The sequence below is a fragment of the Danio aesculapii genome, chromosome 14 (assembly GCF_903798145.1).
Source record: "Danio aesculapii chromosome 14, fDanAes4.1, whole genome shotgun sequence".
Taxonomy (NCBI): Eukaryota; Metazoa; Chordata; class Actinopteri; order Cypriniformes; family Danionidae; genus Danio; species Danio aesculapii.
This window is the reverse complement of record NC_079448.1, coordinates 40423511-40567689: the sequence shown is the minus strand read 5'-3', so window position 1 is coordinate 40567689 and position 144179 is coordinate 40423511.

Here is a 144179-nt window from a genome sequence, read left to right as displayed (position 1 = left end):
ATAAACAGCACTATTATGTGCACGCTCATCATACTTAACAGGCTCACGGAAATAAAAAAAATCCATAAAGAACACAAATCAATGCCTCATTATTAGACTATATCCACCAAGCCTCCAGAACAAATTGTGTTTATATTATGCTTTCAACCCATAATCTCTCCTTCCTCCTCCAAAGTTTCTGTACACAAATAATCCATTTCCATACCTGCCTGCCAGGGGAATCCCCAGTAGGAGAAATGAATGGCACGGTCATGGCTCTTAGTGGACTCTGAACTGTCAACCATTTCAATCCCACTGGATCTTACAGGCATGCGGCTGTCATTTAAGCTCTGACAACCCGGATCAGCGCCCACGGACACACTCCTGTCTTAGCATGGATTACGCGGATAAAGACCCCAAGGGCTGGAGTGATGGACACGGTGCAGCAGCAAGAATGGGCTCAGCGCGATGACAGTTAGTAATTAACGCAGACATTCGAGTCTTAGGTAATGAGTGATAATAACAGAAGCAGACAAGCGTATGTTTGTGTAATTGTGAGATGGTGGCGGCGCCTGCCATAGTGTCACAGTGTGTAAGTAGTGGGCCGTAATTATGACCTGCGTTTCAATTATGCACCAAAGAGACGTGACTCTTTTCCCAAACTGCTGATTACTTGGATGGTTGGAAAGTATAATTTGGTTGAAGGTAAATTTTTTACAAAGGATTAGAAATTTCTGTGGCACCAAGGAAGGTCTACATTGCTTTTGCATTGCTAGTATTGATCATCCATTGCAGTGGTGTAAACATAAATATATGTATTATACCTTCATCTCATGGAAACCAGACTGAGACTAAAATTTGAGATTTCAAAAAACATAAATATCCAAAACACAAGTCTCAGAGTGCGGTTTAGACGACCTCTGAATGGATTTCAAATTGGATTGTGTCCAATATGAGTGACACACGTCTAATATGCGATAGACACATCCCATCATCCTCTCTGCCAGAGGAATAGCAATGACAGCTGAGAGTACATGCTCTGTATGACTACAAGAAAGAAATTTATGTCTTTCTTATATATGTACCTTTAGGGGATGTGGTATGAAATTGAGTGGAGATGAAAAAGCAAATTAATGAATGAATACATGCAGTGCTGGGTAGATTACTTAAAGGTGCTGTATGTAAGTTTTTGACTCTTCCAAAGCATAAAAATACCATTATATGTTTGCAGATATTTCAGAAACATGCCAGGTGAACATACTTGTTTATCTGAAAAACAATGCTAAAGTCAGATGTTCTGCTTTGAAACTGTTTTTTTTTTCCGTGCTGGAAGGATGTCTTTGTTTTGGTTCTTTTAACCCACCCAAAGCCAGTTTAGCCAATTATATTTCAGCACCCCTGGTTGCCTTATTGGAAAACCGTGTATTCCATTTATTTATTCAGAAAGGCTCTGAAAGCATGCGTCCATGACCAAAATGCAACCTCTGGTGGACAGTTGAAGACTCCGAAACGAGATGCAAATTCACATGAGTTCCATTTGAGGCTATTAATTAACAAATAATATAAATATTCTGAACGTAAACATTAGGTGAGGAGGTTACATTGTAACCCTGTCCTAACAACACGTTTTGTGATGAGATTTGCTGTCATAAGTAATTTGGCTGTTTGCACCAGACAAAACACAGACAGAAATTTAAATACAGCCATTCAGGTTAAATACAAACCATAAACGGTTTATTTTATGAGTGCAATACCTAGTTCAACCACTGGGTGTCAAACTTACATACTGCACCTTTAAAAAAAAACTTGCAGTCATTTACTGATCACAAATTTGATTGGGCTATAATTACTAGCAGCTTGTGCAGCAAAAAACACTCTTTTGGTATTACAAATATTCACAAAAACATACTGTGAAAGGAAAGTGCTGAATAGGTTTTGAAGCTACCCTGCTGAAAAATCCAGCTTAAAACAGCCTAGACTGGTTGGCTGGTTTTAGCTGGTTGACCAGCCTGGTTTTAGAGGGGTTTTGGCCATTTCCAGGCTGGTTTCCAGCCATTCCCAGCCTGGTCTTAGCTGTTCAGGCTGGAAAGGGAAAAAATAAAAAAAGCTAAATTTTTGGTTTAAGCTGGACATAGCTGGTTTTGGCTGGGCTCCCAGCCTGGCTAGGCTGGTCAAGCTGGTATTAGCTGGTCATTTTCCAGGCTGACCAGCTAAGACCAGGCTGGAAATGGCTGGAAACCAGCCTGGAAATGGCCAAAACCCCTCTAAAACCAGGTTGGTCGACCAGCTAAAACCAGCCAACCAGCTTAGGCTGGTTTAATCTGTTTTTTTTTCAGTAGGGTAACCTTAGAAGTTACTCTTTCAAATGCTGCATTTTTGGGATGCGAGTATTTAAATGCATCATACAATGTGATGTGTGTTTGTGCCTTGATTTTATGGCTAGAAAAGCATACCTTACCAAACTCGGTTCTGGAGTGCCGGTGTCCTGCTATGTTCAGCTCCAACTTGCTTCAACATACTTGCCAGGAAGTTTCTTGTATATCTAAGAGCTTGATTAGCTGGTTAAGGTGTGTTTGATTAGGGTTGGAGCTAGAGGCTATTCTGAATATGCGTTCTTCAGCAATCCTGCATCCCTTGAGTTCTTGTGTAACACTATCATCAACTGCCAAAGTTCAGTTCCAAAACTCAAGACTGCAAGAATGGAGGATGTGTGAAAGTTTCTGGATGTGTTCTTGATATTGAGGACACATCGATGCAAAATTGAGCACAAAACTCGCTCGAGAAGTCCCAGAAGTCAATGCGGCTCAATAAATGGGGTGGAAAGAGCAGCATTTTATACAGATTTATTATTAAAGTTTCGAGATATAACTTATTTATCTTAGGAGTTTCTCTAAATGAGACGGTGAAAGTAAACATTACCTTGAAAATCTTTTAAAGGCATAAACGCATCAAGGGTGTTTATTTGCTGAAATTCCTATTAAAATTAGGGTTATTTGTTATTCATTCATCATTCATTTCTTTTTGGCTTAGTTCCTTGATTAATCTGGGGTCGCCACAGCGGAATGAAGTGCTAACTTATCCAGCATATGTTTTACGCAGCGGATGTCCTTCCAGCTGCAACCCATCACTGGTAAACATTCATAAACACTCATTCACACACATACACTGCGGTCAATTTTAGCATACCCAATTCACCTATACCACATGTCTTTGGACTGTGGAGAAACCCGGAGCACCCGGAGGAAACTCACATGAACACAGGGAGAACATGCAAACTCCACGCAAAAATGGCAACTGACCCAGCCGAGGCTCGAACCAGCAACCTTCTTGCTGTGAGGCGAACATGCTACCCACTGTGTCACTGTAAAAAGGGAAAAACAATAAATCTCTGTACGAATGCTGTAATGTTTAAATAATTTTCCATTTAAAACATGTAAATGTCATGTGATCATCAGGAAGAACGTAGCATCTCATTTCCGACGGGACGCATTTTCTGTTCTCGCGGTCTCCAGAGTTTGTTCTTCCAAGGTAAATTGGCAACAAGGATCTCCACAAGAACACAAGTTCGTTCTCAGCGTTCTTAAAATTGAGAAACAGCCAAACTCTCCAGGACACCGGCCCTCCAGGACTGAGTTTGGATACCCCTGCCTTAAAGGGGTAGATCAACACCCAAAATTAAAATTTACTCAACTCACCCTCAGGTGGTTCACAGCTTTTATTAAGCTGAAAACTTGTGAAAATTGATGTCCATAGTAGGAAAAACAAATGCCATGTAAATCAAAGCTTTCTTTAAAATATATATATATTTTTGTGTTCAACAGAATAAAGAAAATCATAAAGGTTTGGGACCACTTGAATAGTGAGTAAATAGTAAGTAAATGGTCATTTTTGGGTGAACTATGCCTTTAAGTAACATTTGGTTGAGATTATACTGGTTAATGAACTGCAGTAGACAATGTTTAAAAAAACAAAAACAAAAAACTGCTACACTCTCATCGGCAGATCATTCAAGAAAAAAAAATTATCATGAGACTGCAATTAAGTTATCTAGCCTGAAACATGCTCTAGATTTATTATTTTAGCGAATGGATTCAATACTTGCAGTAGTGTGTTGAACAACTGTAAATACAGACTGTGATGTTTTGACTTTTCTTGTGTGAAGCTCATTTTCAATGTATGCAAATGAGCAGCTCAAACATTCTGATAAACATCTGATAAGTTTTGTGCTCCACAGACAGAAAGAATGTAAACCATCAAGTAAAAAAAACGTCCTTTTTGTTCAGATTGAATCATTGCTTCATTCCCTGCTTTCCCCCTTTTCTCTTTTCCCAAGCAAAGGCGTTTATCCCTCACCTCGCCAGATGAGAAATACGTACTGATCCGCTCGTGTACATCCAATAACCACCTGAATCACCCGAGCCTAACTAACAACAATTCCCAAATTCTCCCTGGCAGGTTATTTATTTATTGCCAGATTTAGCAATAGAGTGGGCAAGAGATTACATCATCAGGCTGGGAGCAAACTGCACAAGCATTAAATTGGATTGAATCCTATTATTGAGTATATTTCTAAGTTGGTTATTTGTTATAACATTCCAAGGGAAAAAAAAACGTAGAAGGACTTGCTCATAGATGCTTGAAATTCAAAGCCAGAAGCGCAGGGCAAGGTGGATTGGGAGGAACTCCCTTCTTTGTGTTGCAGGATTTTTATTTAAAGCCTCTGTCGTTTCACCAGAGATGAAACACAATGCTCATATTGATCACTTCTGCTTACAGTAACATCACACGTTACGTCAGCCTTTACATGGGCGCTAATGTAATCTCAGCCTGCACCTCTGAGCTTTGTAAACGGCTATTCATTGTGTGTGGATATAAGGAGTAATTACATTATGGCAGTCGATTAACACTGGATTGATTGTACAGTGTATCTGCAGGACATCCTTGAACTAGATCCCAAACAGAGCGAAGAACGCCTTAAGTGCGTTTTAAAATTCAGCCGTAATTACGCATATACTGCAAACTAATTAAGAAAGCGTGAACTCCTCGCCCCTCGTTTTTTATTCTTTGTGTGACTGGGAATCGTATTTCACGTGTCCCACTTGTCATTATACATTCTCAGATGCAAATGCCTGGTCACAGCTTTCTTCACAGAGTGAGAAGTGAAAAATTGGGGGCCGCAAGTTGGGCGGGAGAAAGAGAGAGAGAGAAAAGAAATATCTCTGACTGCTTACTATAGTCATTATAGTAATAATCTGAAAAAGTCCCATCCAGAGAGAAAAATACGGGCATTTTTATAATTCAATACGTGTAATTTATGACTGCAGTAATCAGAGTGTATTTCCTCCGGGATGCCAGTGTATGGTCTGAAAGGAAACAAGAGTCATAAATGAAATCTCTGTTATTAAGCTCTTTTGTGGCTGCGATAACAGGCTTCAGAGAGCAACATCCTCAGCCATTAGATGAGATCTTTTTTTTTTTGAGAGAGAGAGTTTTGAGCCACCACAGCTGGCAATGACAGTAACACGCCTCTCCTCAGACGGAGGAAAAAAGAATATGGGTGAAAATCAACAGCAACTTTACCCAAAGTGACACATGATGCCAGCAGTAACCTGCCTCGCTTTCACAAGATTACTGGTCTGTGAAGACTGTAAGCACTCTTCTGACAAGTGTTGGGGGGTGGAGGACGAGACTGGATCCATCTGGCTTGCCGAGTTTTAGGAAGGCGATGGCACCCTCTTATGAATTTGTGTGTGAGTATGTGTGAATGCATCGTATTCTATCATGCAGGTGTTGTGCACATGCAAAAACTCTGCGATATGGAGAAGACTGGGACATTTGTGTAGTTCTCATCAAAGAATAATTAATTCAATTTAATATTCAAAATTTTGTTCTGTAGAGGCCTTTTTTTTAGGTAAATTTGTCTTTTTAACCTTAAAAAATGAATGGTGGACTGAACAATAGATAACAATTAACAATTAAAAGATTATTTAATATGCATACGCATACATTCATACACTCTCAGGAATAAAGGTACAGGAGCTGTCATTGGGGCAGTAGCTTTTCAAAAGATACATATTTGTACCCAAGGAGTCCACGGTGGTACCTTAGTGCACATTAGTGCCCAAATATACCTAAAAAGAACCTTTGAAGTACCATTATAGACCCTTCAGGTACAAATATGTACAGATGTCACCGAAATAGGATGGCTATAAGAGCATGCACTCTTTTAAATAAGCAAATTTTTTTCTTTCTGCAGGTTGTTCGTTCTGCATGCATGTGAAAGAGAAATTAACAGAGAAAAAATGAACAGACGATAAATAATACGCGGCTCACCTTGCTTGCAGATATGCCCATTATTTAATTCATAACTGCCACTAATAGCTATGTAAAAGGGAACCTATTTTGAGTGCATGAGAGTGTTTTACATGTAGTGGCAGATGGTCAAATATTTGTTACCTAGCCTACAATAAATAATAATTATTGATAAAGCAAGTTATACTGCAGTCAGGTGATGTGCTCCATCGGCTCGATAACCTTAATATTATTTTGTAGTGTGTGCTGTGCTGCGGTTTTCATATCTTGCAGTGTGCGCACTTTTAAGATTTGAGGTAATAACATCGCCATGATGGTCAAAGAAATCTAAACATTCTTTTCACCATAACGCAATTTAAAAGAGCACTTTAAAGGCTAAAAAACTTAATTATTATAATTGCTTAATTTTTGCAGCCTATGGCTATAGGTCTTACCATGTATTGTATCTTTTCTAAAAGTGTAAAAGCATGTTTATTACTAAGAAAACGAAAACAAACAAAAATTTGATTTTAATTGAACACATCACATCACACAATGTACCGTACACACACAGTTCTGTCCTATTGTGAAAAGGCAAAGCTGAAACTCTATGGTTAAAGCCCCACCCAGCAGCCAAAAATGTAGGTACCTGTAGGTGGCGTTAACAATGGTGGGAGAGGGAACATTTTGAAGTAGTGACATCTGTACATATTTGTACCTAAAGGGTCCATAGTGGTACCTCAAAGGTTTTTTTAGGTACATTCAGGCACTAATGTGCACTTTTGAGGTACCACCGTAGACTCCTTATGTACAAATATGTATCTTTTGAAAATATACTGCCCCAGTGACAGCTCCTGTACCTATACTTCTGAGAGTGTACATACATTGACCAGCATGGACCATGCCACACTTTGAACTAGACTTTATTGTAGGGATGGTAAGGGAAAGGGATAGTAAGAGAACAGTGGGATGAAGGGGAAGGGAAGTAAGGATAAACCGTGAACAGGTAGGTAGGTTGATCGGGCGTCCTACGATGATCCCCAGAGACTCGGAGTGGGGGTACTGTCTCTGTAATATTTTGGTAGAGTGATTGGACCCCCGATTCAACCTAGGAGGGAGGAAAGGGTTATAAAGATTGTTAATGGAACGCATGGAAATAGAGGGTGGAAGGGTGGGTTCAAGAGAACAAGAAGAACAGTGCTAGAGGGCTGGTCTGCCTTAAATAAGTTTTAGAGAGTAGGTGATTGGTTAAGGAGGCAAAGTGAGGCGTGGTACCGCTAATCTTTGTTATCAAGTTAACTCCATTACATACATAGGGGAGAGCGGGGATGAAAGGAACATTTTTCATAAAAACCTCATTTTAACAGATACAGTTTTTAGCAGAAATATATTTTTGCTGTAGTTACTAACCTACACTTTCATAAATAAAGGTACGCGAGCTGTCACTGGGGTGGTACCTTTTCAAAAGGCACACATTTGTACCTAAAAGTCCAAATACCTCAAGGGTACATATTAGTACCTAAAAAGTACAAAAGTGTTCCTCTTAAAATTTTCAGGTACTAATATATACTTTTAAGGTACCAAATATGTACCCTTTAAGTACAAACGTGTACCTTTTGAAAAGGTACCACCCCATTGACAGCTCGCGTAACTTTATTTCTGAAAGTGTACAAGAGTGCTCTATCAAAATCAGGTGTTATTTTGTATCAATGTAGAACAACTCCAATATAACTTCACTTTAAACAAAAGTTGCACATTGTTACTTTTAAGCCCATAAGCAGGGATGCAACACACGGGTGGGTCAAAAGTAACAACAATATTTGCTAGATTTTCTGGCTTAATCTTGTTTATTTTAAATATATTTGACTATGACTTTGTTAATGTTAACTGCAAACACATTCTGTCCTTTATTCTTGCGAAAAAAACAAAACAAAAACAAAAAACGTTAACAGCATTTTAATTTTAAATTTCAGTTCCGTCAAATGTTTCAAAAGCAACCTAACAATGCAAAATGTTACAATTTTCTACAATTTTTGAATATTTTTAATTATTATTATTGCCAATATGCATTAATTTTATAAAACACAGGCATCAAAACACTGCAAACTCTAATGTGGAAGTGAAAAATAATGTATGGAAATTAGAAGTTGACATAAATAACAGTGTTTCTCTTGCCATTTACATCTGATTAACATTTAAACTGAAAAACTCAGACATTTCAAACTCACGGATGTGTTATTGCACTAAGTGAAGTTTATTTATAAACTAATTTTGAGAGGATCACGTGCTTATGATTGCTTGCGTTTGGTCCCGCATTATCCAAATTATGATTCACCAATCAGACAATTCCTAAGCAACTATAAATACCCTAAGTTCCATATAACAGCCATCTTCATTTTGAAGAATCCCCCCTTCCACCCCTACTCCTCCTCCTTTCCTAGATGGGTGACAATATTATATGCATCAAAATACCTGTTTCAATATTATATATATTCTACACATTTATAAACGAGTTCTACGCCCATGCTAATACATTTGCAATACTATTAAGTGACTGTAAAATACATCATACATAAATTTTGACATTTCTAAAAAGTATAAATATTAAAAGTGGAAGTATTTGCATTTACAAGAAAAATAACAGTGTTTTGATTTTGCTTACATCCACTATACAGAAACGAGCACTGAACTTTCAGCTCCATCTAACAAAACAATTCTGCAAAAATTCCATCAAAGTTAGTGCAATAAAATCAAACAAACCAACAAAAAAGTCTCCTCATGCCATCTGGCCCGAGCCATGACTATCAATACCTCCAGCACTGAGCACTACATGACTGAACGGGTCAAGGTTTGTTCAGTGAGCTGGCATTCAGTAGGGTTGACCAATGCTGATCTCAGCATCTGAGGAGATCCTCTCACATCCTCAGGAAACCCAAAGAAACCTGCGGTGTCCACCTTAATCACGCGCCTCACTAATACTGGACACCGCAGAGCCTCCTTATGTCCACTGACAGATGAACAGCGCTTAGATTTATTCCATCAGGGTCCATGGTGGAGTTTAGAAACAGACGCAGGCATTACTTCATTCTTTGGAATGAATGTTTCTCACCATGTGACAAGAGTTCCTTATGTGTTCAAATCTTATCTGTTCTTTCTTTCTTTCTTTCTTTTAGAGTACATTTTTAAGATTTTATTCTTGGTGTTTAAATCCTCACATGGACAAGCACCAAGATACCTTTCCACGTTAATTCTGTTGTACACTCAATCGAGGGCATTTAGATGTGCTGATCAGTTATTGTGGTAGTTGCACACACAAGGTTAAAACCAGGGGGGGTCTGTGCTTTTGCAGTGGTTGCCACAAAACTTTGGAATAATTTGCCACTCCATGTTAGGCAGGCCAAAAAATCTTTCTGTTTTTAAATCTAGCCTTACTCTTTGGCTTTTAAAACCATATGATTTATGTCTTATATATGTCTTATATATGAATTTATGTCTGCTTTATTTGTTTTAAATGGCACATGCTTGTACAGTCCTTTGGTAAGCATTTGGTGTTTTCTTTCTTTCTTTCTTTCTTGCTTTCTTTCTTTCTTTTATTCAAAGGAGTGGATTTTCTAATGGATTTCCGCTCCAGGATGGAGTAACCAGTGAAGAAGAACTGAAAAAATCTTAAGTAAAAGTACCATTACTTGCCCCAAAATGTAGTGCAAGTGGAGTAAAAGTATCTGTTGTACTGTAAATATTACCCAAAATATGAGTAAAAAGTAGCCCTTTTAAAAGTACTTAAGAGTAGTGAGTATTACATGGTGAAAGGCTGATGCACTTACATGCAATTTGTGTAGGAATGTGTAAACGTAACATTCTGTAGTGCATTCAGTTCTTGTTTTAGGACATAGTCTTGGACACTTTTAATGCTTCCAAATGGTTTGCTGCATTTATAAAGCGCCCATGTCTTCAGGTAGTTCTGTATGATGCGATTTAGCTTCTATGTGTGATTTGATTGGACAGGAATCGCAGGACTGTTTTTTCTACTTTAGCCAATCACCATAGATAAGGACAAATAAAATAGTGACTGCAGGTTGAGGGAATCCCTCTTCACAGTAAAACTGGAATGATATGTGTGTCATTGCTTTTTCTGTATGCCAAGCTACTTCATTGTAAAAAAAAAAGTTGACTCAACTCAAAATTGTGAGGCAACTTGCTGCAGAGCTTTTTAGAGTTGACTCAAATTTCAACCCAAGTACTGCACTTGACTCGATTTAAGTTTAACAAACTCAAAAATGCCCTAAAGCTGGTTGCCTTAAATTATAAGTTAAGTCAACATTTTTTGTGTTGTTTCTTCAGGACCTTCCAGCCTATTCAAGATGTCACACAGACCACTTATGTGTATCTGGACTTTTGATGCCAGCTAAACAGCTGTTACTAGATGATTCTGTTATAGGAGGAGCTGTCTTTGTATTAGTCTGCAATGTTTATACACTGTAAGACCCAACAATCAACTTTATCAAATGAAATGAGTGTAGTTAACTCAAAATTTACTGAAAGTTAATTCTACTCATTTGAACAGAGTTTTGAACTCAGTGTTGAAGGTAATGAGATAAATAAATACCTCATTACTTCAACTTAAATGGAGTAAGTTCACAGTACTCATATAGATTAGTTTTTAACTCAAATGGTTTGTAGCAATCAGTTTGGTTTGAGTTTTTTTTCAGTCATTGGGTTTCACTGTGCTCAAATTGCTTCGCTTACTCAAATGGATTAAGTTCACAGTACTCATTAGGATCAGTTTTTGAACTTAAATGGTTTGTTGCAATCGGTTTCCTCAAATGGTTTGGGTTTTTGGGTTTTACAGTGTACTACCAGTTTTGATAAGATGGCTGAGAGAACAAGAAACAGCCTCGAGTATAAAACAGTTTGTACTTTGTGGGTGTGTTCTATTGTTTTGTGTGTCATTCTCACAGGTCTAGGGTCAGCTCTGAATAGTTTACTGGCTGTCTAGCCAACTTTGGCTCCTGCATCCATCCTACCTTGGAGGAAGATATGACCCCACCTCTACATACACAATTGTCTATTTGTGTTTTAACCAACCAGGCTAAAACACATATATGCATGACACAGTTAGTGATGTTATGTTAGAGTATAATTGTTGCTGTTTTGAGAACTCTGTGCTGAAGTGTTGAAGCTGGCGTCTGCTGATGAAACTGCAAACTGTCTCCAGTAAACTTTTTTTATTGAATGTCTGACTCTGAGACCTTTCTTTCTTTCTTTCTTTCTTTCTTTCTTTCTTTCTTAATAATATTTTTTTATTAATGATTTTAACATTGGAGTTTTTATGATAATAATTGCGGAACCAACATCACTACTTGCTATACACTTTTATACACATATACACTTATTTAACAACACACTTTACATGCCAATTTGCACATAACAGCTGCACATATAACGTTGTATATAGTAATAAACACGTACATACACTTGTCAATTTGTATATTTGCACTCACTACTTACTTCTATTTTTAAAAATATATATATTTATTATCTGTTTTTTTTGTCCTGTCTCTGTTATCCTGTTGCACTGTAGAAGCTCTGTCACGAAAACAAATTCCTCGTATGTGTGAACATACCTGGCAATAAAGCTCTTTCTGATTCTGATTCAATTTTTTTTGATTTCAAATTTTATAAACGAATGAATGATATGGTTTCAAAATTCAAATGCTTTCTGACTTTCTTTCTACTCTTTTTTTTATTTATTTCTATATTTCCTCTTTAAAAATACAAATCTTGATTATCTTTCCTTCATTTCTACGGTTTTATTTTTTATTTATTTATTTATTTGATTTCCTCTTAGTTTAACACAAATGCTAATTATTCCTTTCTTTCTTTCTTTCTTTCTTTCTTTCTTTCTTTCTTTCTTTCTTTCTTTCTTTCTTTCTTTCTTTCTTTCTTTAAAAATACAAATCTTAATTGATTTAAGGTGGTTCATTTTACTGTGGTGACCCCTGATAAATAAGGGTGATTTTATGAAATTATTTCATTATTTATAATCATTTTTTATTAATGATTTTAACATTGGAGTTTTTATTGATTAGAAATTTTATAAAGGACTGGTTTCAAAATTCAAATTCATTCATTCTTTCTTTCTTTCTTTCTTTCTTTCTTTCTTTCTTTCTTTCTTTCTTTCTTTCTTTCTTTCTTTCTTTCTTTCTTTCTTTCTTTCTTTCTTTCTTTCTTTCTTCTTTCTTTCTTTCTTTCTTTCTTTCTTTCTTTCTTTCATTCATTTTAGTTCTTCATTTAAAAAAACGTTATTATATATAATTATACATCTTCATTATTAACCAGAATTACTCAGATTGTTTCTTATTCTCATACATTCTTTATTAAAAAGGTCTTTGTTGTGATACTGTAGGATAGTATATGCAGATACACTGCCAGGAAGGCCATTGGCACCAACATGCTGTTTTATTTTTCCAATCTTTCTTTCTCTAAAATATACTAATTTTAATAGTTACAAACATGTCTTCTTCTTCTTCTTCCTTTTAATTTCTGTCTTCCTTTCTTATGTTTTTTTTGCTTGATTTCTAGATTACATGGACATTCAGTCCTTCATTCATTCATTGATTTTTCTTTGGCTTAGTCTGTATTTCAGAGGTCACCACAGCGAAATGAACCGCCAAGTATTCTTGCATATGTTTTATGCAAAGGATGCCCTTCTAGCCGCAACCCAGTACTGGGAAACACCTATACACTCTCTCATTAATACACTACGGCCAATTCAGTTCATCCAAATTATAGCACATGTCTTTGGACTGTGAAGGAAACTGGAGCACCCGGAGGAAACCCACACGAACACGGGGAGAACATGCAAACTCCACACAGAAATGCCCACTGGCCCAGCCGGGACTCAAACCAGCAACTGTCTTGCTGTGAGGCGATCATGCTAACCACTGAGCCATCGTGCCGCCCCACAGACAGGCATGTAGATAGATATTTTATTAACATATAGCTTTCAATAGTATTAACAGATCCACTTGTCTCAGTAAGACATCTCGCTTTAGATTGTCACTGTCTAAATTGTCTACATTCTGACCATATGGTGACAATCAGAGGTCCTAATGGCTCTTCATCTGGCAGGCAGGAGTCTGCGGAAGAGCTGTGGGCACCTGAAGGGGCGGTGAGCTCTCGAAAAGCACCACATTGACAAATCAAAACCTGCACTTCAGGTAAAGACCTCATCCTTACATCAAATGAACTCTGCAGCATCTTCAAAAGACCTGATAATGCCTCCTGCTGGCCTAATTGTGTCAGATGGGCTGCACTTCCTGAGGGCCCGGCGATTTAAATAATAAAAGAAAAAAACCCACAATATTCATGAGATACTACCTCTACTTTGGCCAGACTTTGACGCTTATTAAACTAATAAACACAAATATAATTAAAAAGAGAAATGATGAGGAGAAAATAAACAAATAATAAAACATTCATGTAAAAGTGGCAGACTGGTGATTGCATTTTTTTTTTACCTTGGGTAAAGGTAGAAATGATTCAACATGTCCCGATAATGATGTTAAAAACAAGAAAACTGAATTTTAAAATATCATCCTCCGCATGCTGTGGGTCCCTAATTATTTCTCATGCCCTTATTCTGTTTTCGAACATTCTGAAGCATAACAATTAATGAATTAGATTCAAGGGGAATCACACTCCTGCTTCGCCTTGCGCTGCCATTTGAAAACATAACTTTTGCCAATTTAGCAGCGGAGATGTCACTAAATCTCTTTGAAAAGAGAGAGGGAGATGTAACCGTGGTCAGGTACACAATCCGTTCACTGCCTTTTATCATTAAATGCTCCTCAGCAGCATTTTTCCAGCCTTTATGGGTTTTGCTTTCATTTCAAGGTTGAATTTCCAAGCAAAATAAAACTTCAAATGAAGGGCAAAAGTAATTATGTAGACATAGCAGATTTTTCCTCCATCCTATTCGCACCCTCTCTAGCTTTCCCCTTTCCCATTTTAATTAGTCTTACAGTACGTTCTTGAAGATCCTGCTTTTTAATGAAGGCAGCTTTCTGCAGCTGAGCTGTGCCTATCATCATAACCATCACATTCCCGGGAAAAAGAAATGTAATTAAAAAGATATCAGAATGCCTGACAGGCTACAATCTTCTCTTTTTCTCCTTTTCAATTATAGATCTTTTCGGACTTCAACCACTCAATCAGCGATACCCTGACATTGTTCCAACAATATCCTGACGATGCTCAAAGAGTGAGGCGTTGATGTGTCACACTTCTGCTCATCGCTCCTGAAGTCCAAATAACACAACATCATGTTACAAACAAAGTAGAACGTGAGCTTTCATGGTGGCGTTTTGATGAGCGTTCTCTATTGAAGCGTTCAATCAAATGAAATTATTATCTATCTCTACAAACATAAATCTGTGTGTTCACCAATGAGCTGTGGCATTTCTATTAAAGGGTTTTCTGTCTTTTCAAAAAATTCCTATCACTTTTTTTGGATTGTGCTTAAATTCTCTATCATTTATGTTGCAAATATCTTCAAGCTGAGAACATGCTCTTCTTTAAATAGAGATAGTTCATCCAAAAATGAAGATTTGCTCATTCTCAAGTGCTTCCAAACCGTTATTCGATTTTTGTCTGTTGATCACAGAAGAAGATATTTTGAAGAATGTTGGACACCGGCAGCCATTGAGTTTTGTAGTAATAATAAAAAAAAAAAAACTATGGAAGTCAATGGCTGGTGGTTGCTAAAATTAATTATAATAATTTTATTTTGTGTTCAACAAAAGAAAAAAACTCAAATATATCCTTTGTTGTTGCTTTGCTTCTTTGTTGTGCTTTACTGTAATCATGTTACAAAACAAGAGAACGTTGCACCATTTTTATGAGTGTTCTCTATTGAAGTATTCAATCAAATGACATGATTATCTATGTCAACAGACATAAATCTGCATTTTTACCAATGAGCTGTGGCATATCTAAGAAAAACAAAGGTTTTCTGTCTTTAAAAAAAATTCCTATCACTTTTTTGTATTGTGCTTAAACTCTCTATCATTTATGTTGCAAATGTCTTCAAACTGAGAACATGCACTTCTTTAAATAGAATTGGCTCATCCAAAAATGAAAATTTACTTAAAAAAATTTACTCATTCTCAAGTGCTTCCAAACCTTTGTTCGATTTTTGTCTGTTGATCACAAGAGAAGATATTTTGAAGAATGTTGGAAACCGGCAGTCATTGACTTTTATTGTAAAAAAAAATAATACTATGGAAGTCAATCGCTGGCGGTTTCCAAAATTAATTAAAATAACTTTATTTTGTGTTCAACAAAACAAATAACTCACATCTACCCTTTCTTATTTCTTTGATTGTTGCTTTACTGTAATCATGTTACAAAAAAGAGAGCATGGCACCATTTTGATGGTTGTGCTCTATTGAAGTATTCTTTCATTCATTCATTTTCTTTTTGGCTGAGTCCCTTTATTAATCTGGGCTCACCACAGTGGAATGAACGGTTAACTTATCCAGCATATGTTTTACGCAGCAGATGTCCTTCCAGCTGCAACCCATCACTGGGAAACATCCATAAACACTCATTCCAGCCTGATCTCACGAGAAAATGTAAGAATTTTACGTTTTGTCAGTTTAGTGGCTAATTCGTACAAATTCGTACAAGTTCAGTAGTACGAAATTGCGCGATTTAAAAAAGGAGGTGTGGCACCTAACCCGACCCATAAACCCAACCGTCATTGGGGGATGAGCAAATCGTACTAAATTGTATGAATTAGACTGTACGAATTGGCCACTAATAAGTTACAAAATGCCGTGAGATTGTGTTACTCATTCACACACATACACTATGAACAATTTAGCTTACCCAAATAACCTATACCACATGTTTTTGGACTTGTGGGGGAAACCGGAGCACCCGGAGGAAACCCACGCGAACATGGAGAGAACATGCAAACTCCACACATGCAAACTCCACAAAACTGACCCAGCCGATGATTATCCATCTTTACATACATAAATCTGCATTTTCACCAATGAGCTGTGCCATATCTAAAAAAACAAAAAAAAGTGAGAAGTATTTATCCTCCAGGTTTTGTTTTTCATAATTCTAATCACCTTTTTGTATCGTGCTTGAATTTTTTTTAATTTTTATGTTGCAAATATCTTCAAATTGAGAACATGCTCTTTTTTAAATACGCATAGTTCACTTATAAAATTACTAAGCATTCGCTCAAGTGCTTTCAAACCTTTTTTTTACAAACTTTTTTTTTTGTCTGTTGATCACAGAAGAAGATATTATGAAGAATGTTGGAAACCGGCAGCCATTAACTTTTGTATTAAGACAAAAAAATACTATGGTAGTCAATGGCTGGCGTTTACTAAAAAGAATGCGGTTTTAAGAGTAATTATAAAAAAATTGAATGAATGAATTTTTATCAATAGAGGCTGGCTATATTCACAAACTGCTGCCACACAACTGTGTTTAAATCACTTATAAAACAGACTTTTGTATAACAGGGCCCCTTTAATGACAGTTGTTAAAAGCATGAAAAAAATGTCATTAATATGGATGACGTGCAATGTTTATGATTTTGAATGTTTCATGACAGTCTTATGAACACCATTCTTGAAGTAAAATGTTTCTGAAGACAGTTTTGAAAAAAAAAAACTGGCAACCATTGACTACCTTATAGCAGGAAAAAACACTATGGTTGTCAATGGCCAGCAGTTACCAAAATGAACTTAAATAACTTGTGTGTTTGTATTTATATGTATATACTGTACATGTACACTCACCGGCCACTATATTTGGTACATCTGTCCAACTGCTCGTTACCGCAAATTTCTAACCAGCCAATCACATGGCAGCAACTCAATGCATTTAGGCATGTAGACATGGTCAAGACGATATGCTGCAATTCAAACCAAGCACCAGAATTGGGAAGAAAGGTGATTTCGGTGTTGTGACATGGTTGTCCTTGCCATGATGGGCTGGTCTGAGTGTTTCTGAAACTGTTGATCTACTGGGTATTTCACGCACAATGCCAGAGGTCAGAGGAGAATGGCCAGACTGGTTCGAGATGATAGAAAGGCAACAGTAACTCAAATAACCACTCGTTACAACTGACGTATGCAGAGGAGCGACTCTGAACACACAACACGTCCAACCTTGAGGCTACAGCAGTAGAAGGCCACACCAGGTGCCACTTCTGTCAGCTAAGAACAAAAAACTGAGGCTACAATTCGCACAGGCTTACCAAAATTGAACAATAGAAGAATGAAAAAACATTGCCTGGTCTAATGAGTCTCAATTTCTACTGCAACATTCGGATGAAAGGGTCATAATTTGGCATCAGCTACATGAAATCATGCATACACCCCGCCATGTATCAATGGTTCAGGCTGCTGGTGGTGGTGTAATGGTGTGGGGGATATTTTCTTGGCACACTTTGGGCCCATTAGTACCAATTAAGCATTGTGTCAACGCCACAGCCTATCTGAGTATTGTTGCTGACCATGTCAATCCCTTAATGAGCAGTGTACCCATCTTACTTCTAATGGCTACTTCCAGCATGATAACATGCCATGTCATAAAGCTTGAACCATCTCAGACTGGTTTCTTGAACATTTCACGGTTCTAAAATGGCCTCCACAGTCACCAGCTCTCAATCCAATAGAGCATCTTTGGGATGTTGTGGAATGGGAGATTCGCATTATGGATGTGCAGCCAACAAATCTGCAGCAACTGTGTGATGCAGTCATGTCAATATGGATCAAAATCTCTGAGGAATATTTCCAGTACCTTATTGAATCTATGCCACGAAGGATTAAGGCAGTTCTGAAGGCAAAAGGGGGTCCAACCCGGTACTAGTAAGGTGTACCTAATAAAGTGGCCGGTGAGTGTATAAACATTCTAGGTATGTTTTATATATATTATTATATACTACACATGTACATATTACACATTTCTTTATTGCTTCAACCCTCCAAAAAAAAAAAAAAAAGAAAAAGAATGTGAGAGTTTTGATGAGCATTCTCTATTAAAGCAAGTAAAATGACACATATCTCCGGTTCCACCGTGGTGTATCTTAAAGTATGACAAATTTATTCTCTAGGTTTTCAAATCTGAAAATAACGACGTGAAACTTTTCAAAAGTCTAATCGCCTTTCCATATCACACCTAAATTCTCTGACATTGACATTCCAAATGTCTCGGCATCAAGGCTGTTGTAAAGAAGCCCCCTCGAGAGGAGCCTTTTCAAAAGTTAGCTCTAATAATGCTTTCACTCCAAGCTGTCTAATATGGATGAGAAGAGCGGCGCAGGGACGGGTGAAGAGTGCAGATGGTTTGCGAATAAGGGCCACAGTCTGTAGGTAGAGCAAAGCTGGATTTGAAATAAATTAACTGTGGGACTGCTCGGTGTCTTTGTATCCCCGAATTGTTTCTGACTTTGTATTGCAGATTTCCCATAATGCCAGATGAGTGCAGACAAAAGAAATGGAGCTTGAGAGAGAAAACGAGGGAGCGAAGGAGAACAAGAAAGAGAATATCAATATGCAGAGCGTTATCCATTCAAGGTGAGGTGCTGGTTTTATCCCCGTGGGCTTTAAATATATCTGACGGTGTGTCGTTCATACGCTGAGAAGATTATAAAATACCTGCTCTCATCAGCGGCGTCGATGCACCGAGATTACAACGCGCCAGAAGCCGGGGAGATGATGTCACAAGGACGATGTGAAATTAAGACATCTCATGCTGTGGAGATCAAAAACATTTTAGCAACTCTCCAGAGAGCGAGAGAGAAAGCAAAACATGACTGGGGAAGATGTAAAATAGGTTTCACGTTCGGTTTATATACACGTCAGCTCGCTTATAAAGGCAAAATGGGTTTATAGGTTCTGATGTTCACATAAACTTGCTTATTTTTTTCTGAAGTGCACATTTTAGAGATAAAAAAAATGAAAGGAAATTTAATCTGACTCTACATAAACAATATAAAATGCATTTGTGAATTGAGCTGGAAAGGGAAGTGTGAGATGAATGGAGTGTACCTCCCGGAGTCAGACAGTCACTCTGATGTCAAATGGAGAACTGCTGTTTTCTGGAGAAATCTCATTTTCGGCTAGACTAATTTCTTCATTATAAGTTAACAATTATCCCGGGGTGAGCTGAAATACAGATATGGAAATCAAATTTGAAAAAAAAAAAAGTTTATGCTTATTAAGAAATGGGATTGAGAAAATATGAAGCAACCAAGGATTTAAGATAAAGGAGAAGGAAAGGTTGTTCATATTTCTGACTGATAGGGTTCCAATAAATGGATATATTTTAGGTTACTTTTAGCTTCTCTCATTACTTCCTTGCTTATGTTCATCTTTTTTTGATCTGTATATTCTTTCATTTTCCTTTTGGTTTGTTCTTTTTTTTCCTTGTTCTTCCGTTCATTACTTTTCAGTGTTCTTTCTGTATTTGGGTCTTCCTTTCTCCTGCTTCTTTCTTTCTTTCTTTCTTTCTTTCTTTCTTTCTTTCTTTCTTTCTTTCTTTCTTTCTTTCTTTCTTTCTTTCTTTCTTTCTTTCTTTCTTTCTTTCTTTCTTTCTTTCTTTCAGTGTTCTTTTGATTTTACCGCCATTATTTATTTTTCATTCAGTCTTCTATTCTCTCTTTTTTTCTTTCATCTGTCATTCTGTTATTTCTACCTTTCATTTGCCTTTTCATTTGTTTGTCTTTCTTTCTTTCTTTCTTTTTTTCTTTCTTTCCGTTCATTTCCATTTTTTAAATGATTTATTCAAATTTTCAATAACATTCCACACAAACAACATGAGGGAATGCTTCATTTTAGGGCGTTCTTGTTATACTTATTATTAATAACAATTAATTCTCCATGATTACATTCACCTAACCCTAAACCTAACCAGCATTCTAACCCTGACCATATAGTAAGCACATGTAATTAATTAAACTCAAGCTCATTCTGAAAACATACCCCATATACATTTCAGGACAGCATCAAATACGTCCCAGGAGCTACGTTTTTTGCAGCTTTGTTTTCGCTAATCCACCGCTGTGTACACTTTTTGAGATCTCAAATTGCTTTCACTAGTGTCATACGCACCTGCTCTTTACGCAAAAATCCAACAGAGGTCGCTGTCGACTGGCTGACTGACTGACTGACTGACTAACTGACTGACCGACCGACAACCCCACCCTCCTCCTTTCCTAAACCCAACCGACAGTGTTTTTTCAATCAAGAAAAAGAAAAACCCTCTGATTTTTACCACATTTTCAGTTTTGACCACATTCTCAACCTGTTATTTACTTGTTTGTTTTATTTTTTTTGGCTGGCTTTTGTTTTTGTCTTACGTACTTTCTGGAACGATTCTTCATCGGATTCAAACCTCGTAGTCACAGTCAACTCCGCTCTGCGTCTCAAATCCTCCAAGGTAGACATGAACCACTGGACTAACTGGTAACAGCGGGAATGCCGTCCACATGGAGGTAAGTGTTCAGCTTAGTAAGCGCGAAAAGGAATGCTGTCATACCGCCTCATAGCGTTCATTTGAAAGATTCTGGGTACATAATTCAAAATCTCCAGAAATGTATATAGGGCTACGTTTTCAGAATAAGCCTATGTTGCAACAAACATGCTGGAATGTGCCATTTTAGTTTTATTTTTGTTGAACTTATTAACTATTACAATTAATTATGCATAATTACATGCACCCAACCCTAAACCTAAACCCAACCCAACTTCTAACCCTAACCATGTAGTAAGCACATATAATTCATTCCACTCAAGCTCATTCTGAAAACGCACCGCTATATACATTTCTGAAGAGTGGCAAATATGTCCCAGGAGGTTCATTATTTTTTTTTTGCAGTTTTTGTTTTCTCGAATCTACCAGAGGCCGCTGTGTATGCTTTTTCAGATCTCAATTTTCTCTCGTGAGTGCCATTCGCGCCTGCTGTTCTCGCGTAAATCCACCAGAAGCTGCTGTCGATTGACTGACTGACTGACTGACCGACCGAGCGACACCCCCTTTCCTAAACACAACCAATAGTGTTTCAAAATGCATCGACTGACCCGCCCAGCCACTTCCCTAAAACCAATTGAAAAAGCAATCCAGAAAAACAAAAGCCCTCGCGACAGCCTGATTTTTTTACCACGTTTTCAGATTTTAACATATTTTCACTTGTTTATTTTATTTTTTGCCTTTTGTTTGTGTCTTATGTGCTTTCTGGAACCATTCCTCACTAGACTTGAACCTCATAGTCATGATCAACTCCACTCTGCATCTCAAATCCTCAGACATACGCAACAAACCACTGGACAAACTGGTAACAGCGGGAAAGCTGTCTATATGGAGGTACTGTAACTGTTCAGCTTGCTATGTGATTCGCAATCTCTAGATATGTACAGTATATAGGGGTAAGTTTTTAGAATAAGCCTATGTTGCAACAAACATGCTGGAATGCATCGTTTTAGGGCGTTCTTGTTGTACTTATTAACTACTAAAATTAATTATGCATAACTACATGCACCTTATCCTAAACCTAACCTGCATTTTAGCCCTATAAACATATAGTAGTCACATGTAATTAATTAATGTCACTTAGTAGTTAAATGAATAATACACGGTAACAGGGACACCTTAAAATAAAGTGTAACAAAGTAAAATTAATGAATAAAATGAGTCACCTTTTATAATAAAAACACAATCGATGGATTTCGATTTGGACACATGCGATTTAATGCATTTGATACATAAATCTAGCTGTTTGACTAACTTGAAGTTACACCCATTTAACCAAGCATATTTTTTCCAATAAACTATGGATCAATGTTCAGTTTTATCTGCTTCATACAACAGTTCATTGACTGTGCCAGCGGACAGAGAGGAAGGTTCAGTTTAACACAAGGTCTCTTTCAGCCTTCAGCCTGTTGTGTGTGTGTGTGTGTGTGTGTGTGTGTGTGTGTGTGTGTGTGTGTGTGTGTGTGCAGGAGCAGCATGTTTTCTATGTGATAAGAAACCAGCAAATTAAATCAAACGAGGTAGCTTCATATTAGCAAAGCAAAATCCCGGGATTTTCTTGAGCTCAAACTCTTGAACCTGGAAAGATAAAACATGCCTCAACGTGGGTCTTTTTAGCCCATTGCTCATGTTTTGTTGACACGATCGTTTCAAAGTTCCAAAAGATTTGCTGAAGTCTCCCGTTTGAACTTTCCCGAAACTTCCTAAATGCCATGCTGAGATGATGCAGTGTTGTGCTGAGATATATATTTTGCGACAAAAGTGCAGGTTTGCAGAATTCTCCTTCTTAAGAAGCGTGTGGGGTTTGAGGGTGTCTTTGCGCTGTTGATTTAGCTCTCTTGAAAAGTAGACAGGGAGGAAAGGCTGGGAAGAGAGAGAGAGAGAGAGTTTGATGATGTACTGTCAGTTAGATTAACTCGCCGTATTAAAGGAGCTGGGACGTGGGGAGTTCGAGACGTCAGCGTTGAGTATCCAGCAGTCTCTGGGCCCCGAAAGCGCAGTCTCTTCTGAAAAAGCCTTCCTGCTTTACCCCTTGTTATTTCCCCCATTAGTGAAATCTCCCAGGATGCACTAGAACATTTGTCTCCATTAACAATTTAGGTTACAGGAGGGCTGGGCTTTGTGTGTGTGGTGGGAGAGAACTTTTCTCCAGCTTTTACTGATCCAATTACAGCCTTAATGCTTGTTCTGCAAGGAGGGCCAGAACTAAACCCAAATGTGTGCTTTTCCCCCCTAGTGCGGCGACTGTGGATATGTTTACATACACATCTGTAATCTAATTATTAAAGACAATATTGTGGTAAAAGTGCATACACTAATTGCTTTTGGAAAATTCCTTTCATATGCTTATTTTACATATTATACATATATTTTACATATTATACATGCATATAATGGCTCAGAAGTTTACTCAACATCTCACATTTCAACATAAAGTTCCTTTTGCTATGATACAGATATTTGTGCACGGTTAATTATTTGTTATGCTATGCCTTCAAACAGATGACAAATTGCTTAAAGACACGACCACTGACTTGTGTGAATCCAGTTCCAAAATGCTGTAAAAACTCCAACATAACTGTAATACTGTTATCAAATTGGAAGTGAAGTAGTCAGTCAAATTTACATTATTTTGTAATTGATTTTCACTTTAATGCAAATATATTAAACAAACTCGATTATTGAAACCATTTTGCAGAAAACAGCATGTTTTACTATAGTTTTTTAGGGCGCTGCCATCTTGGAATATCACTGTGTCTGATGTCACAGGGGGTTGGTTGATGATCAAAACTCTATTTGGAATTTTTTGAACCCCCCCCCCCCCCAAAAAAAAAGATAATGGTCATATCTGATTCAATTGATTATGCTAAGCTAAGCTAAAAGTGACCCCGGTAGAACAAGAAATTGGCTGAATAGATTCAAAAATGGTTCAAGTCAACTATTCAAATCTAGTAGACTTGTAAAATGAGCCCTTTTTAAAAAGTGGTGTGTTCCTTTAAGGTTTGTAGGTGTCTACTGCACTCTGGCAATGTGGCTAAAATAGGAATACTCCATGTCTTAATTCAATTTGTGTTTACATTATGATAAATTAAAATTCTTTACAAGGTACATTCCTAATGACAGTATTGTTAAAGTCCATGTAAATGTACTGACTGTCAGAATGTGCTTATGAACCAGTCAGTTTGTTTTTGGTCCTACATATATCAAAACTTTGCATTTACAGTGACGGAATACAATAAAATAATCTGAAAATGCATTGATAACGTCATGAGAATGTGCATACACTGTGGCATGCATATCTGTAAACTTACACCTCATTAGATTTTATTTGCGGCACCCCACCATCATGGCAGATTGCTTGCTTCACTCTTCACTTTCCATTTGGAGTGTTGTTGGCGCTGGTGTCTGAAATAATAACAATAACAGCTCCAATAGAAATGAAGAGGCTGCTGTCCACTGCTCAAGTGAAAATGCTTCAGAAATGACCTGGACTCAGGTAGAAAAAAAGAAGACAGAAGAAGAATAAAAATGTATGAAGCTGTTACATTTAATAAGACTATTATTACAGTACAGTACATTTAAAATGCATATATTGTATATAAAGGTTTAATTATTTTACATTAGTTAATACATTTGATGTCATTAACAATAACTATGAACAATACTTTTATAAATTATAGCAAATTAGCTCAGGGGGAAATATTAATAATTAATCATAACCAGTTAATTATAATAGTTAATTAATTATAATATTTAGATACCGCTCAGTACACCAAATTTGCACTGCAGTAATATAAAGCATGGCCTATCTGCGATTTTGTTTGCAATAGTGTTAAAACAGTAATACCAAGAAAAGAAGCATAACAGTGGGTTTTATAAAAGAAGGATCAAATCAAGGCCACATTCTTTTCTGGAATGTAAATACCTTTTATATTTGTTTGTGCATTACTTTTTAAATATAACAAAATAAGGGTCTGATCTGTCTCATTTGCTACAATACTCACAAACAGACATACATAAATGTATGCATACATAACTACATAAATATACTTAACAAAAATGATTTATTTAAATCCCTTAATATGGGTGCAATAACGTTTCATCTTCATAAACTGCAAAAGTCAGTCCAAGGCATTTGGAAAATGTGGAAAAAAATATTTAAAAGCCTTTATTGACATGGCTGTTCTTTAAAACTGTGCCTACACGTTTCGGCAAGCACTTGAGTTCATCTGGGTAACAGAGTGTTCTTTTGAACACTATGGTCTCGTGACTCTTTAGAATATCTAAACAATGCAAAAAAGTAATATATTGAACACAAGGTCAACTCAACAATCATTAATTCAGCATTAAGAAAGGAAAGAAAAGAAAAAAAAGATGAGAAATAAAATAAAATGATGCATGATATACAAAACAAATTCTCAAAAAAAATACAACGTGAATGTATATATAATGAAACCACAAAATATAAATAAATAAAAAATAATTATATATATATATATATATATATATATATATATATATATATATATACATATATAAACAAATAAACTTGTATAGTGTACAAATATATGCACATAGACATGCACGTACTGTATATATATATATATATATATATATATATATATACATACATACATACATACATACATACATACATACATATACATGCATACATATGCACATAAAAATATGTAATAAAAAACTGTAGAACATTAAAAAAGAAAAAAAAAATACAAAAAGGAGAAAAATCTAATTTTGCCATTTAAGTCTGGAAGTTTAGTTGCTTTTAATGTATAGATCCAAAAGGTCTTTCCCTGTTTTAATCTTTTTAACCCTGAGGAAGGCAAGTGTTTGCTGAAACGTGTGCAGTTTTAAGGAATAGCCAAGGCAATAAAGGCTTTTAATATTTTTTCAACATTTTTGGAGTGCCTTGAACTGACTGTGTTGCTTTTTTGGTTGAAGGACAGCAAAGTCTTTCACTCTCCATCTTAATCTAATTAGTCTAATGGGTGAGATGCTGGTCTGCCAGTGGTCTGAAATGACTCTCCATATGCCTCCAAAACTTCTCCTTAAACATGCAGACCAAACACTGGGGACACCTGGGCAAAGATAACTAGAGACCAGTCCCTGCCATAAAAGCCTGCCAATCTGGCTCACTATCTGCCCGTACTGGTCCAATTCAATAGGGCATACAAGCAACACCCTCCATGTGCACCCGTGTCCAGTCCGTCCTTCTGGGTAGGCAGATAGTGGCCCTGCTTGGCTTCTGCGGTGACAAGTAGCAAGCCGCGTTAAATGAGGTGAATGCAGAGGCATATTTTTGGGTTTAAAAGGACAGATGGACACAAATGTGGTGTGTGGCATGAGAATGTGTTGAGCTTCTACATTGAATCTTCTTTCAGGTGAACTGACACATGTGGTGTCAGACTCAGACAGCAAACCCAGGACCATCTGATTCATATTGTACACACACACACAAAAAATGGCAAGAACTGGCTGAAATGGTCATTTTTAATCTGATTGGATGTTGCAGCAGTTCAGCCTGGAAACAAAGTCATGATTACAAGGTGCTATACTGATGCAGCCAGAGAGTTTAAGGAAGATGTGGGATTTGCAGAATAAATATTTAAATTTATTGCTTTTTAAAAATTGTGCATGTTAACAGGGGCGCTCCCAAGAGGTGGCAACGGCCACCCCTGTTGCCACCGAAATATAAATTTACTGTAGATATTAATAATTTAAATGTACTTACATAAAATAACATTATTTCAATAAATAAATAAATAAATAGATAAATAAATAAATAAATAGCAGCCACTAAATTATTGTGGATTGATCGGTGCCATTGGCGTAGCTGATTCATTGCTCCTACCCCTCTTCGATCTTTGTTGACAGCCCGTACACTCCTTCAATAGACAGCAATGGCAATTTATAATTTACCTTAAGGTACATCAACAGAAGAAGCTGTTTTAATAATATTGTGGCTCAAAAAGGAATATGGATAAATGATATAGGGTCTGTATAGTGAGTGTGTGTGTGTATAGTAATGTCTTTTGTTCAGTTTGTTCATTTGTTTGTTTTATTAATTCATTCATTAATCTTCATTAATTTTAGACATGACATATACTGTATCCTATATAATAAAAGTATGTGAAAATAACCTAAAAGTTATTTATAAATATATATAAAAACAGTTTTTAAACTAAATATTGACTTTTATTTGGTTTGCCCATGTACTTGCTAAATTATTTCAATGAGTAAATTGCAATATTTCAAGAATAATTAATTAAAATGAATTAAAACCACATTATTTCAATTACCAAAAACAAAAATATAACCTTACACTGAATTTATTATTTTTTTGTGTGCAAAGATTTGGTGTGGCCTCTTCTCGCCACCCCTAAGAACATTTTCTGGGGACGCCACTGCATGTTAAAAACAAAGGATGATACATCTTCAATTATTTCCACTGTAAAACAGTAAAATGTTGCAACAATGGCTGCAGATGCAGTAATTACGAAGTAGTTTTCTTAGAGTCATGCTGTAGTAGAGCCATATTGTATAGTTCAAATAAAAAAAAAAAGTGTTATATAATATGTTCTTGTTGATTTGTATGACATATCATTTTAAGGTCCTTTTCTACTGCACACTAATACGTGTCAAAACTTGTGAAAAACTTGTGTCACAAGAAGGTGACATGTTCCCTACACATGCTTTTCTATAGACTTTTCATAATTCATTAATAAGATTAAGTGCTAGCTAAAGAGCATCTGCTTTCTTACCAAATGGCAAGATTACTGCCATCCATTCAGAGATAAAAGAAAGATGAAAAATTATTGAAAGGATCTTTATATTGGGAAACAGATTTTAGATCAAGATTTAGTTTAAACTAAGAAAACTTAGCTTAACTGTTCACTCAGAGGTTTAACACTTTACAACAATTTAAGGTTTTCTTTTTACACCATTTCACAGGATACTTACTAATAAACTAGTAGTTAAATGAATAGTTGCTGTACTTCACAATGAGGAGTGATAAAATAGCGTACAAACAGGTTATTCAAGAAAAACAGAATGGCTTTTCTATGGTATTGTGTAAAAAGAAAACTTTTAGAACCATCATTTTTAGGTGTGTTGTACATAACGTGTACATGTCGGTACCTATCAGAATCATCTCAGACTGGTTTCTTGAACATGACAATGAGTCCACTGAACTCTAATGGCCTCCACAGTCACCAGCTCTCAATCCAACAGAGCACCTTTGGGAAGTGATGTAACGGGAGATTCACATCATGGATGTGCAGCCGACAAATCTGCTGCAACTGCGTGGTGCTATCATGTCAATATGGACCAAAATCTCTGAGGAATATTAGGATTAAGGCAGTTCTGAAGGCAAAAGGGGGTCCAACCCGGTACTAGTAAGGTGTACCTAATAAAGTGGCCGGTGAGTGTTTATTACTGTACAGTATTATGCAAATGTATTAAGCCACCATTAGATTAATGATGACTTTATGATGACCATGAGACTAATAATAATTATCTTTCATTCAGTAAAATCTTATTTGAATGAAATAAATAAGTATGTAATAAAACAGTCACAAACTGGGCTTTCCTCCAAGATATGAGGCATTTAGAGACTACCTGGACAGAAAAAAATAAACTAATGATAAATAAATAAAATAAGACAAATCTAAAGTCAAACTTTAAACTTTTTTAAAAACCAGTCTAACATACTTAAAAACTTCTCCCGAGAAGAGTTCAGAACTGTACTAAGTGTCAAGAAAGATCACATACAAAAAAAACAACAACTTCTGGTAGATGATGCCATTTTGTTGTGAAAACTGTGTTCTTTAAACTTTGTGTACATCTTTTTTTTTCTGTACGTTCTATGTGTATATTAAAGAAGAGACCAAAACATAAATATGGATGATCATTAAAGTTGTGCAAAAACATCAGGATTTGGTAGACTTTTGCATAATATCGTACTTTGAAAAGTGTCTGCCGTCATTCATCCTACAGTAGCTATTACTTTATAATTCATCCTTCCACGGTCAATAAGTGAAAGCTAAAGCTACATTTGCTTTTGCGTTTCATTACTGGAGAATGAAAAGACACACGGCGACATCAAGAACTCATTGAAAGTTCGTTATAGCTGTCATGTCTGGAGGTCACAGGCAGTGAAAAGAAGCTTAAATTGCACCTAAACAAGAAACCAATTCTGAATAGTCACTTTTCTTGTCAGTTAGTCTGAATCTTTTCAATGAAATATTACGGAAAAATGTAACTAGTTTACATTGCTGTGAATGCAGTTTTGAGGTTTAAAATGATCAAGGCAAAGAGCTGTTCACTGTGATACTGCATGTGTTTATATGCATATTGTGTGACACCATATGACTTTTGCAGGAGCACTGAGTTAATTTCTTGAGTACTAAGATTACTGTTACTATAGTAATTACAATAACTTAGTAGTTAAATGAATAGTTATTGGTATTGGATTGTGTAAAAATAAACCTTTCAGAACAATAATTTCTGAATTTGAGCACAGAGTTCATTTCATGAGTACTACTATTAAATGCTATTCAAAATGTATGGCAACCCACAATATATTGCAAAAACAATTAAGCAATTTAATACAAGCACACCCTTTGAAAGATGTTTCAACACATTGGGTAATGTAGTTACATGCCAACGCACAACTCTAAAACCAAGTAGATTGGTCTCGTCAGGTTTCTTGTCCAAATATCTGTAACGATTTTAGTACTGATGCTGAAATCTGACCAAACAAGCAAGCCATGCTAAGAAAGAAATACAACAGCCAAGAAGTAACGTCATGCTTTTGTTTACCTGATTGTTCTCAACGTTTTCAGGTTGATAAAACTATAACATCTGAACAAAGTGGTGCTTATACATATTTTATTAGTTTTTGTTTGCTTTTATTGATAAAATGATTGATGTGTTTTGTACCACAGTAAAACTTGTTTACTTTCACTGTTTACTTTCGTAAGTTGTAGTGATGCTTTCTTTACCCTGAAATAGCATGAAACATCGCATATCAAATATCGCTTTATTTAGCATGCTAAATAAGTTCCAAGAACACGATTGTAAAAACTATTTATCAAATGTAAGAACTATTAATTTTTTTTTTTACTGTTCACGTTTTACTGTTCAGGTTTTTAATGTTAAAAATTGTTCTTAGAGCTTCATTTGATTACATTTGAACTACTGAAATGTTTTAAACAGTAGCTACTTTTCATCCATCTATTTTTATGCACATTTTGCATATGTGCAATAAAAAACGGTTGATGGAAATGTCATGATGTGCATAAATTTTAAAAATGCGCATAAACTATTATGGAAAAACACTTTTACCGAACAAATTCTAGTATGTGCATTAAAAAAGTCATGTGATTTTGTTTCAAGAGATCATGTGATGATAAAAATGTGTGTCACTGGACAAACCAGCAGGCTGTCAAGAGAGTCTGTGCTCCGCATCTCACGCATTCAGACGCCACCGGGAGTTCACTGCGTGTCAGTATTTGTCTTCTGAGGCGCAAGTCATTTATTACATAAGGAAAAGATTGACGTGCAGCTTCTCCTACTGCAGCAAATTCTGTTTTTACTTTTGATATTTGGCACCAGTTAATCAGGAAGTGGCGATTTTGTTCTCTTTGACTCATTGGACGGAAATGCTGCTTTTTTTGCACGTCTTTTATTCGATATTCCAGTTTCGCACAGAAAGTTAATTTGCATCTTTGGATGGAAAATAGCTACTGTCTTTGGCTACGTTACTGGACTTTAAACATCTCAGGACTTCTTTTTGTCTATGGTGGACAAGAGAGCTCTTAGATTTCATCTAAAATTTTTTTTTATTTTTGTTCCGAAGATGAACGAAGGTCTCAGGAGTTTAAAACAACATGAGGCCATTTTTTTGGCCAAACTAATCCTTTAAAATGTGCTTTTTGAGTTGCCTATACTAATATACTGCAAATAAGCTAGTATTAAGCATGATAATAAGTAGGGCCAGACAGAACTTGTGAAAATTTTTGCTATTTCTGCGCAGAATTCAGCAGATTTATGTGGAATGATTTTTAGAGTCTCATAACAAAAAACTATATATATGAAAAAAAAACCTTTTAACTTTTATTCAATGTCTACAATGCAAATCCAACTAGATTCACTTAATTGGTAAACAAAGCAAGTCTCTTATATAATATATCTACTAATATGCAGAAAATATTACTGTAACAATCTGTATTGTAAATAAATCATATGAACATTTTCATATTAGTCAATTATATTACTGAAATTAATTAAAAACTTAATAAATATAAATGTACACCCATTTGGACAAGTAAATAAATAGACTCAGTGATGGGCTAAAAATCTGCAGAAATGTCCGGATTTCTCAACTCAGGCTCATTCTGAAAACGTACCCATATATACATTTCTGGAGATCACCAAATATGTCCCAGGAGGTATGTTTTTTGCCGTTTTTTTTCTTGAATCCACCAAAGACCACTGTGTATGCTTTTTGAGATCTCAAATTTCTCCTGCTAGTGCCATTCGTGCCTGCTGTTCTCACGTACATCCACCAGAGGCCGCTGTTGACTGACTGACTGACTGATCAACTGACCCACCCTCCTTCATCCCTAAACCCAACCGATAGTGTTTTTTAACGCACAGATTGACCGAACTAAAATGTAAATGTAAACAAGTCAAACTGGCCTAGATTTCATGATGAGAGTCAAAAGTCTGACTACATGAGAACATTACATTCATTCATTTTCCTTTCAGCTTAGTCCTTTATTCATCATGGGTCACCACAGAAGAATGAATCAACAACTTATCCACCATGTGTTTTACACAGCAGATGCCCTTCCAGCAGCAACCCAGCACTGGGAAACACCCATACACTCGCATTCACACATGTAAACTATGGCCAATTTGGCTTATTTGCCTATACCATATGTCTTTGGACTGTGGGGGAAACCAGAGCACCGGGAGGAAACCCACGTGAACACGGGGAGAACATGTTAACTCCACACAGAAATGCCAACTAATCCAGCCGGAGCTCAAACCAGTGACCATCTTACTGTGAGGTGGCAATGCTAACCACTGAGCTACTGTGCCACCCTTAGAACATTTCATTCAGAAAAAAATAGCTTTGAGCTTTCAAAATCCTTTACCATCTAATGAACCTTATTAGGACACACTGAAAAACACAATGCGCAGCTCAGAGTGTTATCTGTGCTCCGCTGCTGTTAACATATTAATAAAAGTCTGCATGATAGTTCTGTCAAATTACCGAAGGCTCTAAACAAATATTGCTGCTCGGTGTATTTGTCATTTAAAGCTGACAGTGGAACTGCATCAGCCATGCATGTGTGTCCATGAAGCTCTCTCAACAGAAAATAATTCATCAACATGCGTCACTCACAGTTATTGCCGAGGACAAACGCATATGTGTGTGTGTGTTTCTCAATGTGTGTGTGCGTGAGGTCCTGATGAAGGCGTCTTCGGCTGCTAATCAGAAGTGGCAGGCCAAAGCAAGGGAACAGGAGCAAGAGAAGAAGAGTTTGATCATTTTCTGCCAGCATCAATAACTTCAGACAGCTGCCCCCTCACCCAACATACACACACACATACATTTTCACACATGCACCGAATTAGAAATGCACACACCTACACACAAACACAAGCATGCTAATTCCAGTGCTTATCACAGTAAAGTGAAAGAGTTTGACAGCGGCTGACTGGTCCTCTGCTGTGCACGGCTGACCTTTAAACTCGTCAGTGGGTGGATGAGAGGGAGGCTGCCTGTTCTCTGCTGGTTAGTCAATGATTGATCGCTCGTCGTGGGTTGTGATGTGATCGCTCGCAATGACCAGACATTTCAGACTATTGCAGCATGACAATTTTTTAAAATATGCTTTCGGTGTGCTACGACCTGTGTTTGACACATGGTGCACAATTGGCTTGTTTGTTAAATCACAATTTTTATAATGATTTCCTGAATTTCTAAAAATAAACAGAAATAATAATAATAATAATAATAATAATAATAATAATAATAATAATAATAATATAATTTGAATAGTATGAAATGTATTAGATTCTAATTAATTAGAATATTATTAATATTAAAATAACTTTAAAACAATCTTGCAAGAAACAAATATATACCTGTTTTACGTATATAAAGCTGTTTTATATACAGTCAGAACCATTGCCCCCCCTGATTTATTAGCCACTCCCATTTACTTTTTTCCCCATTTTCTGTTTAAGATTTTTTTCAACACATTTCTAAACATAATAGTTTTAATAATTCCTTTTTAATAACTGATTTATTTTATCTTTGTCATGATGACAATAAACAATATTTTACTATTTTTCAAGACACTAGTATACTGCTTAAAGTGACATTTAAAGGCTTAACTAGGTTAATTAGGTTAACTAGGCAGGTTAGGGTAATTAGGCAAGTTATTGTATGACAGTGGTTTGTTCTGTAGACTATTGAAAAAAATATATAGCTTAAAGGGGCAAATAATTTTGACCTTAAAATGATATCGAGTCAATATCAAACAAATAAGACTTTCTCCAAATGAAAAAATATCATTAGACACACAGTGAAAATGTCCTTGCTCTGTTAAACATAGTTTGGGAAATATTTGAATTATTATTATAATTTTTTTTAAGTATTTTTTTAAAGGGTCATGAACCTAATGGTTTATTATTTTAATGTGTACTTGGAAAAAAAAAACTTTTTCTACAATTTTTTTTTTCATCTTATTTCTAGTCCAAATATCTTAACATTCTAGCATTTCCTAGACAAGCAAACTATATTGCCTTGTTTTATGAAATAATCTGCCTTGTTTGTTTAGATAATGCTTCTTGATTTAAGAATCTTTAGAGATTTGGACTAGAAACAAGACAGAAAATCTAAGCAATGAAAGCATTTTTTGCAGTGTATAATGCTATTATACTGTATATAGAGCTACCACTTGAAATTTTTTATTCTTTTTCAGAATTTATGATTTATAGTATTGTTGTATCTGTAAACTAGTGATGACATTTGTCATTTTAAAATTACAATTTAAAATAAAAAATAATTGTGTACAACAAATAAGGTGCTAAAACGATGTCATGTTTTCAGATCCGTTTGTATTTAATTTCATAATGTTGAAACTTAAGAAGAGTTAGAGATTTTTTATCAACTGTCATTTTATAATAACTCTAAATGACAATATTTTTATTGAAATTGTAAAAACTGAAATTTATTATGTTTTGAACCTCTTAATGACACACCAAAGTCTCTTTTAAGAAAAGTCATTTCACTCGGCAGCCATCTTATAAACACCCCTCGGGCAGTATGTCGGGCCATAAACATTTACATATTCTATTGTTGTCTGCTGGTAGGAATGCATCAATAGAGCCTCCAGTTTAGTACAGGGTAGCGCTCCTTTGAAATGAAAGTGGGACCAAGGTGCAGTGGAGGACTGGCCATCCAGAGCCATAGACATACATCTATGATCGGGAGTTTTCCCAGTGGTGTGTAAATATGTTTTTTAAATTCTGAAAATTATAATTTTACATCACTTTTCTATATCAATGGATAAGTGGCCGCATGGGCATTGCCAACAAAGAGCATGTGTTTGTGTGCATGGAAATGTATTATCCACCCTTACTGTTAAATTTGATGTAATCCATGTCCCACTTCCGCTTTCACTTCTAATTCTAAGGAAGGAAGTGATTTGTTTGTGAATGAACCTCCTTTATGAAGAATCATCGATATCCCTGCGTCTTAATGTGCATATCCACCTTTATGATCTAAAATGGAATATATCATTCGTAATATACAATAATTTTGGATGGAAAGTATGCACATTAAGGCACAGGCACTGTTACGCTATCAGGCACCCAAGTTACTTCAAAAGCTAGCCGTTACTTCACTTAGCTGACAATAAGTTTCTGGCATCACAGTGTCTTGTTGTCAAACAGTATTTCATTTACATTGTTTGCTGATTTTGAAGCCTAGAATTTACTAGTTGGTATACTTTGCCTCATGGTCAGTGCATTAAGTGATTATTTTATCATCAATATTAATCGATAATAAGTTCCTAACATACAAAATCGTGAAAAAACGAAATCTTACCTGTGAAATGTTCTGCCTTTATGCTTTGTTTTTTGTTTGCTTGTTACTACATCCGTACACAGCATTAAAGTGCAGCACCTTCAGATTGGCTTTAGTCTTGACTAAGGTTGATTGACATGTGCCCTAGGATCACTGTACAAATATGGCGGCAGTATTGATGCATGCTCAGGGTCCATATGCGATATCTAGTGTATATATCTATGTGCTCAGGCATTCGCTTTGAATGTAGAAACATCAAATTCTTAAAAAATTGCTTGCCACGCTTACGATTGAATATCATATTAGAAATCACCAATAAAATTAAACAATAACTGTCTCATTAGTTTTGTTTCTAAATGTTCGAATCACACAAAATCGGCAGAAACTCACGTCTGTTCAGAACCCCTCAGTCTGAGAATTGTCAGCCTATAGCGATCGATGATTGGGTCCTGTACTAATGGGCAGGGCTTCATTTGCCATATTGACCGTTACACTTCTCCCCATTCAAAACTATACCAGTGACATGTCTTGTGTACACACACACACACACACACACACACACACACGCACACACACACGCACACACACACACACACACACACACACACACACACACACACACACACACACACACACACACACACACACACACACGCACACACACACACACACACACACACACGCACACACACACACATTCACTTTGTATCTGATAAGAAGCGAGCAACAAACGACATTTTTTTAAACACTATAATACATTTTTCCACACACACGTGAGTTTGGGTTCTTTCACTCACGCAGCATTGCTAATGATTTTTTTTCTTTCACATCTGCTGTAAAATGTTGCAATACAAACACTTATCATTTACTTGAGAGCCATGGAAAATGTGCTCACAGCAGCGAACATAAAGCAGAGTTTTAACACAGTAATACACCCACATTCATGCACACACACAACCCTGAAGTCTATTAATAAAAAGTGACTAAATGCATTGTACAGATAAAAATCAATGCTTTAAAGGTGTATTTCAATGACACTCTCGCCTTTTATCTTTGTCCATACAGTACATACTTGTAAGTGTGTCACTGTTTTATAAAACGGTATATATAAAAAGATAAGAGAAAACATGAATTTAAAGAACATTCAAGCGCTGTCTACAGTGTTTTGGACAAGTAATTGGACAATGTGAATTTTAAGGGATTCGCAGTTTGAACTTTGGGTCACTATACAACCGTAATAACACAATTATACTCTCAGTTGATTTTGCAGTGGTAAATATGAGGTTGTAAGTAAAGGGTATTTGCTCTGCTGGGATCTGGATCGAACAATATCAATGCAGCAGTCAATGTGTTCAGTATCATTAAATAACACATTTTGATTCACTCCTAAAAAAAATCAGTTCTAAGGCTTTTATAAATGTACTTTTATAGTGCTTTTACTTGCTGTGTGAAGCTTGTAAACTTCAGTTCTCATTTATGTAATTCTATAGAAGAGAGTTTAAAGTTCTTCTTTTGTATTTTGCAAAAAAAGAGAGAAAGAAATACAGGTTTGAAATGGCAAGACTCTGTCATTGGAGTAAATAATGACAGATTTTCATTTATGGGTAAACCGTGTCTTTATATTTAAACGTGCAGTATGCAAGTTTGACCTCAATTGTCCCGTTTTTCGCCACATTGTTTAAATAGCAAATCCATTTGCGCCACTTTGTGGACTCATGGGTGTTTTGGTGTATAAAAGAGGTGTGTTAAGGTGTGTTGCTATTGTGAGGAACTAAAATAGACTGTGCGATAGACCAAGAGTCCAGCAAAGAGTGTATTAGTTCTGCGCCTCACTTACACATTGCTTAAAACACGCAGGATGTACAGCAATACACAGGTATCTTTACAAATAAAAAAAATTAAAGGATTAAAATATTACTTTCTACATAAATATAAAAACCACTGCCTCCATGCCTTCATCTCGGGGGGAGTTTATTCATGACAATTAGCAGTTGCATAATACTATTATTATTAGCAGTATTATTTATTATATGCATAATTATATTTGTTTTATTAAAACAAGCTTAGATTTGTCCATCTGTCAGGACCATATGGGGCATAGAATGTGAATTTGTATATATCTCAGTTTTTTTACCACACTTCATTATTATTGTTCATTTATTTGTTTGCTGAATTGAATTTAGAAATAGTTTTGAAACAAATCTTTGCGTTTAACAAACAAAATTAATTATGTTGGCTAATGGATGTCTTTGCGCACAATACCGTTTTCTCATCCACTAAAGAGAGAAAGTGAAAGTAAAGGCCGAATGGAGGACGCTCGTTCTTTATCCTTGTGCTGCAGATGGTCTGTTTAACTGTTTTCTCGCTAGTGAAACATTCAGTTTTTCCACCTACAAAGTCCATCATGTTAATAGCAAATGTGCCATGGCGCAACGTAACTGACTCTAAAAGAGAATAGGAGACTCTGATTGGTTTATGCTCAAAACACACTCATAAGCTCAACCCTGTTAGACCATGCGCTGCGGCGCAGAGCACATTTTTCCATCCTTAAAATAGCAAAAGTGGCCCTTAATGCTTTTGTGCCCTGCGCATTAGACTAAAGTAAAAAGTAGACTAAAATAGAGCCTCCAGTGGTTGAAATAGTTGTAAGATTCTATTCTATCTGCCTAATGATGGAATCCAATGAATGGCCGAAGGTTAAATGCGTGTTAGCCTTTTTAGCGCTTCTGAAAATAATTGTTTTATTTATTAGAATGTTTTTAGATTTGTTTTCAACTCCGAATTCAATCTGACTCCACTTTTAGGTGACCATCAAATTTAAACTGTAGTCTTAATTGTTTTGATTTATATCTGATCCCAGTCAGAGTTTTCAAGCCCCAAGGTTTACGTGTTTATAATGGACAGGATTTAGACATTCTGAATTTAGTAAGAGGATGTAGGGTTAACTAATACCCAATTCGTCTGGTTGCCTCCTGCTCACTCGTACTAAAAGAGAAGTTAATTTCATGATTTCCATACAACTTGCTAAATCAGTGATAACCAGAAATTGAATAGTTTCAGAGCTAAAGTGCCAACTGCTCCAAACAATCTCATGCAATTCGTTTGGACATCATGTACACAGATCAAGGTAGCACCAGCCTCCATACAATCTAGAGGATAGAAAAGATTTCAGGAGAATTCATAATTCATCAAAACTTAACACTTTATTTTCCAGATGAAAGTGTATCATGCTGATTACAGAATCAAACAATAAAAGCCCGTTCAGAAGTAAATGCACAACATCAATTACTCAAAGATAAATCTAATAGTATAAATGGAAGTCCAAATTACAGGCAGTGTTGAGCTTGAGAGCTCTTTATTACGGGCTATACAGACTTGCGACCCAGAGACATTTCGTCCTTCTCTTTATATCAGATTGAGGACCAGGAGTGAGTCTGACGATCGAGACTAAAGGCTGATTTAATTCATGTTCTATATACAGTAAAATCAACAGCATGCAATAGAAGGAATATTTTCCAAAAATGAGTTTTTGTTCTAACCAATACCTGGAATTGATTAGAAATCATCTGTTGTTCAGCTTTTCACCTCAGATCTTGAAAATAAAATAAACTGTCTGCTTCTGAATGGCTGTATTTAAATTTCTGTCATGTTTCCTCTGGTGCAAACAGCCAATTTGCTTATCACTGCAAATCTCGTCACATAGTATGTTGCTAGGACAGGGTTTTGTAACCTCCTCACTTAATGTTTACATTTATAAAATTTATATTATTTGCTAATTAACCTCATGTGGAACTCATGTGAATTTGCGTCTCGTTTCGGAGTCTTCAACTGTCCACCAGAGGTTGCATTTCGGTCATGGATGCATGCTTTCAGAGTCTTTCTGAATGAATGAATGAATTATGCGGTTTTCCAACAAGGCATCCTGGGATGCTGAAATATAATTGGCTAAACTGGCATTGGGTGGGTTAAAAGAACCAAAACAAAGACAGCGTTCTGGCACGTAACACACATTTTCAAAGCAGAGTATCTGACTTCAGCATTGCTTTTCAGATAAACAAGAATGTTCACTTGGCATGCAAACATAATGGTATTTTTATGCTTTAGAAGAGTCTAAAACTTTCAGCACCTTTTAAGAATTTGCAATGTGTAATGCTGTTGTTTTATGGAGTCATTCTCTATATCAGTAGGCACTCTATCTGAGCTCCTTCAAACAGCTAAAATGTAGTTTTATGAGTTTTCCGGGCCGCTCACCCAAAGTTGCATGTGTGATTTCAAGCAATAGGAGGAAGATCTGGTAGATACAGCAGCAGAATTAATCTAGTTATCTAACTTATTTTTACCACTGACATAATGTTAAAGGCATTATTCTAAGTAAAAAAGTGATGTAACAGCAGAATCCCACCTCATGACGTGTCACAGTTTTGGAAATATTTATGAAAATGAGTGATCTTACACTATGAGATTGTTTGATTATGTATGAAAGCATGCATTGTTTTCTCGAGACACACTTCAGTTTCACTTCAGCTTGAGTTCATTGATCAAAACTGGGTGTTTATTTGTGGTTTAGAAGTTTTTTATGTGGTTTAACCATAGCTATAAGTAGGCGCGGCCAACCGTCGCCATTTTGTTCACGCGTCATAGCACCCACGGCGGGATACCAAACAAGGGCAAAGAGGCGGAGAGTGAGCGGAGCTACAGACAGCTACTGGCACTTTGCTTAGACCTGGCAGACAGACTTTACTTTGGGATAAACACTTAATACTCTATTACCTGCGACTCATTTGTGTTCTGACCACATGTGCTTGGCTGTACACTATATCAATAAAGTGTTTAGACTTTTAAAAACACTGTAGTAATACAGTGAGCCATTAAACATTGTTCTTATGACGTTTTTCTACAGGAGAAAAATGCGAATTACTTCCAAACACTTCAAATATAGTGTGTGTTTGTAAATGCAAGACTATTGATGAACTCCAGCACAACACTGTATGACAACGGTTCAGATAACTGTTCTAGAGCCTACAGCTAATCAATCTGACACATTCTGAAGTGCTTTACGGGTCTAAAGAAATATATTAATGATAAATGATCTTAAATAAAACAAATACATTTATAGAGATGGTGTATAAGTATATAACTTTACTCACACGGGAAACGAGGCCACATGAAGGGTTTGTGAGCACAATTAAGTGCACACAGCATCCCATATCATCTGATAATTGTAAGAAATAAGTCCAAACGGCAGCTGACTGTGTAAAGCCACATAAAACAACACAAAAATACGATGAATATGCCGAGATCAGTGGCTAATCTGCTGGATTCAGCTGAGGTGAAGTGACGGCGACCAGCGAGACCTAGCTGTCACTCAAGGGGCCACGCCTTTAATTATGGGACCTTAATATAACCTAATATAAAGGAAATGGATGAGTTATAAAAAAATTCACCCCCCTCACAGTTGTCATGGAGGGTAATAATAGCTATATGAACCAAAATCGTTCTTTGTACCAGGCTGCAAACAGCTTTTTTTCTGCTGTAAAGTTGGCCATTCTAACAGTGGGCTCAATTGCAATTTGCTCTATTATGGAGCCAAGACTAGCGGAATTTTGATGAATTGCAGTTTTAGTTACTTCCGTATTGGCTTCCCGAGGGAGAGCGGGAGGTTGCCGCTTGAGTTTAACAAGCCCCTATTTTGCATTATAAAAGGTCATATTTTGGTTTTGGGGGTCTCCAACAACAGGCTGATGCATGCAAGGTCAAAAAACACTTTTATTGTCTTATGATTTGCATTTATTTTTACCTAATTATCTCAGTGACTCTCATATGATTCGTTTAGCTATTGTTTGTTCCCAAGCCTCTCCTTAGTGCGAAGCTAATCTGCGCTGATTGGACCGATGACCCAGTCTGTTGTGATTGGTTGACTGCGTTCAGTGTGAGAGAAATGCCACCATGGCTATGAAGTAGCAGAGAGTATGTGAGAGCCCAATGCAGGAATGCAATAAAGCAATGCAGTTAAACACCAGCATATTACTCTACTCTTAAACCTGACCCCAAGTAATAACAATGACACACATTCAGTATTAATCTACACAGAGGCAAAAGTTGAACTATTTTGAAAATTGACCAGGCCATGCGTGTGAGGAACGGTGGATGGTGGCCAAAGCAAAGGCAAACGGCAGAGCATCGTGAGTTCAGAAACGCATTTAAATCTGTAAAGGAAAAAGCATGCGTCACATTTTCAGTGTGGTTTTGGACGCAATATGTGAACTGCCCCATAAAGATTTAATCTGAGAGATACAGTACAAGCACTGCTCTATAATAGATATGTGATTACAAACTGTGTGGGGCGATTACAAGTTATAAACACAATTAAGCAAATATTTTGCAAACCACACAAAACGAGGCAATAATTTTAATGACACTTACATGCTATGATTTGGGAAACTGAAAATATGTAACTGGTCCATATGAACTGTAACAGTTACTGAGAAAGTCCCTGTCAAAGTTTACATAATAGTCTCTGTTGCTCTTTCCTTTAATAGGAAACGGACTGCAAATCCAGCATTGCAGCGTAGGTTATTGTACAAAAATCTGAAAAATGACAGGAACAAACACAGCACTAGGTTGGCTATACTGTGGTATTGTTGTGAAAATGAACTTTAATATTTTATTATTATTCACTTAGTGTTGTGTTACACACTGCATGAAAGCTCCTTTTCTCAAAAACCCATAATAGGGGCTCCTTAAATAAGAGCCATTGGCAGAAATTATTCAATCACTCTACGCGTGTAACTGGACTATTATTCTCTGATATATCAGATGTCTTATATAAACATGGCAAAACAAGCTTTGTTTTCAACACAGACCAACATCAAATAGCTGTGCATTTGTTTGTGCTTTGATCATAGTGGACACAAGGCATCTTATGTGTGTTAGTAACACACAGGGAGCTTACAAATCCATCTAGAACTTAGATAAAAAATAAAAAAATATATATTTTTTTGTACTCTTCAATACTTCATGTAAAAAAAAGACATCTGAAAATTGCAAAAACAATAAAATAAACAAAAAAAAGTTTTGGTAATTTTTGTTTTTTTGTTTGTCAATACATCACATAAAAACATGATTCATTCATTCATTTTCCTTCAGCTTAGTCTCTATTTCAGTGGTCACAACCCAGCGGAATGAACCGCCAACTATTCCGGAATATGTTTTACACAGCGGATGCCTTTACAGCCACAAGCCAGTGGGAAACACCCATACACTCTCACATTTACATGCACACTACGGCCAAATTAGTTTATTAAATATACTTATAGCGCATGTCTTTGGACAGTAGATGAAACCGGAGCACCCAGAGGAAACCCATGCAAACACAGGAAGAACATGCAAACTCCACACAGAACTGGTCTACTGGCAACTGGTCTAACCGGGACTTAAACCAGTGACCTTCCTGCTGTGAGACAACACTAACCACTGAGCCACAGTGCTACCCATAAATACACGATACTTGGCTTAAATTATTAAAAATTTAATTGATTCAGTTTTTTTCAGGTAAACTCTTCATATATTGACATTGTAGTGTGTAACGGATAATTAAAGTGAACTTTGAAAAGCTGTGATACCTTTTGGCCTGTCACAGAAAATGTTTAACAGTATTAAAGTTGCTGTGTAAAACAATTTCCAAAAACATCACAGAGAAAAAGTAACTACAAAGACAACTGTCATGTTAAATTATAAATATTTAAAATGGCTGACTTATTAGTTCCAGAATGAAAACTTTTTCTTTCAAGTTAATAGTTTAAATTATCACGTATCAGAAGAACAGAATGTACTGAACTTGTATCCAGAATCCAAACACAAAGGTTGGCATTTGTGGCTGGAACGCGAGGAACATGCAGCTTTCTCAGGATTGGGAACTGTGTGAACACAACCACTGCTCAATGTTTTGTTGACTATAAGTGCAGATAAAACTTGCTCATTTTAAGTTTGAGCACAGGTACGCTGTTCTCAAAGGATGTCGGCTTGATATGTTAGACTTCCTGCTCTCGTCCAAAGTTTACCAGAGTTACCGACTACTACTATTTTTTTTCATTCATTAATGCAATCCTGTTCTGCAGACCTGTGTCATGTCTGTGTTCCCAGATGGAAAAAAAGAGTAAGCAGGATTTTAACCTAACAAAGCTATAAAATGCATACAAATGTTTTGTTTGTTGCTGTCAGAAAGCACTGCCATGCTAAGTTGAAGAAAGCACCGCCCTCTTTTGGAAAGAAGGCGTGGAACTGTAGCTCATTTGCATTTAAAGAGACAAATGAAAACAGAGTGTTTTTTTGTTTCTCACTCAAAAACTAGCATTTAAAACATGGTGTGGATTAAAAACAAATATTTTGAGCAACATTTTGTTGATACCTGGGAGTAAAAAAAAAAAGGATATAATAAATCTATGTAAAAAAGTAAAAGGGGACTTCTCTGAATTAATTATGCATTGAGTTTGAGTTAATGGTTCATTTTTATTTTATTATATATAGTGGGGGAATAATTATTGAACTACTGAAACATTTAATACTTTATATTTCAGGCTTTTTGGGGATGGCAGATCACAAAAAGACGACTCTCATATGGAGAGTAAAGTCTCATGAATTGCTCAGATGTGAGTTTTTCACAGACTTCAACACAGAGTAAAAATCTTGACGGTTCTGTGGGTCTCGGCTATTAAATCTGATCTTTATTTTGTATTTTCTATTGGATTCAAGTCAGGTGATTGGCTGGGCCATTCTACAGCTTGATTTCCTTTCTCTAAAACCATTTGAGAGTTTTATTGACTGTGTTTTGAATCATTGTCTTGCTGAAATGTCCACCCTGGTTTCATCTTCATCATCCTGATGATGTCGCAGCTAATATTCATTTATTATGATGAAGGGCAGAAGGTTGCTGAATAACTTCTGAGAGATTTCAGCTGCTGTCTGGGCTTTCGCTGCCTTTCTACACCTCCCTTTCTTCATGTGTTCAATACTTTTTCCCCGTGTCATTTCACTTCATTATGCATAACTTAATTTGTAAACTAATTAGGTTTGTGTTCTTTTCAATAAATTGATTTCTTTGGTTGCAATCGACATCTGGTAAAATTTTCAAGTCAACAGCACCTTTAAAACTATGTTTTCTGATAAAAATGGTGACATTTTCAAATTAAAACATTGTCATTTAGATTTTTTTTTCAAAACACACTCAAAATAATACATTTTCATTGCTTGTTTTCAAAGATGCCTTGTTTTTAAGTTATGTGTACATTTTTAGACAACTATTTTAGACAACTGCTTTATCAGGAGGAAAGAAAAAATATAGAATCAACTTATTTTCATTCATTCATTCATTCATTCATTCATTCATTCATTCATTCATTTACTTTCCTTTGGCTTAGTCCCTTTATTTATCAGGGTTCGCCACAGTGGAATGAACCGCCAACTTACCTAGCATATGTTTTACACAGCGGATGCCCAGCAACCCAGCACTGGAAAACACCCATACACTCTCGCATTCACACACATACAGTAACCGTGCATTCACACGGGGCTTCAGCGTCAACGCTTGACTAAGAACATGTCTGAAGTTGGGGCTAAAGCGATCGTCAAAGCCAATGAAATTAGCCCACAATTGGCTACTGTCTGAGATGGGGTATTTGCATAAAGTGACCTGATTGGCTGATGCTTCTGTTGGCGCTTGAAAATTTGAGAAATTCCCAACTTCTGCAGCGAGCAACTCCACTGAATTGGCTCCAACAGATCCACAATTCAGTTGAGCAATGGTTAACATCACCCATTCAAAATGAATGCAAAATGTGGATGCTGACACCCCCTATGAATGGGACATTAGGTAAATTTATCTTCAATTCATCTATGGCACATGTCTTTGGACTGTGGGAGAAACCGGAGCACCCGGAGGAAACCCACACGAACACTGGGAGAACATGCAAACTGCACACAGAAATGCCAACTGATCCAACTGAGGCTTGAACCAACAACCATCTTGCTATGAGGCAACAGTGCTAACCACTGAGCTACTGTGCCGCCCAGTTTATTGTCAATCACAACAAATTAAACAAAAATCTAAGCAAAAAATGTAAAATCTTTTAAATTAAATTTTTTTTCACTAATTTTAATCAAACATTTTAACATTTCACTCAAAACTTTAAGAAATCCAGTAAACCCAAAGAATCCGAGAATATCCAAGCACTCATTTAATTGCTTTCCATAGGGCCTGACACTAAAGCAATAAAACTAAAATAATTGTTTTGCTTCTTCAGATAAAAATCCATTAATAGAAGCTATAGTGCTCTAACATAACGCAGCTTATTTTAAATCAAAATGATCTACACTGGAATATCACAGGCCATAAAACATCATTTGTAGGATATCCCAGAGATTAGATAGATCTTGCTGCAGGCTGGTAAACTTCGCCGGTGCACGTTTGATAACCCAACTCAATCGCCGACGTGATCTGAATGAGTGAAGAGCAGGCCCACAGGAGACTTAAGACCAAAGCAAACCACAACAAAGAAACAAAACAAAGCACAACAATAGCCCGCGGGTGCCGTGCCTCCACCGCTCCATGAAGTGCATGACACAATGTGTTCTCCGCCATCGATTTTAAAATAATCTTACATTCAACAAAGAGCCTCTGAAAATCAATTCGAGCACAAGTCCGAGAACGAAATTTGCTTCTCTAACCTGAAAAGAGCGGCTAAGTAATAATCTTAATGTCAAGTTGGTCACCTGCCGTCGCCGCCATTTCTACATTGGGATGCCTATTCTTCTTTTCCCGCTTCCCTCTGCAGATTTACACGGAGCGTGATGAAAATGACATACTCTGCTCTGTACAATAGCGAAAGCAGGATCATTATTCTGGCCTTGAGACTGAAATACATTTCGGCTGCTTTTATTGAGCCCGGAGCAGCCTGTGCGCTCCATCACTCAGCATGGGATGATTAGGGAACGCCAGCAACCCTCCATTCGCAATAACTGCACTGTACTATAGTACATGTGTCACGGGCCTAATGTACAGGCAGAGAAAAAGCATCCGAGAGTATACAGAGAGAAAGAGTCATTAAATTCCTGCTTCAAGCGTCTTTATACGCTTTTAGACTCGTGCATTCGTTTTATTTCAATAAATGTGTTATTAATGTATGTCTGCATGTTTTTGTGGTAGATGTGTGTTGTATTCAGTCACTGTCAGTGTACTGGAGAAATGCACATAAATGTCAGTAATAAAGGTAATTTTCTTCCTCATGAATATGCTGACACTTGAGGGAGAGATTGTAAGCAGCATAATAGTAAAAAAAAAACAACACACATTTTATATAATTTTTTTTTTGTTTCCAGCCCATGTTACAAAAAAATTTCTAAACATAAAATATATTTGAAACACAATTCTTAAAACAACAACAACAACATTATTGATACAAATTTAACTACTTTTCTTTACAAAACATTTATTAAAAAAATTGTTTTGCTGCCAAGGAAAATGTAGGTTAATATTGATGTACATGTAGGTTATTAATATAAAAAAAAAAAACCTTAATATAAAAAAACATGTAAAGTAATAATAATAATAATAATAATAATAATAATAATAATAATAATAATAATAATAATAATAATAATAAACTGATAATAACTTGACTTCTAGTTGATCATTTAGAAAAGTGGCAGAAGGTCGATTTTTTTAGATGAATCATCTGTTGAACCTCATCCCAGTCATCACAAATACTGCAGAAGACCTATTGGAGCCCACATGGACCCAAGATTCTCACAGAAGTCATGTTTGGTGAAAGAAAAATCATGGTTTGGGGGCGTGTGAGAGATTTGCAGAGTGGATGGCAGCATCAACAGCCTGAGGTGTCAAGACATTGTTACCAATTACATTACACAGCAAAGGAGAGGGCAAATTCTTAAGCAGGATAGCACTCCTTCTCATACTTCAGCCTCTACATACATAAAAGTTTCTAGAAGCAAAGAAGGTCAAGGTGCTCCAGGATTGGCCAGTCCAGTCACCAGACATTAATATTATTGAGTATTTGTGGGATAAGATGAAGGAGGAGGCATTGAAAATGAATCCAAATAATCTTGATGAACTCTGGGAGTCCTGTAACAACACTTTCTTTGCTGTTCCAGATGACTTTATTAATAAGTTATTTGAGTCATTGCACAGATGTTTGGATGCAGTCATCCAAGCTGATGGGAGTCATACACAATATTAATTGTTTTTCCACTTCACCATGACTTTATATTCTATACTGTACATTATTTCTGTTAAGTGACAAGACTTTTGTCTAAGCAAAGTCAGACCTTACTGTCCTAAATAATGCTAAATAATTAAAAATCAAGGCATGATCATATTTTATTTTGGTAAAATAAGTGTAATAGAGGCCTTTGTCTTTTAAACAGTTTAAGCCACTTCTGATACCAAATGATCTACTAGAAGAGGTTTTTTCAACTATTTGTTGTTCCTAAAACTTAGTTAGGTGACAATACTTTTTCAGGTAGTGTATATATATATATATATATATATATATATATATATATATATATATATATATATATATATATATATATATATATATATATATATATATATATATACGGTAAAACCCAACAGTCAACTTTATCAAATGAAATGAGTGTAGTTATCTCAAAATTTTACTGAAAGTTAATTCTACTCAATAGAAAAGAGTTTTGAACTCAGTGTTGAAGGTAATGAGTTGATTAAATACCTCATTACTTCAACTTTAAAGGATTAAGTTCACAGTACTCATATAGATTAGTTTTTTTTATTCAAATGGTTTGTAGCAATTAGTTTGCTCAAACTGTTTGAGTTGCCTTAACTTATTGGGTTTTACAGCACTCAGTTGGTTTGAGTTCTCTTCATTTATTGGGTTAAGTTCATATATGGATTAAGTTCACAGTACTCATTAGGAATATCGATTTTCCTCAAATGGTTTGAGTTACCTTAACTGTTTGGATTTAACAGAGTAAATATATATATATATATATATATATATATATATATATATATATATATATATATATATATATATATATATATATATATATATATATATATATACACATACAAAGTTGAAGTCAGAATTATTAGCCCCCCTGAATTATTAGCCCTCTGTTTATTTTTTTACCCCAATTTCTGTTTAACGGAGAGAAGATTTTTCTTCAACACATTTCTAAACATAATAGTTTTAATAACTCATTTCTAATAACTGATTTATTTTATCTTCACCATGATGACAGTAAATAATATTTGACTGGATATTTTTTTTAAGACACTTCTATACAGCTTAAAGTGACATTTTAAAGGCTTAACTAGGTTAATTAGGTTAACTAGGCAGGTAAGGGTAATTAGGCAAGTTATTGTATAACGATAGTTTGTTCTGTAGACTATCAAAAAAAAAAATAGCTTAAAGGGGCTAATAATGTTGTCCTTCATTTTTTTTTTATTAAAAACTGCTTTCTAGCCAATATAAAACAAATAAGACTTCCTCCAGAAGAAAAAAATATTATCAGACATACTGTGAACATTTCCTTGCTCTGTTAAACATCATTTGGGAAATGTAAAAAAAAAATAATAATAAAATAAAAAAAAGGGCTGCTAATGATTCTGACTTCAACTGTGTGTGTGTGTGTGTGTGTGTGTGCGTGTGTGTGTGTGTGTGTGTATATATATATACATTTAACATAAAAACAAAAACAAAAAAAAAATTTAAATGCAAAAATAATCACAATACACAATACAAAATATTATAAAATGTGCTAGTTATGTGTATTGTTCCTTCTCTGCCAATGCATTGGAAATCAGTACTTAAATGTCAGCAATAAGCAATTTTCTGGTCTGATATTTCCTCTTTAGACAGAGGATCTAAAATACCAACACTTCAGGTGAATATGCAGGCTGCCTCTCTTCGTAAAAAAGTGCATTGCATTTGCTACTATCTGAGGTAAAAAAAGTAAACAAAGAAATAAAAGATATCCCACCTTACATTTTAATAGTTCTCTGGGGATAATGTAGCAATTTAGAAGACAACAAGATTCCCTTTGCTGGCGGCTGGTTGTTATTAGCCAGGTTCAGTGCTGTCAGCTCTGAGTGATGGGACTCCTTCTGTCCCAGATTTGACAGGTCAATTATTCCCTCTCGCCTGAATTACAGTGTATAATATTGAAGCTATCACTACAAGCACAGCCAGAAACACCCAAAGGGCCGAAAATATGGCCGTCTTCAAGATATTACTTTTTTTTTTCTCCAACTTCTTTAATCAAAGTTCAGGAGTTAATGTCTCTGCACTTCTTGTCCCTTTTTTGTGTTTATTTATTATTTACTGTTTTTATTTGTTTATTTACTTTAACATGGAAAACGTCATCTCAAAGGTATGCTTTTGATTGCATAGAGCTAAAGGTCAAATTAATTATTCTTAGAGTATTTTTCTCATTATTATTATTAATTTTATTTGTTAACATAATTAATTTAACAGTTTTTAGTATTGTGTACTTTGGTATAATCTACTCTAATATAATATAATATAATATAATATAATATAATATAATATAATATAATATAATATAATATAATATAATATAATATAATATAATATAATATAATATAATATAATATAATATAATATAATATAATATAATATAATATTAAAATATTTAATTTAACCTAATTTTAACCTAATTTAATGTGTGTGTGTATTTAAATTTTGAATAATAAAAAAGGCAAATCACACAACATTATTCAACATAAACTAAACTTAAAATTAAAAAAAACTATCAACAACATCAAAAACATTCAGATATTTTTTTTTTTTACCACTAAACAAAAATTAAAAACAAACTTTGCATACTTTATATTGTCGTCTTAAAGAACAACATTCTCTGTTTCAATATCTGAGTTAGATCTAAATGTACATATGCAGAAATAAGGAGAAGGTGCAAAGCTTTCACTGACCTTTTGCAGTGACTTGGTAAACTCAGATAAATGTTTGCACATTCGCCCTCCTGCTGGTAAATGGGGAATCATAAGAGACCTTTCTAGTAATCACTTGGCTGTTGATGCAGAGAAGATTGCAGAGATGCTGTAGTCTTTTCTGATGATGGCTTTTTTTTTTTTCTTAAACCAAAATGAAAGAATTTTTGTGCATGTAAATGCGTACATTATATACAGAGTTTCTGCTGCTGGGCCTGAGAAAAAAAGAGATTATGCAGGCAACAATTTGGTTTTCATCAACAAAAAATGTCATAGACTGGATATTTTTTACTCTGAACATCAAATATATAGTCAAGCCAATTTTAATTCTATAGCACTTTATATACAGTTGAAGTCAGAATTATTAGCCCCCTTTGATTTTTTTATTTTTATTTTTTTAATATTTCCCAAATTATGTTTAACAGAGCAAGGAAATGTTCACAGTATGTCTGATAATATATTTTTTTTCTGGAGAGTCTTATTTGTTTTATTTTGGCTAAAATAAAAGCAGTTTTGAATTTTTTTTATCATTTTAAGGTCAAAATTATTAGCCCCTTTAAGCAAATTTTTTTTGATTGTCTACAGAACAAACCATCATTATACAATAACTTGCCTAATTACCCTAACCTGCCTAGCTAACCTAATTAACCTAATTAAGCCTGTCACTTTAAGCTGTATAGAAGTGTCTTGAAAAAATATTTAGTCAAATAATATTTACTGTCATCATGGCAAAGATAAAATAAATCAGTTATTAGAGATGAGTTATTAAAACTATTATGTTTAGAAATGTGTTGAAAAAATGTTCTCTCCATTAAACAGAAATTGGAGAAAAAATTAAACAGGCGGGCTGATAATTCTGACTTCAACTGTATATTCAAATTGTGTCAAAGCAGATTTACAAAGAAAACGGGCAATAATCAAACGTCAGGTATAAAGATCAATAAGTGTGAAAATGTTTGTTTATTAGGCACATTCAGTTGCACAGATTGCTAGTTTTGTTGTTGTTGATTCAGTTCAGTTCAATAAGAAATGTCATTTGCTGTGTCCAATTCACATACTTTCCACGTTCTAACATTCTTTTCACGTTCTAAAAGTACTTTTGAGTGTGGAACAGAAGAGTATGCAAACTTTGGGATATAATCAATTGAGCTTCATTCGCGTCTGCTTACTGCACATGCTGCAAAACAATTCCCCCTTTCCATGTAGTGTAATGATTGTGAGGGCGCAGGTGAGACGTCATTTTTCAAGGGACACTCAAGCACAACACGTGTGCTGCGAATGCGACGTCTATAAGTCACGTAAAACAATTAATTGCAAACTGAAATAAATATAATTTGATTATATGGTTTGGAATTGGATGTTTTATGAGATTATTTAAAAATTTCTGTAATTATTTTGAGTTTAACTAAGAATTTAGCAGGATCGCAAAAATTTGTGACTTTTGTTGATTTTGCATTGGATTCAGCAACACTACGCAACCTGTAGTCGGATAAAAAAAAATGTCCATTCCACTGATTTTTTGAATTGCATGAATTATACCTCACGTAAGCTTTAAAAACGTGTTGTGTGATATATGGATATTTTTGCAACATTTATGCTAATTTCATTAGCCATATTTTCAATTTGCAACTTTAATTTACACATATTGAAGAGTAATCCATTTAGCTCTACTATTACCCCAACTAAAACTGATAGTGGAAAGTAATCAAAACTCCACAAATTGTCTGAAATAGAGAACAAACATGTAATCCAATGTTCAAATGTTTTAGAGCTTGTGCAATCATATGACTCGCATGGGGTCAGAAACCAATTAGGACAAATGGGAGAATGGATTTTAGCATGAATGCTTAGCTGGGCCATACTGAGGTCAAGGAAGGGCCTGTCGTGTTGTCCGAGCTGCCCGCTGATGGAGCTCTGAAGCAGCCGTGTTGAGCAGGTGGTGCTGATGGACTCGTCTGTGTGTACAGGTGGCCTGTAGACATGAGCAGGTAAGCTGCACGTCAGCCAATCAGAGGTCAGCGCACAGACAGAAGGAGGGGTCAAAGATTAGGAAAACTTCATCTCGGCTCTTATAAGTGAAACATGGACAAGGTGGCCTAGATCTGAGCTGCACTTTCTTTGAGATTCTGAATAAATGACACATAATTAGGAAATTATTTATTGTATTTTAATTCATTCATTTCTTTCTTTCTTTCTTTCTTTCTTTCTTTCTTTCTTTCTTTCTTTCTTTCTTTCTTTCTTTCTTTCTTTCTTTCTTTCTTTCTTTCTTTCTTTCTTTCTTTCTTTCTTTCTTTCTTTCTTTCTTTCTTGCAAATGTTATGGAATGAAATTAATGCACCACTTGAGAACTCACAGTTTGTATTTAGGTTTTATTGTACTATTAGTTATGTACTTGAGTAATATATGTAATACAGATAACATTTCTTCTAAATTTGAAATTAAAATGTTGACATTTATAACATTTGTTTGCTTAAAATAACAAAAAAGGTGGCATATTTTCAGACATTTATATTAATAGATTACATTTTTAAACAAAAATAACAAATTATTCAATTAGTTACTATTATGAGAACACTTTAAAATAAGTTTACAGACTCAGACTCAACTTTATTATCCCATTTAGACAAACTAAAATTGCAGCAAGGTGTCATAATACAGGCAAAGTTCCATGCACACATTAACAAAATATTACAACACAACATACATTACATAACATCTTAGGTGCATCTCCCTCCCCGCTGGACACATTTAATGACCTAATAGCCACCATTATAAAATAATTTCTAATTCTATTTGTCCAGCCAATACGAACTCTGAAACAACAACCTGATGGCAGCAGCTGAAACACAGAATACAATAGGTGATATAAGATACCCTGAGCTCTTTTTAAAACATAATTATGGTAAATTACCATTGTACCAGTTTGGTTAAAACCTATGATCTTGCCTGCCACCTTTATGAGGCTACTCAACCTGTACTTATTTGACAAACTCAGATTACCGCACCAAGCTACAGTGCAGAAAGTTAAATGGATTCAATAAATTGTTTAGAAAACAGTGTCATCATAGAGGTACAAACCCTCAGTTTCCTCAGAAAAAAAAAAACAGTCTTTGTTGAACTTTTGGGTGCCTGGGTGCTAGGTTAAGGTTGGGAGCCTGGGTGTTAGGTTGAAATGTCAATATATTGTCAATAACGACCCTTAGATATTTATGTGTGTCAACAATTTCAATGTCCAAAACTTTAACATTTGCTATGCTGGGTGTAGGAGAAGCCTTCCTATAATCTATCACCATGTCTTTTGTTTCATTTATATTCAACTGGAAAGAATATCTATCACACCAGGGAGGATTTAGTTTTAGTTATTTATTGATTTGAACTACAGGTATAAATTTACCTTCGGGTACAAATAAAGTAACCTAACCTATAATAATAATAATAATAATAATAACAATAATAATAATAAACACTACTAATACTTAATAATGTATTATTATTATTATTATTATTATAATATAATATATACCTGTAGTTCATATCAGTAAATAATGGTATAATGTATATAACATATTTGTTCATATCAGTAAATAACTATATAAAATAAAAGTAAATAACAGAAAATAAGTATTATCAAAAGATGTTTGATAAAAATGTTTTTATTAGTTTTGTTCATTCATTTTCATTTGGCTTTGTCACTTGAACATCAGGTCACCACGACGGAATAAACTGCCAACTATTCCTGCAAACTCCACACAGAAATGCCAACTGGTCCAGCCGGGACTCGAACCAGCAAACTTTTTACTGTGAGGCGATGGTGCTACCCACTGCGCCACTGTGATGCCCAAAACTTAAACTTTATTTATTCATAATTTAACATTTACTAATATATTATTGAGAAAAAAGTTGTGCTTAAGGGCGACACAGTGGCTCAATGGTTAGCACGATCTCCCGGTGTTCCGGTTTCACTCACAAGTCCAAAGACATGTGGAATAGGTTAACTGGGTGAGCTATATTGTTTGTAGTGTATGTGTGTGAATGAGTGTGTAAGGATGTTTCCCAGTGATGGGTTGCAGCTGGAAGCGTATCCGCTGTGTAAAACATATGCTGGATAAGTTGCCAGTTAATTCCACTGTGGCGACCCCAGATTAATAAAGGGACTAAGCTGGAAAGAAAATGAATGAATGAATGAATGAATGTTTAAGTCTTGTACATTCTTAGTTCATGTTAGTAATTACACTAACTATTTACATACCCTATATAGTGTATAAAACCCCACACATGTGCACACACTTAGTGTAATATAACTTATATAATATAAGGGATTAATTAGATAAATATAAGTTTATCAGTTTTATAAAAATAACACTATAAAGTAAGCAGACATCTGTTTTCATGCAGATCCAGCAGATGATAAAGTATTTTCTACTGTAAATGACATAAGCTCCTCCAATAATAAGCTCCTCTTGGGCAGCTCATATTTTATGTATGGACAACAGCAGTGAGAAAAGAAAAAATATACAAGGCTGGTGTGACGACGTGCTCATTAAAAAGTATACTTTCCTTTAAACATGATATAATGTTTCTAGATTCTCCAGCAGCCATATCTGCTCTAAGAAAGCAGAGTTTGTTAATTTCTCCAGGGGAAACACGGTTAGGATCTACAGTCTGTCCACTGAATTAAAACATTTTCTTGCAAACACCAGGAGCCAAAGTAGCCGATATTAGTATTATTAAATTCATAATTTATTCCTCATAACTCTGAATTTCTGTTATTCTTTCTACTTTCAGACCCTGAGCCAAAATATAATCTTCAATTAACAGTTTCACTGATTTGTGATTTACATGTTTTCTGTTATATTTCTGGTTGTGAATTGCATTATATTATATTATATTAGATTAGATTAGATTCAATTTATTGTCATCACACATGTACAAGTACAAGGCAACGAAATGCAGGGCAACGAAATGCAGGATTATAGGACCTTGATCTCAGCTTTGTCAACTTTTAATGTTGAAAATGTAACTTTTCTAGCAGTTTGAAACAATATATTTTATAATTAATGTGTCCGTAAAACAACACAAGTACTGTCAGTTTACTGCTAGTTTTTTGTAGTCCACGGTTTAACAAAGTGACTTTTATTTTGACATTTTTAGCAGTTTGAACCAATATATTGTATAATAAATATATCCGTAAAACATCAGAAAAAATACTTTCAATTTATTACAATTGTTTGTACTCTATAGTTTAACAAAAAGACTTTTATTTACATTTTTAACAGTTTGAAACAAAACATTGTGTATTAAATAATAGATTCATAAAAATACAAAAAATTACCAGTTTTTGTACTCTGCAGTTTGTACTCTGAATTTTAACAAAATGACTTTCAATTTGACATTTTAACAGTTTGAAACAATATATTATATGATAAATAATACATATATCCATAAAACACAACAAGTACTTCCAGTTTATTAATTTTTTTTGTATTCTGCAGTATAACAATTTATTTATTTTGACATTTAACAGTTTGAAATAATACATTGCATAATAAATAAGAAATATATCCATAAAAAAACTTTTGTACTCTGCAGTTTAATACAGTGACTTTAATTTTGACATTTTTAGCAGTTTGAAACAATATATTGGATAATAAATATTTCCGTTAAACAACAGAAAAAATACGGTGAGTTTATAACCAGCTTTTTGTACCCCATAGTTTAACAAAGTATTTTGACATGTTTAGCAGTTTGAAACAATATATTATATATTAAATAATATTTTTTTCCGTACAAAACCTAAAAAGTACTGTTAGCTTTTTACCAGTTTTGTACTCTGCAGTTCAACAAAGTGACTTTTATTTTGTCATTTTTAGCAGTTTAAAACAAGACATTGTGTAATAAATAATACATTAGTCCGTACAAAACCTAAAAAGTACCGTTAGCTTTTTACCAGTTTTGTACTCCGCAGTTCAACAAAGTGACTTTTATTTTGGATTTTAACAATTTGAAACAATAAATTGTAGTACAACAACAGAAAAAGTTCTGGCAATTTATTATTAGCTTTCTGTACCATAATGCACAACACCAATTGAGACAATATGTTTTATAACTATATATGACTAATGAAAACATCAATACAAGTTCATTTATGATATCAAGCAGAAGATATGAAGAAAGATCAAGGTCTCATAATGCAATTTAAAAGCACATATATACTTAAAAATGAATCACGAGATATAGTAAATTGCTAATTTACCAATTTTTTTTTTACAGTGTGCTTTTTAGCCTACTATCAATCCACCTTCCATAGGCATGCTAACAACACACACGCACAAAACGCAGCAAAGAATGACTTATGAAGAATAGCAGAGGAGAAAAGATGGCCTCAAAACATTCTCTAATGATCCGTCACTCCTTTGGGAAGCTTCCCTCAGCAAACATGATGTTGGCACCAGCGTCTCCAAGGCGGTTTCATGATTTCCCTTCCCTTAAGACAACACGCTGCTTAGCAAACCGCCTTGAGCGAAAGAGTCCTCGTCTCGATGTGTGGGGTTAATGGCAGCATCGATCAGAGGCTACGGGGAGTTTGAACATGCGTGTGCGTCCTCACGTCTGACTCCGAAAATTACTCATAAACACCTCACAGTGTGAACTTTATGACATGCACAGATGAAAATGCAGCATTCTGCCGTTCGCTGGTGATTCACTCCCGACAGTGAAAAACAAAGTGCTTTTCCTATTAGAGGCATTTTGTTCGCAGGCTGCACAGACGGAGGGCAAAGTTCCCAGTCGTTTGGGTTTCGTCTGAACATGGGAGGCGAACGGGCCTTGCAGCCAAAGGCGGTGGGAAATGGGTTTGTGTTCTGTGTCTTTCGGCGATGTTCAATCTCTCTGTCTGTTCTGTTGTAATTAGCGAGAGAAAATTGACAAATGTATGAACGGATGCCTCGGAGAGCCGGTTGATTCCGTAATGAGAAGCAGAACTGCTGGTTTGAGAGATGTTTGATGCTTGGCTTTCGAAAACGGCAAACAAGACAAAAATTTCTATAATGTTACTATTTAAAAACTTCCGTAGGCTAAACAAACACTGTAAAAAAGTCTTGCTGTCTTCATTTTTTTTTGTTGAATCGAATTGCATATTCTAGTCATCTCAACTTAGATCAACTTAAATCAGTCAAACTGACTCATAATATTAGGTTATATATTTAAATATATATTTCTAGATTTGACTTTGTCATATTTTTTCAGTGTCTGTGTATTTAGTATATAAAATCAGATTTTCATCATATGTAATGGTAATATATATACAGTTGAAGTCAGAATTATTAGCCCCCCTTTGAATTTATATATACACAAACAAATGTTCTTTTTGTGAGTAAACACAAAATGAAACCTAATAGACATCAAAAAATTAAACAAAATATTTAACAAAAGAAGCAATATGTGATTGAAATATTATTTGCATAGCAATGTCAGCCTTTCAAAATAAAATAAAATAAAATAAAATAAAATAAAATAAAATAAAATAAAATAAAATAAAATAAAATAAAATAAAATAAAATAAAATAAAAATAAAATAAAATAAAATTTGTACAATTAAATTTAATTAGTTAATTAATTTAATACATTTATTTTTTTAATGACTAAAACTAAAATAAAATACATTTATTATTTAATTATTTTATATAAATACATCCTCCCTTGTTCGCATGGGTTTCCTCCGGGTGCTCCTGTTTCTCCCATAAGTCCAAAGACATGTGGTATAGGTGAAATGGGTAAGGAAAAATGTCCGTAATGTATGTGTGTGAAAGAGTGTGTATGAATGTTTCCCAGTGTTGGGTTGCGGCTGGAAGGGCATCCGCTGCGTAAAACATATGCTGGATAAGTTGACGGTTCATTCCGCTGTGGTGCCCCTGATTATTAAAGGGACTAACCCAAAAAGAAAATGAATTAATGAATATATATATATATATATATATATATATATATATATATATATATATATTTTTTTTTTTTTTTTTTTTTTTTTTTTTTGCATTTCATTACAATTATAAAATACAAATTTAATGTATTTTAACCACAAATAGGAAGATTAGGAGTTAGTGTCAATGCTCTCCCTGTCTTGTATTATTTATTTATTTATTTATTAACTTTTACAGGAAAAAAATGGTAAAAATTATAACACATAAAAAATATTATTGCCAATTCTTAAGGAATCACTTTATTATGTTAACTTTAGCTATCTTTTATGCACCGAGTCTAAATAATTATGTGCTAATGAATAAGTATTACACAAATAATTGGGATGATTACCCAATTGTCTGCTTTACTCATGCAAATATACTTTCTTATTTTATTTTACTATTTTATCACTTTATTTTACTATTATATGGGCGGCACAGTGGCGCAGTGGTTAGCTCTGTCACCTCACAGCAAGAAGGTCACTGGTTTGAGTCCCCGCTGGGCCAAAGTCCCGGCTGGGCCAGTTTAGGCCATTTCTATGTGGAGTTTGCATGTTCTCTTGGTGTTCACATAGGTGTCCTCCAGGTGCTCTGGTTTCCCCCACAATCCAAAGACATGCGCTACAGGTGAATTGAATAAGTTAAATTAGCTGTAGTGTATGTGTGTGAATGTGAGAGTGTATGGGTGTTTATCAGTACTGGATAAGTTGGTGGTTCATTCCGCTGTGACGACCTCAGATGAATTTTACTATTAATTTCATTCATTCATTTTTCTTCAGCTTAGTCCCTTATTTATCATGGGTTGCCACAGCTGAATGAGCACCTTATTTTATTTTATTTCATTTTATTTTATTATTTTGTTTAATTTTGAAACGCCCACATTCCTATGAAAATAATATTTTAATTGAGTTATATGCTATTTATTGTTCAATATTATGTTGGCATTATAAATCTTGGACTGCTGTCTTCGAGAGATGTTTGACTAGTATTTTAAAAACTCCAAAAATGACTCACCAACTATAACTTACACTAATAAATCTCCTCCTTCACCATTAAAAAACACAGCCCACTGTATGCAGAAGACAACTTCTCTGTCATGGCATCAAAACTTCTAAATCGAAAGGAAGAAATGCATCTTCCTGATGAGGCCAGCGTGCTGTTTTATTCGCCTGTAATCTCCTCTTCACATTAACGGTGATGTGAGTAGATGTGAGTGATGCTCCTTCGCATGAGTGTGTGCTGTACTGAAACTCTCCCATGCTGGGCAATGATCCTCCATTAGAGCTCAAATCTTTTCAGCTGCGGCTTCGCTAATGTCACAGGCGATCATGTAGCATTAAGCATTTAGATATTTATCATTAGCACGCCATTAAGCGGGGAGTCATTAATGCGATTCCGCTAATGTCAGTGCTTTTTAAATGCGAGAAGGAGAGCGGAAGAAGCCATCGCTTCACTGGCTGAAAAATGGGGAGGGAAAGTGACTTGTATCAGGGTGGGTATTGGTGCGTTTTGCTAATCATACGTTCCCAGAATTGAAATTATTGCATGTTTCAGTTACTGTGCTTGTTAATGACATGGCAGTATTTAAAAATGCAATGGCAGTGATTTTGAAGAGATGATTTTTGGTGTGTGTGTGTGTGTGTGTGCACGTGTGTTGCAGAAGGGTGCTTTTCACAGTTTATCAGGTTGGCAGGCTTGTTCTCATTTAACAGCTGAGCACACTGTTGGCGGTGTGGAGACTGGCCTGAGGGTCAAAGGATCAGTCAGCAATGGTAGCTGTGAGCTTTATAAACACACACACACACACATGCACACGCACATACAGCTTAATATTGCATGCATACGCATTTCAAAACCGATCTGTGCACATTACATAACCGGTGAATTACAGTATTTCCCTTAGAAAAGCTGTACTACTGTACAGAATGTCTTCATTTCTATAAAGACTTATGATTTCAACATCATGTTAAACATATGTGCACATATGTTTTAACCCTCATTAGAGTTTATAGAATGCATCCTTAATCTAAAAGTCCTTCATTGGCATTAAGGATTTCAATAAGAAATTAAGTAACCATTTAATTTTGACTAATAACAAAAATAATTCATTAATTCATTTCCTTTTCGGCTTAGTCCCTTTATTAATCAGGGGTCACCACAGCGGAATGAACTGCCAACTTAACTAGCATTTGCTTTACGCAGCAGGTGCCCTTCCATCTGCAACCCATCACTGGGAAACACCCATGCACACTCATTTACTTACATAGACTATGGACAATTTAGCTCACCCAATTCACCTGTACCACATGTCTTTGGACTTGTGGGGGAAACTGGAGCACCCAGAGGAAACCTACGCAAACACAAGGAGAACATGCAAATTCCAGACAGAAATGCCAGAACTGACCCAGTCGAGGCTCGAACCAGCCAGCCTTCTTGCTGTGAGACAATCGTGCTACACACTGCGCCACTGTGAATAATAATAATAATAATAATAATAATAATAATAATATTATTATTATTATTATTATTATTATTATTATTATTATTATTATTACAATAATACTACATGTTTTTTAGTACTTTAGACTATAAAAAAATAATAACTGTTGCTCCCATTTTTTGGACAAATACAGGAAAATAAAAAGTTAAATAAAAATAAGAGTGGTGTTACGTGCCAGCACTTATTTGGCTATTTTATTGTTTTTTTTGTGTCTCATTACGTGTTTCTGTCTTTCACCCAGTGCACTATTGTGCTGGCTCCGCCTATTCCTGTCTCTAATGGAGTGGAGGAACTATGACGTCAATTTGTAAGCAAAAACCCAAAAGCAAGTTAGCATTTAAGCAGTTCCAGTTCCCTAGTCCCAAAGTCAATGGGTTTTTTCAATGGGATTGCAGTTAAATTGCTTAAAAAGGTCCGTGGCTAACACAAAATCAAGATACTTTCACGTTTTATTCTACGATATAAAACACATCACTTACATCTCACTCTTGCTTTTTTAAAAAGACGGTTGCTATCAAGTTGCTAAATGGGACTACAAGTGGTGTTGGAGACATTATACGTCACTGAGCTGAACTCATCTGGAGCGCAACTCGCTTGTGTTGGGCATGTGGATTTGTCTGTTATTTAAGTATATTCATGAATAGAATTTTATAGTTTGTAGTACTTTTCTAATTGGGAATTCATATGGTGTGCAGATAATCCCTTCACTTGTAAAGACTGTCAAAACAAATTCATTTGTTGATCATTTATTTTAATTAAACGATATTATGGGGATACAGCTTACCAGTACAGCCTGTTTCTTTCCTGCTCTCAGTAATGCAAACATGTGAATAAATGTGTAAAAAAAAATACATACATATATATAATACATATTAACTGTCCTTTTAACGTGATCAAAGGATTTTTCGACATTTTTTCCTTCATCTGAACACATTTTACTCTGTCATAACTGCAATATTTACACTCCTTCTTAAAATGTATAGCATATGTGACTGTATAGGCTGCTTTTCACTGTAATTCGTGACAAAAAAGGATCTTGAGTATTGTTCTGTGTCCATGATGGAACTTGCAGTCATATCGACTTGTCCCTCACGCCTCATTTCTGTCGTCTGTTACTAAGGTAAGCGGGCTGTATGCATGCGAGCGACACACTTATTTACATTTGTCTGATGATAATACTATATTGGCACATTTATACATAGTTTAAAAACTGTAATTGTAAAGTAAAACAAAATGTATTTCCCATGTAAAAAAAAACTATCCAAAAAGCACATAGGTCTGTGTGTTTTTGCGTATATATTTGTTTATAATATATAGCGTGGATTATAATATAATAAACCGAGAGAGTAAATATTTCTATATTTCTAAATATAAGCTTGAAAAGCTGTCGTTAGCAGGGCAGTGCTAACATCACAGGCGAGCGCCCCGAAAGCACTGTAGTCCGTTTACAGCCTAATGTTAGCTTTTCAATTCCTGCGTTTGCATTTTAAATCTAAAAGTGCTAAAAGTTGTATTTTCGTGTGAGGATTATCCGGCTGGACAAAACGTGTAACTGTAATGAACGGTGTTTAAACACAGAGCTTATTATTTGCAATCTTTGAAAAGCCTATGGGAAAATCCTATGGGGATTTTATCGAGGGAACCAGTTTTATGCTAGCAGCCGATTAGCCTACAAGGTAACATCATAGTTCCCCCACTCTATTGGCTGTTTCGCTTGTTCTTGCTGCAACCAATCCCGTCTCTCCTGCTGTCTGATTGGTTAAGCTTTCAAATGATATATAGTTTGTAATGATTGCTTTATGTTTAAAAAGAAAATATTATTGTTTAAAAATGTAACTGTAAATATTCCCAAACGTTGAAAGGTGACAGTAAATTGATTTTAATCTACTACTCTTTCTATGTGACAAAAAAAGTAGTCAAATATGGATTTATAAGCTTTCGCCCTGTATAATAACGACTTTCAAAATTGACAAATGGCGCAATTCAGAAAACATTGTTTCCAGGTTTTCTGCACTGGCATTCAGTTATGGGCAAAACTCAAAATCTGCAACAAGGGTTGTATCACTCACCCTCCATGTTATGACTAATATTGCAGTTGCTGCAGTATAAAAAGAAGAAAAATAAGAAGAGAAACAGATCTTCCATTGATCCAGCATAAAGGCTAGCTGCTATGGAGACCAGATAATGTAAATATAGAACATATGTTAAATATTGGTTGTAAGTAAATTAATTAATGTTCTGATTATTTGATAAAACAACTGTGCAGCATGCAGTTGCTATGGAAATGTGATATGATGGTTTCATGCCAATTAAATTTAAATTATATTTTTGTTTGCATGCAGCGGCAAGAGAGACACAATTTGAAAAATAATGTCAAGTAAATTAATTGAATGCAAATTAAATTAATTCATTTCTGTTGTCCAATCTGTGGTCTTTGATTGCATTTCATTCTGGTTTAGTAATCATTTAGGGTTAGTAAAAAATATGATATTCTTAGTCAGTATCTGTTTAGATGCAAAAATAAAGTGTTACAAATTACACAGACCACTAATAATCCAATGACTATTAATTTGAAGTAAGTTATTTTACTTAAAAAAATAAAAAATAAAAAAACATGAGTAAACTTGACCACTTAAATGGTTGACTAAAAGCAATAGTCGGACTTTACTTCAGAGGTGCTGTCTGTAAGTTATTGACTCTCCTAAAGCATATAAATACTATAACATATCTGTAGATTTTTAAGACACATGCTAAGTGAACATTCTTGTTTATCTGTAAAACATTGCTGAAGTCAAATATTCTGCTTTGAAATTGTGAGTTACGTGCCGGAATGGCTGTCTTTGTTTTGGTCATTTAACATACCCAATGCCCCTTAGCCAATTATATTTCAGCACCCCGAGTTGCCTTAGTGTGATTCATTCAGTCATAAAGGCTCTCTAAGTATGCGTCCGCGAATGAAAATGCAACTTCTGGTTGACAGTAGCAGCTTCCAAAATGAGATGCAGATTCATAGTTTCTCATGAGGTGGTTATTAAATAGCCTGAGGTGGTTATTAACGCAGCATGACAAGAATTTAAATACAGCTATTCAGAAGCACTCACTGTACTCCAACAAAATTTACAATAATACATATTAAACCGCTTTAACATTATTAAATGTAAATGCTGAACCATTGATATTTGTTGGCCTGCAGTAAGTCACAGTTCTAAAGTAAAATTTCAAGCGGTTTATTTTATTCTCAAGTTCTGAGGTGAACCATCTTCCGCTGCTTTCAGTAGTATGACAATAAATGTCATGCAAAATGGCATTTAAACTCACATTATTAGCATTTAACACTGAATAAAGCACATGAGGTGTACCTGAGGTGATCATTCTCGGTTTTCTGTTGTTCATCTGCAAGAAATAGAAGCCATTTCTAAAATAAATTAATTTCACTTATTTTTTCTTAATAATTATGCACATTAGGGTTGGGTAAATAGACAATGCCATAATCCATCGCCGAGGGACAATAAACATTATGATGCTGAGCCGGTAAACAATTAGGCCCTGTTTACACTAATACGTCTTAGTCTTAAAATGGCATTTTAGAACAAACACGATCCACGTTCACACTGGCGTTTCACCTAGCATTTCTGAAATGCCCCCCTTTCACACTATACCACTGAAAACGCACATCACGTGACCACACGCACACGCACACAAACAAACACACTCTGTCATGCGCTGCAGCCTATGCATGTGCAGCAGTCAGCTCCAGCAGTCAGCGGGTGCTTTGAGCACAAAACCCCAGAGAGCAGTGCACGTCGGACAGTTCTTCAAGGATGTACCGCTGGATCACGTCTCACTTTAGTTGTTAAACATGATATTTAATTAATCTGGTATCTATCTAATGACTCTTCGTTCTTTTAAATCTATTAGGAAACGTGTCATAGCGTCAGTACACTGCTTCAATCTTTCGCTTTCACTCTTGTACTTGCAATTTTAGCAAAAACCTCAGATATTGTTGGTTTGTTCCTGTTGGTTGTGCATCTTTTTTTACCAACCAAGTTTGTCGACGCCATATTTATTTATGATTTGGATATGGGTAAAACAAAGACCATGCGGGTCAGGTAGTTGCAACAGTAGGCTACAAGTAATTAAATCATTATGAATTAATTAATTATTTATAAATAATTAATTCACTGCATGGCAACGCAGTGGTGCAGTAGGTAGTGCTGTTACCTCACAGCAAGAAGGTCGCTGGTTCGAGCCTTGGCTGGGTCAGTTGGCGTTTCTGTGTGGAGTTTGCATGTTCTCTCTGCGTTTGCGTGGGTTTCCTCCGGGTGCTCCGGTTTCCCCCACAGTCCAAAGACATGCGGTACAGGTGAATTGGGTAGGCTAAAATATCCATAGTGAATGAGTGTGTATGGATGTTTCCCAGAGATGGGTTGCAGCTGGAAGGGCTGCGTAAAACATATGCTGGATAAGTTGGCGGTTCATTTCGCTGTGGCGACCACAGATTAATAAAGGGACTAAGGCGAAAAGAAAATGAATGAATAATTCACTGCAGCCTATGACGATGATGTTATTGTCCATCGCAATGTTTCACATTAGACATTGTATGATGCCAAATAGGTCAACATCGCCCAAACCTAATGCACATAGTCTGTTTATTTAATCATTGTAAAGTAACATCTATACTCATTTTAAAATAAAATCAATAAATCGTTTTAAAAACAGTGAAATAACTCTCTTTTTAAATAAAGTCAGCTAATCCCAGCTAATCAAAATAAAGTGTAACCAAATTAACAATTATTATAAATCAGTACGTTGTATTCTAATGCAGCAAACAAACAGCTCATCCATCTGCCTGGATTTACTCGCTCTTAGAGGGCATAAAAAGAATATGGTTTGGGTTCAGTCCGGTCAGGTCATTTGGGTCAGGTCAAGGGGTTTTGTTTACAGTCAATCTTTGGCTAAATGCCCACACAGACAACTGGAAGCAAGCAGCATGACAAATATGTGCTTTAAAATAAACACCCAACCTCCAGCACCTAATCTTATCATTTGACAACAAACCACTGCAGAAATTCAACTCTCGACTGTCATTCTGCCTGTTTGGCTGACATAAGAATTAAGTACATTGAACATTTATATTTATGAAGCCTTCCATAGAAATGAAATGTTATCTCTGCCAAAGCTCACATGTAGAAGAAGAAGGGGAAAACTATCCTGACAAAAAATCCCGAGCTCCACAAAGAGGTGCTCTGTAGGGAATATTGAGCCAGATATACCATACAGTGTGGGAAAGACATGTCACAAACACATTTCCCAGCATCCTTCACTCGGGTCAGTAAAGAGTGTCACCATGTGCCTGGAAAACACTGCCAATCCAGAATGAATAAGCATGGTGATGCTGGGGGATATTAATGTCCCTCGAGATGCAGAACTATGCCAATTATAGTTTGAGAAACAGCAAAAAGAGGAAAAAAGTTCACTTAAACACTCTTCCCCTTTTTTGTTCCCACTGAATCAGTGGGTCTGACAGCAGATGTTTGCAAATTTTCTCTTGGCTGGGGTTATGCTGAAGATAAACAAACATTGCAGTCCTTCTGTCTCGCGTTTATTTGATAGGACTTGAGCTGAAGGTCTCAGCATCACAAAATCCCACAGGACCGATCCGTTCCCTCATGAACTAAAGCCTCCCCAATCTGCTCCAAGTATTTTTTCCCAAAAGTTTTGCAAAATAGTTTGTGTTTATAATTATGTACAATAACATAAAAATTAAGTCAAATGTCTATTCAATTCATTTCATGTTTATTTCTACAGCACTTTTACAATGTAGATTGCGTCAAAGCAGCTTAACATAGAAGTTCTAGTAAATGTTATATAAGATTCTGTTTCTAGAACATTAATATTCTTGAAACAGCAAATTCAGTACCTTAACTCAACATGCCAAAAGTCAAAATGTCAGGAACGTCCTGTAAATCAAGTACAAATAATGTTACAGGAGATCGATCTGGACATAGACATTAGTTTTGTCTTTCTAATTATTATTTCAGACCCATAAAATAAATTACTGCTAGATAACGATCACCTGTTTTTCCTGACATGGCTAACATTCGGCATGTATCAGCAAACAAAAGTCCACATTTAACCGAATAAACAGTGATCCATCAGATCCTGTATGTCAGAAAGTATGGTTTACTGCTGAACAACTTATTTTATCATGGTAAAATAACACAAGAAATTGAACATCGGAACTTCAATCTCCTCTGAAGCTCAGACGGTTTGCTTAGAGAAGCTGTCAATCACATCTGTCAATCACAATGACACGCCCCGTGTTTACAGCATAAAATTACTGGCTAAAACCATACTGTTTACAAAAATGAACACCTGAACCTATATTAGCATGATAACTAGTGCCTAAATGAACCAAAACCAACTTTCAGGAAATTTTATTGCAAGTGTATTCAATTGTTTTATTTGGGCTTAAGTCTCGTTGGTTAACATGGGGGAGGCATGCTATTATGTGCTGCAGGTGATCTAACAGCCAGGAGCGTCAATCAAAATGAGGCCTTTGGCACACTTGGTTTAGACCACATAAATAAGTAAAAATAAATAAAAACATAAAATTCAGTAGTAGATTATCATGCAATCAATGCTATTGTTTATGTCTGAATATTGCAATAATGGACACATAAACATGGATACATAAACTGATGAAAAAAAATGGCCAAAGGAATTCTCGGTCAGCGCCACATATCACACAGTCATGTTTTTAAAAAAAAAATCAGATCAATCTATTGCCATTTGGCGTGAAAGCACATATTTAGGTGCTAATATGTGTACTTTAAGTACAATTAAGTAAGTTTATATTCAATGAAGATATCAATATAGACCGTCCTTTGACCGGACTGAACCCAAACCTTCTACATCTTCTTTTTATGTCCTCTGAGAGCGAGTAAATTAAAGTAAAAGTTAGATGGATTCACGATAAGCAGTGTGTCACTTACATCACAATACACCATTCAAATGTATAATAATTATTAATTTGGTTACACTCTATAAAGGTGACAAGTTTTGTACTTTAATTTATGAGTCTTGGATTTGAGTTATTACACAATAACTTCAGACAAGCACACCTCAAACTTTTTCTAAGAACATCATCCTGCTTTGCTGCTAATCTGTTTCAACATCACATGAATTCCATTTGCACTCCAGAGATTTGATTTCAGTAATGTCTTTGCACATTGCCACATCAATCTGCAAGCCTTCGTAATAGTAATTTAACTCTTGATCTGATTCAAGAGTACCATCCTTTGCGAGGATTAAGTGAAGTAAAGCCATATTATTTTTTTTCTGCAGTGATCCTGAGGGATAGGAGCGAAATGTGCCTTAAAAGAGCTCATAATTAGTTTGGAATAGGCCACTGAGAAAATACAATAGGGTACATGAGAAATTGCATTTCAAGTTCAGGTTCAATCAACTTGTCAGTTTATGTTTTAAATAGCAATTAATTTTTAATAGAAATGCACAAATGAAGATTTTATTAGTCAAATCTGCAATTAAAGAGACTTTTTACACTAGCGGCCAGGAAATTAATACAAGGGTATCCACAAAGTTTCAATTGGCTGATCTTATTTATTAAAATACTTGAAAATTGAAAGGAGCATATATCCATATTGTGCCTGAGGAGATAGTGTCAAAGGTAATTGCGAACACCCAAGAATCTATCTGATTAAATTAAATTAAACCGTTGTTGCTTGAACCTCTCACTTTCGGGGCTCTTTTATGTCCATTGAGAACGGGGAAAATGAACAATAACTTGCTCTAATGAGTCCACAGCACAAAGAGGCCATAAACTGCCCATGGCAAAGGTTTTTCTGAGGTTTTTCATGAAAACTTTGGGACTTTGTTGTGTTCTTGTCATTACTAGGAAGCAAATGCCCTCTTCATCTGCCCCTGTGGCTTGAGCATGTCTATAGTGATAATGAAAACTAATCTAAAAATCACACTTAAACTCAAGAGGATAGAATGGAAATGGAGGAATAGGTTTTAAACCTGAAGAGGCATGTTTATAGAACATGGGCTGAAGGAGGAAATGTGTTTGTGTGTGTGTTGCATTAGCTTTGCTTTTTTCAATGTTTTTCCATTACACAACCATTAGAAAGACTTCTTTTTGTATAAAGGTATCATCACTGTTAAATGGGTTTTTGTAACGATATACAGACTGGGAATTGTCATTCACTTTCCATAAGTCTGGAAATGCTAATAGCTATACCACAGCCCTGCAATGACACATCATAATGGCTGTTTCAACGGCATTTCAGCAAAATGATGGTACACGCTGTACTGTGAGAGAAGTAAGAAGAAAAATAGAAAATAAAGAGAGAGAGAGAGAAATCATTTTTTATAAGAAAAATATATAAAAGAGAATATATATATATATATATATATATATATATATATATATATATAGATGTATATACCACCATTCAAATGTCAGCGGTAAGTGATGTTTGGGGGACAAAGTCTCCAACCAGTTCCAAACACCTAATACTTATTTTGTAAATTTTTTTTTATTATTATTTACATAACTATTTATGACATTTCTTCCTAATGCGGAAAAAAACAAAACAACAACAACAACAACAACTTTATTTTACTTTTTATAACATATTAAAAAGCTCTGGTAACATTCTTATTTATTTTTATACAGCATCAATATTTTTAAAAAATGAAAACAACACAAACAAACTGAAAACAGTTGCATAAAATGCTCTAAATGACTTTATAATTTTATTATTTAATATATGGACAAAATGTTACCAGAGCTTCATAGAGTAAAAGTAATATTAATGTTTTACAAAAAAAACTATTAAGCTAATATATTCACTAAATTCAGTGAAACTGAACATTTTCAAATAGTCTTTTATTATATTTTTTCTATAGATGTAGATGTGTGTATATGTTTGGTCCTGGTTTTCATAATGCTGTGGGGACATTTGGTGCCTACAATTAACACCAGTAATTCTTAACCTTGTGGAAACATTTGTCATTCATCCATTTTCCTTTAGCTTAAAGGGTTTCGAAACACCAAAATATGTTTTTTTGAGATGTTGACAGTCATATATATATGCCGCACGTTGCTAAAAACACTATTAGGACACAAATGTTTAACTAAAAAGTGAAAATTGGTTGTTTTTGAGTAAATTTGTTCTTCCGGTTTTAAAAGAAACTCTGAAGCAATGTGACGGCGATTAGATCATTGTATAAATTCCAGCATGGAGACTGAATGTCTTTGGCAGTGTCTGTCTTTGAGTTTTCAGCATTAATGTATGAAAAAGACTTTGAACCAATCAGCACGCTCTATTGTAAATGAGGTGCAACTTCATTAATATGCATGATAGATTCGAAGACGCCATGTTGTGTTGCCAACTGTGATTAAAACAAGTGAAAAAAAAAAGGTTTGGATACAAGGGGTCATCAGTGTTGCATCTATAAATGTGCCTCAACGAAGGTTTTGTTTCCATTTTCCAGCTATGAGAGCACCGTTGCGTGTTGGCCCACATTTGACTGTGAATTACAATGCGCATTTTGTGACAGGATAGTCTATGCACACACGGCTGTTTGATGCTATTCTCTACACCTACTGAGTGTCTTAATCTTCCGAGAAATGCAGAGAGTTTTTCTCCCATTCCACCATTAAGACAACACTCTACCAGCAGTTCCTTGCATCCAATATCTCGTTTGTCATGGAGGGCATAAATGAAATGTTCCTGAATGAAAGTGAAAGTGCCAAACTGCAGTTAAAGTCGACAAATTAAGAATGAAACACCAGACATTACATGAAACTCCGGAGGAAATGACGGTAGAGTGGCTATGATGCAATGATGTTAATTGAGTTATGTGCTATAACATGTAAAACAGCCCATGAAAGGAACATTCACAAAACAACTCATGTAAACATGTTAATCATGTTATTATCTTATTCAGATTAAGGCAAAGTATTAGATTACTGATGTCCATGTAAAAGTAGTCACTGTCTGTCTCCCCTGCTTCTCTGTTTGTTTTGCCTCTGTGAAAATCAGTGCGTGCTTGAACTGAAACTCCCCTTTTCATGCAAACCCTTCCCACTTTCACCACTCTACTCTCCCATTGTCTTTTCATGATCTTGCTTATTGCCCTGCATCGCTAATATGCTGTTCATAAGCATTTAAAAAGCTTACAGCCTATTGCAAGGACAACCGCTAACAAACAAAGACCACTGGCTTTATTTATAGGACATTAGATTGAATTAGACACAGTGGATTTGTTTGTTTTCATCTCTGGATCAAAATCTCTTCACGTCACTGTGTATGCTGGCAGTCAAATTGACCCATGTAACTATGTTTGATCACGGGCGAGCTGGTAAAAACTCGACTGAAGCTTTTTATTTTAATCCTCTAAAGGCTGGCAGTGTACAATAATCCCTGCCGCTCCCTGAGTTCAGCTCTACAGCTCCACAGTCCACACCTCCACGCCTCACTGCTTTATATTAGGTCAGGCAGTGTAAAGCAAATACCCATTAAACAGACCACACAGTCGGGAGAGAGAGAGAACGACAGACCCGAAACACAAGCCCGGTCAGCAATTGCCTTGTCTCTTGGTCTTGTTTACCTGAACTGGCTGGTTTTCTGTTATCCCGTGGTAAGCCGGCGTGGAGATGAAAGCAGGCAGACTGACTCACAAATAGATGTGCACTTAACTTGCCAATCCAAGTATGCACTCATTTAACTGCACATGTAATACAAATAATGGGAGAGATGGAGTCTCACAAGGGACAAATTGAAACACAAATCACATTGAATAACGATGTTTAGAAAACTCAGTTGAAAATCAATTGTATTTAATAATCAATTGAATAAATGTATTTCATAATCACCACACAACTAAGATGTATATTCTCTAAACTTTGAACAAAGCTTTCATTAGAGATGTTAACACTTCACAATAAGGTTGTATCAGTTAATACATTTACTAACACAAACAAACATCGAACAATATATTTATTACAGTAAATATTCATATTAATTAGTTATGAAAAATAAAGTAGTTCATTGTGAGCTTATGTTAACTCACGGCAAGCATGAATTTTAATGGTAATAATGCATTAGTAAATCATAGTTAGCTAAATTAATTAATGCTCTACAAGTATTGTTCATTATTAGTTCATGTTTGTAAATATATTAACTAACATTGACTAATAAAATCTTATTGTTAATGTGTGACCTAAGAGATTTGCTGAAAAGTATTAAATGCAGCAGTTAAAGTAAAGATTTTAAATATGGTGCATAAAAATGTAGCAATATTCATAAATTTTCCTTCGACTTAGTCCCTTATTTATCATGGGTTGCCAATAGTGGAATGGACCGCCAACTATTCTGGCATATGTTTTAGGCAGGGGATGCCCTTCCAACTGCAACCCAGTACTGGGAAACACCCATACACTCTTAAATTCACCCAAACACTAAGGCCAAATCCACAGAAACTTCTACAGATTGTTGAGCCCATCGTTCTATTTATTTATCTAAATGTGTCTAAATGTAAATTTATTCAGGTTTTTTATATTCATTTCAAATACTGATTAGTAAACTAATGTTTAGATGTTTTTTGTACATTACAATTTGTAATGTAATATTTTCTGTGTATTTTAGTGAATGTATTATGTATTATTTATATGTAACGGATGTACTGTATGAGCCTATGACCAATTGTAACTTTAAGTACTTATTCAAATCCTGTTAGAAGTACTCTTTATTCAAGTTTTCAGCCATACTCTGAAAACAATCAGGTGGTGTAACAGATTACTTTTTTTCCAAGTTCAATCTCTAAATCAGTATTGATTGGCAAACGAGAAATTGATATTATTAATCCAGCTCTACTGTCAACAAAGCTGAGATATTTACAATTTTGTGAATGAAACAGACATTGACATACACTAATGTGTCAATTGGAGACTTCGGCATGGATTTGATTTTACAAAATGTTTCCAACCATACTTAAATTAATAAATTAGCAATTTTAACCAGTGACACAGATTGTGTCTTGCATTGTCTGCCAATGGCATCACATACAGTTAATCTCATATGTTGGTTTTACTTCGATGGAAATCATGGAGAAACACTTCCTGAAGAAATGTGGATTTAGTACTCGTAGCACAGAATATTCCACTTATTCATTACTTTTTGCTACTGCCTTTGCCACTAAAAATAACTCCATAAGATTAAAATGTATGGATGAACCAAAGACTGAAGTAGACGTTGCGACAAGCTCACTTTAGATCAACACTATAATTTCCCAGAATAAAAATAAAAAAATAAATCCACACAGAACAGCACAGAATCTGATATTTTTAATTCTGATTTGTGCCACTTTCAGATGTGGTATTAAATAAGATACAGATCTGATGTTTTGCAACATCGACACGCATCATTATTCTGTACTGGTTAGTGCTGCAAACACCTACTCCTCAGTGGCATGGTTTAGGACCATGATCTGTTCACACTCTAAATCTGATACTGGTCACATTTATAACAACAGTGTGAACAGCTATGCAAATAAAAATCTGATTTGAGCAATAAGCCATGCAGTGTGAACGGCCATTTTGGTGACTGTTGCTTTAAATTCAACTGAGATTGTGCTCCCAGCCCTCTTTTGAAAAGTAGATGGAGTCACAAATGCCTGTGTGTTAGCATAGTGGCAGATTCAAAAACAATGCTAATGAGAGAGAGATTGTCCTTAATGGAGGGCTTTCCCACATTTGATGACATGTATAAAGGGCGAATGTCAATCAAAGTGTTTCTGCAGACTGTTTTTATGAAGTGCGATTATAAAAATAAAATTAATACCTTTTTATCATTAGAAGCTGGCTATAGTTACAGACTGTTGCCACAAAACTGTGTTTAAACCTCTTATAAAAGTGATTATTGCATAATAGGTCCCCTTTAATGGCAATGCATATTTAAAATGTTTATTGCAGGCAAACTGAATTTGAAAATGCTGGTTTTCAAAAATCACTGTAAATTAGGATCAGATCCGCCCTGTGAAAATAAACCCTTAAGAATTTGCATCCAGAGCACTAAAACCCAAGCCTTTATTTGCAAACATACTTCTGCATGATTCCCCCGCTTTTATCTTTATCAAATATGCACTAAATATTACTGTGGAATTGCAAATGAGAAGTGCATGATACATAAACATTAGGAATTAGAAATTTGATGTATTAATGTGCGTTAAAGTACTGCCACAAGAAACTATTGCAATATTATGAAAGATTTCATGGCAGCATACAATACAACAATCACTTGTTTTCTCAATCTGTTCATTAACATTAATGTTCCAAAACTGACATTGTCTAATAAATAACTAACTTAACAATCGCCTTAAAGGGATAGTTCACCCAAATATGAAAATGTATTCATCCTCAGGCCTTGTGAGATGTACAGTAGCTGACTTTTTTTCTTCAGTAGGACATTAAAGAAGACTATTAGCTGAGTCCTTGCCTATTCGTATTATGAAATGTCGATGTTTAACTACAATTTGAGAGTCACAAAAACAAACAAAAAACAAACAAACAAACAAACAAACAAACCTATCCAGGCAAAACAAAATAAGGTCACGCTTTATTTTGATGGTCCGTTTGATGAGTTTAAGATACATTGCATCTACATGTCAACTAATTCTCATTAGATTATAAGTAAACTGTTGGGGTTAGGGTAGGGATTAGTGTAAATTGACATGTACTGGCAAAGTTACTTAGTCAGTTAAATGTCTGTTGAAGAACAGTAACAACAGATATTAGGCAGACAGTCTACTAATACTCAGATGGACCATCAAAATCAGGGCTATTCAATTACAAATTTAGTTGGGCCAGATTGTCAAACCAAGAAGGTTAGCTAGGCCAGTCATTTTAGCGGCAAAGCAGCTCATATGGACAAATTTTAAAACCAACACAAACAAATTGAATGAAAAACATAAGGTTTATTTGTCATTTCTTTTTTAACTTTGGTCAGTTTACACAACAAAAGGTGCATACAAAAAGAGCTGAATTAACAGAATCTGAGGGTGTACTCATACGATGTACAGTTGCCTTGAACTGGGCTGAAGCACGCTTGTCCCCCCTCCCGTCTTCCCCGATGGCCCGCACTCACGTTGCATTCGGGCCTGAGCACACTTACGTCATTGATGATGCGCTGTTCAGTTTAAGAAGCGCTCTCGCTCAGCACAGTCAAGATTTCTTTATATCGTTATATCATTTTAATGGTTTAGAATGCAGTGACATGCAGTCAAATATTTCGCCGAACAGATCAGCCACTTTTGACACTCATGAACAATCATAAAATCTTCATACTGCCCGAATTAGAAGGTTTGCTAAAGGTGCAGCTGTGGTGCAGTGAGGGGTTTGCATCTTTAATAATCTACAACAGTTTGCATTCCTTAAACAGTAAGAATGATTAATAAATTTATATGAAACAGGCCCTTAAAAGTCACGTCTCATCTTCAGTTTCGGGCTCAGCTACGCTTTGCACCCTACAAGTGTACCGCGCCTGAGCCCGAGTGAACTGTGCTCAGGCGCACCGCTTCCAATCGGGCGTGCTCTGCATTGTTTGCGTGTTGCAGGCTATGTAATGGCTATGTAATTTACGTGGGAATTTGCGTTTTTGGCGGGACCAAAGACATAATAAATACTTTATATTTATATTAATATAATATATTAAATAACAATTAATAAATAATATATATTAATTTATTATCTATGGGAGGAACCACAGGCTGGGCCACTCGGAGGTTGATTCTGGGCCGCATGTGGCCCATGGGCCGCCAATTGAATAGCCCTGATCAAAGTGTTACCCAAAATGAATGAATAAATAAATAAAAATAAACACCTATTTACATAATTTACTGAAGAGAAAAGGTCACCTACATCATGAATTGCCTAAAGGTGTGGAAATTAACAACATATTTATCATTTTTAGGTGAACTATACCTTAAATTTAAAAAGCCCTGCAGAAAGCCCAGCAGAAACACAGAGATTGCTGCCGAAACGCATCAAATCTAACATCATATTCTTAAAAATACATGAAAAGTCAGAAAATAAATAAATAAATAAATAAAACACCGTAACCTTCACATCAAATGTGATTCCTGGCATAAGAGCCAATCAGACTGTAATCATCACCTCAATTCATGGAGGAAACGGCAAATCCCTCTAGGATATTGAAAAACTTTTTTGACACTGACATAGTCCCTGCCAACTTTCCTGCTATTTGCATTGTATTTAGGCTCACGGAAAAGGTTTCAGCACTCGTTCCAGCATTTCAGCTCACCTGGTTGTACACTGAGCTGCCATTGAAGTCATAGGTGAGGACTTAGCTGCAAATACCAGCTGCCAGGGCTGAGACGCCTGACCTTTTCCTTTTGCATTTCATATCCCCTTAAGGAGAACATGCTTCCCTTCCTTCTTTAATGTCCTCTCTCTTTTCAGCAGCTTATATGACAGGCTGACTGTACAGCGGGTGTGAAGTACCCCTGCGGCTTTCTGACTGAATACAACCTAGCACGAGCTACCGAAACAACACAAAATAAGTGAAAAGTCTCATATTACAGTATGTTAGAGGACGTACAGTAGGAACTTGTGAATCTTAGTTTGGCAGAGATAGGAAGACTGATGTTAATAGTTTTTTTTGACGTATATATAGACGTATATGCATAGAAAGTATATTACATTCATTCATTCATTCATTCATTCATTCACTTTTGGCTTAGACCCTTTTCTCATCTGGGGTCGTCACAGCGGAATGAACCATCAACTTATCCAGCATATGTTTTACAGAGCGCATGCCCTTCCAGCTGAAACCCAGTACTGGAAAACATCCATACACACTCATTCACACACATACACTACGGACAATTTACCTATACCACATGTCTTTGGACTGTGGGGGGAAGCCCACGCCAACATAGGGAGAACATGCAAGCTCCACACAGAAATGCCAACTGACCCAGCCCAGACTTGAACCAGTGACCTTCTTGCTGTGAGGTGATTTATGTTTTTGTTTCAAAGAAATCTTCAGATTGCACCTGATGGGCCAATTCAGATACAAAGCTGGATGGCTAAAACAAAAGATGACGTCTTTTGTCTATTTTTTCTTTGAATGCCTAGGCTCTCAGTCCATTACTCGCAAGACTTGTTGTTGCTTTTAACAGCTATAGAGGCTCAATTTAAGCTTTTATGAGGAGAGAGAGAAAAAGAAACTTTTCACAAATATAGTTTTTTTTTTCTTTCCTCACACATCTTTGTGAAACAGAGGACAAATATGTTGTTTTTGGGCATAATTAGCAGTATTTATTAGAGCAAAGTGAATGAAGTGTAAATTAAGTCGTTCTGTTTTCTCTTTCTTCTCGCAGCTGTCAGTAAAAGTAGAACCACCTGACACAGAAAACAAAGAAGAGCTCTAAGTTCTTACTGCTCCATATGGACAAAGAATCGCTGTCTATCAGAATAGATGTCGAGTCAGCACCTGTCCTCCCATTGGCTCCTGCACTTTTGCATTTGCATCATGACCTGAGCCGCAGGAACATCTGCTTGTAAATTTCTCAAGACAGGTTGTTTATTTGACAGATTCCAGGTTCTTTCTGTTGAGACAGATGCAACCTGAGCTCATGAAAAATATGTGCCTGTAGTGACATTTTTGCAAAGTTTTATCGCTCCTTGTATGATTCACAGAATTGTTCAAGTGAAATGTCCAGTGAGGGGCAAAAATAAAAACAGAAAAATATATAAATAATAGTAAAAAAAATTACAAACATGTTCAGTTTTTTTTTTAAAGATACAGATAAATGTGACTGCGGCAGCATTAATTATGATAGAAATTAGAGAACATTTTCAGATACCTCTCAGTTATTGGTGCTAATTTTTACCTGGTGGTAAATTGTTTATCTTATAAATCTTATTTAATTTGCAACCTCATTTTATTCACTGACTTTTTAAGATGGTAAGTCTTTATAAAGTAACTAAACTCTCCAACAGCAGGTTGCCTTGTCCACATGAAGACCAAAGGGATAAACCATTCAGCCATAGCAAGAGTCATTCCAAATCAGTGACATTTTTACACTGTCACTAAGTCATTCAAGTACCGCCCAAAATGCTGGTTTTCCATGAAAGACAAATGCAGAAGAGCACAAGATATTGCAGAGAATCCTTATGGTCAATTGATTCTGTACTGCACTGAACAAGGTAAAGACTTGTCATGGTATATAGTGTGAAAAGTTGGACTAAAAGGCCACTGTGACTAGCAGAAAGAGTCTAAAGCTAAGACTAACCTATGTTAGGGAGAATACTCCCAAATTGATTTGGGGCACCCTGAAAAAAAGAAATGATGTGGGCCCCCATTACCCTCTGCCTATATCAGTGCTTTTCAACCTTGTCCCTGGAGGACCACCAACACTGCATGTTTTCGATGTCTCATTTGTCTGTCACACCCATTACAGGTCTTTTAGTCTCTGCTAATGAGCTGATGATCTGAATCAGGTGTGTTTGGGTAAGGAGACATGAAAAATGCTGGTGGTCTAATGAGAACGTGGTTGAGAAACACTGGCCTATATCATAATGTACATTATAGATACAGATATATGTAGCAAAAACTAATACACATTTCAATCAATAATAAACATTGAATTTTGACCATATAATGCTTGCTATGGTGTTGTGTCTTGGTAATAATAATAATAATAATAATAATAATAATAATAATAATAATAATAATAATAATAATAATAATAATAATAATAATAATAATAATGAAAAAAAAAACAGTACCCACACAGCAGTGGTATGGTACTTTTTCCACTAAAATAAACCTGGCAGAAAAACAAAACAAAAAAACTGCCACATTAACTTGTTTTATTTTCATGGTGCTTCTGGTACACTGAATTATGTTTTTGTTTCATTTTAACCTGTTTGTCTTACTGTTCGACCAATTTCATCTATAACTTCAGCTGCCACATCAACACTAGTATCATGGTCACTAGTGATCCAGCTTGTGCAGATCGCTGAAGAACTACAAATCTGCCACTTTAAAGAACTAAATATCCAGTCATGCACCGCTCACACGCACCTGTTCCTCATTCCGTTGATTAGACACACACAGCTGGAGGAATGTTACGGACTGATTACAAGGACATTAAATACAGTGCACTATAAATACTAAGTATTGGAATAAACCATTTTTATGGAGGAGTAAAGAGCAGAAATTTAGAAAACTATTTCATCACACTACATATTTCTGTGGTTTTCTTTAAAATATTGGGCAAACAACTAATAGAAATAGAAGAAATAGTACAACTGCTGGATATTGTCACCACCCTTCCCCCTGTACCAGGTGAGCTACCGAGGAAAATTGCTATGTTGGAAAAGCCACACATACAGTGACAAATTTGTAATCCAAAAATGATAATGTATTAGTCAACAATCCTGCACTATGGGAAAATTATTTTGGAGTGAAAACCCTGTATTGTGCAAGAACCCATGCAGGAATGAGTGTTAGTTATTGATAATCTGGTTTATGATCATTATTTTCGTGAAAGAGTAAACATTACTTCTAGAGTTAATTTTCAGGTGAAAACTGCAGAAAAATAGCTGTCTAGATAAGATTTTTTTGTTTGCAGTCAGTAAGCCAAACATTCTTTCGTTTTTCTTTTTGATGTCCTTGAATAGACAGCGATGAACAGAGAATCTAAACTATACTCAAAGTCATTTACAACTTCTGGGTTTGTATCAGTAACTGAAGGGCAGAATGCACAAATAAACTAACTCACTTTATGCTTTTCCGGATATTTCTGAGACTATTGTCATTCACAGTGCAAGTTTGCTCTGTTCTAATTAGCTGAACGCTCAATGCTTGCATGGATTTGCCATCACAAAGCAAGAAGTAGAGGGACAAAATAATTGCAGTATTATTTTCTGTCTTAATTAAGTGGCTAAGGCTTCTTACAAGTGTAAAAAATTTAATCCCTTTTCTAAATCCCATATAATTTAATGTGAAAGAAATCAAATAAATAAGGGAGGCTCTGGCTCTCCATTTTGCCTTTTTGAAAGGGTTTTGATATGGATGATTAGGTGTGCGCACCGTGAAAAGCCCATTACGATTGCGTGGTGTCATCAAAGCACTTGCAGCCCTGGCAGAGGAGTCACCACCCTAATCCAACCCTAATTCTCGTGCTCCAGTCCTGCAGCTGACGAGAGGTATGGGGGCCTTGCTTAAAACTCGCTGATTGAATGTCATCCAATGAAAAAGATGGAAAGAAAGATAAATGGATTTGGAATTAGACTCAATTATGTGGTGTGATAAATACAATGGAGAGTCCCTTTCATTTTGTCCTTCCTGCACTCATAGTAGTTGGTCAGATATTTTCAGTCCTTTTCATCTAGCTGTAGTCACTTCATGGGAAATGATCAATTGGAGTGTGTCATTGGACATGCACACACCAAAAATAGATATTTGTATCTTTATAGGGACTTCCCAAATATGTAATTTTTTTTACTGAACAAACTATCATTCTCCCTATTATTTAACCCCAAATCCAACAATCACAGAAAACTATTTTTCCATTTTCAAAATACTTTATTCTGTAAGATTTAAGCCATTTTCCTCTGACCAAAAAAAATAAAGTCTCCACAAAGTCAAAAATTACTGGTATTGCTATACTTGTGGGGACCAAATGTGACCAAATGTAAGAAATACAAGGTAGATGCACAAACAAAAAGGCTTGAAAAACGTATATTCTTTAATGATAGTACTTTTCAACACACTTCAGTGCAATTTTTTACAATACATTTTGTGATTATGCAACTAATTAAGTTCTGCTTAAGCACATAAATCGATATATATTCATGGTCATTTCTGTCATTCTGGCTGCTAGAGATTCACTTGTTTTATTGTTTCTGCAGTTTCGAAACAACATGTAAAGGCTCTTTCCTCTTGTGTAAGGGACCGAGCACACGAAACATGCTTTTTACGTTGAGAGGCGCCTTTTTTGAATGGTTTACTAATGGCCGCAAGCATTTTGTGTGCTGCTCATGCACCCTGTGCACCTCATGTTTTAACCTCCTGCTGTGCCTTGTGTTTTTGCCGTTGTGTGCTGTTCGCTGGCAGTTGAAAAAAGTCAACTTGTGCAGTGCTGCAGTCTGGGCGCCGGAGGTTGGAGAATCTGCAGGTGGGAGTGGTCACCGGCTGGTGTACAGGCTGGCCCTTCAGGATCAATGCGAGGGCTTGTCAGACAGGGATCAGTCAGACACTACCACTACTACTGCCACCACCACTACTACTACCATCACCACCATCAGTACTACTACCCCCATCACCACCACTACTATTACTACTACCACCTCCACCACCACTACTTCTACCACCACCACAACCACTACCATTATTACTACCACCACCACCACATCTACTACTATTACTACCACCACCACTAACTCTATCACAACAACATCAACAACTACTACTACTACAACACAGACATGTTATTAATTCTACACATCTTATAATGAAGCCTTTTTATAAACAGCTAGTGTATGCTATGTTGTTGGCAAGGGAATTGCTCATCTTCGTCTTGCTTGGTTTTCTAGGTTTGTCTTATTAATATTCATATCTTTATGCATATTCATACAAGGTCTTGTGGAATCTAACAATTAAATTAGACAAATATGTTATCCCAATTTGGAAATTACAATAGAGTGTATGATACCAGTGTGAAAATACTCTCAACCCCCTTATATACCTTTGAAAAGGAGCTGATTTAATATAAAAATAAGAAAAAATAAGAAAGGCTCAATAAGAATGAAGCGCTAAACCAAAAAAAAAAAAAACTTTTTTAAAAGAACCCGGATGTGAGCCAAGACAGTGTTTGTTTGTAATCTGTAATTTCATCTCTATTCAGTTTTCTAAGAACTCAATTTAGCTTGAGCACTATAGCAAGTTTTTTTTTAAGTTGTAGCACCTTTTCTCAAAGGCCTTCCGAAAAAAAGCAAAGCTGTCCACCTACACCATCTCACAAGAGCAGGTCTTTTATGCTGCACACAGTCAAAGAAGAAGAGGAAGAAGGAGAGCAGAAAAAAAAACGATCAAAGCTGAAGTCATCCCCGTCGAAGTCTCCCACAGAGCTAAACATGATTGCCTGTCATGGACAATAACACTTTCATTCCAAGCTAATTTCATAGAGGGTGACTTCTCGATTTGATATTTGACTCGCCTTGGTTTCACAACTTTGAACAATAGATTCAAGACAGTGGGACTGGTTTACAATGTATATATCGAGTCCCGGTCTTCATACAGAGGTTTAGCTCATTAACTACTTCTGATGTAGAAAACAGTGGGAAATTGATTTTAGTTGATATTATATCACTTGATATGAGAAGTTGATATTAACTTTTTCCATGTTTAAGGGCTGTAATTGGGTCTCCGGTGTATCTACCCAGCCAAGAAGTGTGAAAAAAGGACAAACCAGCTTTGTTTTGCTAAGCCTTTCTCTGCAAGCATGTATATAAAAAATAATGAGGCGTTCAGATTTTGGTCCCCTATTGACATAGGAAGGGAATCTTATGTAGGGGATAAAGTACATCTAGGCAATTGTTATCACAAATAAAACCCAATGGGCTTATCAGCAGATGTTGTACAGTATAAGACTGAAGGGCTTTATTCTGAGAAATTAACCGCCTGGATGTACTTTATCCTGTTTATTACATGTCTATAAAGCACAAAACATTACAAACATTATTCTGAGCCATAATATTAACTCCTTATTTAAGTGCAAAGCTAAGAGGAACAAAAAACATCTGAATGGAGCATACACTAACCTATTATTCAAGTTGGCACCAAACAATAAATAAAACAATAAATATGGATGTAAACGTATTCACTGATGGTCAAGATTATTTGAAGTACATGGTTGAACCTGTGTTATTTCAGCGATTATTATCTCAGAATAGCATACATGGAATGTCATGATTGACCAATCAGAATCAAGTATCCCAGACATCTGATTAATAATAAAAATAATATTTAATCTACACATTTACACCCAAGGTACAACTACAGCAGTCACAATTTTTGTTTACCCATGGTAGCAGATTCAGACACAGTTTCTGCACCAGAAAAAAAGAACAAAATGTTCTGTTGCAGGATTTATCAATAGACTCCTGATATTCGAGCCACTGAGGACACTGTGGTTGAATTAATTTTTTAAAGAAAATGTGCAAGACTGTCTGCTTCAGCAATGATGAGTCAAGACCAAAACGTTGTTCTAACATCATATCTAAAAAAAGTATGTAATTTCATATTTGGAATATGATTTCCAAAATTAATTTCCGAATGTCTTTGTTAACTTAATATAACTATCATTGTGAAAAAGAAGTGTGCTTAACTGTATTGAAAGTGTATTTTTTAGTACTTAAAAGTATACTTATTAAAAAGTGCAATTGGAGATAATATATCAAAATTAATGTTAAAGGCCATTTAAGAGTAGCGTAAACTTTAAAGGTCAATAAGTCTTTTGTGTCACCAGATTGTGTCTGTAAAGTTTTAGATCAAAACACCCATCAGATTATTTATCATACCTTTCAGAATATTGGAATTTTCTGCTCTGAACAATATGTAGCTGTTTTTGTGGCCTGTGCAAGTTAAATAATGCAAGTTAGAGTGTGCCTCACGCTCCATTCACACAGTGTGTCAGCGTCAACACTTCCCATACACTTTGAATGGGTGACACCAGGCGTTGCCGAACTGCATTGTGTCAGCACCGTTTCAGTGGCATTGCTCGCTGCAAAAGTTGAGCCAATCAAATCGCTTTATGCAAATATTCCAGGTCCGACAGTAGCCGATTGTGGATTAATTTCATTGGCTGATGCTGCTATGACAATTGCGCCAGCCCCAAATTCAGACATGCCCTCGGTCAAGCATTGGCGCTAAAGTTTGTGTGAATACACGGCCAATTTTCGCCTCGGCTGCGTCAGCAAAACAGCACAATGACAGACATGAAGGAAGCAGATCTCACGTAATGTTTTTGAGAAATACTACAGCAAGAACTTTCCCATATATTATTTGATGTATTTGTTGTGGAGTTAATTCAAGCCTTTCTGCAATGGGAAGTCACACACAATGTCCGAAGTTCACACATATACAAAGATGCACACACACATTGGACACACACAGCGTGCACATTTAAATTTGCACTGTTTTTGTGCTCAAATGTGACAGGATATAGGTTAATATCCACTTCTGTATGGATATCCGTTATGTTAATGTACAAAATAAATCTGAGTTAATATCCACAAACCGGGATTGAAGCGTCTTTTTTTTTATAATTGTTCTGACACGCGGCTGTGCTGACAAAGTAACGACCGGTAAAATCGCTGTAATTCATTACAAACATGCCCTGTTTTAAAAATTTTTTCAACTTGTAAAACTCCTTCTTGGTCACAGTTAATGATGATTAATGATCACAGCGAGCTGAACAAATCTTTTAATCCCAGTTGCTTTGCGCACATCCTGTCTTGTTGACATGATTATATGCGTTACTACGGAGACATATTAATATGCTGCTGTCAATAAATTCAGTGGGCGGGAAAACCAAACTCCTACATCACGTTGTGGTGGGCCTTAAAATGGGAGGGATTTGGATCCTATTTTAAAGTCAGAAAATTAAAAAAAGAGACTTGTAGTCTTTCTATCACCCCAATATGACTGTGGACACATTATACCTACACACAGTTTTGTCCAAAAAGCTTACAAAAGATGATTTTCATCATAGGTGCCCTTTAAATGCTATTTTTCAACACACTTAAGTGCAATTTTTAACAATACACTTTGTGACAATGCTAATAATCTGCTTAAACACATTTTAAATCAATATATTTTCATGGCCATTTCTGCCAATTAGTTTGAAAGAGATTCAGTTTCAGAACAACATGTAAAGACTTCGCCCTCTTGTGTAAAGCAGCAACTCATTTGCATTTAAAGGGACATGCAGAAAATTTGCTCACACGACAAGCTACAATAATTCAGTGTGGCATTTTGTGCTGAAACTTTATAGACACCTTCTGGGAGAACAGAGATTTATTTTACATCTTGCGAAAAGTGGCATAATACTTCCTCTTTTTACTTTGTAAAAATATACATGGTTCATTAAGGAGCATTGAGACAATGAAGAACTTTTTAGCTGGGAGGCACAACAACACACAAACAAAGTCAAAAGTGAACAGAAAATGAAAAAAACAGAGACAGGCTTGCATAAAAAGAGATGCAGAGACAAAGAAAAAACCAAATCCAACATTTCAACTGAAAAAGATAAAATGAAAGGTGTGTTAAAGCTTAATTATGACAGCACAGAGACATGTATAATTCATCTAGAACCGGTAGAGAGTGCAAATCAGCAGGCTTCAAAGAGAAATCTGAAGTTTAGACCAATCTGCCCTCTGTTGTGATCAAATGTACGAGGCTTGTGGAAATGTGGAGAGGGATTTCAGTATGTAGTGACGGAGGAGGTGAAAATGGAAAAATAGGAGGAAAAGAAAGAAAAAAAGCTCATACTATGCATGATTTGTTTCACCTCCTACTGAATTTGTTTCTAGTGATGTTTAGAAAGGGTCACTCGGAGATATAGCTGGTCGTTTTTAAATACAAGAAGGGCACAACAGGTCTAGAGTGAGTTTCCTTTGTATTTATTTGCAGCTTTGATGTGGTTTTCATACACTAGTTTACATCTGCTTGATGGATTCAGCATAAATATGTATATGCAGGCATCTCAGTTGAAGAAAATGAATAATATGTCCAATTGTACATTTTTTTTCATACACTGAATAGCATGATGTATTTAAGAATGCATGAATACATGATGACAATATTGGTGCAACATTGGACATTGTTTAACATTAGGAATTACTTCAGGTAACACTTTATTTTGACGGTTTTGATACTAATTTAATTATTAGTAGACTGTCTGTTTAATATCTGTTGATACTGCTCCTTCAACAGACATTTAACTAACTATGAAAAACTTTGCAAGTACATGTCATCTTACACTAACCCTAACCCCAATCCTACCCCCAACCTAATAGTCTATTTATAATCTAATGAGAATTAGTTGGGATGTAGATGCAATGTAACTTAAATTCAACATACAAACCATCAAAATAAAGTGTGACCTTACTTCATTTATCAGTAGTGGTCAGTATTCAACTGTGTATGATTATTTTTACCATTATTATTCAGATTAACTTATGTGAGGGGTGTTAAACTCAGTTCCTGGAAGGCCGCAACTCTGCACAGTTTAGTTCCAACCCTGCTTCAACACACAATTTCAAACAAGCCTAAAGAGCACAATTAGTTTGATCGGGTGTGCTTAATTAGGGTTGGAAGTAAACCGTGCAGAGCTTCAGACCTCCAGGAACTTAGTGGCTTATGTCTTACCATATACTTTTTAACTACTAAAACTGAAATGTCTCATTGCAAATCATGTTTGGCATATGTGAATTGGTTTAGATTGCAGAGTATGTATTGTGTGTCACTGGGTTATACTATGTGATTTTGACTCTTTGTCCTATCATCAATAAGGTGGAGCTAGTGACCGACATCTACAAGAATGTAAACAAACAACTGTTTTTGGAAAACCACCAATCAATCAATCAATCAATCAATCAATCAATCAATCAATCAATCAATCAATCAATCAATCAATCAATCAATCAATCAATCAATCAATCAATCAATCAATCAATCAATCAATCAATCAATCAATCAATCAATCAATCAATCAATCCTTTAAAAAGATAGTTAAAGAAAGCCAAATAGTTGACACATTTCTTCAATACCATATCTCATTAGTTTTTTCTTAATTGAATAGGTTTTCACATAGGTTTCCTGAGTTCCTGATAGTGGAGGATCAAAAATTAAACAAGCTACTCCTTCTGTTGGGATGCCAAAAAGTGTCCGAAACATGACATTGGTTGTCCTCTGGTATGACATGCTATAGGGGATGAAGTGATTGAAGGCCATTGTCATTTATGAATCAACTCAACACTGTATGACAAACTGTCAAACTTAGCTAAAACTTGGGCTGAAATCGGATCCCAGCAATAAGCCGCTGAAGCAGACCAGCATGAAATGTCTACACTTTAAAAGTTCTTTATTGGCATCAATGGTTCCATGAAAAACCTTTAACATCCATGGAACAAAAAAAATGACTCTTTAGATGATTAAATATACTGTATGGGAATATATAGGTTCAATAGTAGAACTGAAACTTTTTTGAGATGATGAAAAGAGATGATGCCTACCATCCAAGAACAACACACATTTAATACACTTCATTGTACAAGTATTATTATTATTATATGTAAAAATGATTTATTTTGGAAAGACACTATACAACTGTACAACTTTGTAAGGTTAGCTATGATTATATACTGCCAACTCTTTACACAATCCACAGTTACTTTGTTTATGAAATAATTTTTTTTTCACTTAAGAATCTATAACTTTTTTTCATTTTGAGCATTATAAACTCTAGATGATGGATAGTAAATCTCAAAGTGTCTTCCTTCTAAATATACATGAACTGTGAATGTAGACCAAATTATTCAGCAACTGTTACAGTTTTAGTTTGGGAAGGTCATTTTTGAGAAAGTGCCTCTGACAGCGGGGGAGAGAATGACACCAATATAGTCTTGGAAAACGTTTTGCATGATATCTTCATCAAATTTAAAATATAAACTCATGAGACACTTGGCTTTCAAGGCATATTGTTATTACAAGAATGTTTTCATGTAATTATTGAATAACTGAAATAATAAAATAATTGAACACAGTACAATTTTTGTTTCTCATTACTTTGGAATGTATAACTTTCTATATGTTTTAGCATTAAACTGGATAGATGGACTTAAGTAAAGCTCAAAGTCTCTTCTTTCCAATAATACCCATGTTTGTAGCTCACTGGAGTCAAGAACTGTTACTACTTAAATTCAGGTAGGTGTAAATCTCCATAAGTGTGTGCTGGCTTTTTAACTTTTTATGATTTTGACTGTTTTTTAATGACGTGGGATTACAATATAAAAGTAAACTTGAATTGAATTACATTTTTAAAAATAAATCTTTTTTGGGTTATTCTATGGCTCCACTGTGAAAACCCCTTTTTAATGCATTTAACCCTCTACTGTACGCATTATGACAGATCTATAAAAAAAAGGACTGTTTTTCTTTTCTGAGAATCGCTGAACTTGACATGCTGTTAAAAAAAGGTACTTTTAAGGTATTTTATATGTTGCCATATGTCATCAACGTCAAAAAGTGGATCTAACTTAGAAATTTTAAATTTAGAACTTTCATTATAATTAATATTTTGTTGTTTGAAATGATTTAATTGGTGTTGCAGTATTAAAAGCTTTAACACAGAATTTCTAAATGACACCTCATAGATAAGCAGCTTTCCCAACAGCTTTTTTTTTTGCTGAATATTATTGAAAAGTAACATGATATTGTATTATCAAATACAACATACAGTCAATATAAATATTTTCTCCAGTAAATATTATAACAAATAAATAATAAGTGTAATATATCCAGATCTATCGGAATGATGTAGCTACTAGCTAACAATGTTTATATATTATACTATACTACACCTGTCTTATCTGCCTCTGAGCTAACTTACCTGAACTGTCTCCATCACTGCTCTTATCAAATGTCCAATCTGCATCACTCTCATGGTTACTAAAACCCATCTCATCTGCACTTTCATCTGCAGGAACGGCCAGTCCTGTACTTTTCTTCTTTCACTAACCATAGAACATGGTGGTCCTCACTAATACACTGTTTCTGTATTTATATCTAATCAAAGGTATTGCCATTAAAATTAGATTTTATCCATAACGCAAATTCCATTACCATATGACTAATCAACATTATATTACTAGCATCCATGTTGTTATTGTTACAACTTAAAAGATCTAAGCTGACCTTGCTAGCTAGCTAACCTATTGCAATATTGCACATTCCACTATTGCACAGTGATTAATTTACAAAAAACTAATTTGATAAAAACTTTTTAAGTTGTGAACAGGTCATCATAACTTACTGAAGGTGATGTTTCATTTTTTTTTTTTTTATGGATCTGACATGGGTTGATCCTTTGTTTTTATTGATGTTCACAATTGCATTCAGCAACTACTCACAATTAACACCAGTCTGTCAGGAATCGCGCCACAGAAAAACACTGCATGTCATGTGACTAAAGCAAAGCACATCATTGGCTAAACTAAGGTCTTCTCTTCCCAACAAAAAAAAAAACAAATATATAACGTTGGTCTTTAAGAAACAGTGGCAGGGAAATGAACATAAATATTATGCTGGCAACACCATGCGGTAGAGGATTAAGAGAGTGCACACATGATAGCTAATGCTATCTTTGCCAAATACTTTTGTTAAACGAGCTTAACTCCCTCCCCATAATTACATTACCAGAAATAGCTGGTGAAAATATTATCCACATTTACAAAATTACAGTAGGTACAGTAGACTTCCAACCAACTAACGAGTGCATAGAACATGTTAGACATGAAACTGTAATTGTAATAATGACCTAATGTGAACACATTAGATCCTTCCCGAGAGAATCATTTATAAATGCTGAGATCCTCCGAGTTTCCATTAAAACACAATGCTTATCGCATTTAAAATTGAACATTTTAATTACAGCTATGCCCATCTGCTTGACGCGGTGATTATCGCAGTCTATTCATTGAAGGATATGGCAGAATCGAATGCCCTCGCACATGCACAGACTTCATACAAGGGCTAATATTAACAAACAGTGCAGGTTCATCTTTGTTTCACGCTCATTTCCCTCCAACAGTGACACCTATGTCACACGGAGCCAATGAGGCAATGTTCACCGTGAGCCAATTAGCCTTTATCTTAGCGAAGTCGTGAGACCATGTGGACATGTGTACAGGTGCAGGTAGCTACTACATGTTCTGCCATTATCTTGACAGTGGGGGATTTTGTGTTCGGAGAATAATAAAAAATACCCCCCCCCCAACCCCACTCAAAAGATCAAAATCAGTATTCTAACCCGAAGCGAAAATATGATTAATTGCTAACCGGCACATTCTTGGCATGAGGGTAATAAGCTCGACTGGAGTTCTCAATTCAGGTCTTTCTCCTCTCCTTGTGTATGCATGCAAATATATTCTCGCTATGCGTGCACCACATTAGAATTATCCACAGAAAATTGAATTTGGATAGCTACATGCATAAGTAGCAAACTCATTTTCAATGGAGGTTAATTTATACAGAGAGAGTAAAACCTGTCTGCTGCCGTTTGATATGGTGGGCAAATAGCGGCGGCTAAAAGTGCCCATTTTTACTCACGCCGTCTCTTGTTCCTTTGTGCGCCTACAGACCCCGAGCAGAAAAATCTTTTCATCAGTGCACTTCTCGGACACATTACTAGAATAAATGCACTCCTTTCCTGTCATTACAGACAGCTTTACACATCTGAAGGGAAGTAGGTGCCCTGTGGTGAGGAAGAGCAGCTGTCATGCTGGCCTGTCTGGCTCATCAGTATCAGGTGCCACATTACTTAATCTGAAATGAGTGATTTATGCTCTCTGATAAGTGCCATACCTAGGTCGAGGCTTACAGCTGTAAACGCTTCATGTATAAAACATCCTCGATGACAGGCTTTTTAAAAGTTTAATAACTGTGCAAACTTGGAGCTGATTGCTGGTTGCTCTCGGTCCTCTGCATGAAATGATTCGAGCGGATTCTGCCAACCGGATGCTTCAACAACTGAAGCTCATTTAAAAGCAGGAAGGCATTTTTAGATCCGGCTTTGATGACATTTTCACCTGATAATGAAAAATCTGTCTTCGTTTCAAACCAGTGCGACTTACTTTTGGTTGAAGACAGGGTAAAAAAGAACTAAAAAAACTATACTGAAAGAACACTAGCGGTTGTTATATATGGTATATACTCTTTTTTTTTTACTTCAGTAATGGCACAAGTATAAGGCCAAATACATAATGTACTTTGAGTCTAAAAAATAAAAAATAAATAAATAAAAAGTACAACTTGAAATTGTACATAAGTATTGAAAATGGAGGGATCTCAAGTTTCTCAAAGTGCCATTTTAGTTTTTAGTGCTGGGAATTCATGAAACTTACTCCTGCTAGCAATCAAATACTTTTTTTGGTCACACTTTATTTTGATGGTTTGTTGAATTTAAGCTGCATTGCATCTGCATGTCAGCTAATTCTCATTAGATTATAAGTAGACTGTTAGGTTGGGGTTAGGGTGGGGGTTGGGATTAGGGTTAGTGTAACTTGACATGTACTTGCAATGTTTCTTATAGCCAGTTAAACGTCTGTTGAAGGAACAGTATCAACAGATATTAAGCAGACAGTCTACCAATACTCAAATGGACCATCAAAATAAAGTGTTACCCTTTTTTTCAGAAATAGGCCCATTTTCAACTTTTAAACATTTAAAAAAATTAAGTTTTAACATTTTTGTATGCATTCAGCAGATCCCCATTCTATGACAACAAAGTTCCTTGATTATTACAGACTGTGCAAATTAACGTCTACTTTCTTTGCAAAAAAAATTGGAAGCTGGACTGGTCATTCACCATTTGGCGCTTCCCTTGAGAAATGTCTTATATTTTAATATGTCTCTGCTCAAGTGTGTGACCACAACTACCGAAAGATCTTTCCAATGGTTCGCTGGAAGCCGTGGCAATTGTGCTGGTAAATTAACTTTTTTATTGTTTCCCTTGGTCATTTACTGCAGCAGAATTTAATATTATATATGTTTTTAGTTATTTATTTTAGATGTTTTCATGCTGTGGAAGTCCAAATTTTTCTCCAACACAAATATAACAACCCACACTCGCATTCACCTATGGAATACCATCCCATTGTGTGGTTGGGTACAGAGATGTGTACAAATATTTCAAGAGAGGAATAATGTTTTTATAATGCTCAATGATGAGCAGTTAATCAAACAGTACCATCTAGACCAGGGCTGCCCAAACTTTTTCATATGAAGGGCCAAAAACCAAATTTCATTGAGAGCCGTGGGCCGAAGGTAAATATAACAAACACTATTACATTAAATTTATGGAAAACATTAATTAATTTATTAACTAATGCAGTATTTTTTTATTAGAACTTAATGCAATAAAAACATAGACAATCATAATCTCCACTTATAACACAGTGGAATTTAATACTAAATACACTAGCCAAGCAGAATCTGCCTTTAAATGTAATTTTCTCACCAAAGTCTCTGCATTGTTGGGTGACAGTATGTCCATTTAAACAAGTCTGATTAATTTACCCCATTACATTTAATTTCAGTCAGCTTTTAACAATAAAACATCGAAACATCTACAACATTCGCTCTCTTCTCAGATGGGATTGCAGGCCAAATTTTTTTTTTTTTTTTTTTTTTTTTACTGCAAGCTGATTGGACGTACTAAAGTTTCATTCATAAAGATACAGACACTTCCTCCTCACCATTTCTGTTTGTTATTAAAATAGATTGGAGGGGTGTGGTTAAATATGCTAGCCAATCCCAATACCTCATACAGACGTAATCTGAGAATGTAACTGAAAACAAAGTGCTTTTTCAGATTTTAATTTTAGATTACAGGGACGAACACATTTTTTTTTTCTTAATGACATGCACAGATGAATAGTTGACCACACAACTAGCAATGCAAGCTAACAAAATCATATGGTTGGTTTTGATTTTATTTCTTTTTTCATTTTAAATTAAGATTGAAGTGCATGCTTTGCAACTTTTAAGAGCAGCTTTGATCTGATTCAAGTCAATTCTCTGCACTGTTCTTAGTAATTCGAAGACCCTTAATAAATACGGATCAGAAGTCACTTAAACGCAATAAAATAATGAGACATTATAAAATAAAATACACATTATAAACATTTTGCCCCAATCCCAATTCTACACCTTAGCCCTTCCCCTTACCCCAATGGGGTGTCCCGATTCTCTTAAGTGTGAAGGCATACGGCTGAGGGGAAGGGGTGAATGGCCCTTCGATCAAAGATTTTTCAGGACCACACACAAAACCAAGGGGCAAGAAAATTTCCCAGAATACACCAGCCACAACAGCAGTATTGCTGAACCCGGAAGTAAGGAGATCCACAAATTAGTTTTTTTTGTCATTATTACACATTTTTGGACCAAATTCATTTTAATATATTGATAACCACATTCATTTTTTAAAGTCATGCTTCAAAAAAAAAAAAATAATAATAATAAATAAAAAATAAATAACCGCTAAAATAAAACCCTCTAAATTTCGCTATCTATAATCCATAATAACAATTCCTGTAGAGCAGTTCTACAACATTCTGGGACTCGATGCCACTCGAATATCCTGTCAGAAAAATCAAGTGGCTGGGAATGAGCTTTTTACAGTGTCTGCTATAATGCTAGTGTTTCGTGTGTTAGTGTTTTCGTAATGTTAGTGTTTTCGTGTGGCCACTGTGTAAATGCGCGGTATAGCTACAATCTTATTTCCACATTATATCGTTATGATAACATAATATATGGCTTCAGTGATTTCTTGAAGATAAATACCAAAAAATAAAGCAACTAGAATAACTACAGCAGTCGCGATCGTCTGATGTTATATGAAGAAAGAAATCATGATAATATATAATGACGTGTGCAGGTGCATCAGTGCTGTCCCAATTATGGGTAAATTTTGAAGTGCTTCCCCTTCACACTTAGTTTTAATGGGGAAGGGGAAGAGGTAGAGGTACAAAAATAGAATTGGGATTGGGCCTTTAGGTCAGAGAAGTTTGGCCTATAAGGTCTAAATCAGCACTTTTTGGATTAAGTTCTTGGAAATACCAATAGATTCTTTACTTATAATTTGCATGAAATTAGACATTCAATATTTTAGTATGTATGTCTGGCCAGCCAGTCTCATTAAACTTTGAAGCAAGTTAATATGCCTTTTGATTTTGTTAACAGCTAAAGTACTGCATTTCCCAACAGCCTGCATGTCAAAACTTGAAAAACAATCTGCCCTGCGCCTTGAATGCATATATTCTGTTATTCTCATGTCTTGTTTTTGTTTTGCGTGTCCGGCCTGTTCAAATAAGTTTCAGCATGTGTAAAACCAGTTTCCCTTCAGTGAGCATGTTGTGCATCTGTGTATGTGTCTGTATCAGTATGAGAGTGCTTTGTATGCTTTGGGAGATTCGCTCTGTGCTCCGGTGCACAGCGGACTGGCGTCTGTGGGCTTATGAGCTCAGAGCTCTGGATATCGACTCCATCATGCCGGTCATGGGCGCTTATTGTTCTGAGTGCCTGTGGATTACTGCCCAATTCCCCCAAAACGGACGGCAGTCTCCTTCTGCCACGCTCTGTGGTCTGTTCTATTACAGGGCAAGAGTTTTTAGGCCCGTTTGCCCTGTGCTGACAGTCTTCATACTGTCTGACGTCTGCCAGTGACAAACAAAATGGCTGCCAAAATAGCTGAGTTGATTATACAACATACCTACTTATGTCTGGTACATGTTAATGAAAGTATATACAAATATATGGAGACATATCATATGATAAATATATAGGATGCTTTCACATGTGAAGTTTAGAGAAATTTAATTAATAATAAAAATATAATTAAAAAACATGAATAAATAAAAAAGGATACATGGATGAACTGATTGATAAGCAAAAAAATATATATAAAAAATATGAAAATAAAGTCTGAATTTGAAATTAAGTGTAAGGGTCCATCTATTAGTCCAATGATGGAACTAACAGCATGGATGAAGGTTAAATGGATGTAAGCCTTTTTAGCACATGTGAAAAGAAATATTTTAATTTGTTTAAATGAATTTTAATTTGTTCACAACTCCAAATTAATCTGATTCCAATTTCTAATACGTTAAAATTAGATTCATCCAATTCGAATTGATCACCTCATAAGTTGTGATTTGGTCTAATTTAGATCGATTAACCCAATAAATGCTTATTTTCAGTTAATGGTTCATCATTTACCCGAAGTTGCTTAAAGTCAGTATGCTGGCCAGTTGCATCTGGTCACGGACACATTCTCGCCAGTTCTGGTTCTTAGATAGAGGATATAACTGTAAGCTAATTTCCTTTAAGTAATATTAGGCCACTCCATGCTCGCTCATACATAAAGAAAGTTTGATTTTGCCACTGGATTTTATCATACTAAGTCAGTGATTGTCAGAAATGAACAGGTCTCTAATGCTGTGCATATGCTCTATCCATTGAGCATGAATGTATGACTAATCCTGGTCGAAAGCTGCGGAAACATCAGCCTAAACAATCTACTAGATTTAAATGATTTCAGGAGATATTTAAACAAGAATTTTACATTTATTTGTCAGGCAAAGATTTCCATTCCAATTCACAAAAATAAACAAAATAAGCCAATTCAGACTCCACAACATCAATTACCCAAAGATACTGTACATTTTAGAGCTAGAGATTAATACCTGACTGTGTAGAAGTACATTGCAGTATATAGTCACCATAAAATCACCATAAATGCAAGACAATAAAAGCTTCACCAAGATTCTTGCCTGGTCATGAGTTTATATGAAGACCACTTTCCCTTTAGTGGAGCATCTGGCAAAGATCTTATTAAAGTCAAACCCCAAATTGACTGATATAAGTGAAATAGTAAAATAGCCTATTACAGTGAAATTAGGACGACTTTACCAATCACACAGAGACATTTAAAATGACACCAAACATGAATATAGAGCCACAAGATACACCATATAAAAACTTGGACATTCTGTATGGAATGTGACATGTGACTGAGCTGCTCTGGCATGCGTTTCCGAAAACCATCGTTAGCCAACTAAGGTCGCAAGTTGTGTCGTTACAAACATCCCAAACCCGTTGTTCCAATCAATGCAAGCTGCATTCGCAAACTGCGTCGCAAACTTCTGCTTGCAACTACACCTCTGGAGCTGTAGTTAGAAACATAGTTCCTGGCTGTGCTCTATTCCCACTCATGCCCCTATGCCCTATTCATTTAGAACATTTTAACATTTAAACTTTGAATGATTTTTTTAAAGCATTAAAGTCATCTCTCTTAAGTGTAATTTGCTTTCAAAGTATTTTTACAGTTCAGTTTTGGGGATCTTCATGTTTACAATTGCGCTCCCCTCGCAGTGCACTTTGAAAACATTGATGTCATTTGGAACACAGTCGTGGCTCATGATGGAAGCTATAGGTGACCTATTATTTAAAAGCAGAATTTATGTCTCCAAAGCTTGTGAAAACAAAAAACATAGCATACATTAATGCTTTTAATTTATAGTAGGTTATTTATTAAGTGTCTGTACTGTATATGACCTGGGCCTGTTAGTTAGCGCAGTTCTGCAGTGGTTTACATGTGTCTAATGGTAAAAGTAGACTTTTCAACAAAAAATAAAATAAAATAAACAATATCCTACTTAATAATAATAATAATAATAATAATAATAATAATAATAATAATAATAATAATAATAATAATAATAATAATAATCGTCATCATTATTAATATTATTAATATTATCAATAAATAACCTCATTATTTATTTATTTAAATGATTTATACATGATATTAAAATATGTGTTAGCTTTTGTAAGTGATTTTATGTTTTAGAACAGACTATGGAATGTTCTCAATAATATTTGTAAAGGAAACATTGGTCCAATGTGAGCCGTTTACATATATTGCAAAATGGAAAATGAGTGCCTGTTTGAGTGCCTGGTGCCTGTTATACCAAAACTAATATTGGATTTTTTTTTTTTTTTTTTTTTAAATGAGTGTGCGTGTAAGACAATATGATTTGCACAAAGAAATGATGGGGTTCTTCTCTAAAAAAAGTTGTTACCACATCGTTTGGAGCATCATTATGGGCGTTTTACATTATAACTAACGTGGTTCAAACGATGGATCTACGACAGAGAAACTACGGGTTTTGGGAAACACTCATCACTACATCGTTCTTTTCCCAAACGATGCATCGTACTATGATAGTTCAGCCGCGCGTTATGTTGTTGTTTGGGAAACGCACCCCTGGTGGAGAAAGTAAAGTCCAGGGCAAAGAGGGGGGTTCAGGATGCATGATCGAGACAACATGAACGACTGGTTTCCTAGCTGATCTTCTTCTCAGATTATAAAGTTTGTTGTTTTAGTGCCTGACCATTCTCGTGGTCTTGTCTCGCGTGGAGTTCCATAACAGTTCTCAGGCTTTAATATCATGGAGAGATATAGCCATCCTTACATGAGTTTAAAAGACAAACAATAAATATTTAAACTGGAACACTAGTGAAAACATTTTAAACAAAACAAAACAAAATAAAATAAAAAAACAATACAAAACAAAGAAAGAAAACAAAAAAAATGAAAAAATAAAATAAGATAAAAACATAAAATTAATAAATAATTTAACAAAATAAGCAAAATAAAATAAAATGTAACGATAAGTATTTGTCCTAAAATGTTGTTAATGTCACTAATAACTATTAACAGACGTCATAACTATTATAGAAGTCATTAGAGAGCACAAAAACTGTACAAATGGCCTGCTAATATTTACGATATATCAGTTTTTTACTGTTTATATGACTTGTCTTGTGTGTTCATGTACCAGACAGGCGACACATGCAATTGTTGACACAGATTCATCTTTAATAAGCTGGCTGAGCAAAGACGAACAAAGTAACTAGCCATATTGTGTCTACAAATAAAAATTACTCTATATTAATTTCTTGTTTGCAGAACTGTAGCCAGCAATACTCTTACTTAGAGAGGCTTTGTGTAGGAATTTTCATGCATTAATTGCTTTGTCATTGCCAATGTGTGAACAGCTTGTAATAAAACTTATTAAAAACACAACTTTCTAGGATGTCTATGGAAAGCCTGTTGATTGCTGAATGACAAATATAGTAGTTTATAGCCAGATCTATAGTCTCAAATACAGCTGAAGTCAAAATTATTAGTCCTGCTGTGAATTTGATTTTCTTTTTCAAATATATGCCAAATTATCTTTAAAAGAGCAAGGGATTTTTCACAGTATTTCCGATAATATTTTTTCTTTTGGAGAAAGTCATATTTGTTATATTTTAGTAATATTTGTTATACTTTTATATTTATAAAAGCAGGTTTATATTTTTAACAATATATATATATATATATATATATATATATATATATATATATATATATATATATATATATATATATATATATATATATATATATATATATATATATATATATATATATATATATTTATTTATTTCAAAAGTCTGCAAAACCATCATTATACAATTATTTGCCTAATTACCCTAACTTGCTCAAATAACCTAATTAACCTATTTAATAAGCCTTTAAATGCCACTTTAAGTGAAATACTTGAAACATAAATATTATGTACTGTCATAGTGGTGAAATTAGAAATTAGTTATTAAATCTATTATGCTTAGAAATGTGTTGGAAAAAAAAAAACTGAAATTGGGGAAAAATATACAGGGAGCTAATAATTCAGGAGGGCTAACAGTTCTGACTTCAGCCAATATCGAGATAACCATTCTGGGGTGCATTTCCCAAACAACGACATAACTCGCAGCTGAACTATCATATGATGCATTGTTTGGGAAATAAACAATGTAGTGATTAGTTCTTCCCAAAATCTGTAGTTTCTCTGTCGCAGATCCATTGTTTGAACCACGTTAGTTATAATGTAAAGAGAGAGAAGAATCCCATCATTTCTTTGTGCAAATTATATTGCTTTACACGCACACGCATGAAAAAAAAAAAAAAATTCAATATTAGTTTTGGTAAAAACATGCACTTGTTTTCCATATTAATTGAAATATATGTAATTGGTATAAGGCATATAGGGCCAATGTTTCCTTTACAAATACTATTAAGAACATTCCATAGTCTACACTAAATTAACATAAAATTACTTACAAAATCTAACACATATTCTAATATCACATATAAATCATATAAATAAATAATGAGGCTATTTATTAAGAAATTAAATTAAATATGTATCATTTATTAGAAAATTAAAAAAAATCCTACTTTAATAATAATAATATTAATGATGATGATGACCACGATTATTATTATTATTATTATTATTATTATTATTATTATTATTAAGTAGGATGTTGTTTAGTTTTTTTTTTTTTTTGGAAAAGTCTACTTTTACAATTTGACAATTTCAAACCACTGCAGAAATGTGCTAACCAACAGGCCCAGGTCATATACAGTACAGATATTTAATAAATAACCTACTATAAATTAAAAGCATTAACGTATGTTTTTTGTTTTCTGCTTTTAAATAATTGGTCACCTAAAGCTTTCACCATGAACCTCGACTGTGTTCCAAATTGCATCTATGTTTTCAAAGTGCACTGCGAAGGGAGCGCAATTGCAAACATGAAGATCCCTAAAACTGAACTTTAAAAATGCTTTGAAAGCCAATTACACCTAAGAGAGATGACTTCTTTTTTAAAATTTTTTTTAATCATTCCAAGTTTGAATATTACAATATTCTAAATGAATAGGGCATAGGGGATAACTGGGAACAGAACACAGCCAGGAACTATGTTTCTAACTACAGCTCCAGATGTGTAGTTGCAAGCATAGAAGTTTGCGACGCACTTTGCGAATGTTTGTTGGGACGACGGATTTGGGAAACGCCAAATCAACGAATTATGTTTGTAACAACACAACTTGCGACCATAGTTGGCTAACGATGGTTTTCGGAAACACACCCCTGGTCATTAATGAAAATATCTAGATATGCCATTTCTCTTTAGGCCATATGACATGCTCTGAATGGATCATTGAAATCAGTGAATCTACTGTAGACTTGCTCTAATGGATCTTTTGACACTGGAACTAAAATAGATCTATAAATACAGGAATGGCCATAGTGGTCATTTTGACTGTTACCATATCAGACGTCATAGTTTACATTCCCGGTTTACAGTTACATCATGTTTACATTCAAAGCTTCTATTGAGATATTAGAATTAGGCTTTGAGTTATTCATTACTAGGGCCAGACAGAATCAGCTGAAATTTTTTTTGTCATTTCTGCAGAGAATTTTGTAAAAAATGTGTGGATTTATAAATGATTTTAGGAATATCATAACTAAAAACTTAATATATGAAATTAAAAAATTATATATTTAAAAATTATATTTAATGTTTACAATGCAAATGCAATGAGATCCACTTATTTAGTAAACAAAGCAAGTCTCCTACAGTATGTAACTAATAAAAGACAGAAAATATTACTTTACAAACTGTATTGTAAATAAATCATATGCACATTTTAATATCACTGTTATTATATCACAATAATATTAGTGGAATTATTTAGAAAAACTGAGTAAATAAAAATTTACACACATTTACACAAGTGATTACATAGACTAAATGATGAGCTATAAGTGAATTGAATAAACTAAATTCGCTGTAGTCTATGAGTGCATGTGTGAATGAGTGTGTATAGGTGTTTCCCAGTATTGGGTTGCGGCTGTAAGGACATCCGCTGTGTAAAACATATGCCGGAATAGTTTGCGGTTCATTCCGCTGTGGTGACATTTGAAATAGGGACTAAGCCGAAGGAAAATTAATGAATGAAAGTTCACTTAACAGCCACTGGTGTCGCTAATAACAAAGATTTCTGAATTCCACATACAACCGCTTTAAATGCAGCTCACAACCTCAAATATTCAGAATAATTCTATAAACCAATTATTTTAGGTGCAATAAATATTTCACCATCACAGTTTGATCTCCTAAACAGCATCAAAAAAATTTATTGATGTCCACAAGAGTTGATTGACAGTCCACAAGCTTCTTTGGATAGGTCGGCATGATTTTTTTTTTCCACAAACATACTTTAACAGTAGCCTCTCTCGGTCGGCTTCCGCTTGCTCTCACATTTCCGTTTATCTCTTTAGCATGAGTCTATAGCTGCTCTTGATCTGCTAGTGTGTTCGCTCAGCAGGTGAGGGAAGGCCAGAGGCATCGTGCCCCGCAGGCAGTGCATGGGCCGCCTTAATCTTTCAAGAAACCCTTTCCATTCGGTTACGAGTGAGTCTTTGTATACTGTTCTCATCCTCTGCTTGGCCGCCTCTATATCTGCTCATTTTCTTTCGCTTACATTCTATCACTTCTTTCAAACACACACACTACACACACACACATCCTTATCTCCACCCTGCCAGGTAATAATTAGTTTCTTTGCGATTGCCATGGCAACAAAGCACAGTTGCTGTGTTGGTCTGCCTGCTATGTATTATTTCAGCGAGCCGTGAGGGGAAATGTACTGATGACAGTGGGATCAAAGCTTGAAGACCACTCCAGAAAGACAGACCATCGCTCCACACCTACCATTACACTCGCAAATGTGTGCATGTGTGCTTATATGCTTGAGTAAATTAATGTTTGGTAGCGTTTCATTCGTCACAGGATAATTGTGGACTTCCGTTTTCACCCTTGAGCACATCCGTATGCGTATTCAAATGTGCTCGTTTTTGTGTGTGCGCGTAGTCACTCCAGAGAGCAGCGAGGAGAGAGGGAGACTGAAAGTATAATGATCTGTATTATTTATTCCTATGACCCTCTGCTCTTTGATCAATAAGAAGTCCAATAGTCAGACACTGACTGCATTGCAGTGGAGTCTCATACTTCCTATTAAACATGCATGTCCAAGGGTTTCTCTATCTGTTCTCCCTTATTCGATGTGGAATTGAAGCTGTCCATGAAAAAGTATGTAGCCGGATTTAGCAGTAACAGATTCATAGTCTTGCATTTGTTCTGGTGTTAATGAATCTGATTCATACTGCTCATAATAACAATTATTTAAAGCAGGCAGTTGAATTATTTAAGAAACAATGTACTGCACACCCAAAGTGGTTATTTGACCACTAGTGGATCTTATACTTTGGGTGTTCGTCATTGCATTATTATAACTGTTACAATTATACCACATATACTGTGGTTACTCAATGTAAAGACATTGTTCAGATGCTTTATTATGAGACATTTGTCAGGTTTTGTGCTTTAAAGGGTCACGAAACACCAAAACACATTTTTTTTTAGATGTTGACAGTCATATTTATGTCCCTCGATGCTAAAAACACTATTAGGACACAAATATTTAACTAAAAAGTGACAATTGTTTGTTTTTGCGATATTCAGAGCAAATTTGTTCTTCAAGTTTGAAAAAAAATTTTGTAGCTACATCACGGCGATTAGATCATTGTGTAAATTACAGCATGTAGACTGGATGTCTATGCCGGTGAGTACAACGTCTTTGAGCTTTCAGCAATAATTCATGAGAAAGACTTGGTTTGAACCAATCAGTGCGCTCTATTGTGTATGAGGTGCAACTTCATTAATATGCATAATAGCTTTGAAGACCTGTTTTTACCTGTAACAGTGTTCAGACGGCAGAGAGACGCCACGTTGTGTTGCCTACTGTAATTAAAACAAATGGAAGAAGAAGAATTGTTTGTAGACATGAGTCGTCAATGTTGCTTTCATAAATGTGCTGCAACAAAGGTTTCGTTTTCAATTCCCTGCTATGAGAGTGCAGCTGGACTCATGAGTGGATTACAGTGGTCTGCTAACTTGCGAAAAAAATAAGTTTGTAAGGAACATTTTTCACCCGGCACGGCACAAGTCCATGATTGTCCTGTCTCTACAGAATTGGTAAGTGTGTGATCAGTATTCTTTGTTTGTTTACTTAGAGGCAAAGTTAGTTATTATCGTCAGCAGTACTCTTTCAGTTTTTAAAGACATATCTTAGTCAAAATTATTTAGTTTACAGTATGTTAATATCACTACAATTTTATGGACTGAAAGATCCACTGTAAATGCTGCTCTCCGAACGTAAACACCTTAATAAATTTTCGCCGCATTTTGTGGCAGGATAGTCTATACACACAGGGCTTTCTGACACTACCTACCAAGTGCATCTAAGTTACTGAGAATGGCTGAGGTTTTTTTTCTCTCAAACGGCATGCGGTACCAAACATTCCGTTAAAACTACACTCTTCCAGCAGTTCCTTGCATCCAATGTCTCGTTTGTCATGGGGGGAGGGGGGGGGGGTATGCATGAAATATTCCTGAATGAATGTGCAAGTGTTAAACTGCAGTTAGTCAACAAATTAAGAATTTAGCAAATAATTCGATGACTGATGTCTATGTAAATAGTCAACATGTGCCCAAACTGAAATTCCAATTTTTTTGCAAAACCTTCGTTCTTTTCCTCCCCCGACACTCCTACCTTAACAGAGATGGACTCACCCACTTTCCTGACTTTTTTCCAAACTAGAGATGTGAAAACACCCTGCTGAGGAGGGGGGGGGGGGGGGGGACCTTTTCAAAATGTGGACCTTTTTATTTACATACATTTTAAGCACTATTTTTAATGGTCATAACCACACTTTTTGATGTACTAAAAATATTTACAAATGATTTAGAATAAAGAAATGTGAAATTACACACATTTATATATATATATATATATATATATATATATATATATATATATATATATATATATATATATATATATATATATATATATATATATATATATATATATATATATATGCCCAAACTTTTTGTTATGAAGAGCCAAAAACCAAACCGATTGAGGGCTGTGGGCCGAAGATAAATAAACCAAACTGCACTGTAAAAGTGCTGGGTTTCCACACATTAAAGATTAAACAATTAAGTTGTCCCAAAAAAAATCTTAAGAGTTGTGTCGTTTAAGCTCACTTTACTTAAATAGGTTGAACAAGCAGCAACATATATATATATATATATATATATATATATATATATATATATATATATATATATATATATATATATATATATATATATAAATACATATATATACTAGCTAATACAGTGCTAATACATATACTTAAATATATTTATTATCTGTTTTTCGTCCTGTCTCTGTAATTCTGTTGCACTGTAGAAGCTCCGTCACGAAAACAAATTCCTCGTATGTGTGAACATACCTGGCAATAAAGCTCTTTCTGATTCTGATTAGACAGAAAATGTTCAACCCAGGCTCATATATACATTTATTCATTTTATATATATATGTATATACATTCATTCATTTTCTTTTTCGGCTTAGTCCCTTTATTAATCTGGGGTTGCCACAGCGGAATGAACTGCCAACCGCACATAATTTACGCAGCGGATGCCCTTCCAGCCGTAACCCATCTCTGGAAAAAAAAAAAATATGGCAAAATATGTCCCAGGAGCTATGTTTTTTTGCAGTTTTTGTGAATCCACCAGATGCCGCTGTGTACACTTTTTGACATCTCAAATATCTCTCGCGAGTGCCATTCATGTCTGCTTATCTCACGTAAATCCACCAGAGGCCACTGTTAACTAACGCACTGACTGACTAACCAACCGACCAATCCCACCACCCTCACCTTCCCTAAACCCAACCAATAGCATTTTGAAAAACACCGATTGACCCGCCCACCTCTTCCCTAAACCCAACCGCAGTGTTCTGAAAAGAAATCCAGAAAAAGAAAAGCCCTTGTGGCAGCCTGATTTTTACCACGTTTTTAGATTTTACTACATTCTCACTTTGTTATTTACTTGTTTACTTTATCTTTTGGCTTCTGTTTTTGTCTCACCTGCTTTCTGGAACCGTTCTTCACCAGACTCTAACCCCTTCGTTGCTGTCAGAATGAGTTTTCAGAATGAGAATGTTAAAAACTTTATTTTGGAAAAGATAATTCTAATAAGAAGTTTATTGAGCAGAAAATCAGTATATTATAATTATTTCAGAAAGATGGCCATTACAAAGATTAATAAAATATACATTTAAAATGTGTGAAAATATAAAGTGTAATAACAGCTCATCAAGTAAATGCAGTACTGATAAACTAAGAGACTTTAAAATGATTTTATTTTTTACTAAATCTAAAGCTCAAAATCTAGTCCAAAATACAGTTCACTGACTTGCATTTCATTTAAAAAAATACTCAAAACGCATACACGCACACACACACAGCAATGGAATGAAGCTGAGCAGCAGCAAAAAAACAGGTACCTTTGAATTACTCACAACCGTCTTAGTCTACCATTTAATGTAATGTTTTTCCTTTGGCATCATGCACAAATTAAACGTGTCAATAAACAAATAACACTTGAGATTGTTGATGCCAGATTTTTTTTTTATCAGCAGTACAGTTAAGATATATTTTTTAACATGATAAAACTGGCTCAAGTTTATCAAATATGTCAGGGTAGGAAAAAAAATTGAAGCAGACCTACTTAGTATCGAGTGCCTACACTTAGGCCCAATTAGAATGCATATTTTAACTGAACTTAAACTTGCTGAATTATTAATATCTGCTCTGGTTCTGCACCCATAAAGCAGGAGAATGAAGGAGTTTTCCTATTGGTGGCACAGTGATCTCAGTCATTCTTCTCACACTAAGACAATGGATATTTACGGATCTACTATCGATGTCAATGATTACAGGTTTCCAATATTCTTCAAAATATTGGATGAAATCACTTGACAAAGACTTGAGGTCTCCAATGAGGTCTGCAAAAGAGCATCACTGAACACGCAGCATATCAAACTGTCAGTTTACTGAGGCCGTTTCATTCAAAACGATTGCATCATTTAGATATTTGACCAGATCAAGAGGAAAAGAAACACTATTTTCCACCCAAGGTCAAGAAGATGGTGTTAGATAACCTTGCTCTGTCGTTCAGTTTTGATTCTCTTTCTGAATCTCAGACTTTATTTAGCTGAATCAAAAGTACTATGGTCAAAAGAGGCATCTACGTTATATTGGAAGACTTCATTAAACAAGACAAAGACAAGAGGGAAAACCAAAGAACAAAGTCCAAATCATAAAAGAAAAAAAGATACAAAGCGTGAACAGAAACCGTATGTTGTTCAAACACTAAATTCAGTGCACTGATTTGATCTCGCTCTTATTCCTTTTTAAGTTGGATATCATGGAGCTGGTAGGCGTATAGCATCTCCATCCCAGCTCCGAGTGAGGCTGCTTGGACTGGAGAGTCGCTCTCCGCCGCTCGAGCTCCATGCCTGGGGACGTTTAATCATGTCGTGCTGTGCAGTTGGCCAAGCTGGGGGCGACAGATGCCATGCAACCAGGGTGTGATTAATCCTGGAGGATTCTGGGTGCTGCCAAGGAGAGAGCGAGAGAGAGAGAGGGCCACCGTGAGACGATGCCAGGGGACACGCATCACGCATACGCCTTGCCACCGGCTCCTGGGTCTATCAGCATCTGAGGAGAACCAAGAGGCCATCGGACACTATCACCTCCTCACCATGCCACCGTCTGCTTTTTCCTGTTGTTCCCAAGGCAATCATGCCTCTCCTGTCTGTTCTCGCTCTATTTCCTCCTTTATCTCCCAACCCGTGTTCTCAGTTCCCGGGTGTCCCCCGATGGGAAGAGGCATAATCCGAACGCGGGAGGGTTGGTGGAAACATGTAGATGATGAAATCACAGGAATCCTGCGGAGAAGAAGGATGGATATGGCAACAAGGGAGGCTTTCATGTCTGTTGTGATTTGCCCTATCCGTCCCCAGAATGGCATTGAGGAAATTGGCTAGAAAATGAGCAGAAGTTCGACAAGTTGCACAACAAGCCTCAACAATGCAGCTGGAGTAAAGAAAAGCAAGAGAGCCTTCTCTATGGGGCACTTTTGGATATTTATAAAGCCACTAGATGGCACTGCAGACAGGGAGTTACTCTCTGGTCCCCCCCTACTCTCTCTCTCTCTCTCTCTCTCTCTCTCTCTCTCTCTCTCTCTCTCTCTCTCTCTCTCTCTCGCTACACTGTTTCTTTCTTTTCCAGTCCTCTCTCTCCATTTCCTCTTACTTGTTCTCTCTTATGTTACTTTTTCTTCTACACAGTTGCTGAACAGAACAGAAGCCGTCAGATGTGAAGGGCAATCTGAAGTTTGGATAGGTACTTTATTAAGGATTATCCGCCTTGATATACGCCAGTGTAAGCACACACATACAGACACGGGCTTGACCTATGCAATCCCACTGTCGTTTAATGACGCTGTCTGTGTGTTCTGATCCCTCAGGTCCGTTTGGAATAAGAGCACGAAAGATCAATATCGAGAAACAGTATCTCTCATACAGTACCTCGGCTTCCGCTTGCTAAACATAAACTCTTCATTTGAAACCTTGCCATCTCCTGCTATTATGTCGAACGGGGGCAAGGAAAGGTAAAGAGCGAACTCTAATTCCGTTTGCATGATCACGGAAGGAGACGCAGCGATGATGTTACAGTCGTTCTTGCATAATCATTCTGAAGTCTCCGTAGCTCAATTAGAGGTTGAAACCTTCCAAAGACAAATCGCTCTTAATTTCTCCCAGAGTTGCTAAAGCCCATAACCTCATTATTGCAAAGCCATCATGGCTTGTGCTCTGAAAACAATTGAGTGAAAAGAGTTGCATTTATGGATGTAATTTTCAAGCTCGGCTGAGTGCCGTTCGGTAAGGTTTCCCAACAGCCTGTCGTACAGCTCTCCGCCCCAGTAATTAGACAAGAAAAGGCATAAATCGATACCCTAGTGTCTGTCTGGAACTGAGGCAGTCAAAGAGCTGGCTACATTAATACATTAACCCAGAGAAACAGACATTACATTGTAATCAATCCTGCTACACAAATCAGATTAGGTGGAGCAAACGAGTCCTAGTGCTCTCAGATGAACGCACATCCTGTACATTACAGCAGGTCAGTGGAGCAGCCCGAAGTGTAAATGGATGAGTGATCTCGCAATCTTTAGAGGAAGTGCATCTCGGGCCTGTTATATTTTAGAGCAATTAACAGTAGGAAATCAATTTATAGTCATATCCATTTGTTCGCAGAGTGCACAGTGTACCTGTTTGTGTGCACGCTTACACACTCGAAGCACTAATCGGCTTGCACAGTGCGGGAACGCTGCTACCTTTGATTAATTTTCAAAGCCTGTTGAGTATATGAGCACACACACACACACGCGCGCACTCGCACACCACTTTAACTACCACTTGACAAATAGCTACCTGAAACACAAAAGGTGACAACCTGTAATTAGAAAATATATTAGCTTGATTTATGTTTTTGGCCCAATCGATTTTAATTAATTTAGTAGCCCACAAGCTCAAGTATTATTACATACACAAATTACCTTGACTAAGATTTATGACGCAAATGAACTGCCAGACCTCATTATATGAATTTATAATCTATCGCATATTTAAAATGCAATTAGCCATTATTAGGATAATGGCAGAGTACAATTTGCTGTGTGAGAAATGCAATCAATCTGAAATTGAAAATCAAACCAATTCTGAATGGTTCAGTAAAAAGGTAATGGGCGAGCAAACTTTCACAATACAGGAAACTATTGCTGAGTAATTACACATTATAATTGCTTTGCCATTACGCAAAGCCATAATGTAAACAGAACTCCAGAAAATGGCTTCATCTGATATTCATTCGGTGTCAAATTAACAAAAAGGGCTGTAAACAACTCACATACATGAAGTGAAAATATTGCTCTATGCTTCAGTGGTACATGTACATTCACAGGCTGCTTTATTAGATACATCTATTCAACTATTTGTTAAAGCAAATAACTAATTAACACTAATTACCCAATCAAAAAGCAGCAACTCATGCTGTACATGCTTTTTGTCATTACTGTACATGCATTCTGTTTTCATGACATTGTGGTGAAGCTCAAACTGACCATCAGAATGTGTAAGAAAGGTGATTCTAGTGACCTTGAACGTGGAATGTTTGTTAGTGTCAGAAAGGCTGCTCTATTATGTTTAGTCATGCAAAATCATCTTTAAGATTTTAAGAGAACATCAAGTGAGTAATGTAAATGTAAGTACTCATAACAATGCCTGGTTGATGCCAGAGCTCAGAAGACAATGGTCAAACTGGTTCCAGATAGATAGAAAGGCAACATTAATCAGTTTGTTCACTCAAAGATGACAATTCTGTCATTTACAACCCCTGACATGCTCCAAAGGAGGCTCCACAAATGAAGATACATTGAAGAATGTTGGAAATTAGTATTTGTCTTCATATTCATAGTATTTGTCTTTGCTACTATGGATTTCTATGGTTTCCAACATTCTTCAAAATATCCAAAAAATGACGTCTTTTGATATTTATTCGCTGTTAAATCAACAAAAAGGGCTGTAAACAACTTGCATACATGCAGTGAAAATATTGCTCTATGCTTCAGTGGTACATGTACATTCACAGGCTTCTTTATTAGATACATCTATTCGACTATTTGTTAAAGCAAATAACTAATCAACACAAATTACCCAATCACATTGCAGCAACGCATGCATTTTGTTGTCAAGACATTGTGGTGAAGCTTAAACTGACCATCAAAATGGCTAAGAAAGTTGATTCTAGTGACCTTGAATGTGGAATGTTTGGTAGTGTCAGAAAGGCTGGTCTATTATGTTTTTCATGCACAATCATCTTTAAGATTTTAAGAGCACATCAAGTGAGTAATGTAAATGTAAGTACTCATAACAATGCCTAGTTAATGCCAGAGCTTAGAAGACAATGGTCAAACTGGTTCCAGATAGATAGAAAGGCAACATTAATGAGTTTGTTCACTCAAAGATGACAATTCTGTCATTTACAACCCCTGACATGCTCCAAAGGAGGCTCCACAAATGAAGATATATTGAAGAATGTTGGAAATTAGCATTCGTCTTCGTATTCATAGTATTTGTCTTTACTACTATGGATTTCTATGGTTACAGGTTTTCAACATTCTTCAAAACATCCAAAAAATGACGTCTTTTGATATTTATTCGCTGTCAAATCAACAAAAAGGGCTGTAAACAGCTCGCATACATGCAGTGAAAATGTTGCTCTATGCTTCACTGGTACATGTACATTCACAGGCTTCTTTATTAGATACATTTATTTGACTATTTGTTAAAGAAAATAACTAATTACCACTAATTAACCAATCATATTGCAGCAACGCATGCATACATGAATTTTGTTGTCAAGACATTGTGGTGAAGCTTAAACTGACCATCAAAATGGCTAAGAAAGTTGATTCTAGTGACCTTGAATGTGGAATGTTTGTTAGTGTCAGAAAGGCTGGTCTATTATGTTTTGTCATGCAAAATCATCTTTAAGATTTTAAGAGAACATCAAGTGAGTAATGTAAATGTAAGTACTCATAACAATGCTTAGTTAATGCCAGAGCTCAGAAGACAATGGTCAAACTGGTTCCAGATAGATAGAAAGGCAACATTAATCAGTTTGTTCACTCAAAGATGACAATTCTGTCATTTACAACCCCTGACATGCTCCAAAGGAGATTGAGTTTTCTGGCTCCACAAATGAAGATATATTGAAGAATGTTGGAAAAGAGTATTTATCTTCGTATTCATAGTATTTGTCTTTGCTACCATGGAATTCTATGGTTACAAGTTTCCAACATTCTTCAAAATATCCAGAAAATGGCTTCTTCTGATATTTATTCGGTGTCAAATGAACAAAAAGGGCTGTAAACAACTCATGTACGCGCAGTCAAAATAATGCTCTATGCTTCAGTGGTACATGTACATTCACAGGCTTCTTTATTAGATACGTCTATTCAACTATTTGTTCAAGTAAATAACTAATTAGCACTAATTAACCAATCATATTGCAGCAACACATGCATATAAGATCTTTGGGTTACACTTTATAATAACTACACTCTATGAGTCATTTATTAAGCATTAGCATCAAGTGAATTCATTATCTGTTAAGCATTAACTCTACATTAATAAATGTTAGTTAGCAGTTTATAACTGAAGCTACAATTGCTCTATTATTGACTTATAAGCACATTTATAATGTGCTTGATAATTGTACTTTCATAATTTGTGACAGGTTGATTTTTCATTACTAAATTAAGTATTGCGTCATGCCATGGTGCATTTGCTATTTACATGGCGGACTTTGTAAGTGTAAAAACTGAACACTTCACTAGCGAGAAAAGAGATAAACAGACCATCCGTGCGAGCATAAAGAACGAGCCTCCTCCATTCAGCCTCTTTACTTTCTTATTACTTTTACCCTTTACTTTACTCCTTTTCTTTCATGGATAAGGAAACAGTGTTGTACTCACTCCACTGAAGACATCTATTAGTCTACATATTTATTTTCGTATAGTTAAATCGCAAAGATTTGTTTCAAAACTATTTCTAAATTCTAATTTCCAGCAAATTAATAAATTAACAATAATAACGAAGTGTGGTAAAAAACTGAGTTATATAGGTTATGCAAACACATGTCCTCTTGAATAAACTGAAAAAGCCCCCTGAGGTGAAGAAGGCATGGAAGCAGTGGTTTTTACATTTATAGTATGTAGAAAATAATAACTTTTGAATCCTTAATTTTTTTTTCATATGTAAACATATTTATGTATTGCTGTACATCCTGTGTGTATCAGCGTTTGGACCTGCATGGGTGTATAACTAACACGCTCTGATTTGGACTGTCTATTTTAGTTACTCAAATGCGCCAACAATGCGCCTTAACACACTTCCTTTAAAGACCAGCACACCCATGAGTCCATAAAGTGGTGCAAATGGAATTGCTATTTAAACAACGTGGCGCAAAATCTGAAAATTAGGGTTGCGCTGGTCTGAAAATAGCAACAAATCGGGCCATACACATCTTGCACCTTATTGCGCCAGGTGTATGATAGGGCCCTTTAAGTCAGATAGCGACGTGTTACCAACGAGGTCTGCAAAAGAGCATCTCTAAACATGTAGCATATCAAACCTTCAGGTTACTGTTTAATTGAGTGAATAAATTACTATGAATGATATGGTTGTTAAACTGTTGATTTTTGGGTTGTCATTATGCTCTTGTTTTTGCAGGCAAACTGTGTATGTGTGCACTGCTGCACATAATGTTTGTATATTTATAACCATCTCTGAGGATAGTGGCGGTCACGAGTCACCCCTTGGTTTAGACCACTGGTGGTGGTATAATGATGTGGGGGGTATTTTCTTCATCATTTAAATGCCACAACCTTCCCAACTATTGTTGCTGACCATATCAACTCCTTAATAATCACAGTATTCCGATCATGTGCTATATGTCACAAAGCTCAAACCAGCTCAAATTGGTTTCTTGAACATGACAATGAGTTCACTACACTCAAACACCCTCCACAGTCACGAGAACTCAGTCAAGTGGAGCCCACTTGGGATGTACTGAAACACCCCTGCTAGTGCCGACATTAATCAAAATCTCTACATTTCACAAATCACTAATCTATAAATCCATTTAAGCTTAGATAAAACATTTGGTTAAAGATTTCATGATAAGGAAGTTAATATCGTAATTTTATTGTGAAGTACAAACTGTCCTGAAATTTGAAAAAGAAAAAAAAAAAATATATAATATATATATATATATATATATATATATATATATATATATATATATATATATATATATATATATATATATATATATATATATATATATATATACATATACATACATACATACATATATATGTACTGCATGATATCGTCCTTTGGGAATCAACTGGATTGTTACAAATTGGATGTTTCTAACAAAATGAAAGCAGATTGATGAATGGGTGAAGGCAAAGTCGAAATGAGTCTAAACCAGGCTCATTCAGATTAAGTAGCCCCTATACACATTTCTGGAGAGCGCCAAATGCATCCCAGGAGTTTAGTTTTTTTTTTTTTTTTTTGAGAATCTGCCAGTGTCCGCTGTGTATGCTTTTTGAGATCTCAAATTTCTCTTGCGAGTGCCATCCGTGCTTGTTGTTCTCACGTAAATCCACCAGGCCACTGTCGACTGACTTACTGACTGACCAACCAACCGATCCACCAACCCACCCCCTTCCCTAAACCTAACCAACAGTGTTTTGAAATGCAATCTAGAAAATAACTGCCCTCACGGCAGCCTGGTATTTACTACATTTTCAAATTTTGCCACATTCTCACATCTTTGTTTACTTGTTCATTTTATTTTTTGGCTTTTGCTTTTGTCCTACCTGCTTTCTGGAACTGTTCTTTAGCGGACTAGAACCTTGTCGTCACGGTCAACTCTGCTCTGCATCTCAAACCCGACGTAGACAAACTTGTAACAGCGGAAAAGCCGTCCACATGGAGGTAAGCGGTCAGTAAGTAGCGCAAAAAGAAACACCGCCATACCACCCCAGAGCATTCGTTATAAAGACAAAATGCAGCCATATGTTCCTCTGGCTACATAATTTGTGATCTCCAGAAATGTATACAGGGCTATGTTTTCAGAATGAGCCTATGTTGAATAAGTCACACCCTGATAGTGCCTCCCTAAAGGACCAGAAGTCGAGAAAAATCAAAAATTAAGATTCTGAGGGCACATTCTTTGTTACAAAATAATGAAGTGCACATATACATTATTTATAACATGCATTGCTATATACACCTAAAATAAAAAAAAGAGTACATTTAGATTTCATCGTACCTTCAAGGCAGGCTTGAAGTCTGGGTATTGCAGTGTTTACTATGGAAGGAACTGTCCATGGTGCTGAAATGTGTTACAATACTTAGACTGGCTTGTACTGCTTAATAAGCCCTCACTATTAGCGCTGGCATATTAGACATGTTTAAAATGTTGCATGGCATATAACTTGAATTGTTTATGATTTTCGAAGGCTTACTGTGTGTGCATATATATGCGTGTCAGTCTGTGGGTGTGCAAACTGCCTGACACCGCAGGACTCCATTAGAGACTAATGTCTGATGCCTGTGTAAATGAACTATGCATTCGAGAGCCTCTTCATCTGTGATCTCATCTAATGAAAATTCACCACCTTCCACTGGAGGTGAGAACACAACCTACGCCGGCTGATGAGAACCATGAAGAACCATCACACCTTTTCATTCCATTACCAATCCATCAGAGTTTGTAAACGTCTAAGATGCTTTTAACATGTGCATGAAAAATGTCCCGCTCTAGACAAAAATGCATTATCAAGTGACTGTCATTCCCTGGGGCCCAGATTCTGCCTGCATTCAAACGCAAAGCACTGTAAAGAGAACATGCCCCTTAAGTCGTGATTATGTTGACGTACTGAACATGGTTGCATAAACAATTATAGATAATTCCCATGAGGCTTGTGGTTATCAGGCTATGCCATGTGTTATCAGGGTCAATATTGTTGTATCAATTGCGGTATTCAGTTTGCTACGCTGCTAGATTTCACAGTCGTTCCTTTACACTTGTAATGGAAGCAATAATAAAAGTATATTTCAGTTGGTTTGGTAACCTGATATGCACAATGTGATAAGATCCCAGCAACTAATTAATCCTATTAAGAAAAGAAAAATCAGGCTAAAACCAAAAATGCAGGATAATCACAGCCAATCAGAAGAAAGCGTGTGGATTCTTTACATGTTGGTGTATTCGTGCACTGTAGAAAAGTATAAAAGAGCACATACCTCATTTTCAATGATTCTGCTGCTGCTTGCCATTGGTCTGTACTCGTTGTTCACTCTCATTCCTACGCATCCTACATGCAGGTTCCCATAGTAACGGTTATGATCTACACAACAGGAAAAATAATCAATTAATGAAAATAATTACATGAAAAATTTCCAAGCATGAACAATAATTGTGACCTGTTGTCACGTGGATCATCTGATCTAATCATAAAAGTAACATTGCAGTGTAATAAACAGCAATATGGTATATTGAAATTTTGTTTTGACACATGATGTATAGACGCTCAGTGGCTACTTTATTAGGTACACCTGTCAACTGCTCGTTAATGCAAATTTCTAATCAGCCAATCACATGGCAGTAATTCAATGCATTTAAGCATGTAGACATGATCAAGATCTGCTGCAGTTCAAACCGAGCATCAGAATGGGGAAGAAAGGTGATTTAAGTGACTTTGAACGTGGCATGGTTGTTGGCATTCTGAGTATTTCAGAAACTGCTGATCTACTGGGATTTTCACGCACAACTATATCTTGGGTTTACAGAGAATGGTTTGGAAAAAAAAATCCAGTGAGCGGCAGTTCTGTGGGTGCAAATGCCTTGTTGATGCCAGATGTCAGAGGAGAATGGCCAGACAGTAACAGTAACTCAAATAACCACTCGTTACAACAGAGTTATGCAGAAGAGCATCTCAGAATGTGTGAAACACATCCAACCTTGAGACAGATGGGCTAAAGCAGCAGAAGACCACACTGGGTGCCACTCCTGTCAGCTAAGAACAGGAAACTGAGGCTACGCCTGGTCTGATGAGTCTCGATTTCTGCTGTGATATTCAGATAGTAGGGTCAGAATTTTTACAACATGAAAGCATGGATCCATCCTGCTTTGTATCAACGGTTCAGGATGGTGGTGTATTGGTGTGGGGTATATTTTCTTGGCACAGTTTGGGCACATTACTACCAATTGAGCATAGTGTCAATGCCACAGTCTACCTGAGTATTGTTGCTGAGTATTGTTACAGTGTACCCATCTTCTTATGGCTACTTCCAGCAGGATAACGCGCCATGTCATAAAGCGCAAATCATCTCACACTGGTTTCTTGAACATGACAATGAGTTCATTGTACTCAAATGGCCTCCACTGTCATCAGATCTCAATCCAATAGAGCACCTTTGAGATGTGGTGGAATAAGAGATTTGCAACATGGATGTGCAGCCGACAAATCTGCAGTAACTGTGTGATTCTATCATGTCAACATGGAATAAAATCTCTGAGGAATATTTCCAATACCTTGTTGAATTAAGGCAGTTCTAAAGGTAAATGGGGGTCCAACATGGTACTATTAAGGTATACCTAATAAAGTGGCCAGTGAGTGTATATATAAATATAGTACACATTTAAGACAAATTAAAAAGGTTTCACGCTATATCACTTTTTAGGATTTACAGCAATGCATGAACTTCCAAACAAACAAACACACTAACAAATGAAGGAAAGTGTAGAAAAAAAATTAATACATAATTAACAATATTTTAGCCACCTGCAATCAGAGAATGCCATCGCAGTATGACAACAGAGGGGAGAGAACAAACTATGAAAAGGCCATTCTGCTGTACACTTTAACACACACCAAGACATCTGTACAGAAAACTGTCTGCCTCTTCCCCTCCTGACCCAAACTTTTGGAGTGCCAAATGTCAAAAACAGGAAGATGAATTACCAGCGACTAGAGCTCAAGTGGGCAGAAGTGAGGCACATTTGCCTTTGATTCACCTGAGCTAATCCAGCTTCAAAGAGTCCAGCTCACTCACCACGACTCCAGGGCTCCATTTCTCAGCTCTACCCCAGAGACCTGCAGCTTCTCCTGGGGACTGCAGTCATGATCTAGTCTTGTTAGTTCCAGACTCTGTCAGAGCTACTGCTCATCATGCAACAGCTCTTCTTTATATTGGTTTTAACCTTGAACGTGAGGCTCTGTGTCTTCAAAGGATTTCTGAACAAACAAATCTAAAATGACGATGTGAAACAACGATGTGAAACGACGCCACACTTTCTAAATGTAGAGATAGGAGGGCTAGAATAACGCAGGGAATAAATTGGGTTTTAAACTTTGCCGCAAAGGTCATCGCATTCTTTGATGGTAATGCAATCTGCAGATTTGAGTTGTGTTCACACCACTGTTCCTGGGCCTGAGGGCTCGTATTATTGGGGTGAGCAAGAAGTCATCACAATTTTCTCATTTTACGCTGTTTTTCTCTTCAAATTAATGAAGAAATGCTCAGAGTGAGAGTAATGGAAATTAATATAGGGAAATGATCATAAAGAAGGCACGAGATTTGTCATTTTTCAATGCACATAGACATTTATTGGCATAAATGCATACATAGACATAAGTACACGTCCACATATCTCAAGGCACACATGAGTTTTGCGCCTACGTAATATAAGAATCTACTGGAGACTTTGATCTCCCATTTACCACAAAGAGACATCTGCAAAATAATTTCTGCGTGCTTTGAACAAAATGGAATATGAAATGACAGAAAATTATACAATGGGGAGAAAGCAGTCTGTACGACCAGATCATAGGACTGCCAGTGAAATTGTAATATGCATTAATGTCAAGATGCATTTCTGTAATAAAAGATCTTTTTGATTACTGTGATTGAAACTTATTTCACAGTCTGAGCAGCATATCTTTGTGGGATTGATCTAGTTTATCAGAATGTGGGCTCAAATGAGACCCCCAGAGTCTTTATTAACTGTCAGTATTGAGCTCTTAATGACAGATTAGCCTGTAGATGTGAACGTGCAAAACGATTTTTCAATTATATTTATGATCTCACAGTTGTCTTCAAGTTAACTAGCTGTACATTTACAGTGTTTAAGTGAAAACTGTATTATAAGGTTCAATGTTTGTAATTGGGCTTCAGTTACACTCCTTTGAAAGAGACGTCTGTTTTATATATTTTCCAAGAACAAATAATTATCTTAATTGATTGCATTTTTTCGCTTCACCTACATTATTGCCTATTTATTGATTTGCTACGTATTCTCTCCAGAACAAGTAAACTTCAGAGAGAAAACTCTCTAACAATGATGGTTCTTTTTATGTAACAGTTCAACTTGGAACTGTATTTTTCTCAACAAACAAACAAACAAACAAACAAACAAACAAACAAACAAACAAACAAACAAACAAACAGACAAACAGACATACAGACAAATAAATAAATAAATAAATAAATAAATAAATAAATAAATAAAACATTTATGCTTGAGATGGTTCTTTTTTGGAGTTTAGGAATCCTGTATTTCCTGCCTTTTTTTTTCAAGTCTAATCACCTGTAGCTCAATATTGGTTTTCTGGAGCTCAACCATCAGTGGTTAAGTTTATTATTATTATTTTTTTTAAATGTCTCCACATTTTAAGTTTCATTTGAACTTTTCCTTCCAGTCATTTTTAATTAAATAATGATAATAATAGTAATACTTATTATATTTATTGTTTTAGATAAATACTGTAACTTAAAATGCATCTCAATTTTACTAAAATACACACATGATGATTGACATTAAGGTGTCATAGAGGGTTGTTAAAATGCTGAAACTTGGTCTTCATTGCATCTATTTCCTATTTGTTTGTTTGTTTGTTTTTATTCATGTTCATTGTCATTAATATGTTTAGCTAAAATGGTGAAAGCGTTGTAATTTCTGCTTGCATCAAAAATAAATAATTAAGTAAAATGCAAACAAACAAACAGACAGACAAATAAATAAATAAAGTGTAAGTGGCACATGCTTTTGAGTATTTAAAATGTAATAAAAATGTAGTATAATTTAGTAAAAAAATGTTTTATTAAAACCTGCAAGATGTAAGAAAAGACAAAAAAGTATTAACATACCGTATATTAATATATTATTTATAGAACTAAATGTTAATCACCACAAAGTAATCTGTAGTAAATACTTTTTATAGTGTTTTTGAACCACACTATAGTAAAAGTGTATTATACTGTACATATTTTAGCATACAACTTTTTGCTAATGGCTCCAAAAGCTCACTGCAGTATTAACTATAATGAACCTAAAAACTATAATAAATACTGTAGTGAACTTTAGTTTTTACTGCAGTATAGTGTAGTGTATTGTATTATAGGATACCCTAATTATAGAAAGTTACAGTAGTGGATAACTTAGATTACTGTATTTGTTGTTACCATGCTAAATGTAGAATCATTGTGACAGATTAACTCCTGCACTTTACTATCGTATAATCCAAAAACACTGTAGTGTTTCTATAAATTACTATAGCATTTTTTTATGTGGAAAAAAAAAAAATCTTATTCAAAATAGTGATGGGTTTCAGCTGGAAGGGAAACCGCTGCGTAAAACATATGCTGGATAATTTGGCGGTCAGTCTGGGTGGCGATTGCTGCAAATGCAGGTCTGTGTAGGTCTACAGCACGAAGAATACAACCGGCCTCTGAGCGAGCTGAGAGAGGATCACGTGAGCTCTACTGGTTCTTCTATTGTTGCTCAACATGGTCGCTCCTTATTTGCATAAAGTTGAAGGATTCTCAACTTTGTTGCATCACTAGACATGCCCACCTGGTGGAAAACGGTCGCTGTCACTCGCATAGCTCGAGGTCACCAGAAGTCGCTCACTCTTCATTGAAATGAACAGTCGCTTGTTGCTTTGCTGCTGCAAGTCGCTTATAGTGTGAATGAGACTATAGTTGGTGGTTCATTCCACTGTGGTGACTAAGCCGAAGGACAATGAATAAATGAAAAACATATTTTAAGGTTCTATATATCAGGTTAAAAGCGTTGTTTTTTATGGAACCTTATGAAAAGGTTCTATGAGGACCAAAAATGGTTTTGTATTGTTATGAGACAAAGAACCATAATTTGGCACTATTTAAAACCTTTTTTTCTAAGATTGTACCTTACTTTCTTTTTCTTTCCAACCAACCTACGCATATATCCAAACTGCAACTTCTGCTATGAAGACAGAATTCCAAAATACTTAAACTCTTCACCTGTACAGAGATGAAGCTTATGTGAAATATTTACTGCGAACAGAGCCACTCAGAGACCCTGAAAATAGTTATCATGAGCTGCTCACATGGAAACATCACAGTGCTGTGCATCAGATAATATATTTAAATAGAATAATTACAGTTATATTATATTATATTATATTATATTATATTATATTATATTATATTATATTATATTATATTATATTATATTATATTATATTATTCATTTTCTTTTCGGCTTAGTCTCTTTATTAATCAGGGGTCGCCACAGCGGAATGAACCGGCAACTTATCCAGCATATGTTTTATACAGCAGGATGCTTTTCACACACATACACATGTCTTTAGACTGGGGGAAACCGGAGCACCCAGAAAAAACCCACGCAAACACAGGGAGAACATGCAAACTCCACACAGAAATGCCAATTGACCCAGCCGGAGCTCGCACCAGTGACCTTGCTGTGAGGTGATTGTGCTACTGCTCCAATGTGATGCCCAACATTCATCTAATGCAAGTAAAATTATTTCAATTTACATGCCACTCTTGCTTGTGGCACAAATAAACTTTTTCTGAACCTGTGCTTGTACGCAGTTTCAAGACTTATGAAGGTAGATATCGGAAGAGAGTCCCCCATGTCCCAGTTGCGAGGTCAGAGGTTTCGGTTCAGCTCGCTCTGTGTCTCACTTCACTTTTAATAGGTTACACAAATGCTCCTGCGGGCCTTGGGTCACCTCACAGGACCCTTCAGTCTGAGCAAACCCTACAGGTCAGATGTGATGGAGGAGGCAGCGGGGAACAGAAGTGGAAGTGTCATACATTAGAGAGAGGGGGAAGACAATATTTCATTCTTAAATTGTTTTGAGAGGCCTGTGCCAGAGAGAACATGAATCAGCTTGTCAGAGGGCCTTCTGCCAGCACTGCTGAGGAAGAGGGCTTGAGTAAATGACTGTAGGGGCGACAGAGAAAGAGAGAGAGAAAGGAGGGCTGGGGATGACAGGTAACCCGTCTCTCTTACGCCGGTATGGACACTTCATCATTTAACACTTAATCAAAACTGCAGTCGTTGACGCACAGGCGGCTGCTTTCACTGTATAATATGTCACAACCTGCACAGGTGCTCCCTGCACCATTCAGGCAAGTTCAGGGCCAAAATGTAATGGTCCATGTTTGCCGGTGGTGTGTGTAATGAGAGGATATGTACCGAACAATAAACAGCAAACGACTCAGACACAGTCAGACTAAAGGCCCTTTCACATTTTTTTTAGTCAAGGCAGCTTACTTGATAATTAACCCATTTTCTTGTGTCTTGTTACTGGAAGTTTTAAAAATGTTGTTAGTTTTGGGCACGGAATATAACTGTGAATATTATATTGAATTAATATATAGTTTGATTCAAATGTAAAATTTGTAAATATGGGCCACAAAAGCAGTTATATGTGTATTTCTTTTTTTTTTTTTTTGTAATTGAAATTTACATTCACCGGACACTTTATTAGGTACACCTTACTAGTACCAGGTTGGACCCCTTTTTGCCTTCAGAACTGCCTTAATCCTTCGTGGCATAGATTCATCAAGGTACTGGAAATATTCTTTTTGGTCCATATTGACTTGACAGCATGACGCAGTTGCTGCAGATTTGTCTGGTGCACATCCATGAAGCTAATCTCTCATTCCACCACATGCCAAAGGTTGTTCAAGAAACCAGTCTGAGATGATTCGAGCTTTATGGCATCACGCGTTATCCTACTAGAAGTAACCACCAGAAGATGGGTACATTGTGGTCAAAAAGGGATGTACATGGTCAGCAACAATACTCAGGTAGGCTGTGGCGTTGACACGATGCTCAATTGGTACTAATGGGCCCAAAGTGTACCAAGAAAATATCCTCCATACTATTACACCAGGCAACGTTTTTCCAATCTTCTATTATGCAATTTTGGTGAGCCTGTGTGAATTGTAGCCACAGTTCTTAGCCCCTGTTCTTAGCTGACTGGAATGGCACCCGCTGAGGTCTTCTGCTGCTGTAGCCCATCCGCCTCAAGGTTGGATGTGTTGTGCATTCAGTGATGCTCTTCCGCACACCTTTGTTGTGACGAGTGGTTATTTTGAGTTACTGTTGCCTTTCTATCAGCTGGAACCAGTCTGGCCATTCTCCTCTGACATCAACAAGGCATTTGCACCCACAGAATTGCCGCTCACTGGATATTTTCTTTCTTTTTGACTATTCTCTGTAAACCCTAGAGATGGTTGTGCATGAAAATCTTAGTAGATCAGCAGTTTCTGAAACACTCAGACCAGCCCACCTGGCACCAACAACTATGCCACGTTCAAAGTCACTTAAATCACCTTTCTTCCAGTTTGAACTGCAGCAGATTGTCTTGTCCATGTCTACTATATAGTATATCACCTGAAATTGTATGACACAAAAAACAAAAAACCTTCCATTGTATGATGTATACTTTGTTAGGATAGGACAAGGTTCACTGAAATACAACTATTAAAAAAATTGGAATTTGAGGACAATTCTCTTTAAGCTGTGTAAATAAAGTATGTAATGATTGCTTTACTAATCAAAATTAAGGTTTGATATATTTACTGTATTAAATACAATTCATGGGACATGATGTTTACCTAATTATATAAGGATATTTGGAATAAAAGAAAATCAATAATTTTGACCCATAAAATGCATTATTGTTATTGCCAAAAATAAACCTGAGCAACTGGTTTTGTCTTCCAGGGTCACATATGTCCCATGACCAGATCAGTTTACATCCTGCTTTCACATCTAGAAGATGTAAGAGGTAGATTTTTGCTAACGGACACAGTTGCTACCAGAATAGTGAAACACATTGTGTGAACTGAACACAATGATAATAACTAAGTTAATTTCAACATGATAATAAAGAAGGCATGACATTTGTGTCTTAGGGAAGTCTAGGGAGGAAAATTCATGGATTCAAATTGCAAGACAAAAAAAGGGGTTAAACTGATTAAGATGCATGATTTTTATATATGGGATTTTGGCCAGAGGAGAACTGAACGCTGCCACGATCACTCTTGGCTTTCTTAGTTAGGGTCAGTAGAGCTGCCCTGCAGTGAATCACATCCTTCACCAATGAAATTCATATTGTACTAAACTGAATTATTATTGAACCAAACCAGCATTCTGCAGAACTAAAAGTGGTTGTTGATAAAACTGTGTACCTAATTTAATTTGCATGTTCATTCCTGTAAGATTGCCTTGACACAATATGCATTGTAAAGGAAATAATTCATTGCAAAAGACAGGTTATTTGATAGTTCTGCTTGTTTTAAAATATTAATTTAGCTTCAAATTTATAAAAAAAAAAAAAAAAAAAAAAAAGAAAAGGCTTAACTAGGTTAATTAGGGTAACTAGGCAGGATAGAGTAATTAGTCAAGTTATTGTATGACGATGGTTTATTCTGTAGATTATCGAAAAAAAAAAATAGCTTAAATGGGCTAGTAATTTTGATATTAAAATGGTGTTTAAAAAATTAAAAACTGTTTTTATTTTAACTGAAATAAAACAAATAAGACTTTCTCCAGAAGAAATAAATATTATCAGACATACTGTGAAAATTTCCGTGCTTTGTAAAGCATAATTTGGGAAATATAAAAATATAAAAAAAGAAAAAAAAAATTAAAGAGGGGCTAATAATTCAACTATATATGCATAGACTTCAACTATATATATATATATATATATATATATATATATATATATATATATATATATATATATATATATATATATATATATACAACCTGATCGCATGAGAAAACTTAAGTATTTTACGTTTTGTCAGTTTAGTCGCTGATTCGTATGAATTCGTACGAGTTCAGTCATACGAAATTGTATGTTTTAAAAAGGAGGCGTGGCACCTAACCCCACCCCTAACCATCATTGAGGGATGAGCAAATCGTACGAAAATGTACGAATTAGATCATTTGAATTCATACGAATTAGCCACTAAATCAAAAGTTCTGAATTTATATATATATATATATATATATATACTTTATTTTAATCTAGTAGTAGTAGTAGCTGAAAAGCACAATACATAAATAAACCTATATACATAAATAGACTAATTTTAATATTTGAAATGACAAAAGCACAGTAAGTAATATGACTATAAAAATCCAAAATATAAAAATATCATCAAAAACAAACAAATAACCAAATAAAAAAGTAAATCAAAAGTAAAATAAAACCACTCTGTCATGGCACGTGTACTGTCAACATGTACAACACTTTCTGTCTTATGCCATTATCAATCAATCTCTCTCTGTCAGTTCCTAAATTCCCTCTTTATCCTCTTCCTGCTCTCGCCGTGTCTCAGATCTTATCCTCACTGTTTTGATCATCAAAAGGAGGCTTGTAAATAGTCCTCAGTGTGGGTTACATGATGAAAGCAGTAGAGATGGTTCATGGCACGAATGTGACCTTTCCAGAGCAAGATTACCAGAGCAAGAAGAGTACAGGTGGATCTGAAGCCAACTCCAAAACAACCTACCAAACCTCTCTCCAAATAACTTTCATTCACTGAGCACATTTACGAGTGTAAGTCTGTAAGACGTATTTGAGTTTATTTTTGGTTATTCACTAAAAATACATAATTTAAATTGTATATGAAGCTGTATAAAGTAAAGGATCTCTTTGAAAGTGGTCAAAAATAAACCTATGCAAACAATCTAGCCTTTATAAACTAATTAATTAACAAAAAAGATAGAGGTGGCATAAAAAGTAAATTTTTGTTTGGAAGTTTGTAAGACGGAAGTTGTCCTATAATAAACCCAAAACGCACGTGGCTGTTGTCATGTGGTAAACTCCAATCGTCTAAACTTGGTGTCGTCATCACAGCTCCTGCAGTCGCTCTTCAAGTGCTGCACCGGTTGAATCAGTAGTGTGATCTCAGAACGCTGTTGCAGTACTTTGATGCCACATGTGACAGTCACATGGCGTCTACACAGTGTCAAGCCAAAATTTCTAACTGGCATGCACAGATTTCGATCAATCTGCACAGCTCTGCATGAAGTCGAACGCACCTATTCTCTCCCTCATTAGCATAGACAACCCTAAGCAAGAAGCAGTCGTCCGCCATTAGAGTTTTTACATCGTACCTGCTGAAGATAATGCCATCGTTTGACATCAAGCTGAAATCACATACACACTGTAGGATCTTCAGAGACTTATTTTTAATATTTATACACTTTTAATATTTAATATGACAACCGGCATAACAAATCATCACTACGACCTAATAAATAGATTAATTATTATTGTCTTGTAAATATAACTTACTTACAATACTAGGTTATTGGTTTGCACGTAAACCTAGACAACAGGTTATTTCAGGTTTTATAAGTTAAAATACAGTTAAAATTATGCATCTTTAGAGGATGATTTAGAGAATTTTTAATTGTATGATATATTTAATGTAATCCAACATAAAAAAATGAAAATGCTCAAAGTTAGATATGCAAATTATAAGATTTTGACCTCTCCTCCACAATAAATAAATACATAAATGAATGAATGAATGAATGAATGAATGAATAAATAAATAAATAAATAAATAAATAAATAAAATATTTCAAAGACAGTTTACTCTCATTGCCAGATTATCCATTTGCATGTACAGTAACAACTGGTTGTTGCATCTGGACGATGGGTTATTTCAGTAAAATGATTTTAGCGAGTTATCAGCGTATATACGTAAACATGCTCAGTCTCTCTTTGGCTCCCTGGATCAATACATCACACTAATAAGTAAAATCTGCAAGCGGCAATTATTGTGTGTCATGTTTGCCCGCCTGCTTGAATAATCGTCCAATTTAGACGAAATCTCACCAAGGTAAGTGCCTACAGGGGCCTGCGCCGGGCTCGTTATAAATTGTGTACAGACGTTAGAGCTAGAGTAATTAAGAGACCAAAACACACATGTTAATAACGCCTGTAGCTCATTAGCTGCTGTTGCTCCTGTCAGTGGGATGCCTGCGAGAGTGCTGGGCCAGCGATGGCTGTGAATGATGAGAGGAGATCAGCACAGCCCGGCCTCCCCAAAAACATAAACACACTTTATCAAACCAAGAGAGAGAGAGGGAGAGAGAGAGAGAAAAGAGACACTTAAATAATCAGACCAACAAGACCTGACTTATTTAGGCAAGCACAGTGAGATGGAAGATTTGTGAAGCGGAAAGAGACACTTTAGGGTGTGCTTTTTTTAATCACAGGGTTCCTTGGATGTCAGTTTTTTTTTTAAATATCCTTCAAGGCCTCTGGGCTGTGGGAAAGGAGGATTTTTGGTTGATTAAACATGAACACAGTTGTTAAGAACACAGAGGTAAGTACAGACTTGAAAGAGAGCCGTTTTTCTTTTAACTCGGTGGGAAGAGGAAAAAATATGAATAAATAAAAATGACTGTACCCTTGTCAGGGGATGTGCAATCATGGTGGACAGTTTTTTTTAAATATGTGATAATACACTGTCTTCTAAACTTTCAGAGATTATATATTAGGACTTTAACTCAGCAAGGACGAATTACATTTTAAAAGGGCATTAAAAAATGACAGTTAAGAAATGTAGAATGCTACAAAAGATGTCCCCCCACCCCCACCTCCTCTGAAGCTCAAATCATGATGGTTATCAGTGTTGGAGTTACTTTTGAAAGTAATACATCACAATATTGAGTTACTCCCCCAAAAAGTAACTAGCTGCATTACTTAGTTAGTTTTTATGGTAGGTAATGTATTACTTTTGAGTAATCTGCGCATGCAGAAATGAGCATATTCTGCAGAATTTCAGCTTATCATTGAGTCTATATATTTACTTGTGTAAATGTGTGTAAATTTATATTTATTCAGTTTTTAAATTAATGTCAATAATAATATTGTCTAATATAAAAATGTTCATTTGATTTATCTGCAATACAGTTTGTAAAGTAATATTTTCTGTCTTTTAGTAGATTTATTATCTGATAGACTTGCTTTGTTTACCAGATAACTGGATCTAGATGGATTTGCATTGTAGACATTGAATAAAAGTTAAAAAGGGGTAACTTTTTATTTCATATAATTTTTTTTAGTTACGATACTCCCAAAATAATTCTGCATAAGTTAATAAAAAGTTAAAGGATACAAAAAACCCCCCCAAAACTCATACTAACATATACATATACTACATTCACAGGGTAAGTGCGACATGGGCATGGCAGCTTTGGCATTGCACTGGTCTGATTCATGCTGCACGTCATACTTTTTTTTAATGCATTACAAAGCAACTGACACACTTCAAGGCTGATCTTATAACTTCCACCTCCTCAAATTATTATTGATGTTGTTGTTCTTTCTTTCTTTTTTTAAATAGAGGAGCTCTGGAATTAACAACGCACTGTAAAACCTACACCTATATTTAACTATAAAAATAAAAAATAAAAATCAAGAATATGATAATATTATCTAAGAACTTCCTGACCCCAGATTATTGAACGTTTAAACAATGTATTTGCTACTTTTGTACTATTTGTCTTAAGTGAAATCACTGTCCACTGAGACAATCCCCTTTTTGTCTTCGATACGTTCAAAATAATGAACACATTCTCTCATTGACTGCATGATTCATTGTGACTACTTTTATTTAAATTCAGCAATTTATTTTTTAAAAGCAAATTAACTAAACTATAATGTAACTCGCATTACATTTTCAAAAAGTAACTAATATATTATTACTTTATTTTTCAAAGCAATGCATTACCTTACTCGTTACTTAGAAAACTAATATTATCACGTACCTCATATTACTTGTTATGAGTTACACCCAGTAGTGGAAAGAGTACTGAAAAATCACACTCAAGTAAAAGTACTATTACTTGCCCCAAAATGTAGTGCAAGTAGAGTAAAAGTATCTGTTGTAAATATTACTCAAAATATGAGAAAAAAAAAAAAGTACTCAAGAGTAATGAGTAGTGAGTATTATGCTGTAAAAACCTGATTGATTACATGTAATTTGCGGTTGTGTGTGTAAACGTAATATTCTGTAGTTATTTAAGTTATAGTTATAGTTATTAGTTTTAGTCTTTAGTTATTGTTTAGTTATAGTTATTGTACATTTCAGTCATCATACAGTAAACATCATCATCTTCTCATCAGTGACATGCCATCTAAACAGTCTCTTGGTTATTGCGTGTAAAGATTTTGGAAATCTTCTTGGACACTTAATGTTTCAAACGATTTGCTGCATTTATAAATTGCTGCATTTATAAAATTATAAAATGTCTTGAGGTAGTTCAGTGTGATGTGATTTACTTTCTATGTGCGATTTGATTGGACAGGAATCACAGGACTGATTTTTCTAATCTCCATAGACAGGAAAAAATAAAGTAGTAAAATAAAATAGGTTTAAGCTTCATGCAATTCATGCAAATAAACATGTGCTTGAGCTCACGCCGTTCAACAGTCACTGTGAAAAATGTAAACTTCAAAATATCTTCCAGCAGTAATATCCAGCCATTTATTTTAGGTTTTTTCCATAGTCACGGTTATGTAGTATTGGTCAGGCGCTGACCAGAGGCAGATGTGCATGGCCAGCCAATGAATATGAAGGTGGATAGATGGTATTCCTAAATTGCCAATTAGTTTTAATGAGCTTTAATTTTAATGAGCACTTTCTGTTCAGATGCTGGGTCTCTGTTAATATCATTCTTTTTCCCAGCTTTTTTTCTTCTTCTGTCCTTTATTTTATCTGGTCACCGATGCACAAATGAGAACATGTCTACCCCATCAAACCTCTGAATGTTGTGAAGGAGGTCATGTGATTGACCAATGCGCAATGCTAAAAACATCTCATTCTCTACACACCACAGAAAAAAAATGTCCCTCTGGTCACTCGATCACTTTATTTATTTGCTCAAACAAGGGCCGTGTCCATCATGCATATTTTAATAAGTCAATGACTCGGCCCCATATTCAGATGTATTCCGTCCAATAATTATTTTTGGCCTGAAGCTATAGCCTCAATTAAATTCCCGGCAAATGTCTTCTGAAAGTAAGATGAAACAAATGTGGGGGGAAATAGCAGGGGGTGGGAGGAAAGATGGATGACTAACTTGATGGTAGATGTTTGATATAAATCGTGCTAATGGTTTTAATTCCTCTAAGTGCTTTTGGAGTTGATCTGAGATGCTCAGGGAATGGGGCGAAGGTTGTGAGAATTCTTGGACACGGAAGACACTCAAGCTCACCAACTGCAAATATAAAACCGCACAATAACACACGACACCTATAAATAATGCAACGAGTATTCATTAAACCATGGAAGAAGATGCAATAGGAAATCTAATTGTAACAATAACTACTCATCTTGTAACCTCTTTACATACTCTATGCAATAACAAGGTAAAATCTATGTGAAATATGTGAAACTTACACACTGTAAAAAATGCTGGGTTCCATACAATTCCTTCATCTTCTCCCAACACAAATCGATTAAGTTAACTCAAATGTTGTTACAAATTTAAGTGGATTGAACATAAAACAATTAAGTCATCTCTAAAAAACAAAAGAATTGTGTTGTTTCAGCTCATTTTAAGAAAGTAGATTGAACAAGCAGCAAAAGTCATTTTTTGAGTGCATGGGACACAAGTGAAACGGATGGGTTTTATAAAATCTTAAACCCAAAGGGATCACACAATATTTCACATGAAAATGTACCAAAACCATCAGTTTCACGTTCCATTTATGTTTCACATGTTTCATATAGAGTATTATTGTGATTACACATAAATAAAAACAAACAAACAAACAAACAAAAATGTATAAATTGTGTTGGTTCAACTCATATTAAATAAGTAGTTTGAAAAAGCAAAAATATTTGTAAAAGTTCTGGGTGAAAACCAGCTATTTTAAAGAATGTTGAAAACCTGTATGGATGTCAGGGGTTAAAGGTTTTCAGCAGTTTTCAAAATATTGTCTTTTGTGTTCAAAAGAAAACAAACTAAAGACTTAAACTGGTTTGAAACAAGTCAATGTGAGTAAATGACTGCAAACATTACATTTTTTGGGGTGAAATATCCCTTTAACAACCTTGATAAAAAATAATTTCTTGCATCCTCTATTGAACTTCAATTAGTCAAAATGCAGCTGTTTTTACCAGGTTAAGAAAATATGACCATATCACACCAATGTTATCCTCCTTACACTGACTGCCAGTTAAGTTCAGTATTGATTATAAAATATTGCTTCTTACATATAAAGCTTTAAATAATCTAGCTCCTGTTTATCTAACCAACCTTCTGTCTCACAGCAATCCAACCCGCTCTTTAAGATCTCAAAACTCATGGCTTATGTAGCACCTAGAATAGCAAAGTCTACTAATGGAGGTCGAGCCTTCTCGTTTATGGCTCCTAAACTCCAGAATAGCCTTCCTGATAATGTCAGAGGCTCAGACACACTCAGACACACAATGCATCACAAACCAGCTATTTTAAAGAATGTTAAAAACCTGTAACCATTGACTTCAATGGCATTTGTTATTCATGCTATAGATGCAGATGGTATCAGGTTTCCAGCATTCTTCAAAATATCTTATTTTATGTTCAACAGAAAACCAACATTTCAAGGGTGAGAAAATGTCTGCAGAAATTTCAATTTTGAGGTGAACTATCCCTTTAACAACCTCAGAGCTCACAGGTCTATAAAAGGTTTATGAGTTCTTGATAAAAATTAATTTCCATAAGGAGGAAATGAATAGGGTTTTTTCTTTTAGTTCTGGAATCCAACAGCTCTGTTCTATACAAAAGTCTTCCCTGTAGCTTTCAAATATTGTGGATGTACACAATCACATGTGGCACATCAGGATATTGTCATGCGTGATGTCAATTGCATCTGAAATCAGCAGAGAGGTTTTTGCATAATCATTAAAAAGCTTCCAGACCAAACTATGTTTTCTTTTTGTCACATGATGAATAGTTTTGTTTGGGGGGAAACAGGAGAGGGAGGTGAGGAATAGATTTAAGGGAAGGAGTGAGAAAGGGAGTAAAAGAGAACAACTAATTAAGCTGTGACACTAATATGCTTTAGCACAAGGGGGATTAGTTTCAGCTGAGGCATTATGTGACAAGTGAGCTAATGCTAAAGGACAGAGCGAGACAAAACATCTTCCATACTGCCAATGAAAACCACCCATAGACAGTTAGCAGATTCTATCACGCAATCTCAACACTGATGACACGGCAGAGTCTTTAGTGGCTCTTTTTTGGTACATCAAAAATGCGCTCAATGATGAAAGTCTTGTTTTTCTTTAACATTCAGCAGGATTTATGAATAACTATGATACAATTTTGAACACCATTAATAACTCAAAATGTGCAAAAAAAAAAAAGATGCAAAATGTGAATAGGGTAAAAAATTTATTAAATAAAATCACAGGTCTGATGACTCTTGTACTTTAAGACACTTTTTAAATGTCATTTAAATATGCAAATAATCAATTCTGTCATTAAATGTTTATTTATACGCACATACATTTATATGCAGAAATTTGAATTCAGGATAAAACCAGGTAAATTTTTTTCTGACATATAATAATAGAGTCAAAGCAACAAAATATAAAGGGATACTCAATAGATTGATGTGCATTAAAGGATGTTAAACACAACACAAAGGCAAAGAACCAAAGAAAAACATTGTTCTGAGCTGTAACATTAATATTTTAATTAAACGCAAACCTGATAGAAATGATTACAGTTGAATGGAGCAGAATGGAGCATACACTAACCTGCATATTATTTAATCACAAGATGGTGCCAAACAATCGCAAACAAAACGCAAAGCTGACAGCAGCTATACCAGATGAATGACGGTCAATATGATTCAAAGATCATGTAGGAGCCTGTGTTATTAATCGGTTGTTATCTCGAAATAACATACATTGGAATGTTGCGACTGACCAATTCAGAATCAAGTATTCCAAATGGACACGTAATAAGTAATACAAAACATTAGTAAAAACAAAGTTTGTTTTGACATAATTTAAGTGTGTGTATTGTGTGTGTGTCTTATATTCATGTAAATACATGCATGAATATATTTGAGAAAATGTTTATTTATATTTAGATGTAAATATATGTATACTGTATATGATACAAATGATATTAAATTAAAATATTTATGTACCAAAATATTTTTGTATATTTTTGTTTCCTTTTATATATTTATTTGTCAAACTACAGTGAGATTATTCCTCTGTTGTCACTCTATGTGGGTGGAGTAATACACAAGGGTGAAGAGGCTGACTGTTATTGCAGAATATCGATCGGATATCAGCCAATCAGATTTGAGAACCAGACAGAACTGTTGTCTATCTATCTATCCATCTATCTATCTATCTATCTATCTATCTATCTATCTATCTATCTATCTATCTATCTATCTATCTATCTATCTATCTATCTATCTATCTATCTATCTATCTATCTATCTATCTATCTTTCTATCTATCTATATATATATATATATATATATATATATATAGATATCCTGATTGCAACAGAGAAATTCTGGGAAATCTCTGTAGACTGATGGCATTTCATGTCGTTGAGCCTTATAATCTTAAAATGTGAGCAAAATAACCTGTTTTGTCATCACTTTATATATTACGCTAGAGAATCATTGAGATACTAGCTCTAAAGTGACGTTGATGAAGTAATGAAGTAACAATGGTTCTGACCATCAGTTACAGATGTGAATGAACAGTAGAAGAAAGTAGTTCCTCATGCAAAAGGATTTTTGACACTATTTGTGTTTCATTTTCTTATTTATATACACGATTATGCCGTCGAACTATTGTATAACTGCAATATCGCATGAGCAGCAGTGCGATATGGCTGTATATCATCACTGGTGGGACACTAAGGCACTTGGCCTGCGACCTCCCACCAGTGCTGATATACAACCATATCGTACTGCTACTCGTATGATATTGCTTATGTATTTAATACACACACATATATTATGTCAAAACACACTTTTATTTTGAATGCGATTAATCGCAATAAATTAATAAACATGTAAAGCTAAAAATAACATTCCACATTCAAAAACTTCTAACTTCACCAGTGTCTGAAAAATAATGCTCTGCCTGCAGTGTCCTGTATTTACATGGGTGATAATTGTACACTGCATTAAAAAAAAAGCCCTGAAAATAACACATTTATGCTGAAAAAAAAAAAAAAAACGATACTAACTTAAATTCTACTTGGCCAGAGTTCTATTTCAGCTCACATTGGCCTGGTTAAACAGAACTGTGGGTGGTTTGAAAATAAGACACATTCTGTTTAGTGAAAATGCCCCAGAGAGTTAAACCAACAGGTCAAAGCATGACAGTGAAATTACAGCGATGGCTACTTGTCATCTGTGGACATTTAATTTCAATAGCACTGGGGGATTCGTTTAATGTCGAGGCCAGAGACGAATCTGCACTGTGCGGCTTCATCAAATGTAAACTGCTGCCCTGCCATTATCACACAGGGACGGTGAGAGTTAAGCTCAGCCCGTCATCCACTACCTGTTATTCCCACAGAAGGGTAAGAGGACATGGGGCGAAAAAAGCAGTACTTCATGGCTGTGTAATCACTTCAGGAAGGCATGCAATTTGTGTGGCCAGAGGTCCTCTCTAAGTAAAAAAATAAATAACTAAAACAGCATGACTTCATCTGTTGTGATTGGTAGCTGGTCTGTGTTGCTTTTGATGTATTTGAAGTACATGACTCTCATGTGTTCACTCTTGTGACAGGTTTGGTTTGAATTTAATAAACGTTAGTGTGGTGAGCTCTTTATTCCGAGTTATTCTTATTATGGCATAACTAGTAGAAGTTGGCATATAAAGTTTGGTGTGCATTAAACAAGAGAACTTGGACTGAGACAGGATGAGTGTTAGTCTGGTTGTTATAAATTAAGTTGCAATTTAAAGTGCACCCAAAATTGAAAACTGGTCACCATTCATACATTGTAGGACATAAAAACACAGTAGTAGTCAATGGTTTCCAGTTTCCAACATTACTCAAAATGTCTTGTTTGGTGTTCAACAGAACAGAAAAACACTGGTTTGGAACCAGATAAGGATGAGTAAACAATGAGACAATTAGATTTTTTTTGGTGAACTATCCGTTTAATTAATATGGGAATTCAACATGGACAGATTTTGGGTTGCATTTACACTTGGCAGAATTGGTTCAAATAATATCTCTGTTGCGAGCGTGCTATTAATGCAGTTCATATCATAAGGAGCAATGGCATAACGATGAAATCCAACAGTGTTTGTGAAGGTTCAACACACAAGCTAAAAAAAAGTTAACAATTTATTGAAATTGAGTAAGAATTGGATTCTAGCTCTGTGTTTAATTTGACTTCCAATTGGATTAAGGCTGTGTGGATGATTAGGCACTATTCCAAATGTTAATCCTGAAAGTTACCTTAGATGTTTTATTACTTTGAATATTCATTTGCGATATCAACAGATATTCATGCTGGCCAGTATACTGCGGTTCACAAACTTAAATTTCAACTGTGACAATACCCTCAAACAGAAAAACCACTTGATCTTCATAATGGCAGTGGTGTAAAGTAATAAATTACAAATACTCAGATTACCGTAACTGAGTAGTGTTTCTCAGGAATTGTAATTTATTAAGCAGTTTTAAAAATGTGTACTTTTACTTTCTCTTGCGTACATTTTTAGTGCAGTATCAGTACTTTTATTCCACTATTTTCCTTCAACCTGCAGTCACTACTTTACTTTTTCTTATGGGGATTGGCTAAAGTAGAAAAATCAGTCCTGTGATTCTAGTTTAATCAAATAATAATAATTTTGCAATAATGTTTGAAAAGTGTTCAAGAAGATGTCAAAAATCTTTACACACAATGACTGTTAACACAGATGTTACACTGATGAGATGTTTACCTAAATCGTCAAATAATCTTAAACAATAACTAAATGCACTAGGAAAGTTATGTCTACACACACATGCACAAATTGCATGTAAATGCATCAGCTTTTCACAGTGTAATACTTACTACTCTTGAGTACATTTAAAAGGTCTACTTTTTACTCATACTGTGAGTAATATTTACAACAGATACTTTTACTCTACGTGCACTACATTTTTAGGTAATAGCACTTTGACTTGAGTATGATTTTTCAGCTCTTTTCACAACTGCATATAGGCTAGGGGAGCACGGGGCACAAAGTAATGCAGGGTTAAATGTAACACAGAGTTTTAAGGTATTTGCTCAGGGATAATCATGGCGTGCTTCCAAGGTTTTCACCACAGTGTCAGCAGACGTCTTCCTGCCAATTATTGAAAAATTTCGACAAAATTTGGATGAGAAACCATTTTTGCGGCATAAAATAATTTTTTTTATACTCTCTATTTTTTTTATTTTAAAAAAATCTGTGAAAGTATATATGTAAAATCTTATATTGTTGTGATTACCGTCTTCTAGGCTAAAAGATGAAACCATTTTGCAAGATGTAAGAAACACACAGCATGGTTGCACAGATTACAATTAAGCCACAGACTGTTGGACACCAATTAAACCAACAAATTATTATTTATTTATTTGTTGAGTGTAATGTTGAGAACTTTTTAAATAAAAATGTTTTTTAAAAGAAAATATTTTTTATAGAAAAAAATATATTTTATTGCTAATAATGCAAATAAATGCATTGTATAATAATGGATAAATGGAGAATAATGCACATAGATTTAAATGTGTTTATACAATAAACAAATAAATACATAAACATACTGTGCTATGTAGAATAATAAGGAAATGAGTCAATTACTGAGGAAATATAGCTACTATTTAAAGTGAACTGAATTTAAATTAATTGTGTGAAATCTGCCTTTAAATGCATGTGTTACAATTAACCCTCTATCAGTTACAACTTGCCCCGCAGGTGGGATAAATAGTAACATTTTTCTCCTGGCACTTATGGCAATACTGCACAGAAACCGGCAATCATAATTCCAGTGCTCATTTGTAGTAGAGGCTTGTGTGTTGTTGGTAAAAAAAATATGGTTTGTCTAACCTCATTACTTTGTTCATTATTTGACCAAAACCAAAAAGTGTTACTTTGTGCCCCGCTCTCCCCTACTATATGCAATATTAAGGAACACATATCCACTGTAAAAACATATCTGTTAATCAAGTTTTCCATATTTTGTTGATCAATGTGTTTATTATGCTTTTCAGTTGCATTTGGGGACCCTTTTAGACAACTTTTTATGTTGAAAAGGTTGAATCCTGACATTTTTAATAGTTTAAAGGTATATAGTGTATTACCAGGGTTGGAGTTACAATACAAAAACCTGGTAATAAACTGCCAGTTCTTTTTCGAGGTTAATTTTCTGTACATTATTTCTTATACAACATACTGTTTCAAACTCCTAGAAGGTCAGTAAAAGTTACTTTGTTAGACTGCATAGTTGAATTTTTTATATCAAAAGTTGACGAGCACGGAAAAAGATCTCATACTGCAATTATTAACCAATAAATCAAATAAAAATACTGTAAATCATGAAATAATTTTATTTAGATTCATTTCATTTCATTGTATCTTATTTAATTTAATATTTTTTTAACTTAAGGAATCGTATTGTGGTGTTCTATACAAAAATTAGATCTGTATTTACTGAAAATCTTCCCTGTAACTTTCAAATGAACAAACTTCTCAGTCTAAATGATATTCAAAGAATTCAGTGTTAACAAAAACCTTTAACATGGTCAACTTCTTGCTCAGAACAAAAAAAAGTTTGTTACAGTAAGTGACATTCAACTGGGTAAGTCAACGACAGACAGAAATTATTTTGATATATCTACAGCTCCATCCACAGTGGTCTTCGTTTTATCTGTCCTAGAGAAAAAAAAGTGCTAATACTCTATCAGCATCCACATAATCTACTGAGATAATGATTTGATGAGAATTCGAACACACTCATTTATGCACACTCGTACTCTGTGGCCAATGTAGTTTATTCAAATCACCTATAGACGAATTACCAGATTGCAAACATTCAAGATGTGCGCAGCGAAGTTGCAGGAAAAAAAAGAGAGTGCAGAGTTTGTTGTTGTATTTGAGATAAGTTATATTGATTATATATTATATATATTATTTACATAATGCTTTCAGCGTATTATAACAGCTTGTCACCCAGCGATAAGCACAGTTATTTGGCAAAATTAACGTTAAAGTGAGCAGCGTTGACAGGTCCATTTGAATAGCACCCTCCCAGTGGATATTGTACAAGATGAATGGCCAAGCATCCAGCCCAAAATATACAACTATCTCACTGAAACACGACATATTTGCCATTGCAACCGGTATGCGTGGTTAAACCCGTCTGACGTCATGTGTGACGTAGGTTGATAATTTCCCTATAGCGCATGGCCTTGGACTGTGGGGGAAACGGGACAACCTGATGGGGAGAACATGCAAACTCCACACAGAAATGGCCCAGCTGGGATTTGAACCAGCGACCTTCTTGCTGTGAGGCGACTGCGCTAACCACTGAGCCACTATACTACCTGTAATGTATCATGTCCCAATTTTTTTCTTTTTTTTTTTTTCTTTTGGTGGTTCGGACTGAACAAACCAACACTTAAATCCATCAATGGGTTCATTTCCAATACTGAGCTCACAACACTTAATTAGTGTGTCCTCTCATGGTCCATTCTGAAGATTTATACAGGATTTCATGATCGCAGACACAATTTCAAACACCTTCAGGCCGACTACATTTTCAACAAATGTCTCAAATTGAATATTGCAGTTTTTTGTCGTCCTCTTGTTTTTCAACAACTTTTTTTTTTTTTTTTTAAAGCGTCCCTTCGCCTCGGGTCTCATGGACAGCTCAAAGAAGCAATTATACTTGACTCAATTTTCAACCAGTGAGGCCTAAAGCAGAATCCTCACCGTGTTATTTTGGCTGTTGTAAGCCATGCGCCACACTTTTCCTGCCATCTGTCCTCTTAACATTTTATGAGCTGCTTCTAGAGTCACACCGGTTTTTATAGAGAAAGATGGAGAGAAAGAGAGAGCGAGAGAGAGCGAGAGAGAGAGAGGGTCTATTATTCAGGTCTTTTACAATTCGTCCCAACGAGAATCCGTGTTTGGAACAATTGCCTTCCTCCTCCTCCTGTTTCCTCTGACAATTACGCTACAAAACCATTTGAATGTTTCATCTTCTTTAGCTTCACTGGTTTATTCTTCCTCCTTTCTCCGTGCAGCTGCTGAGGACGCCAGTTGGTCGGAAGACGGCGGTAATTAAGAGCCAATTACTCCACCTCTGGAGTCTTATTAACGATGCTGGTGAGCAGCAGGGTGTAATCACTGGGGAGTGGTGACAGGATAATGGTATGACCAGAACCTCTCTTTATCATTCGCCTGTGGATCTGACAGACCCATACAGTGTAGAACTATCGCCGACATGGTTTGTATACAACCAATGAGACAGCAGGGTTTCTAGCAGTCCTGGGCTGTAAAAATGTTTGGGTCGTAATCAGCATGGTTTAACTCATTGTATTGTGAGGGGAAAGTGATACTAGGGATGTAACAGTGTGTATAAATGATCATTTGGTGCAGGCTTCTTTGGTTTTGAAGTCATAGTTTGGTATGGTTTGTTTTTCCACCCACTTCGTTTGTTATCACTCGATTGAATGGGCTTTATCAGTGGTGATCAGCTGATAGATATGGGCCAGTCGGGCCCTTCTGCGCCTACTGGTAGGCTCATCATTATCATTCATCCACATGGTTAATCAGCTATACTAATAGAGAAGACTCCAGATCCAGATCTGTTTTTACATTACTGTGATGGTTGGGTTTCGGGATGAGGTAGATGGTAAAAAAATACAATTAACTGGAAATTTTATAAATAATATAAATAATTATAATGGTTAATTAGCTATACTAATAGAGAAGACTCCAGATCCAGATTTGTTTTTACTGTGACGGTTGGGTTTAGGGTTGGGGTTGGGGTAGACGTTAATAAAATACAATTAGTGAGAAATTTAGTAAATAATAGAAATAATTCTTGTCAACTTCAGGCCGCAGCCGTATGCAATTAATAGCTGATTAACCACATGGATGGATGATAACAGCCTTCTGAGCCTACCAGTAGGCGCAGAAGGTCTCTACTAGCCCATATCTATCAGCTGATAACCACTGATAAGATCCATTTAATCGAATGAGAACATTCGAAATGGCTAGTGTTTCAATAGTGGTTTGCCAAACAAACTGTGGTAATGTATCATGTGATTCACATGTGTTTTCCATTTATTTACGGTTGTGAATTGGATTATGGGATGTTGATCTCTGCTCTGATGACTTTTGATGTTAAAAATTCAACTCTACAGTTTAACAAAGTGACTTTTATTGACATTTTAGATAGACATTTGAGCCAGTTTAAAATAATATAATGTATAGTAAATAACATATAGATAAATAAGTCTGTAAAATAACAGGAAATGTACTGGCAGTGTTTGTAGCATAATTTACAACACCAACCCAGACAATATATCACTTTAAACTACTAAAAACGTTAATAAAAGTCACTTTTTCCAACTTTTCAAGGTTTAAAGTTGTTGGAAGAAAGATCAACATCCCATAATGCAATACAAAAACAAAAATAAATGAAAAAAAAAAACATGAAATAATATACAAAAAATGCTAATATACAGATATTTTCTACAGTGTACATTTCAGATTTTATTTATTTTAGATATAGTAAATATAGTAGAAGTAGTAATAATAATAATAATAATAATAATAATGTAACACTGAATTAATGGTTCTTTTGTTAATGTTTTGGCATGAACTATGTTTGAAAAACATTATTAGCCCTCTTTAATCATTAGCCTAATACTAATAGTATTGACCTGAAAATGGTTATTAAAAAAAAAAGAAACTGCTTTTATTCTAGCTGAAATAAAACAAATAAGATTTTCTCTAGCAGAAAAAAAATAAAAATAAATAAAAATAAAATAAAATAAATAAATAAATATATATATATATATATATATATATATATATATATATATATATATATATATATATATATATATATATATATATATATTATTGGAAACACTGTTAAACTTTCTTTGCTCCATTATCATCACTTGAGAAATATTTGAAAAAGAATATTTCACAAGAGGGGTAATAATTTTGACTTCAACTGTATAAAAGATTTTATTAACACATTGACTATTCAAAGCATAGATTAAAGGATCACTCTTGGGACTACAGAACTCAAGATTCCATCTATATTAATTTGTTAAGAGGAAGACACTTGCCGGCCACTTTATTAGGTACTTCTCTCCAACAGCTTGTTAACGCAAAATTCATGCATTTTCTTTTCGGTTTAGTCCCTTTATTAACCTGGGGTTGCCACAGTGGAACGAACCGCCAATTTATCCAGCATATGTTTTATGCAGCGCCCTTCCAGCTGCAACCCACCATTGGGAAACCTCCATACACACATTCACACACTATGGACAATTTAGCCTTCCCAATTCACCTGTACCACATGTCTTTGGACTTGTGGGGGAAAACGGAACACCCAGAGAAAACCCACGCCAATACGGGGAGAACATGCAAACTCCATACAGAAACACCAACTGACCAAGCCGAGGCTCAAACCACTGACCTTCTTGCTGTGAGGCCATTTTGCTACCCACTGCACCATTGTGCATCCCCTAACGCAAAATTCTTATCAGCCAATCATGTGGCAGCAACTCAATGCATTTAGGCATGTGGACATAATCAAGATGATCTGCTGCAGTTCAAACCGAGCATCAGAATGGGAAAGAATTGCGATTTAAGTGACTTCGAACATGGTATGGTTGTTGGTCTCAGACAGGTTGATCTGAGTATTTCAGAAACTGTTGATCTACTGGGGTTTTTACGCAAAACCACCTCTAGGGTTTACAGAGAATGGTCAGAAAAAGAAAAAATATCTAGAGAGTGGCAGATGTGGGCGCAAATGCCTTGTTTATGCCAGAGGTCAGAGGAGAATGGCCAGACTGGTTCCAGTGTATAGAAAGGCAACAGTGACTCAAATAACCACTCATTACAACCAAGGTATGCAGAAGAGCATTTCTGAATGCACAAAACATTGAACCTTGAGGCGGATGGGCTACCTCAGCAGAAGACCACACCGAGTGCCAATCCTGTCAGCTGAGAACCGAAAACTGAGGCTACAATTCGCGTAGGCTCACCAAAATTGGACAGTAGACGATTGGAAAAACGTTACTTGGTCTTGTTACGGCCAGCTCGCTCCCGACCGTACCATAAAAAGGATCAGATACACAAAAAGGTATATGATGAAATAAAAATTTTTAAAGGGAATAATAAAGTATAACAAACTGTCTAGGGATTGGAAATAAATAAGAAATCAGCTGAAATTCTCTCAACAAAATACAACACGAAATATAAGACGGCGAAACAAAAGAGTTGGAACAAAACGACCTCTCTGGGGAATAATGGTCCACCAGAGGAAGTGCCGTTCTTCACAAAAAATTCAAATATAAACATCCTCCACCCATGAATTAACTAATTAACTGTGATGTCACACTGCGAGGCCACCAAAAGGTAAGAAAAGGGAAGACAGGGTCGTAACAGTCTGATGAGTCTCGATTTCTACTGCGACAATCAGATGGTAGGGTCAAAATTTGGCATCAACAACATGAAAGCATGGATCCATCCTGCCTTGCATCAACAGTTCAGGCTGGTGGTGGTGGTGTAACGGTGTGGGATATTTCTTAGCACACTTTGGGCCCATCAGCATTAGCACCCATATTGAGCATCATGTCAGCTCCACAGCCAACCTGAAGATTGTTGCTGACCATGTCCATCCCTTTATGACCACAGTGTACCCATCTTCTGATGGCTACTTCTGACAGGATAATGCACCATGACATAAAGCATGAATCATCTCAGACTGGTTTCTTGAACATGACAATGAGTTCACTGTACTCAAATGGCCTCCACAGTCACCAGAGCTCAATCCAATTGAGCACCTTTGGTATGTGGTGGAACGGGAGATTATTTCCAGTACCTTGTTGAATCTATGCCACGGATGATTAAGGCAGTTCTGAGGGCAAAAGGGGGTCCAAACTAGGAAGGTGTCCCTAATAAAGTGGCCGGTAAGTGTATATAAATCTAGACATTTTAAATGAAGTTCTGCACATTCCAAATAAAAAACAATACAAAAATTTCCAGTACAAATATTTGTACATCACACCCCTAGTGGATACTAATTCTGTCCCCATACAAACAGTAGCAACACTATCAAGAAGCAAGATTATAGTCTGTAAACTTCAGCCCTCTCGAAACAGGATAGCAGAGTGGGATAGAGAGGCTCTCCAGAGGAAAGGACATTCAAAGCCATTACAGACAATCTGATTGCCTTGCGAAAGAGGTATCCAAAGACCAACAGAACGGAAATTAGGAAATAATGGAGGGGAATAATGAAAAACAATGAAAACTGGCAGCAAGCCGGCGAAAAATGATAAGATGGAGAAAGAAAAAAAAAGAGGGGAGGTTTTGCTCATTCCACACGGTTTCGCCTTTTTAAAAAGGTAAGAGAAAAATCAGTTATATAAACGGGTTAGGGAAAATAATTCTTCTTGTTATTTTAGATTGCCTTCTAATGTTGGCTCATCTCGTTTCCTCTGCAAGTCTAATTTAAGATCCTATCTCCTGCTCACCTTGGTGTGATTTCGCATCAGAGTTCAGCCAGCATGGAATCTGAATAGCAAATGGATCGGCTGGACCGGTTAGTTTGGAAATAAAAGTGAAATCTCCCTCTGCTTTTCCACTCCATCTCTTTTTCTCTCTCCAGCTACGTTTGGTGGAAACTGCAATTGAGTGCTGAAAAAAAAGCTATGATTTTTTTTCTTCTTTTTGATATATAGAAAGCTGCTTTGAAATGATTGGGGAAAAAAGCAGAATGTTAACTGAATTTTCCCTTTGCCACATCTAAAACAAGTAAATTTTGTAAACATAAGGAAGGCAATAACAGCACATTATGGTTTTTAATATTAAGTGTCACGTGCACAAATACATCTGAAGGATTTCAAGTATAATTAATTTCAATCAAATATATAAATATTTTTGTTGCTCATATTGTGGCTTAGAATTACCTCATACTAGCCTAAAATGTGGCAGTTAATCAATTAAAAATAAAAATGCACATACAGTGGGAAAAAAGTATTAAACACATCATGTTTTTTACCTGGGAATAATACTTGTAAAGGAGCTGTTGACATGGAATTGAACCATATTTTGGTTAAAACCCAAACAATACAAATATAAAAAGTTAAATAATAGTTTGTAATAACAATGAAACGACACAAAGAGAAACTACTGAACTTCTGAAATGTATTTAATATACGGCATCTTAAACACACCTCTCATATGCAAAATTAAGTCACATTCATTGCTTCAACAGAGTGTAAAAATCTTGATGGTTTTGTGGGCTTTGTCTATCAAATCTGATCTTTATTTTGTGTTCTCTGACGGAGTGGTCCTCAACCACCGGGCTGCGGACCGGTACCAGTCCGTGGATCGATTGGTACCGGGCTGCACAAGAAATTATTTATTATTTCCATTTTATATATTAGCTTTTTTATGTTTTATTTTGAGAAGTCTTTTATTTTGAAAAATGACTGTATTCTCTCGCTTACATCTCGGTCACTTGAGCGGACAAATTTAAACTACAAGCAGCAAAATGAGTAAGAAACAGACGTCTTTGAAAAGTTGCTTTGCGTAGAGGAAAAGGCCCAGTGAAGCACCCGTGAACTTCCAAGGAATGGATCAACAACCCAGTTGTCAACAAATCAGGTGAATCTACCATGGCTGTGCAAGAAGATCAACTGCTGGAGATCACAAATGATGGCAGCCTTTTAGGGGCCGTTTGATGTTCGCCTAGCAACCCACACCCCCCGGTCCGCTTAGACAATGAGGTTGAGAACCACTGCCTTATCGGATTCAAGTCAGGTGATTGGCTGGGCCATTCTACAGCTTGATTTCCTTTCTCTGAAAACATTTTAGAGTTTCCTTGTCTGTGTTTTGGATCATTGTCTTGCTGAAATGTCCACCCTGGTTTCATCTTCATTGTCCTGATAATGTAGATGTTGGACTGAAGTAGCTAATATTCATTAACAATGATGAAGGCCAGAGGGTTGCTGAAGAACTACTGAAAGATTTCAGCTGCAGTCTAGACTTGCACTGCCTTTCTACACCTTTCTTTCTGCATGTGTTCAATGCTTTTCCCCTGTTTCATTTCATTTTTGTTACACATAAATTAATTTTTAAACAAATTTTTAAGTTTTGTGTCCTTTGCATATATGGATTTCTTTGGTTGTTACCAACATCCGGGAAACATTTCAAGTCAACAGCACCTTTAGAAATATGTTTTCTGAGAAAAATGGTGACATGTTCGATACTTATTTCCCCCACTGTATAGTTTCCTACAGAGAGAAACCTCTTGCAATGGTTTGTATTTGTGATCATAAAAAAACATTATACAAATGTAAGTATATGGGGCAACACGGTGGCGCAGTGGGTAGCGCTCTCGCCTCACAGCAAGAACGTCACTGGTTCGAGTGTCGGCTGGGTCAGTTGGCATTTCTGTGTGGAGTTTGCATGTTCTCATTTTTTCATGTTAGCGTGGGTTTCCTCCGGGTGCTCCGGTTTCCCCCACAGTCCAAAGACATGCGCTATAGGAGAATTGGGTAAGCTTGATTGCCCGTAGTGTACAGTTGAAGTCAGAATTATTAGCCCCCTTGAATCATTAGCCTCACTGTTTATTTTTTCCTCTATTTCTGTTTAACAGAGAGAATATTTTCAACACATTTCTAAACATAATACTTTTAAAAACGCTTTTCTAATAACTGAATTATTTTATCTTTGCCATGATGACAGTAAATAATATTT